Source organism: Thalassophryne amazonica, chromosome 4, assembly GCF_902500255.1.
Source record: "Thalassophryne amazonica chromosome 4, fThaAma1.1, whole genome shotgun sequence".
NCBI lineage: Eukaryota > Metazoa > Chordata > Actinopteri > Batrachoidiformes > Batrachoididae > Thalassophryne > Thalassophryne amazonica.
The window spans coordinates 32815614-32959792 of NC_047106.1; the positions used below are offsets into that span (position 1 = coordinate 32815614).

Consider the following 144179-nt stretch of genomic DNA (forward strand, 5'->3'; position numbering starts at 1 on the left):
CCGATTTTTCACTTGTGCGAATTTTTGGATCGCGCCGAGTTTCAGCTTAATCGCGCGTCCTGCATCGTGTAGTATACATGGAGTAACGAGCTGCATTTAACCTCTCACGGCCACCTCCCGATCAGCAATGGTATGGTCGGATGAAATCAAACCTGTTTGATATTCTGGTCGGCCGTATCCCATTGCTGAAGCGCTACAAGCGTCCAACCTATCACACTGTTAAATGTGCAAACACCGGAGAGCATATACAGTGATTATCTCTTGGGAGCAGCTTCTGTTCTTTTTCCCCCCTTTCTTCAACTCATGTAAAGTCTTGTATTGTTTTTGTTTTGTTTTTTGTTAAAATTTTGATGTCTCCCATCAAGAGTTTTTGTAAAATAAGAAATGTAAATAAAGTTTGAAAAAAAGCTTCTGTTTATGTTTTGCTTCTGAAACAAGAGTCCGACATGTGGTTTTTGAACGAACAATGTAAGCAGTCAGATCGCATTGTGCACTCTGAACTTTTACACCGTGCAGTTTTGTCATACAGTTTGAGCTGGAGCCGATTGAAAATATTGTACAGTGTCTGCCCAGCTTTAGGGTGAATACTGCCATGAACACTACTGGCCAGTAGATGGCAGTAGAGACCATGAAAACATGCCAAAACAAATTCCAGATAATCCGTGTCTGCTACGTTTAAGGTGCATGGAATTTAATAAATGCAAACTGAATTTCAGTCATTTTATATATATTACTCTGGAACAAAGACAACAGACAGTGTTTGGCATACGCAGGACTCTAAATAGCAAACAGGAATCGACTGCAATGATTCTAATTGAAAATAATTGAGAAGCAGCCCGAGCTTCTTCTGCCATTTTTACATAAACCAAACACAATACAATGTCTATAAACGCAGAGAATATTCATGAGTTTTTGGCACAATATAAAAAGACTTTAATGCTGTTGTCCATGTGGAGCCTGATCAGAGTGTCTCAAATGCATTTCTTCTGTTGTGAATGTACTGACATTACCCATAAGCCCCTGGAGAGCAGTTCCATACTAAAACCTTGAAAATTAGTGCATTACTTTCAAACTAAACATATCTGATATTTTCACTTTATAAAACTTCAGACGTGACGTTAATTTAAATAACTTGTCCGAAATGATTTTGGTTAAAATTTTAACCATAAGTTAAAACTGTATGCCTCTGGATGACTTGGGTGATATTGCCAGTGTATTAGTATGGGGTCAAAAGAAATGAACATTTTTCTTTTCTGTGACCATTCTCCTTTGCCTGCAGAGAATAGAGTGGTTTCTTCTACAACCAGCTCTCCTCTGTTTTGGAGGATAGAGCGGTTTCTTCTAGAACCTGTTTACACAGGACAGAACTGCGAATCTACTACAACACATTTAACTACGTACTCAACTGATTTTAGATTTTATAAATGTTTTTAACTATTCAGCTTTGTTTAACACATCTGCAAAAATACATTAGCGGTCTAAAATTATCGAACCAAAACTTATCAGAAGATAATTAGTCCAATAATGGTTTTCAAAGTTTCTGAAAAGCTAATCCGATAATGAAAACTTATCTTTGATAATTAGCGGCTAGCGGATTAGTGAAACTGTGCCCACCACTGTTGCCTACACTCTTTCGGGCGCACAAACTGGAAATTGCCTAAGAGTTTTTTTTGTTTTGTTTTTGTTTTATGAGAGTGAGAGACTTTTTCTTAAGTATGTGTAGTGTGTGTGTACGCCAAATAAATAATGAATTAATTCATTCATAAATGTGATTAATGCTTTAGATTAATTAATAGCAAACCTTGAATTATTAAATGTACTATTTAATTGCCTGACAGCACTGAAATGATACATGTGATTAATTTAGATTAAGTAATTCACAAAGCTTGTAATTAATTTGATTAATTTCTTAAATCACCTGCCAGCACTATCATTATTATTATTATTATTATTACTACATCTTATGACAGGAATAAACACACATATTATCTAATTAAATAGAACAATGAGCCCCAAAGTGTAGGCTGCAAGCCTCTGGTGGTGGCCCTACATGTGAACCTCAACAGGTCATAAAAAAATACATAAATCAGACTACATGTCTGATTTTCAATTTTGCAATAAATTTATAACAATCCCAACAACATTTAAGATTCTTTTAAAAACATGATCAGAAGTAATAAAATCAATTAGTGAGATTTAAAATACATGTTGTTATCCATTTATATGACCTTGTTTAATATAATATATAAGAAACAATTACAATCTGTCTCATGTCTTGGTCAAAATTGTGATTTAAAGGTTTGGATGCGCTGCAGAAAATTTCATACACAAAAGTGGACGGTAGCATTCGTAAAACTGGAATTTATGACACAATCTGGAATTTCTTAGTTGACTAAGATATTTTTATTCCCAATAAGGCATGAAGAAGAAAGGACTGCACACTCACAGGTTTCTAATGCGTGATCCGCAGGTTTGTCAGGTCCGTCCACTTCTGTGCTCTCATTCAACAACTCTTCTCCTCCTCATCACTTGAGAGAAAAACAAACCAAAACCCATGAAACATCCAGCCTGTTTATGATTCAAATATCAACCACTGTGAAATGTTTTAGCACCCCAACAATAACTTTGGGTTTACAGACGCATATTAAGAATCCACATGCGTGAAACAGGATGTGCACGAGGGACCTGCTGCATTCGTTCACGGGGATTCCGAGCATTTTGGCTTTAATGATGGTTTTCCTTTTTTTGATGGCTGATTTGACGGCTTGTAACAGGAAGCCAGAACACATCTCCTCGTTCACGATCTGCCTGCAGAAAAAAAGAAACACACAAATACCGAAGGTTTTTTCACAAATAAAATCATGATATTTTAGTTAGTTTTGTAATACAGGACCGTATTATTTGTGTTTCTTAAACAGTGGTGGGCACAGCTAACCAAAACGTTAGCTTTGATAACTGGTAATCAACTAACTGAAAAGTTATCTTTTATAACACTTAACCGATAAACCACCAAAAAAATTAGCGGAAGCTACAGCTAACCGCTAACTTTCAGTATTGTCTCCGTACCTCTCAGCTACTGACAAGCCGATTTTGAGTTTAAACACGCCAACGCTTCTGAGAGAATCAAAGGCGACCACAAACCCAAACACAGCCACTGAGTCAGTGTTTCTGTCTTTGTGTGCCCTGCCACTGCAGTAGGGAAGTGTCATTTACCTTGACAGCATACAGTGGTCCAGCCATGAGGCAGATGACTTGAAAAGGAAAGCAGGTTTGACTTATGGTTTTGATTTATAAACCAAATTCATCCGGATAGTTTAACTACATTAATGTCAAGTCTGTCATTTATACAAAGTGGAAAACATAACACATATCTTTTAATTTTAAAATAATGCACTAATTCTGAAGATTTGAACTTTTTTTTCTGTAGCAGCCTGGCAGCCAGGCCCTGTCTGCTGGGATAGAGTTGAGCTCAGCTCCTCTTAGCTGCCTCACTGCTGTGAAATGCATAGCAGACAGGAGCCAGCAGGGTTTAATAAATGTTTTTCACCATTACTAAGCATGTAAAAACACGTTAGCAGTCTAAAAGGTATCAGAACTAAATTTATTTGAAGCTAATTGGTCTAGCTGATGGTTTTTGAAGTTTGCTGAAAAGCTAATCCACTAACAAAAAAGGTAGCTTTGATAATTAGCAGTTAGGGGATTAGTGGAGCTGTGCCCACCACTGTTCTTAACCTCGAGGCATACTGACTTACTTGTTCACATGTCCATTGCCTGACTTCTCTAAAGAAAGCGGGTTGTAAAAGTGATGATTTACTTGTGTTATACTACTAAACTGTACCCCTAATTTTGCAATGCATTGCTTTGGCTTTGATATTTTTATTAATTTATATTATAGTGAAGAGATCTGATTTCTGTGTGAGTTCAAAGATTAGATTAGATAGAAATTTACTGATCCCTTGAGAAGCCTCCCTCAGCGAAACTGAGGTTCCAGCAGCACTGTATAGCAGCACACAGGGTAAGAAGCACAGAGTATCAAAAGTGAAAAAGAAAAACAGTTTGCAAATATAATACACAATATAAATACCAGATATACAGTAGTGTTCAGAATAATAGTAGTGCTATGTGACTAAAAAGATTAATCCAGGTTTTGAGTATATTTCTTATTGTTACATGAGAAACAATGTACCAGTAAATTCTCACAAATCCAACAAGACCAAACATTCATGATATGCATACTCTTAAGGCTATGAAATTGGGCTATTAGTAAAAAAAAAAATATAAAAGGGGGTGTTCACAATAATAGTAGTGTGGCATTCAGTCAGTGAGTTTGTCAATTTTGTGGAACAAACAGGTATGAATCAGGTGTCCCCTACTTAAGGATGAAGCCCACCTGTTGAACATGCTTTTCTCTTTGAAAGCCTGAGGAAAATGGGACATTCAAGACATTGTTCAGAAGAACAGCGTAGTTTGATTAAAAAGTTGATTAGAGGGGGGGAAAACTTATACACAGGTGCAAAAAATTATAGGCTGTTCATCTACAATGATCTCCAATGCTTTAAAATGGACAAAAAAAAAAAAAAAAAAAAACAGAGACGCATGGAAGAAAACGGAAAACAAACATCAAAATGGATAGAAGAATAACCAGAATGGCAAAGGCTCACCCATCGATCAGCTCCAGGATGATCAAAGAAAGTCTGGAGTTACCTGTAAGTGCTGTGACAGTTAGAAGACGCCTGTGTGAAGCTAATTTCTTTGCAATAATCCCCCGCAAAGTCCCTCTGTTAAATAAAAGACATTTGCAGAAGAGGTTACAATTTGCCAAAGAACATCAATTGGCCTAAAGAAAATGGAGGAATATTTTGTGGACTGATGAAAGTAAAATTGTTCTTTTTGGGTCCAAGGGCCACAGACAGTTTGTGAGACAACCCCCAAACTCTGAATTAAAGCCACAGTTCACAGCGAAGACAGTGAAGCATGGTGGTGCAAGCATCATGATATGGGCATGTTTCTCCTACTATGGTGTTGGGCCTATATATCGCATACCAGGTATCATGGATCAGTTTGGATATGTCAAAATACTTGAAGAGGTCATGTTGCCTTATGCTGAAGAGGACATGCCCTTGAAATGGGTGTTTCAACAAGACAATGACCCCAAGCACACTAGTAAACGAGCAAAATCTTGGTTCCAAACCAACAAAATTAATGCCTCGCAGATGTGAAGAAATCATGAAAAACTGTGGTTATACAACTAAATACTAGTTTAGTGATTCACAGGATTGCTAAAAAAGCAGTTTGAACATAACAGTTTTGAGTTTGTAGCATCAACAGAAGATGCTACTATTATTGTGAACACCCCCTTTTCTACTTTTTTTTTTTTTTTTTACTAATAGCCCAATTTCATAGCCTTAGGAGTGTGCATCTCATGAATGCTTGGTCTTGTTGGATTTGTGAGAATCTACTCAATCTACTGGTACCTTGTTTCCCATGTAACAATAAGAAATATACTCAAAACCTGGATTAATCTTTTTAGTCACATAGCACTACTATTATTCTGAACACTACTGTACTGCTCAGTACTGGTTTACTGGCTACTACTGTTAATCCTCCTGTTAAAGGGGTTGATTTTAAAATTTTAAACAGGGAAGAAATTACATTTTGTCAAAGTCCAGTGATGTGTAGACTTTCTACATCTATTGTATATCAAAAGTTTTACAGGGAATTAGGCAAAGTGTGTTGACTTTAATTTGTTAGTTTTTGTGTGTTAGTTTTTGTGTTTGTGCCAAGTTCTCTGGGTCCTTGACCTCTGAGATCAAGAGATGCCTGGAAGAGTTTGTGGAGTCCTACGGTCTCTGGATAGAGGTGTGTGAGGATGCGTAATCTTTGCAGGAGAATGAAGGTCCAAGTCTCTGAGGTCTTGGTCTTGTCTTACTGTGTGGTTATGAGACTTGGACACTAACGTAAATCAGATGCAAATCGTGAATTACCTGCAAACCATGAACTGCAAAATGTGAATATGAAAAAATATCCCCCGAAACGTGAACACAGGTCTCGCAAAACGTAAGCTGCACAACGTTACATATCAATCAATCAATCAATTTTTTTTATATATAGCGCCAAATCACAACAAACAGTTGCCGCAAGGCGCCTTATACTGCAAGGCAAGGCCATACATAATTATGTAAAACCCCAACGGTCAAAACGACCCCCTGTGAGCAAGCACTTGGCTACAGTGGGAAGGAAAAACTCCCTTTTAACAGGAAGAAACCTCCAGAACCAGGCTCAGGGGGGGCAGTCCTCTGCTGGGACTGGTTGGGGCTGAGGGAGAACCAGGAAAAGACATGCTGTGGAGGGAGCAGAGATCAATCACTAATGATTAAATGCAGAGTGGTGCATACAGAGCAAAGAGAAAGAAACAGTGCATCGTGGGAACCCCCCAGCAGTCTACGTCTATAGCCGCATAACTAAGGGATGGTTCAGGTCACCTGATCCAGCCCTAACTATAAGCTTTAGCAAAAAGGAAAGTTTTAAGCCTAATCTTAAAAGTAGAGAGGGTGTCTGTCTCCCTGATCTGAATTGGGAGCTGGTTCCACAGAGAGGAGCCTGAAAGCTGAAGGCTCTGCCTCCCATTCTACTCTTACAAACCCTAGGAACTACAAGTAAGCCTGCAGTCTGAGAGCGAAGCGCTCTATTGGGGTGATATGGTACTACGAGGTCCCTAAGATAAGATGGGACCTGATTATTCAAAACCTTATAAGTAAGAAGAAGAATTTTAAATTCTATTCTAGAGTTAACAGGAAGCCAATGAAGAGAGCCAAAATGGGTGAGATATGCTCTCTCCTTCTAGTCCCCGTTAGTACTCTAGCTGCAGCATTTTGAATTAACTGAAGGCTTTTAGGGAACTTTTAGGACAACCTGATAATAATGAATTACAATAGTCCAGCCTAGAGGAAATAAATGCATGAATTAGTTTTTCAGCATCACTCTGAGACAAGACCTTTCTAATTTTAGAGATATTGCGTAAATGCAAAAAAGCAGTCCTACATATTTGTTTAATATGCGCTTTGAATGACATATCCTGATCAAAAATGACTCCAAGATTTCTCACAGTATTACTAGAGGTCAGGGTAATGCCATCCAGAGTAAGGATCTGATTAGACACCATGTTTCTAAGATTTGTGGGGCCAAGTACAATAACTTCAGTTTTATCTGAGTTTAAAAGCAGGAAATTAGAGGTCATCCATGTCTTTATGTCTGTAAGACAATCCTGCAGTTTAGCTAATTGGTGTGTGTCCTCTGGCTTCATGGATAGATAAAGCTGGGTATCATATGCGTAACAATGAAAATTTAAACAATACCGTCTAATAATACTGCCTAAGGGAAGCATGTATAAAGTGAATAAAATTGGTCCTAGCACAGAACCTTGTGGAACTCCATAATTAACTTTAGTCTGTGAAGAAGATTCCCCATTTACATGAACAAATTGTAATCTATTAGACAAATATGATTCAAACCACTGCAGCGCAGTGCCTTTAATACCTATGGCATGCTCTAATCTCTGTAATAAAATTTTATGGTCAACAGTATCAAAAGCAGCACTGAGTCTAACAGAACAAGCACAGAGATGAGTCCACTGTCCGAGGCCATAAGAAGATCATTTGTAACCTTCACTAATGCTGTTTCTGTACTATGATGAATTCTAAAATCTGACTGAAACTCTTCAAATAGACCATTCCTCTGCAGATGATCAGTTAGCTGTTTACAACTACCCTTTCAAGAATTTTTGAGAGAAAAAAGGTTGGAGATTGGCCTATAATTAGCTAAGATAGCTGGGTCAAGTGATGGCTTTTTAAGTAATGGTTTAATTACTGCCACCTTAAAAGCCTGTGGTACATAGCCAACTAACAAAGATAGATTGATCATATTTAGATCGAAGCATTAAATATGGTAGGGCTTCCTTGAGCAGCCTGGTAGGAATGGGGTCTAATAAACATGTTGATGGTTTGGATGAAGTAACTAATGAAAATAACTCAGACAGGACAATCGGAGAGAAAGAGTCTAACCAAATACCGGCATCACTGAAAGCAGCCAAAGATAACGATACATCTTTGGGATGGTTATGAGTAATTTTTTCTCTAATAGTTAAAATTTTGTTAGCAAAGAAAGTCATGAAGTCATTACTAGTTAAAGTTAATGGAATACTCAGCTCAATAGAGCTCTGACTCTTTGTCAGCCTGGCTACAGTGCTGAAAAGAAACCTGTTGCTCTTATTTTCTTCAATTAGTGATGAGTAGAAAGATGTCCTAGCTTTACGGAGGGCTTTTTTTATAGAGCAACAGACTCTTTTTCCAGGCTAAGTGAAGATCTTCTAAATTAGTGAGACGCCATTTCCTCTCCAACTCACGGGTTATCTGCTTTAAGCTGCGAGTTTTTGAGTTATACCACGGAGTCAGGCACTTCTGATTTAAAGCTCTCTTTTTCAGAGGAGCTACAGCATCCAAAGTTGTCTTCAATGAGGATGTAAAACTATTGACGAGATACTCTATCTCACTTACAGAGTTTAGGTAGCTACTCTGCACTGTGTTGGTATATGGCATTAGAGAACATAAAGAAGGAATCATATCCTTAAACCTAGTTACAGTGCTTTCTGAAAGACTTCTAGTGTAATGAAACTTATTCCCCACTGCAGGGTAGTCCATCAGAGTAAATGTAAATGTTATTAAGAAATGATCAGAAGGGAGTTTTCAGGGAATACTGTTAAGTCTTCTATTTCCATACCATAAGTCAGAACAAGATCTAAGATATGATTAAAGTGGTGGGTGGACTCATTTACATTTTGAGCAAAGCCATAGAGTCTAATAATAGATTAAATGCAGTGTTGAGGCTGTCATTCTCAGCATCTGTGTGGATGTTAAAATCGCCCACTATAATTATCTTATCTGAGCTAAGCACGTCAGACAAAAGGTCTGAAATTCACAGAGAAACTCACAGTAACGACCAGGTGGACGATAGATAATAACAAATACAACTGTTTTTTGGGACTTCCAATTTGGATGGACAAGACTAAGAGTCAAGCTTTCAAATGAATTAAAGCTCTGTCTGGGTTTTGATTAATTAATAAGCTGGAATGGAAGATTGCTGCTAATCCTCCGCCCCGGCCCGTGCTACGAGCGTTCTGACAGTTAGTGTGACTCGGGGGTGTTGACTCATTTAAACTAACATATTCATCCTGCTGTAACCAGGTTTCTGTTAGGCAGAATAAATCATATGTTGATCAATTATTATATCATTTACCAACAGGGACTTAGAAGAGAGAGACCTAATGTTTAATAGACCACATTTAACTGTTTTAGTCTGTGGTGCAGTTGAAGGTGCTATATTATTTTTTCTTTAGAATTTTTATGCTTAAATAGATTTTTGCTGGTTGTTGGTGGTCTGGGAGCAGGCACCGTCTCTACGGGGATGGGGTAATGAGGGGATGGCAGGGGAGAGAAGCTGCAGAGAGGTGTGTAACTACAACTCTGCTTCCTGGTCCCAACCCTGGATAGTCACGGTTTGGAGGATTTAAGAAATTGGCCAGATTTCTAGAAATGAGAGCTGCTCCATCCAAAGTGGGATGGATGCCGTCTCTCCTAACAAGACCAGGTTTTCCCCAGAAGCTTTGCCAATTATCTATGAAGCCCACCTCATTTTTTACATATCATGAACATATCTCATTTTTACATCATGAACATATCTCTATGTTCATGATATATTTTTTTCAGATGGTAGTTTGCAGATTTGAGTTTACGGATCAATTACTTCAGGAAATCTTGATCACAAACCCTATCTCCATAATTTTTTTTTTTTTTTGGGAGGTGAGCGTCGAGGGGGTTCTCGCTTCTGGTGTCAAGCGCCCAAAACAAAATCCACAGCATACATCTGTGGTTATACAGCACTCAGTTTGGAAAAATGTATAAATGGAATTTTAGTGATTCTGTATTATTAAAATAAGTAATAAAAGAGTAACTACAGTATAACATGTTGAAGGGTCATCAAACTCACAGCATTCATAAGCCATTTCCTCTTGATCATACGACAACTCTTAGTTTGTGTGCAGTCAATTTTATGTCACTACACCTTATAACAATGACACTATTGAAAATTTAAACAATGAAAAAGTCCCTTAAATTTAAAAAGAAGGCATTTTTTCTGAACTGAGTGCTGTAGTTATACAAGTGCGTTTGACACTACAGGACAAAATTCTACTTTTGCCCCAAACGAGTGACTTAGTTTACTGTATTCACACCGACCCCATAAACCCGTTGTACTGTGTTAAATTCTTTAAAAATGAAACACTGCAGCAGCTCTATGCAGATTTGGGTACAACAACCTCTAACCCTCACACACCTCTGGTAGTAGCTGAGCTCCTCCTGCACCAGAAACAAGTTGGTTTTGAGCTCGTTCCTCTCAAAGATGATGTCGCGCACCTCCTTCTTGGTGAAGCACGGCTGGTCAGCATCTTCTGTTCAGCATTGGGTTTATTCCAGGGTGCTGGAGAGGAGAATTCGACCGATAGTCGAACCTCGGATTCAGGAGGAGCATGTGGTTTTTCGTCGTGTTGCGGCACACTGGACCAGCTCTACACCCTCCATTGGTGCTCGAGGGTATAGGAGTTTGCCCAACCAGTCCACATGTGCTTTGTGGATCTGGAGAAGGCGTTTGACCGTGTCCCTCGAGGCACCCCGTGGGGGGTGCTCCGGAGTACGGGGTCCGGGGTCCTTTGCTAAGGGCTATCCGGTGCCTGTACAACCGCAGCAGGAGCTTGGTTCGCATTGCCAGTAGTAAGTCAAACCTGTTTCCAGTGCACGTTGGCCTCCGCCAGGGCTGCCCTTTGTCACGGTTCTGTTCATTATTTTTATGGACAGAATTTCTAGGCGCGCCAGGGTGAGAGGGTCTGGTTTGGGAACCACAGGATCTCATCTCTGCTGTTTGCGGATGATGTGGTCCTGTTGGCTTCGTCAAACCAGGACCTTCAGCGTGCACCGGGGCGGTTTGCAGCTGAGTGTGAAGCGTCCGGGATAAAGATCAGCACCTCCAAATCCGAGGCCATGGTTCTCGACCGGAAAAAGGTACCTTGCCCTCTTCAGGTTGGTGGGGTGTCTTGCCTCAGGTGGAGGAGTTTAAGTATCTCAGGGTCTTGTTCACGAGTGAGGGACGGATGGAGCGTGAGATTGATAGACGGATTGGTGCAGCGTCTGCATGATGCGGTCACTGTATCGGACCATCATGGTGAAGAAGAGCTGAGTAGGGGGGCAAAGCTCTCGATTTACCGATTGATCTACGTTCCGACCTTCACCTATGTCATGAGATTTGGCTCATGACCGAAAGAACAAGTGAGTACAAGCGGCCAAGATGAGTTTCCTGCGCAGGGTGGCTTGGCGCTCCCTTAGAGTAGAGGAGCAGCTCTGTCACTCGGGAGGAGCTCGGAGTCGGGCCGCTGCTCCTCCACGTCGAAAGGAGTCAGCTGAGGTGGCTCGGGCATCTTTTTCAGATGCCCCCTGGACGCCTCACTGGAGAGGTGTTCCAGGCATGTCCCATCGGGAGGAGGCCCCGGGGAAGACCCAGATCACGCTGGAGGGACTACGTCTCTCAGCTGGCTTGGGAATGCTCGGGGTTCCCCGGAGGAGCTGGGGGGTGGGTGTGTGGATCGGGAGGTCTGGGCAGCTTTGCTTGAGCTGCTGCCCCCGCGACCCGACCTAGGATAAGCAGAAGAAATGGATGGATGGAGCTTTCCCTTACCACTGTCACCTGTGCTTGCTCTAGGAGTTGGTAAGGTGAGACCTTACTTGTGTGAAGCACCTTGAGGCAGCTTTGTTGTGATTTGGAGCTAGATAAACTATGCTGAACTAAATTAAATTGAATTGAATGCTGAAACTGTGCACAACTGCAACACAACATGCACAACTGTGTTGTGCATGTTGCACAACGCACTGTAACCCTAACCCTGATATGCTCTACTGTAGGTCTTCCCTGCTGCTACACCTAGCATATGTAGCATAGCAATTTCTCGAACAGCAGTCTGTCATGGCGTCTTGTCATCATGTTGTAACCCATGTGGGTCAAAATCCTGAGTCATTTCCAGAAGAGTTTTGATCATATTTCCAATTTAAGATTGTGAATTGTTTATTTGAATACTAAGGAACAACATTATAGTGGCACAAAAAGACGTCCACTTCAAGATTTAAATGGAAAGAAATCAGAAGGAATTACACCTTTAAAAGTCAGGGTTCTAGTTGACTATGATTCTTCACGACAAGCTATAATGTGCTTTAAATTGCATGTCAATTACTTTCATATTTTTTGAAAATATATTGTACACTTCAACAAGTACACAATTCCACCAAGACACACAGCATAGTGAATTGTTTACAACATATTCAAACTTACAGGTTTACAGTGAGCACCGTAGTAGCCCGGTGGGCAGCGACACACTCCGGGATACACACAGTTCGTCCTTCAGGCAGGCATCCTCACCCTCACACACAGCTACACACAATAATACACACGACAAATAGCACAGCAGTAAATAAGAAGGCAGAAAAAAACACCATGTCAGCATGGAGGCTGTAAAAACACAAAGGAAGGGGAGACTCACGTATGGTGCACTCTCTTCCCGCCTGACGCCATCCAGTGCAACACACCAGTTTGGATGGTTCACTAAGGGGCAATATTGAGGAACAATCAGATGAAGCATTAATAGTAGGGAAAGGCGGTTTCTTTTTGGACAGTATTATGTTACGTTATTACTGCTTTTGCACAATATGACCCCTTTAATAAATATATGGATTATTTTAATTTTCAAATTGCTCTTCCAAGTTAACTGGTTGAAAAACAAACATCACGAATCAAAGTTTGTTTTTTGTTTTTTTTACAGTTTCACATTTAACAAATCCATATCTATAATTAATGCTCATTAACACTTAACGGGCCTTCAGCACAACAGTCCGCTAGTTCACACACAACAGAATCACAGTTTCCATTATGTTAACTCATATCTTCATATGAAAATGACTTCATAGCCAGTAACAACTATCTGAAAGTATTTAACAAGTGTTTTGACTCGTGTTGGTGGAGTGAAACAGGACAGGAAACAACCCAAACCTGTAATCATGACAGCCTCAGCAGTGCAGGGCTGATCCAAGCTGCAAATGCTCCAAAATTATTCGTTTTCACATTAAGGGATATATGGCGTTTCTTTTTGGAATCATTTTTCCTTGGTGTTTCTGGCCTGGCATTGGTTCTTGTTGGCCTGATTACTCACAGTGATGACAATGAAACCAGTGTTCCGCCCACCGCTAAGGTGTAGCTACACTTATAGAAAACCAAAACTTCATACACAATTTAGGAGCTGTCCATCACCATGATGGACAAGGAGGCACTTGTTCAAAAAATGTTGCCTTTAAAGAGCTTCTTCAAAGATACAAGGGGTTGACTGCAGAAAAAAACTCTGATTTGCTTATTTTCGCTGTCCTGCAAACTATCAACCTTCAGGAACCATTACATGAGAGTAAGAAGGAAACGAGTGCCGGCCTGTACCTGATATTCTGGCAGACGTTCTTCCCATCAGGATCCAGAGTATTTGACAAGGACATCGAGCAGCAGAGCAGAGCGCCGAGGGCTCTGAGGAGACGTTTCATCTCCACGCAAATCCCAAAAGTCAAACCCCAGGCCACGTTTTGTCAGTACCAGATTCCTCTCTGCTTATTTCAGATTTGTCTCCTTCCACAGGGAGACATGTGTCCACCCTTCCCTGCTTCCACCCCTCTCTGCTGTCAGTCGTCTTACGACTCTGGTGCCGTCAGAGAGGTCAAAGCCCCATTTCCTTTTCCCTTTTCCTGAGGAAGTCAGAGCTGCTTCCTTCTATTCAGCCAGACAGAGATTTTTAAAGACAGTCACAACCTGTGCACATGAGTGAACTTTGTGCACATTCTCATACAAACACAGAGGCCTCCTTAACAGTCACCTTTTCCCAGAACACAGTGTCACCGGGGTTCTGGAAGATGACGAACAAAGACTTGGATCCCTAAGGGGTGAGGTCAAAGACCATTTTGAGCTCCTCTAAGAAAGTGTTTTTGTGTAACAGTAGAAATAAATATTAGAAAATTCCACAGTTTCATGAAAAATTCACACTTGGTTAGTCAAAAATAATGCACACTGTTACAAAAGGAGTAATAAAACAACCACCGTACCTTCGTCAGCATTCACCGCTGTGTAAGATACAGGCTGACAAGTAGCAAATTTTGAGTTTCGTATTTTTATATGATGACAGGAATACTCTCTGTGTCACAGTGATGTATACAAGAGGAAGGCTGACTTACTAAGACTTCTGACTGTCATGTAGAGACAAGCATTGCTGTAGTGTCCAAGGACATACAGTGCATCCGGAAAACTGACCAAAGATAGGTGCACCAAGCTTGTGGCATCATATTCAAGAAGACTTGAGGCTGTAATTGCTGCCAAGGGTGCATCAAGAAAGTATTGAGCAAAGGTGTGTGAATACATAGTAGGTGTAATTTCTTAGTTTTTTATTTTTAATACATTTGCAAAAAAAAAAACCTTTTCATGTTGTCATTATGGGGTGTTGTGAAGAGAATTTTGAGGGAAAAAAAATTAATTTACTCCATTTTGGAATAAGGCTCTAACAAAATGTGGAAAAAGTGAAGCGCTGTGAATACTTTCTGAATGCACCGTAGAATATCACACTTATTTTAGTGTCTCCAAAAAAGATTCTAGTCTTTGATTACCCCTTTAATATCCTCACATTTTCCAAAAATGTAGTAGATAACAATATGCTCTAAGGGGTTGAGTTGACCATTAAAGGGTTAAAAAACAAACCCAAAAACAATGACATTTAATATAGAAACCATAAGACCATACTGGTAAACCCTCTGAGACATCAACCATGGTTGTTTTGAAGAGCTGAACTGAAGCTCAAGTTTGTTTGTTGCCATGTTGATGGTGCTTACATCTAAATTTCAGCCAACCCATAAATGAATAAAGAGGTGACTTAAATTATTTTAAATGAGTTATTTAAAAAAAATTTTTTTTTATTTCGCCAAAATATCAAATCTAGGCTTTCAACTCAGACACACCTTCTGGCAAACTGTGGCCGAACATTCAGGTCTTTGTAAGAAAGCCCTCCTCTAAACCACTTCATCATGAAGCTGTATAACTGGTGATACAAAATGCATTTTGACTGAAACATCCCAAGGCTAAATAAACCTCATTTAAAATGCAGAACAGAACCAGATGTGGACACAGTACACGATGTGCCCCACATAAGAAACAGCATTTATGCTGAGGACAGAACACACACAGCCGCCGGTGCTCCTGTGCCAATATGAATCAGGACCTACTGTGCTTCACCTCTGAGGTCTGACAGGATCAGGTGCACAGTGTAACCACTGAACAGAAAGTGAGCCAGAAAACCTCCCAAACCAGTGCTTTATTTTGAGCTTTTATTTCAATAAAATTCAGCTGCATTACAATTGAGATTGTCGACTGTGTTAGAAATAAACTTTCTATTAAAAACCAGCTTACAAAAATGAATTTTACACACAGTAATGTAGGAAAATACAGTGTGGGCGTTCGCTGTTACAGTTCATTGTCTTGGATCAGTACAATACCAGCGATCTATCAGCTTTCGGAGAAAATAGAGGGGTGGCATGCAACATTGGTAATTACCTGCCCAGTTAAAGGAGGACACCACAAAAAAAGACCTGCAGTTGTCTTTATAGTTCAAACATAAAAGGGAAATTTTGCAGAACATGCTGAAATTTTCAGGATAGGTCCATAAAAATGTATACAATCCCACACTTAACGCTATATAGCCTTTCAAATTTCACTGAACTGACAAAATTTAGTTTCTACTGAAATCCAAGCATTACAATGTCAGTTTATTTTGAAACCTGTTTCAAAATTACAGCTCATTTAATGAAGAGAACATATTTACCTGGGAGGAATTCCATCTGCAGGAGTTGGCGTGTGTGTGTGTGTACGTTGGTGAGCTTTTGAAATGACCAGAAGCAGTGGTGGGCACACTTACGATAATAGATAATTATCAAAGATAATGTTTTCGTTATCGGATTATCTTTTTAGATAAATTTAAAAACCATCGGACTAATTATCTTCCGATGAATTACCGTCCGATAACTTTTAGACCGATAACGTACTAAACTAAGCTAAACAGTGAAAAACATTTTTAAAACTGTTAAAGCTGTTGAGACCTACGTGTTAAAAATTTCCTAATAAGCATGTTGTTCTACCCTCTGCAAACAGAAACCACTCTATCGTCTGTAAGCAAAGGAGAACTGGTAACCAAAAAAAAATCATTTCCTTTAACACCATACTAATATAATCGCAATGTCACCAACTCATCCAGAGGCATACATGTTTAACTTATGGTTCAAATTTTAACCACTCATTTTAGACAAGTTATTTAAAATTATTGTCATGTCTGAAGTTTATAAAGTGAAAATATCAGATATATGTTTTCGTTTTAAAGTAATGTGCTAATTTTTAAGGTTTTGGGAGCACATGCTGTGCCAGGCAGCAATGCATTATGGGTAGCATAAGGTAATCTCAGACGTTCACGACAGGACAAATGCATTTCAGACACTCTGTTCAGGGTCCACAGATAACAGCATTAAACTCTAGTGCCTAAAACTCTTGTGAATATATTCTCTGGGTTTATAGACGTTAGTGTATTTGCGTTTGTTAAATTCCACGCATCTTAAATGTAGCAGACACGGATTATCTGGAATTTTGTTTGACATTTTTTCAAGGCCGCTACTGCCATCTACTGGCCAGGAGTGTTCATGGCAGTATTAAACGTCTGGGTACATGGCTGCTCTCAAAGTGTTGGTATTGTCCATTGTCCAGGCGCTTTTTGTGTGCATATATTTGTTAACTTTGTATTCTAAAACTACGGTTAGAAGTAATTCGACTCCTTATCGGTCCACACGAACGAGGTTGGCGCCATGTTTTTAGTTTTTGTGGAAGTGACGACAAGAGAATAAGGCGCCTGATTGGATAGAATTTTAATCAGTACCGCCACCCAAAGGTTTAGCAGACTAATTACAACACATTTATATGGTTCGATGTGGATGGATTTTTTTTTTAAACGACAGTGTGGATGAAGTTTTTTCCCCAAACTGAAAGGGTAAGATATTTTTACAAATACCCAACGTGTGTACATGGCCTTATGTCTGTGAAAGGCACTATATAAATAAATTTACTTACTTACTACTAATATTGAGTGCACATTTTACAACATCATAAAAGTTTTAAAACATGCAATTGCGATGACACTTCCAGGACTCCGTAAAAATGCCTGTTTTTACAAATAAAAATGGAATATTTTACAAAAGCATTTATCTTTAAACCAACATACGACACACGTCACATTAACGTGTTGGTTTACATAATGGATTACTGAACCAATCACTGTTTAGCACTTTTACCCAGAATGCTTTGCGATCTGTGTTTGTTACAAAACCTCAGAATTAGTGCCTTATTCAACATTAAAAGATATATGTTATATTTTAACTTTGTACAAATGACACAATTGACATTAATGGAGTTATTCTATCAGTATTTTCAAAAAACCATAAGTTAGTATGACTTTATTTTTCAAGACCTCTGCCTGACCGGAGTGTTGAAATTGATAGGGAACTGGCCTTATGACTGCTCTCGATGTGCCTCTGTGGTGGGAGCGCTGTTGTAAACAAGAGCTTCCAGCAGGGGCAGAATGTTAAAAGAAAAATGATTATGATTAATAAAGAGCTGATTTTGTGGATGCTCTCAGGATTTGTCTGTGCTGCTTCCTGCAGGGCAGCATGGTCAAACATTCTTGCTTATTCTTTAGGTCTTTTACTGCTTTTGATGCTTTCAAACGCGATCGTGTTAAAAATCAATTACAGCTCTTTAGTAACTGCGAATGTCCCATAGACAACACCAGAATTTATCGGTTATCGATTATCTGTAACTTCCGATACATTTTTGAGTGGTTTATCTTTATCAAAGATAACTTTTCAGTTATCTTATCTGTTATTGAAGTTAATTTTTGGCTATCTGTGCCCACCACTGACCAGAAGTTACCTTTAACCTTGCGTGATGCGCGTACATGTAGTGAGCACGCTGACATCCATCAGATGTTTTGTAAATCACTTGTGTTATCTGGCTACAAAAACAATGTTTTTAGATTTAGAAGTGTTTATTTCTCCGTAGCTTTTCCATATTATCAAAAACATGTTAGATTTTCACAGAAATGCGGCCGTTTTCCATCGTTTTGGATTTTTTTGTTCAAGCGAATAACCAGATGATGTCACTGTGCCTTTCTGTACTCTGATTGGCTGTCACCATGTGTTTCTCTACATCCCTCGTGCAAGTCGGGGGAAGCCTCCACATGATCTATATGTCGCTCTAATAATAAACTGTTTGCGTCACTACTGTAAATAGTTCAATGCTGTTTGTTCTTTTTGAAATTTTACCCTCCTGGAGAACTATTTATTAATTTTTCTTGACAATGTGAATTTTGATCACATTGTCAATGTCTTGCTATGAATCCCTTATTTAAAGGCTAATAAATAAAATTATAGTGGTGCCAAAGAAAATGTTTTTCATGACTTAAATCTTAAATATTCGAAGGTTTGTATATCTCTAAAGTCCCCAAAAATCCTCCTTGTGGCTTTTTCAAAATCAAAGATGGTTTCCAAAATGGCCACACTTTCTTCGATAATACTCAGATTTTAACGTTTCGGGTCTAGATGACATGGACAGTGCTGTGAGTTCTCATATGGCTGTCACCTTTGCATAATCAGTACCAGTACAAAGTATTGCTAAACAGATAGAATAAAGAACGTCCCAGAAGGCCTTTCACAAACCTTCCCAGCTGTGCTACCACAACTCTACAAACACTGGTGGTCAGGGTTTGTTTAAAAATGTGGAATCTGACTGAAAGAGAAATAAGCTAAAGGTTAATTACCTGCAAGTGAGAATCAGCAAAACTGAAGATTTAATGGCTCCTTAGATAATATATGGGGGTGTATGTTCAGGAGATGTTCTCCTGAACATACACCCCCATATATTAGGAGTTCACATCTAAAGTTCTAGATCATGCTTGCCTTTGCTTGCCTCTACTGGTGGTTGGCTCTCACTGCGGTACTGTATCACTTCCTGTTCCGGAGCACAGCGGTGTTTGCTGTATCTGTTAGCTGTTTAGATCTGCGCAGTATAGTTGATCTAGTTACCTAGATAACATTTGTTTCCCAGTGTAATCTTCACGTGCCTTAACTAAAAGCACCGCCCTCGGCTGAATCACCTCTAAATTATTTAGCACATTATTCACTTATTGTGTTTTTAGTGAATCCGCTAGCTATAGCGCAGCTACCTAGCTCTTACCCGGTATTAAGCATGGGCTTCTCCTGTCTCGCCTGCACTTTTCTGCTCTGGTGTGAAATGTTTAGTTATTCCTCGGGCCTCCTTTAGCAGTAATGGTACGTGTAATAAGTGTAGCTTATTCGTAGCTTTGGAGGCCAGGCTGGGCGAATTGGAGACTCAGCTCCGCACCGTGGAAAATTCTACAGCTAGCCAGGCCCCTGTAGTCGTGCGGACCAAGGTAGCTTAGCGCCATGAGTTTCCCTCTGGCCAGATCCCGAGCAGCCCGGGAAAAGCAGGCCAACTGGGTGACTGTGAGGAGGAAGCGTAGTTCTAAACAGAAGCCCCGTGTACACCGCCAACCCGTTCACATTTCTAACCGTTTTTCCCCACTCGACGACACACCCGCCGAGGATCAAACTCTGGTTATTGGCGACTCTGTTTTGAGAAATGTGAAGTTAGCGACACCAGCAACCATAGTCAATTGTCTTCCGGGGGCCAGAGCAGGTAACACTGAAGGAAATTTGAAACTGCTGGCTAAAGGCTAAGCGTAAATTTGGTAAGACTGTAATTCACGTCGGCAAGTAATGACACCCGGTTACGCCAATCGGAGGTCACTAAAATTAACATTGAATCGGTGTGTAACTTTGCAAAAAACAATGTCGGACTCTGTAGTTTCTCTGGGCCCCTCCCCAATCGGACCGGGAGTGAACATGTTTAGCCGCATGTTCTCCTGAATTGCTGGCTGTCTGAGTGGTGTCCAAAAATGAGGTGGGCTTCATAGATAATTGGCAAAGCTTCTGGGGAAAACCTGGTCTTGTTAGGAGAGACGGCATCCATCCCACTTTGGATGGAGCAGCTCTCATTTCTAGAAATCTGGCCAATTTTCTTAAATCCTCCAAACCGTGACTATCCAGGGTTGGGACCAGGAAGCAGAGTTGTAGTCTTACACACCTCTCTGCAGCTTCTCTCCCCCTGCCATCCCCTCATTACCCCATCCCCGTAGAGACGGTGCCTGCTCCCAGACCACCAATAACCAGCAAAAATCTATTTAAGGCATAAAAGTTCAAAAAGAAAAAATAATATAGCACCTTCAACTGCACCACAGACTAAAACAGTTAAATGTGGTCTATTAAACATTAGATCTCTCTCTTCTAAGTCCCTGTTAGTAAATGATATAATAATTGATCAACATATGATTTATTCTGCCTTACAGAAACCTGGTTACAGCAGGATGAATATGTTAGTTTAAATGAGTCAACACCCCCGAGTCACACTAACTGCCAGAATGCTCGTAGCACGGGCCGAGGCGGAGGATTAGCAGCAATCTTCCATTCCAGCTTATTAATTATCAAAAACCCAGACAGAGCTTTAATTCATTTGAAAGCTTGACTCTTAGTCTTGTCCATCCAAATTGGAAGTCCCAAAAACCAGTTTTATTTGTCATTATCTATCGTCCACCTGGTCGTTACTGTGAGTTTCTCTGTGAATTTTCAGACCTTTAGTCTGACTTAGTGCTTAACTCGATAAGATAATTATTTAATCTATTTTTAGACTCAATTGGCTTTGCTCAAATGTAAATGAGTCCACCCACCACTTTAATCATATCTTAGATCTTGTTCGGACTTATGGTATGGAAATTGAAGACTTAACAGTATTCCTGAAAACTCCCTTCGTCTGATCATTTCTTAATAACATTTACATTTACTCTGATGGACTATCCAGCAGTGGGGAATAAGTTTCATTACACTAGAAGTCTTTCAGAAAGCGCTGTAACTAGGTTTAAGGATATGATTCCTTCTTTATGTTCTCTAATGCCATATACCAACACAGTGCAGAGTAGTTACCTAAACTCTGTAAGTGAGATAGAGTATCTCGTCAATAGTTTTACATCCTCATTGAAGACAACTTTGGATGCTGTAGCTCCTCTGAAAAAGAGAGCTTTAAATCAGAAGTGCCTGACTCCGTGGTATAACTCAAAAACTCGCAGCTTAAAGCAGATAACCCGTAAGTTGGAGAGGAAATGGCGTCTCACTAATTTAGTTGATCTTCACTTAGCCTGGAAAAGAGTCTGTTGCTCTATAAAAAAGCCCTCTGTAAAGCTAGGACATCTTACTACTCATCACTAATTGAAGAAAATTAAGAACAACCCCAGGGTTTCGTTTCAGCACTGTAGCCAGGCTGACAAAGAGGTCAGAGCTCTATTGAGCCGAGTATTCCTTTAACTTTAAGTAGTAATGACTTCATGACTTTCTTTGCTAATAAAATTTTAAACTATTAGAGAAAAAATTATCATAACCATCCCAAAGACGTATCGTTATCTTTGGCTGCTTTCAGTGATGCCAGTATGTGGTAGACTCTTTCTCTCAGATTGTTCTGTCAGAGATATTTTCATTAGGTTACTTCATCCAAAACCATCAACATGTCTATTAGACTCAATTCCTACCAGGCTGCTCAGGAAGCCCTACCATTTATTTAATGCTTCGATCTTAAATATGATCATCTATCTTTATTAGTTGGCTAGGTACCACAGGCTTTAAGGTGGCAGTAATTAAACCATTACTTAAAAAGCCATCACTTGACACAGCTATCTTAGCTAATTATAGGCCAATCTCCAACCTTCCTTTTCTCTCAAAAATTCTTGAAAGGGTAGTTGTAAAACAGCTAACTGATCATCTGCAGAGGAATGGTCTATTTGAAGAGTTTCAGTCAGGTTTTAGGAATTCATCAATAGTACAGAAACAGCATTAGTGAAAGGTTACAAATGATCTTCTTATGGCCTCAGACAGTGGACTCATCTCTGTGCTTGTTCTGTTAGAGCCTCAGTGCTGCTTTGATACGGTTGACCATAAAATTTTATTACAGAGATTAGAGCATGCCATGGGTATTAAAGGCACTGCGCTGCAGTGGTTTGAATCATATTTATCTAATAGATTACAATTTGTTTATGTAAATGAGAATCTTCTTCACAGACTAAAGTTAATTATGGAGTTCCACAAGGTTCTGTGCTAGGACCAATTTTATCACTTTATACATGCTTCCCTTAGGCAGTATTATTAGACAGCATGCTTAAATTTTCATTGTTACGCAGATGATACCCAGCTTTATCTATCCATGAAGCCAGAGGACACACACCAATTAGCTAAACTGCAGGATTGTCTTACAGACATAAAGACATGGATGACCTCTAATTTCCTGCTTTTAAACTCAGATAAAATTGAAGTTATTGTACTTGGCCCCACAAATCTTAGAAACATGGTGTCTAACCAGATCCTTACTCTGGATGGCATTACCCTGACCTCTAGTAATACTGTGAGAATTCTTGGAGTCATTTTGATCAGGATATGTCATTCGATGCGCATATTAAACAAATATGTAGGACTGCTTTTTTGCATTTACCGCAATATCTCTAAAATTAGAAAGGTCTTGTCTCAGAGTGATGCTGAAAAACTAATTCATGCATTTATTTCCTCTAGGCTGGACTATTGTAATTCATTATTATCAGGTTGTCCTAAAAGTTCCCTGAGAAGCCTTCAGTTAATTCAAAATGCTGCAGCTAGAGTACTAACGGGCACTAGAAGGAGAGAGCATATCTCACCCATATTGGCCTCTCTTCATTGGGTTCCTATTAATTCTAGAATAGAATTTAAAATTCTTCTTCTTACTTATAAGGTTTTGAATAATCAGGTCCCATCTTATCTTAGGGACCTCATAGTACCATATCACCCCAATAGAGTGCTTCGCTCTCAGACTGCAGGCTTACTTGTAGTTCCTAGGGTTTGTAAGAGTAGAATGGAGGCAGAGCCTTCAGCTTTCAGGCTCCTCTCCTGTGGAACCAGCTCCCAATTCAGATCAGGGAGACAGACACCCTCTCTACTTTTAAGATTAGGCTTAAAACTTTCCTTTTTGCTAAAGCTTATAGTTAGGGCTGGATCAGGTGACCCTGAACCATCCCTTAGTTATGCTGCTATAGACTTAGACTGCTGGGGGGTTCCCATGATGCACTGAGTGTTTCTTTCTCTTTTTGCTCTGTATGCACCACTCTGCATTTAATCATTAGTGATTGATCTCTGCTCCCCTCCACAGCATGTCTTTTTCCTGGTTCTCTCCCTCAGCCCCAACCAATCCCAGCAGAAGACTGCCCCTCCCTGAGCCTGGTTCTGCTGGAGGTTTCTTCCTGTTAAAAGGGAGTTTTTCCTTCCCACTGTCGCCAAGTGCTTGCTCACAGGGGGCCGTTTTGACCGTTGGGGTTTTTCTGTAATTATTGTATGGCCTTGCCTTACAACATAAGGCGCCTTGGGGCAACTGTTTGTTGTGATTTGACGCTATATAAATAAAATTGATTGATTGATCATCATGGTAAAAAGTTTCTCATGCTGTGAAACATATTTAGTTCTTCTTAACCTTTATGTAAAAAGATATGTAAAGATATGTAAAAAAATAAATAAATAAATAAATAAACTGAATTGGCGGCCATTTTGTACACCATCTTGGATTTTAAAAAGCCAGGAGGGATTTTCGAGGACTTTCAGTATTTGCTTCCACGTTTTCACGACTTATTCTGAAAATTTTAGCTTGCTCCATAAAACTTCCAATATTTGGTCATTTTTGAGCTAATGCACTTGAGCTATTACAGAAACAAAGTGGTTACTTTCTTTAACAAAAAGTAGATCAGCAGAGGCCGGACTGTCAGCCAAAATGTGCATGTGTGTGTGTGTGCAAATAATGTACACGCACAAGCATAAACACACACGACGCCCTAATTAAACACACACATGGCCAAAGCTCAGGCTCTGTGCACCAACTCATCAGGGAAAAGTAGGAAAATAGACTTTTATCAAAAGAAACCATTAATTTAAGGCTTATGAGGTTACAGACTGGTGAGATAAAAATCCTGATTTTTAATAACAAAAGTTCCCCATTACTGAAGTAATCGTAGTTTTATTTCCAAATACGTTATGAATGTCTTTGGTGTATTTTAAAGCTATATACAAAAGAACAACATCCTTATGATGCAGAATAATGTTGCTGTTGTATTAGTACCTGAATGGAGTGACAGGAAGAACCATATTTGTGCAAAATTAAAAAGTGTTCCTATTAATACGGTCGCACACATAGTAGTAGGAAGTAGGAACTGTGTTTTTGCATAGTAGGAACTGTAGTCGAGCAGAGTTCCTCTGCAAGCGAGAATAAGAGGAACTAAAAGGGAAATGAAAGCGATCATGTCAAAAACAGAGCAACACAATCAGGGCTGGACATTGACCACTTTTTGTCACTGGTCCACTTGGCTAGTAGCTTTGACAAGTTACTGGCCCCACCAAAATTCTACTGGCCCAGTATACGTGCACGACGCAAACTATAGCTGCAGAAATTTTTACATTTTGATGCAATTTCATGCATTCTGGTGCATTCTAAGGCTGAAATTAATGAACAATAAGACTGGACAAAATTGCCATTAGTTAACAACTTCTTTGCATTTCAGTTTTTGTTTGAACATGTTTATATTTGAACTTAATTTGTATATAACTTTGTCTGTTACTTATTTACATGTTATTCATTGTTAAGCATGTCAATAAGACTTGTGCAGATTAACATTAAAAGTGTTAAATTGTTACTATTTAACCTTTTATTTTTGCTTAGTTGTAACTGACCCTGCATGCACTAATTTAATTTATTTTACATTTCACTTACCATTTAAGTGCCGTGAATGAATTTGTTTTTAGTTGGAACTGACCTTTTTCCTGGGTTTGAGTGGTTGTAATTTAAACATATTAGAGTTTCATTCTTTCAGAGCGTTCTTATTTACAAACACGTCGGACTCACTGAATTTTGATGACAAGGAGATGTGAAGAAATTTGACTTTGCCGCCGGAAAAAAATGGTAAAACAATTTGAATTTTGTGAATATTTGTAGTGACCCGAGTGGGCCATCATTTTTACTCAAGGCCATCAAATATGGCCATCGGGTATTACGAAGGCTTTTCGTCCGTCCGTCTGCCTGTGTTCAGCATAAGTCTAGTTCTATTGCTGTCAGAGTCTTCAAATTTACAGGAACATTCTTGGGACACGGCCCTTGGGCAAGTTAAAAGATGGCTAACTTTGACGTATTGTAAGAGGATAAAAATTCACATTCTCTTCCTATTTTTATGGTATGATCTCACGAATATTAGAGTGGTGTTGTCACTTCCTGGTGTCGCTAGCTGCTAACTTTGCTTCATTTTTTGATAAATACAACACTTTTATCATATATTATGTAAAAGCTAGCAAGAAATAAACACTTCTAAAACTGAAAATGCTGTTTTTGGAACCTAAAAACACCTCTGAAGTGATTTAGAAGACATTTAGCTGCCGTTAGCATGCGCACTAACTTCTGCTAATTCAAAGCTAATTTCCTCTCTTGTCAAAAGCTCATTTACATGCACGCGCATGCCCCCCTGCAGACGCTGTTAAAATGTAAATATTGTTTATGACTGATTGAGTGATTGATCGATTGATAGAGGGGCTTTACTGAACATGTACAAACTGTACGTAAGACAATAGAATCTTAAAAATTAATGAACTGCAAATTATAAAGAAGACAATTCTCGTACGGCCAAGGGTATTTTAGCATTGAGTTATATTATAAATTTACTGGCCCATAGTGGCCCGAAAGTGGGCCAAGTCACCGCCGGGCCAGTGAGCAAATGGCAATGTGGAGCCCTGATAGTGTGAGAAAGTTGTTGAAAATGGTCAGTACCGACACATTTTTGCTCCTCACAGTCGCATAATGACGATCCACTCTGACCTCGTTTCTTGCTCTTTGGCCAACAGTAAATCTTGTTTTGATGGAGACTGAGGGACTCGCAGGATCTCACAGGTCTCGGGTCAGTACCAAGATCAGGAAGACGGCCGCCGCTGCTCCTCCACCTCCTTGTCAACCTCTCGGTCTTCGATGAGCTCCCAGGTAGACGGGGAGTCATTTGTGTGAGTGGGACTCTGGCTGCTGCCCGACCACGTCAGGAAACCAAAACTGCAGCAGACGGAGAGAGAGAGAGAAAAATTTTTTTATATATATATATATATATATATATATATAAAACAGGTCAGATCTACTGCGAGGGATTATAGCTAAAGATAGACTGGAAAGATCTCAGGTCAGCGGCAGCACCGATAAAGCCAGTGCTTTGTTTCACAGGTAATGCTGGAAAATATAAAGGGACTGATATAATCTTTTATAAATTAATATTTAAATGCATAAAAATGTTGCATTGTAATGACAGTCACATTCAGCTGAATGTTTTAAGTCAAGAGTGAAGACAAGTGTGTTCACAGACATATGATGTATAACTTATGGATAATAATATACCATTAATGATCAAGTACTCCTTCCTTCCGAAAGGAGTACTTCGAGGATCTCCTCAATCCCATCGTCATGTCTTCCGAAGAGGAAGCAGAGACTGGGGACTCAGAGGCGGACTCATTCATTACCCAGGCCGAAGTCACCGAGGTGGCTAGAAAGCTCCTCGGTGGCAAGGCTCCTGGGGTGGATGAAATCCATCCTGACTACCTTAAGTCTCTGGATGTTGTGGGACTGTCTTGGCTGACACGCCTCTGCAACATCGCATGGCGATTGGGGACAGTGCCTCTGGATTGGCAGACCGGGGTGGTGGTCCCTCTGTTTAAGAAGGGGGACCGGAGGGTGTGTTCCAACTATAGGGGGATCACACTCCTCAGCCTCCCCGGTAAGGTCTATTCTAGAGTACTGGAGAGGAGAATTCGACCAATGGTCGAACCTCGGATTCAGGAGGAGCAGTGTGGTTTTCATCCTGGTCGCGCACACTGGACCAGATCTACACGCTCCATTGGGTGCTTGAGGGTTCATGGGAGTTCACCCAACCAGTCCACATGTGTTTTGTGGATCTGGAGAAGGCGTTCGACCGTGTCCCTCAAGGCGCCCTGTGGGGGGTGCTCCGGGAGTACGGGGTCCGGGGTCCTTTGCTAAGGGCTATCCGGTCCCTGTACGAACGCAGCAGGAGCTTGGTTCGCATTGCCGGTAGTAAGTCAAACCTGTTTCCAGTGCACGTTGGCCTCCGCCAGGGCTGCCCTTTGTCACCGGTTCTGTTCATTATTTTTATGGACAGAATTTCTACGCGCAGCCAGGGTGTAGAGGGGGTCTGGTTTGGGAACCACAGAATCTCATCTCTGCTGTTTGCGGACGATGTGGTTCTGTTGGCTTCGTCAAATCAGGACCTTCAGCATGCACTGGGGCGGTTTGCAGCCGAGTGTGAAGCGTCCGGGATGAAAATCAGCACCTCCAAATCCGAGGCCATGGTTCTCGACCGGAAAAAGGTGCTTTGCCCTCTTCAGGCCGGTGGAGTGTCCTTGCCTCAAGTGGAGGAGTTTAAGTATCTCGGGGTCTTGTTCACGAGTGAGGGACGGATGGAGCGTGAGATCGATAGACGGATCGGTGCAGCATCTGCAGTGATGCAGTCGCTGTATCGGACCATCATGGTGAAGAGAGAGCTGAGTAGGGGGGCAAAGCTCTCGATTTACCGATCGATCTGCGTTCCGATCCTCACCTATGGTCATGAGATTTGGGTCATGACCGAAAGAACAAGATCGCGAGTACAAGCGGCCGTGATAAGTTTCCTCCGCAGGGTGGCTGGGCGCTCCCTTAGAGATAAGGTGAGGAGCTCGGTCACTCGGGAGGAGCTCGGAGTCAAGCCGCTGCTCCTCCATGTCAAAAGGAGTCAGTTGAGGTGGCTCGGGCATCTTTTCCGGATGCCCCCTGGACGCCTCGCTGGAGAGGTGTTCCGGGCACGTCCCATTGGGAGGAGGCCCCGGGGAAGACCCAGGACACGCTGCAGGGACTACATCTCTCGGCTGGCTTGGGAGCACCTTGGGGTTCCCCCGGAGGAGCTGGAGGAGGTGTGTGTGGATCGGAAGGTCTGGGCGGCTTTGCCTGAGCTGCTGCCCCCGCGACCCGACTCCGGATAAAGCGGAAGAAAATGGATGGATGGATGGATGCATTAATGATCAGCAAGTTGGGTTAGGGGATCAAATGAGGATGATTCTGTTCAACTGAATTTTCTGGTGTTGGCTGTTTTAAACAGAGTGATTTTATTAATTATTGTATGTACTTTTAGTTTTCTCTTTCTCTGAATTTGGCATACTGTTATTAATGGATGTGTTATTTTAAATCTAAAAACAGATTAAAATCTGCATGAAAAATTGCTATATAATTAATAATGACTATTATTACTAACGGCTGTCAAAACAACATGTTAATTGAGATTAATTAATTACAGCACCCATAGTCTCAATTCATCGCACTTTGATCCATTTGTTTTGACATCACTGACTTGGTCTGTAAATAGAGTGTTTTGGGAACAATAACTGGTTTGGATGTCCTTGCCTTTGGACACTTTTTTTCACAGTTTAAACAGCAACAAAACAGAAGTTTTTTTTTTTTTTAATAGCGTCAAGTAACAATAAAGTTCTCAGCACAATCACAGCGCTCAGATCAGGTTAGTGTTGTTCTCTGATGTGAATAAAGTCTCAATAATGTTTCCTGCTGCTCAGCTCCACATGTAAGTGAAATACCCGTTCAATACTTTTCTCACAAAATTAACTTTCTTTAATATCCAGCATCGGGAGGAGGCCCTGGGGAAGACCCAGGACACGCTGGAGGGACAACGTCTCTTGGCTGGCTTGGGAACGCCTTGGGGTTCCCCCGGAGGAGCTGGGGGAGGTGTGTGTGGATTGGGAGGTCTGGGCGGCTTTGCTTGAGCTGCTGCCCCTGCGACCCGACTCCGGATAAAGCAGAAGAAAATGGATGGATGGATGGATAATATCCATCATCGATGTAAATATAGGGTTTTTTTCTGTAAACTAGTGGATTTTTGCATTGAAACACTGGTTTGGCTTTAACGATCGTTAATTAACAGCCACAGGAAACTTAAAACAGTGTTGGAATGTTTGATTCATGATGTTTTTTTTAACCCAGATTTTAATGTTCAATAGGTAGATTTGAAAATGAAATGCTCTTGGGTCCAGTAACATCATTATTAATGGGGTCATAATGTTCCAAATCATTGTTTATCTGTCTTTTACATTTCCATGTGTGTGATATTTAAAGTTCAACATCTCCAAAGTCCCACAATTCTATGAGAGTTTGACAGATATTCCCATGATTTAAGCAGAATTTATGTCTGACACAACTATGTCTAACATGCCCCCCCAAGATGCTCAAATTTTACCTCAAAACACCGCCCCAACACACACACACACACGCACACACTTCCTCAATCGTCCAGGATTACTGTTGTATTCCAACATCAGGAACCCCCTGATATTCTTTCATTTATGTTTTTTTTTAATGGGTTCTGGGTTCATTACACATGTAACTATCCTTGGTCAAGTCCTTGAAAAATGCTGTTATCACAAAGAACACCACCTTAAATGAATTGCTAAATTTGAAAATACACTTTGCAGTGGAGCAATAAATTAATCATCATCAAATACATCTTCTTTTCTTTTGCTATGTTATGTTATTTGATTTTCTGTTTTCTGTTTCTTCACCTTTGTAAAAATCTGCAAAAACTTTGTAACTGTTAGAGAGGGTCACCCCTCTGAGTCTGGTCTGCTTGAAGTTTCTTCCTCAATATCATCAGAGGGAGTGTTTCCTTACCACTGTCACCTGTGTGCTTGCTCTGGGGTTTGTTAAGGTTAGACCTTACTTGTGTGAAGTGCCTTGAAACAACTTTGTTGTGATTTGGTGCAATATAAACTAAATAAATTGAACTGAATTGAAATTGTGCCCTGTATGTTCATACTGAACCATTTTGCAGAGTTCATTGTCTGCAGCTTACTTTTATACATTAAAATATTTCAGTCATTGTTTTTAATAAGAGTGAAATTTTTTTCTTCATTGTTTTTGGATTTCTGAGAGCCTCATATTTTTTACACATTCTTTTTCTGTAATACAAAATGATGTCACAAATTTGCAAAGTTCATAAACTACACAGATTATTTTTATACATTAAAATATTTCTGTAATTGTTTTTAAAAAAAATTCTTCATTGTTTTTGTGTTTCTGAGAGCCTGTGTATGTGTTTTGTGATTTGATGGGTGAAATTTACAATATATACGAGTATATATATATACACACACACATACACATACATACATACATACATACGGGTCCAACAAAGAAGAATAATTGTTTCCTGTTGGGTCATACAGCAGGGCCGCAGTAAGCAGCACAAGTGTTATATAAGGATGAAACGCCGGGAGAAACCCACTTCCTGGAGCAGCAGATCATCAACTTCTTTTCTTCAAATGACATCCACATTAACAACAGTGACACTGCAGACTGTCATTCACTCCCAAAGAAAGACAACAAGTCCAAACCAGCCATTATTATCTGGTTCGTGAACAGGAAAATTAAGAACGATTTGTTGCAGCAGTCTAAAAAGCTGAGGGGAATAGACGTGTACGTCAACGAACACCTGACAATAAAACTGCAGCCATAGCAAGACAAGCCAGAATCCTTCAGAAACAACAGAAAATTCAAGCGACTTGGACAAGGAATTGTAAAGTCATTATGGTAAGAGAGCTTTCGGACTTGGAAAATTTTAAGCGATTCATACTTGTTTATTATTGGTTATGCCTGTGTTGTTGTAGGAACTTGGGTATAATCAGTTATGCAAATGATGATTTAATGGAAAAGAAATTGAAACCAATCTGAGAAAAACATAGACCTGAAGTAAAATTTGGATAACTTTAAGCAACTGCATATTAAGGAGGAAAATGTTCTTTATTGATTCTTTATTGTTTATTCTGAGCAACCTTCATGAACATCATAAAAATTAGACTTAATTTAATTGCTTTTTTGGTTTGTGGATTTTTTTATTATTTTAATATGACATCAGCTGATTCACTTGAATTTACTTCTGCACAAGAGCTCAATTTAAAACTTTTTGATTACACTGCACATAGTTTTCATAATATTGAATATAACATTGCTCCGGATTGTTTTTTTCTTAAAAATATTATTCATCATTGTAAATACTTTACTGAAGAACAATTTAAGGATTATTCTTTGACAAATGGGATATTCTCCATCATACATTTTAATAGTAGAAGTCTTCTTATGAACTTTTCAAAAATTCAAGACTGTCTAAAAAAGTCCAATAAACATTTTTCAGTTATTGCTATTACTGAGACTTGGTTAAAAGAGGAGCAAGTTGACACTGTCCAGCTCGAAGGATATGATTTTTTTTGCCACAAATAGGATGAAAAAATGGGGCGGTGGCATGGCGCTTTACGCAAGTTCAAATTATCAAAGTGAAATTATACAAAACATGTCATTTTCTTTGGAAAATGTTATGGGATGTGTCACAATGGAAATTAAATGTGAAAAAACATAATTATAAGCTGTGTTTACAGAGCCCGTGGATCAAATATAAATACTTTTGTGGATAAATTGATTTAAATGTATAACACAATTCAAAATAATAAGCTTTTATTTGTTTGTGGAGACTTTAATATAGATTTCCTGAATCCTCATGGTCAATTACAAATAACGTAATTTATCAACTCTGTGTTTTGTATGGGTTTGTAGCCAGTGATCAGACATCCAACCAGGATAACTACGAATACATCGACACTTATTGACAATATAGGAACAAATGCTACTGTAGGGAACATAACAGGTGGACTACTCATCAGTGATGTCAGTGATCATTTGCCGGTTTTTGTTTCTTTTCCAATCATTAGTCAATAAAACTGATCAAAATGAAACTGCAAATTTCAAAAGGAAAATAATTGATGTTACTATTGACAACCTCAGAATGGACTTAATGCATCAAAATTGGTGTGATATGTAAATTGAAGATGTTGACAAATCATATGAACTATTTATTTGTATTATTTCCAATTTGTATTATAAACATTGCCCATTTGTGTCAAAAATTAGAAATAAGCAAAAAACTGATAAACCCTGGGCCCAAAGGGACTCCAGAAGGCATGTAAAAAGAAAACCTTTTGCATAAGCAGTTTATAAAACTCAGAACAAATGAAGCTGAAAGAAAATATAAGATATACAAAAACAAATTAACATTATGAGAGCTTGTAAAAAGCAGTACTATAAAAGAAAAAGAAAAAAAAGTTGATAAATATTATCCATCTTATTTTTACACAAATTCTGACACAATCGTAAAAGAAAATAAAGTTATTGCAGATCATTTCAGCGACTATTTTGTTAATGTGGGTAAGAATTTATCAAATTCAATTGTATCCTCGAAAAAGTGTTTTTAGACAACAGTAAAACAATTAACACAATTCTGGATTCAATGTATATTAAAGAAACAGATGAAAACGAAATTATTGACACAGTTCATAAACTAAAACGAAAAAAAAAAATCAGCTGACAACTTTACATAAGCTTTACAACTTTGATATGTTTTTGATAAAGAAAACTACTGATTGTATTGTTAAACCTTTAACTTATATTTGTAATTTGTCATTAATGACTGAGAAATTTCCTTCCAAAATGAAAATAGCTAAAGTGATACCGCTGTTCAAATCTGAGAATCTAAGAGGTTGAACAATTTCATAACATCATAACTGTTGATCATGAACAGCAGTATGGATTTAGAAAAAAGTGTACTACTTCACTGGCTTTAATTGATTTTGTTGAATAAATTACAAATGCAATTGAGAAGAAGCAATACGCTGTAGGAGTTTTCTTTGATTTGCAGAAAGCATTTGATACTATAAATCACACTTTACTATTGGATAAATTACAGAACTATGGTATTGGAGGATTAGCTCTTGACTGGATAGCTAGCTATTTACACAACAGGTATCAGTATATCCATATTGGTGGGCTAAATTCTGAATTTTTGAGGATTACATGTGGGGTGCCCAGGTTGTATTATGTTTGCCGATGATATCAAATCAAATCAAATCAATTTTATTTATATAGCACCAAATCACAACAAACAGTTGCCCCAAGGTGCTTTATATTGTAAGGCAAAAGCCATACAATAATTACAGAAAAACCCCAACGGTCAAAACAACCCCCTGTGAGCAAGCACTTGGCGACAGTGGGAAGGAAAAACTCCCTTTTAACAGGAAGAAACCTCCAGCAGAACCAGGCTCAGGGAGGGGCAGTCTTCTGCTGGGACTGGTTGGGGCTGAGGGGAGAGAATCAGGGAAAAGACATGCTGTGGAAGAGAGCAGAGATCAATCACTAATTAAATGCAGAGTGGTGCATACAGAGCAAAAAGAGAAAGAAACAGTGCATCATGGGAATCCCCCAGCAGTCTAAGTCTATAGCAGCATAACTAAGGGATGGTTCAGGGTCACCTGATCCAGCCCTAACTATAAGCTTTAGCAAAAGGAAAGTTTTAAGCCTAATCTTAAAAGTAGAGAGGGTGTCTGTCTCCCTGATCCGAATTGGGAGCTGGTTCCACAGGAGAGGAGCCTGAAAGCTGAAGGCTCTGCCTCCCATTCTACTCTTACAAACCCTAGGAACTACAAGTAAGCCTGCAGTCTGAGAGCGAAGCGTTCTATTGGGGTGATATGGTACTATGAGGTCCCTAAGATAAAATGGTATCTGATTATTCAAAACCTTATAAGTAAGAAGAAGAAGAATTTTAAATTCTATTCTAGAATTAACAGAAACCCAATGAAGAGAGGCCAATATGGGTGAAATATGCTCTCTCCTTCTAGTCCCTGTCAGTACTCTAGCTGCAGCATTTTGAATTAACTGAAGGCTTTTCAGGGAACTTTTAGGACAACCTGATAATAATGAATTACAATAGTCCAGCCTAGAGGAAATAAATGCATGAATTAGTTTTTCAGCATCACTCTGAGACAAGTCCTATGTCTGTAAAACATTCCTGCAGTTTAACTAATTGGTGTGTGTCCTCTGGCTTCATGGATAGATAAAGCTGGGTATCATCTGCGTAACAATAAAAATTTAAGCAATGCTTTCTAATAATACTGCCTAAGGGAAGCATGTATAAAGTGAATAAAATTGGTCCTAGCACAGAACCTTGTGGAACTCCATAATTAACCTTAGTCTGTGAAGAAGACTCCCCATTTACATGAACAAATTGTAATCTATTAGATAAATATGATTCATACCACCGCAGCGCAGTGCCTTTAATACCTATGGCATGCTCTAATCTCTGTAATTAAATTTTATATACAACTGAGATACAACTGAGATACAGCTGTGTTTTGTAGTGGGGATCATTTGGAACAGCTTTTGGACATGATGGAGAAGGAACTGCTAACAATGGTTTGATTTAAACAAATTATTGCTTCATCTTGGTAAAACAAAGTGTATTATTATATTCGAAAATAAGCTCAGGAATGTATGTAGAAATTTATTATTGAATGGTACTGAAATTGAAACTGCAACAGAAAACAAATTTAATGGAGTTTTTACTGATCATAAATTAAGCTGGAAAACCATATAAATTATGTTAAATCTAAAATCTCAAAAGCCACTGCAATTTTGTATAAAGCGCAAGACTTCCTCTCCAAGCATTCGTTAGTTACGCTATATCATCCATTACTTTTCCCATATAGACCTATTACATTGAGGTTTGGTGAAATACATACAAAACAAATACAAATCCAATATTTTTATTACAAAAGAAAGCTATAAGAGTTATCAGTAATAAACCATATCATGAGCCAACAAACCCAGTATTTGCCTGTTTACACATTTTGAAATTCTGGGACTTGGTTGATTATATCACGAGACAAATCATGTATAAAGTTAAAAATAAACTTTTGCCTCAACTTGTCCAGGATCTGTTTAAAAGGAGGGAGTCCAGCTACATCTTGAGACGAACATTAGTATTTGATAAATTAAAGACTCGAAATACTGTAAAAAGGTCATTGTGTTTCCATAAAAGGTATAAAAATTTGGAATAACTGTTCTGATAGCATTAAATTATCTTGTACTTTAGTTGGCTTAAAAAGACTTTATAAAAACAATATAATTACTTATTATAGTATGATGAATTAGGTTAACTATGTTTGTTACTGTTTTTTTTTATTGTACGTTGCGCTACTGTTTGTTCCGTTGTGTTGAGATATTTTAGTTCACTGATTAATCTATATTGTCTGCTTGTTTTTTTCTTTTTTGGTATTTGTTGTTATGAGTGCATATATATATATATATATATATACACTCAACAAAATATAAACGCAACACTTTTGGTTTTTCTCCCATTTGTATGAGATGAACTCAAAGATCTAAAACTTTTTCCACATACACAATATCACCATTTCCCTCAAATATTGTTCACAAACCAGTCTAAATCTGTGATAGTGAGCACTTCTCCTTTGCTGAGATAATCCATCCCACCTCACAGGTGTGCCATATCAAGATGCTGATTAGACATCATGATTAGTGCACAGGTGTGCCTTAGACTGCCCACAATAAAAGGCCACTCTGAAAGGTGCAGTTTTATCACACAGTACAATGCCACAGATGTCGCAAGATTTGAGGGAGCGTGCAATTGGCATGCTGACTGCAGGAATGTCAACCAGAGCTGTTGCTCGTGTATTGAATGTTCATTTCTCTACCATAAGCCGTCTCCAAAGGCGTTTCAGAGAATTTGGCAGTACATCCAACCAGCCTCACAACCGCCAACCACGTGTAACCACACCAGCCCAGGACCTCCACAACCAGCATGTTCACCTCCAAGATCGTCTGAGACCAGCCACTCGGACAGCTGCTGAAACAATCGGTTTGCATAACCAAATAATTTCTGCACAAACTGTCAGAAACCGTCTCAGGGAAGCTCATCTGCATGCTCGTCGTCCTCATCGGGGTCTCGATCCGACTCCAGTTCATCGTCGTAACCGACTTGAGTGGGCAAATGCTCACATTCGCTGGCTTTTGGCATGTTGGAGATGTGTTCTCTTCACGGATGAATCCCGGTTCACACTGTCCAGGGCAGATGGCAGACAGCGTGTGTGGCGTCGTGTGGGTGAGCGGTTTTCTGATGTCAATGTTGTGGATCGAGTGGCCCATGGTGGCGGTGGGGTTATGGTATGGGCAGGCGTCTGTTATGGACGAAGAACACAGGTGCATTTTATTGATGGCATTTTGAATGCACAGAGATACCGTGACGAGATCCTGAAGCCCATTGTTGTGCCATACATCCAAGAACATCACCTCATGTTGCAGCAGGCTAATGCACGGCCCCATGTTGCAAGGATCTGTACACAATTCTTGGAAGCTGAAAATGTCCCAGTTCTTGCATGGCCGGCATGCTCACCGGACATGTCACCCATTGAGCATGTTTGGGATGCTCTGGACCGGCGTATACGACAGCGTGTACCAGTTCCTGCCAATATCCAGCAACTTCGCACAGCCATTGAAGAGGAGTGGACCAACATTCCACAGGCCACAATTGACAACCTGATCAACTCTATGCGAAGGAGATATGTTGCACTGCATGAGGCAAATGGTGGTCACACCAGATACTGACTGGTATCCCCCCCCAATAAAACAAAACTGCACCTTCAGAGTGGCCTTTATTGTGGACAGTCTAAGGCACACCTGTGCACTAATCATGGTGTCTAATCAGCATCTTGATATGGCACACCTGTGAGGTGGGATGGATTATCTCAGCAAAGGAGAAGTGCTCACTATCACAGATTTAGACACTGGTTTGTGAGCAATATTTGAGGGAAATGGTGATATTGTGTATGTGGAAAAAGTTTTAGATCTTTGAGCTCATCTCATACAAAATGGGAGCAAAACCAAAAGTGTTGCGTTTATATTTTTGTTGAGTGTATATATGCGTGTGTATCGCAAATGTTTCTGTGAAGGCTCTCAGTTGTCCAGGTGGTTTCCATAGTAGAGAAACTTGAATCTTCGACTGGACTGGGTTGCTTGACACGAGGACATTTCACTTCTAATCACAGAAGCTTCCTCAGCTAAATTTCTTGCTCTAGTAGTCTGTCTTCTGTCTTGACTCTTGTAGAGAATCGCAAATGGTAAAAGGGGTGGATGTTTATAAGCTTTTGCTTCTGCCTACCAGTGGTGGGCACAGCTAACCAAAAAGTTAGCTTTGATAACAGATAATCAGCTAACTGAAAAGTTATCTTTTATAAAGCTAAACCGATAAACTACCCAAAAATTTATCGGAAGCTACAGATAACCGATAACTTCTAATATTGTCTCCGGGAGACTTCCAACTACTAACAAGCTGATTTTGAGTTTTAACACCACGATCGCTTCCGGTTGCATTAAAGGCGACTACAGACCCAAACAATGAGTCAGCACTTCTGTCTTTGTGCGCACTGCCCCCTGCTGGAAGCTCCTGTTTACTACATAACTTGCAGCAGTGAAGCTCAACTCTCTTCTCAATAACAGTGTCGCCGTGAGGTGGAGGTCTTGGAAAATAAAGCAGTGCTGACTTATGGTTTGGTTTATAAATAAAATTAATATAGATAGAATAACTCCATTAATGTCAATTCTGTCATTTATACAAAGTTAAAATATATCTTTTAATGTTGAATAATGCACTAATTCTGAAGTTTTGTAACAAACACAGACAGACGCCAAAGGGATTATGGGTAAAATGTGCCTCCGCTAAACTTTGATTGATTGACTCATTCATTCTATGTAAAAACCAACACGTTAATATGAGGTGTGTTGGTGTTACATATAAATGTGCTTTTGTAAAATATGCCATTTTTTTATTGTAAAAAAAAAACAAAGGCATTTTCCAAAAAAAAAAAAAAAAAAAAAGCCAAGTTCTCATTAGATAACCGTCTGATATAGCCAGTGAATAAATAGAACACATCTACTGGTGCACAGATGCTCAGTACTTAAGCTGGGTTTACACTTTGCGTGTTTTGGCCCTTTTTCAGCCGATTTTTCACTTGTGCGAGAATTTTTGGATCGCGCCGAGTTTCAGCTTAATCGCGCGTCCTGCATCGTGTAGTATACATGGAGTAACGAGCTGCATTTAACCTCTCACGGCCACCTCCCGATCAGCAATGGTATGGTCGGATGAAAATCAAACCTGTTTGATATTCTGGTCGGCCGTATCCCATTGCTGAAGCGCTACAAGCGTCCAACCTATCACACTGTTAAATGTGCAAACACCGGAGAGAGCATATACAGTGATTATCTCTTTGGGAGAGCAGCTTCTGTTTCTTTTTCCCCCCTTTCTTCAACTCATGTAAAGTCTTGTATTGTTTTTGTTTTGTTTTTTTGTTAAAATTTTGATGTCTCCCATCAAGAGTTTTTGTAAAAATAAGAAATGTAAATAAAGTTTGAAAAAAAAGCTTCTGTTTATGTTTTGCTTCTGGAAACAAGAGTCCGACATGTGGTTTTTGAACGAACAATGTAAGCAGTCAGATCGCATTGTGCACTCTGAACTTTTACACCGTGCAGTTTTGTCATACAGTTTGAGCTGGAGCCGATTGAAAATATTGTACAGTGTCTGCCCAGCTTTAGGGTGAATACTGCCATGAACACTACTGGCCAGTAGATGGCAGTAGAGACCATGAAAACATGCCAAAACAAAATTCCAGATAATCCGTGTCTGCTACGTTTAAGGTGCATGGAATTTAATAAATGCAAACTGAATTTCAGTCATTTTATATATATTACTCTGGAACAAAGACAACAGACAGTGTTTGGCATACGCAGGACTCTAAATAGCAAACAGGAATCGACTGCAATGATTCTAATTGAAAATAATTGAGAAGCAGCCCGAGCTTCTTCTGCCATTTTTACATAAACCAAACACAATAACAATGTCTATAAACGCAGAGAATATATTCATGAGAGTTTTTGGCACAATATAAAAAGACTTTAATGCTGTTGTCCATGTGGAGCCTGATCAGAGTGTCTCAAATGCATTTCTTCTGTTGTGAATGTACTGACATTACCCATAATGCCCCTGGAGACAGCATGTCCATACTAAAACCTTGAAAATTAGTGCATTACTTTCAAACTAAAACATATATCTGATATTTTCACTTTATAAAACTTCAGACGTGACGTTAATTTAAATAACTTGTCCGAAATGATTTTGGTTAAAATTTTAACCATAAGTTAAAACTGTATGCCTCTGGATGACTTGGGTGATATTGCCAGTGTATTAGTATGGGGTCAAAAGAAATGAACATTTTTCTTTTCTGTGACCAGTTCTCCTTTGCCTGCAGAGAATAGAGTGGTTTCTTCTACAACCAGCTCTCCTCTGTTTATGGAGGATAGAGCGGTTTCTTCTAGAACCTGTTTACACAGGACAGAACTGCGAATCTACTACAACACATTTAACAGGTACGTACTCAACTGATTTTAGATTTTATAAATGTTTTTAACTATTCAGCTTTGTTTAACACATCTGCAAAAATACATTAGCGGTCTAAAAATTATCGAACCAAAACTTATCAGAAGATAATTAGTCCAATAATGGTTTTCAAAGTTATCTGAAAAGCTAATCCGATAATGAAAACATTATCTTTGATAATTAGCGGCTAGCGGATTAGTGAAACTGTGCCCACCACTGTTGCCTACACTCTTTCGGGCGCACAAAACTGGGAAATTGCCTAAGAGTTTTTTTTGTTTTGTTTTTGTTTTATGAGAGTGAGAGACTTTTTCTTAAGTATGTGTATGTGTGTGTGTACGCCAAATAAAATTAATGAATTAATTCATTCATAAATGTGATTAAATGCTTTAGATTAATTAATAGCAAACCTTGTAATTAATTAAATGTACTATTTAATTGCCTGACAGCACTGAAAATGATACATGTGATTAATTTAGATTAAGTAATTCACAAAGCTTGTAATTAATTTGATTAATTTCTTAAATCACCTGCCAGCACTATCATTATTATTATTATTATTATTATTATTATTATTACTACATCTTATGACAGGAAATAAACACACATATTATCTAATTAAATAGAACAATGAGCCCCAAAGTGTAGGCTGCAAGCCTCTGGTGGTGGCCCTACATGTGAACCTCAACAGGTCATAAAAAAATACATAAATCAGACATACATGTCTGATTTTCAATTTTGCAATAAATTTATAACAATCCCAACAACATTTAAGATTCTTTTAAAAACATGATCAGAAGTAATAAAATCAATTAGTGAGATTTAAAATACATGTTGTTATCCATTTATATGACCTTGTTTAATATAATATATAAGAAACAATTACAATCTGTCTCATGTCTTGGTCAAAATTGTGATTTAAAGGTTTGGATGCGCTGCAGAAAATTTCATACACAAAAGTGGACGGTAGCATTCGTAAAACTGGGAATTTATGACACAATCTGGAATTTCTTAGTTGACTAAAGATATTTTATATTCCCAATAAGGCATGAAGAAAGAAAGGACTGCACACTCACAGGTTTCTAATGCGTGATCCGGCAGGTTTGTCAGGTCCGTCCACTTCTGTGCTCTCATTCAGACAACTCTTCTCCTCCTCATCACTTGAGAGAAAAATCAAACCAAAAACCCATGAAACATCCAGCCTGTTTATGATTCAAATATCAACCACTGTGAAATGTTTTAGCACCCCAACAATAACTTTGGGTTTACAGACGCATAATTAAGAATCCACATGCGTGAAACAGGATGTGCACGAGGGACCTGCTGCATTCGTTCACGGGGATTCCGAGCATTTTGGCTTTAATGATGGTTTTCCTTTTTTTGATGGCTGATTTGACGGCTTGTAACAGGAAGCCAGAACACATCTCCTCGTTCACGATCTGCCTGCAGAAAAAAAGAAACACACAAATACCGAAGGTTTTTTCACAAATAAAAAGTAGACATGATATTTTAGTTAGTTTGTAATACAGGACCGTATTATTTGTGTTTCTTAAACAGTGGTGGGCACAGCTAACCAAAACGTTAGCTTTGATAACTGGTAATCAACTAACTGAAAAGTTATCTTTTATAACACTTAACCGATAAACCACCAAAAAAATTAGCGGAAGCTACAGCTAACCGCTAACTTTCAGCATTGTCTCCGGTACACTCTCAGCTACTGACAAGCCGATTTTGAGTTTAAACACCGCCAACGCTTCTGAGAGAATCAAAGGCGACCACAAACCCAAACACAGCCACTGAGTCAGTGTTTCTGTCTTTGTGTGCCCTGCCCACTGCAGTAGGGAAGTGTCATTTACCTTGACAGCATACAGTGGTCCAGCCATGAGGCAGATGACTTGAAAAGGAAAGCAGGTTTGACTTATGGTTTTGATTTATAAACCAAATTCATCCGGATAGTTTAACTACATTAATGTCAAGTCTGTCATTTATACAAAGTGGAAAACATAACACATATCTTTTAATTTTAAAATAATGCACTAATTCTGAAGATTTGAACTTTTCTTTTCTGTAGCAGCCTGGCAGCCAGGCCCTGTCTGCTGGGATAGAGTTGAGCTCAGCTCCTCTTAGCTGCCTCACTGCTGTGAAATGCATAGCAGACAGGAGCCAGCAGGGTTTATATAAATGTTTTTCACCATTACTAAGCATGTAAAAACACGTTAGCAGTCTAAAAGGTATCAGAACTAAATTTATTTGAAGCTAATTGGTCTAGCTGATGGTTTTTGAAGTTTGCTGAAAAGCTAATCCACTAACAAAAAAGGTAGCTTTGATAATTAGCAGTTAGGGGATTAGTGGAGCTGTGCCCACCACTGTTCTTAACCTCGAGGCATACTGACTTACTTGTTCACATGTCCATTGCCTGACTTCTCTAAAGAAAGCGGGTTGTAAAAGTGATGATTTACTTGTGTTATACTACTAAACTGTACCCCTAATTTTGCAATGCATTGCTTTGGCTTTGATATTTTTATTAATTTATATTATAGTGAAGAGATCTGATTTCTGTGTGAGTTCAAAGATTAGATTAGATAGAAATTTACTGATCCCTTGAGAAGCCTCCCTCAGCGAAACTGAGGTTCCAGCAGCACTGTATAGCAGCACACAGGGTAAGAAGCACAGAGTATCAAAAGTGAAAAAAGAAAAACAGTTTGCAAATATAAATACACAATATAAATACCAGATATACAGTAGTGTTCAGAATAATAGTAGTGCTATGTGACTAAAAAGATTAATCCAGGTTTTGAGTATATTTCTTATTGTTACATGAGAAACAATGTACCAGTAAATTCTCACAAATCCAACAAGACCAAACATTCATGATATGCATACTCTTAAGGCTATGAAATTGGGCTATTAGTAAAAAAAAAAAAGTATAAAAGGGGGTGTTCACAATAATAGTAGTGTGGCATTCAGTCAGTGAGTTTGTCAATTTTGTGGAACAAACAGGTATGAATCAGGTGTCCCCTACTTAAGGATGAAGCCAGCACCTGTTGAACATGCTTTTCTCTTTGAAAGCCTGAGGAAAATGGGACATTCAAGACATTGTTCAGAAGAACAGCGTAGTTTGATTAAAAAGTTGATTAGAGGGGGGGAAAACTTATACACAGGTGCAAAAAATTATAGGCTGTTCATCTACAATGATCTCCAATGCTTTAAAATGGACAAAAAAAAAAAAAAAAAAAAAAAACAGAGACGCATGGAAGAAAACGGAAAACAAACATCAAAATGGATAGAAGAATAACCAGAATGGCAAAGGCTCACCCATCGATCAGCTCCAGGATGATCAAAGAAAGTCTGGAGTTACCTGTAAGTGCTGTGACAGTTAGAAGACGCCTGTGTGAAGCTAATTTCTTTGCAATAATCCCCCGCAAAGTCCCTCTGTTAAATAAAAGACATTTGCAGAAGAGGTTACAATTTGCCAAAGAACACATCAATTGGCCTAAAGAGAAATGGAGGAATATTTTGTGGACTGATGAAAGTAAAATTGTTCTTTTTGGGTCCAAGGGCCACAGACAGTTTGTGAGACAACCCCCAAACTCTGAATTAAAGCCACAGTTCACAGCGAAGACAGTGAAGCATGGTGGTGCAAGCATCATGATATGGGCATGTTTCTCCTACTATGGTGTTGGGCCTATATATCGCATACCAGGTATCATGGATCAGTTTGGATATGTCAAAATACTTGAAGAGGTCATGTTGCCTTATGCTGAAGAGGACATGCCCTTGAATGGGTGTTTCAACAAGACAATGACCCCAAGCACACTAGTAAACGAGCAAAATCTTGGTTCCAAACCAACAAAATTAATGCCTCGCAGATGTGAAGAAATCATGAAAAACTGTGGTTATACAACTAAATACTAGTTTAGTGATTCACAGGATTGCTAAAAAAGCAGTTTGAACATAACAGTTTTGAGTTTGTAGCATCAACAGAAGATGCTACTATTATTGTGAACACCCCCTTTTCTACTTTTTTTTTTTTTTTTACTAATAGCCCAATTTCATAGCCTTAGGAGTGTGCATCTCATGAATGCTTGGTCTTGTTGGATTTGTGAGAATCTACTGAATCTACTGGTACCTTGTTTCCCATGTAACAATAAGAAATATACTCAAAACCTGGATTAATCTTTTTAGTCACATAGCACTACTATTATTCTGAACACTACTGTACTGCTCAGTACTGGTTTACTGGCTACTACTGTTAATCCTCCTGTTAAAGGGGTTGATTTTAAAATTTTAAACAGGGAAGAAATTACATTTTGTCAAAGTCCAGTGATGTGTAGACTTTCTACATCTATTGTATATCAAAAGTTTTACAGGGAATTAGGCAAAGTGTGTTGACTTTAATTTGTTAGTTTTTGTGTGTTAGTTTTGTGTTTGTGCCAAGTTCTCTGGGTCCTTGACCTCTGAGATCAAGAGATGCCTGGAAGAGTTTGTGGAGTCCTACGGTCTCTGGATAGAGGTGTGTGAGGATGCGTAATCTTTGCAGGAGAATGAAGGTCCAAGTCTCTGAGGTCTTGGTCTTGTCTTACTGTGTGGTTATGAGACTTGGACACTAACGTAAATCAGATGCAAATCGTGAATTACCTGCAAACCATGAACTGCAAAATGTGAATAATGAAAAAATATCCCCCGAAACGTGAACACAGGTCTCGCAAAACGTAAGCTGCACAACGTTACATATCAATCAATCAATCAATTTTTTTTATATATAGCGCCAAATCACAACAAACAGTTGCCGCAAGGCGCCTTATACTGCAAGGCAAGGCCATACAATAATTATGTAAAACCCCAACGGTCAAAACGACCCCCTGTGAGCAAGCACTTGGCTACAGTGGGAAGGAAAAACTCCCTTTTAACAGGAAGAAACCTCCAGCAGAACCAGGCTCAGGGAGGGGCAGTCCTCTGCTGGGACTGGTTGGGGCTGAGGGAGAGAACCAGGAAAAAGACATGCTGTGGAGGGGAGCAGAGATCAATCACTAATGATTAAATGCAGAGTGGTGCATACAGAGCAAAAGAGAAAGAAACAGTGCATCGTGGGAACCCCCCAGCAGTCTACGTCTATAGCAGCATAACTAAGGGATGGTTCAGGGTCACCTGATCCAGCCCTAACTATAAGCTTTAGCAAAAAGGAAAGTTTTAAGCCTAATCTTAAAAGTAGAGAGGGTGTCTGTCTCCCTGATCTGAATTGGGAGCTGGTTCCACAGGAGAGGAGCCTGAAAGCTGAAGGCTCTGCCTCCCATTCTACTCTTACAAACCCTAGGAACTACAAGTAAGCCTGCAGTCTGAGAGCGAAGCGCTCTATTGGGGTGATATGGTACTACGAGGTCCCTAAGATAAGATGGGACCTGATTATTCAAAACCTTATAAGTAAGAAGAAGAATTTTAAATTCTATTCTAGAGTTAACAGGAAGCCAATGAAGAGAGGCCAAAATGGGTGAGATATGCTCTCTCCTTCTAGTCCCCGTTAGTACTCTAGCTGCAGCATTTTGAATTAACTGAAGGCTTTTTAGGGAACTTTTAGGACAACCTGATAATAATGAATTACAATAGTCCAGCCTAGAGGAAATAAATGCATGAATTAGTTTTTCAGCATCACTCTGAGACAAGACCTTTCTAATTTTAGAGATATTGCGTAAATGCAAAAAAGCAGTCCTACATATTTGTTTAATATGCGCTTTGAATGACATATCCTGATCAAAAATGACTCCAAGATTTCTCACAGTATTACTAGAGGTCAGGGTAATGCCATCCAGAGTAAGGATCTGATTAGACACCATGTTTCTAAGATTTGTGGGGCCAAGTACAATAAATTCAGTTTTATCTGAGTTTAAAAGCAGGAAATTAGAGGTCATCCATGTCTTTATGTCTGTAAGACAATCCTGCAGTTTAGCTAATTGGTGTGTGTCCTCTGGCTTCATGGATAGATAAAGCTGGGTATCATATGCGTAACAATGAAAATTTAAACAATACCGTCTAATAATACTGCCTAAGGGAAGCATGTATAAAGTGAATAAAATTGGTCCTAGCACAGAACCTTGTGGAACTCCATAATTAACTTTAGTCTGTGAAGAAGATTCCCCATTTACATGAACAAATTGTAATCTATTAGACAAATATGATTCAAACCACTGCAGCGCAGTGCCTTTAATGACTATGGCATGCTCTAATCTCTGTAATAAAATTTTATGGTCAACAGTATCAAAAGCAGCACTGAGGTCTAACAGAACAAGCACAGAGATGAGTCCACTGTCCGAGGCCATAAGAAGATCATTTGTAACCTTCACTAATGCTGTTTCTGTACTATGATGAATTCTAAAATCTGACTGAAACTCTTCAAATAGACCATTCCTCTGCAGATGATCAGTTAGCTGTTTACAACTACCCTTTCAAGAATTTTTGAGAGAAAAGGAAGGTTGGAGATTGGCCTATAATTAGCTAAGATAGCTGGGTCAAGTGATGGCTTTTTAAGTAATGGTTTAATTACTGCCACCTTAAAAGCCTGTGGTACATAGCCAACTAACAAAGATAGATTGATCATATTTAAGATCGAAGCATTAAATAATGGTAGGGCTTCCTTGAGCAGCCTGGTAGGAATGGGGTCTAATAAACATGTTGATGGTTTGGATGAAGTAACTAATGAAAATAACTCAGACAGGACAATCGGAGAGAAAGAGTCTAACCAAATACCGGCATCACTGAAAGCAGCCAAAGATAACGATACATCTTTGGGATGGTTATGAGTAATTTTTTCTCTAATAGTTAAAATTTTGTTAGCAAAGAAAGTCATGAAGTCATTACTAGTTAAAGTTAATGGAATACTCAGCTCAATAGAGCTCTGACTCTTTGTCAGCCTGGCTACAGTGCTGAAAAGAAACCTGGGGTTGTTCTTATTTTCTTCAATTAGTGATGAGTAGAAAGATGTCCTAGCTTTACGGAGGGCTTTTTTATAGAGCAACAGACTCTTTTTCCAGGCTAAGTGAAGATCTTCTAAATTAGTGAGACGCCATTTCCTCTCCAACTCACGGGTTATCTGCTTTAAGCTGCGAGTTTTGAGTTATACCACGGAGTCAGGCACTTCTGATTTAAAGCTCTCTTTTTCAGAGGAGCTACAGCATCCAAAGTTGTCTTCAATGAGGATGTAAAACTATTGACGAGATACTCTATCTCACTTACAGAGTTTAGGTAGCTACTCTGCACTGTGTTGGTATATGGCATTAGAGAACATAAAGAAGGAATCATATCCTTAAACCTAGTTACAGTGCTTTCTGAAAGACTTCTAGTGTAATGAAACTTATTCCCCACTGCAGGGTAGTCCATCAGAGTAAATGTAAATGTTATTAAGAAATGATCAGACAGAAGGGAGTTTTCAGGGAATACTGTTAAGTCTTCTATTTCCATACCATAAGTCAGAACAAGATCTAAGATATGATTAAAGTGGTGGGTGGACTCATTTACATTTTGAGCAAAGCCAATAGAGTCTAATAATAGATTAAATGCAGTGTTGAGGCTGTCATTCTCAGCATCTGTGTGGATGTTAAAATCGCCCACTATAATTATCTTATCTGAGCTAAGCACTAAGTCAGACAAAAGGTCTGAAAATTCACAGAGAAACTCACAGTAACGACCAGGTGGACGATAGATAATAACAAATACAACTGTTTTTTGGGACTTCCAATTTGGATGGACAAGACTAAGAGTCAAGCTTTCAAATGAATTAAAGCTCTGTCTGGGTTTTTGATTAATTAATAAGCTGGAATGGAAGATTGCTGCTAATCCTCCGCCCCGGCCCGTGCTACGAGCGTTCTGACAGTTAGTGTGACTCGGGGGTGTTGACTCATTTAAACTAACATATTCATCCTGCTGTAACCAGGTTTCTGTTAGGCAGAATAAATCAATATGTTGATCAATTATTATATCATTTACCAACAGGGACTTAGAAGAGAGAGACCTAATGTTTAATAGACCACATTTAACTGTTTTAGTCTGTGGTGCAGTTGAAGGTGCTATATTATTTTTTCTTTTAGAATTTTTATGCTTAAATAGATTTTTGCTGGTTGTTGGTGGTCTGGGAGCAGGCACCGTCTCTACGGGGATGGGGTAATGAGGGGATGGCAGGGGGAGAGAAGCTGCAGAGAGGTGTGTAAGACTACAACTCTGCTTCCTGGTCCCAACCCTGGATAGTCACGGTTTGGAGGATTTAAGAAAATTGGCCAGATTTCTAGAAATGAGAGCTGCTCCATCCAAAGTGGGATGGATGCCGTCTCTCCTAACAAGACCAGGTTTTCCCCAGAAGCTTTGCCAATTATCTATGAAGCCCACCTCATTTTTTACATATCATGAACATATCTCATTTTTTACATATCATGAACATATCTCTATGTTCATGATATATTTTTTTTCAGATGAAGTAGTTTGCAGATTTGAGTTTACGGATCAATTACTTCAGGAAATCTTGATCACAAACCCTATCTCCATAATTTTTTTTTTTTTTTTGGGAGGTGAGCGTCGAGGGGGTTCTCGCTTCTGGTGTCAAGCGCCCAAAACAAAATCCACAGCATACATCTGTGGTTATACTACAGCACTCAGTTTGGAAAAATGTATATAAATGGAATTTTAGTGATTCTGTATTATTAAAATAAGTAATAAAATGAGTAATAACTACAGTATAACATGTTGAAGGGTCATCAAACTCACAGCATTCATAAGCCATTTCCTCTTGATCATACGACAACTCTTAGTTTGTGTGCAGTCAATTTTATGTCACTACACCTTATAACAATGACACTATTGAAAATTTAAACAATGAAAAAGTCCCTTAAATTTAAAAAGAAGGCATTTTTTCTGAACTGAGTGCTGTAGTTATACAAGTGCGTTTGACACTACAGGACAAAATTCTACTTTTGCCCCAAACGAGTGACTTAGTTTACTGTATTCACACCGACCCCATAAACCCGTTGTACTGTGTTAAATTCTTTAAAAATGAAACACTGCAGCAGCTCTATGCAGATTTGGGTACAACAACCTCTAACCCTCACACACCTCTGGTAGTAGCTGAGCTCCTCCTGCACCAGAAACAAGTTGGTTTTGAGCTCGTTCCTCTCAAAGATGATGTCGCGCACCTCCTTCTTGGTGAAGCACGGCTGGTCAGCATCTTTCTGTTCAGCATTTGGCTGCTTCGTCGCCTCCTGAGGCGTCTGTTGTAAGCTGGGCTAATGACAAAACAGAGATGTATCTGGTTCTTTACCATTTTATATCCACCAACAGCAGGATCCAATTTGTGTGTTTGGACCTGTGATAAATGAAAAACGCTGCATGCGTACAGGGCTGCTGCTGCTCCTGCTGCTGCTCTTGCTTTTGTCCAGACGTGCATGGAAGTTCTCGATCTCTTTGATTTTCTCTTTCAGGTCGGCCTCCATGTCGGCTTTCCTCTCCACGGTGCTCTTGAGCTGGGCCTGCAGCGCATTGTGCTTGTGGTGCAGCTCCGCATTCATCTTCATGAAACGCTCCAGCTGCTCCTGAAGCTGCACAGACAGATGTACAGTTTTATACAAAAGTTTGGGCTTCCAGTTTCTAGTATTTACAGAAAGTGTTCAACAATTATTTAAACAAATTAGGCAGGTGCATAAATTTGGGCACCCTTGTCATTTTATTGATTTCAAAATATTTAGCACTAATTATTGGAACACAAAATTGGTTTGGTAAGGTCATTGACCCTTGACCCCCTTACACAGGTGAATCCAATCATGAGAAAGGGTATTTAAGGTGGCCATTTGCAAATGTTTCCCCTCTTTGCAACTCTTCTGATGAGTGGCAAGGGAGCCTCTAAACAACTCTCAAATGACCTGAAAACAAAGATTGTTCAACATCCTGGTTTAGGGGAAGGATACAAAAAGCTATCTCACAGATTTCAACTGTCAGCTTCCACTGTGAGGAACATAGTGAGGAAATGGAAGACCACAGGCACAGTACTAGTTAAGGCCCAAACTGGCAGGCCAAGAAAAATCTCAGATAAGCTGAAGTGAAGGATGGTGAGAACAGTCATAGTCAACCCACAGACCTGCTCCAAAGTGTTGGGAAAGTGTAGGAACACGGACCCACAACAGGGGGCGCAAATGAACGGACAATGGAGAAAGTCAAATCACAAAGTTTTACTGTTGTGAATTCACACAACAAACACAACAGATTACAAATACAGCAGTAACCGAATTCCAAAGGTGTCGTGTGGGCAGGCTCGACGATAGGAGACGTCTGTCCGAGTCGAACCGGAACCACCCGATTTCCTCTGCCACCGAACCCCAGGGATACTGGAGCCGCCAAGTCCCGAACCCCAGGTGGCCACTGCCTCCGCTCGTCGGATCCGGTACTGCTGGCAAGGAACAGAAACAGTCAGGTGTGGGTGCGGCTGCACCCAGCAACACACAGGGTGGAAACACCACCTCCACCTCTTGTCAGGAGAATACAGGTGAGTGCAGGAATGTGAGTACTTATCCAAAATACAGTCTCCTGCTGTCTTTTCTCTTTCTGTGTAAAGGCAAAAAGTATTTAATGGTCAAAAGATGATCTGTTTGGCTGGATACGTTACCTCCTTGGTAGAGCGATATCTCGGCAATGAGGTGGAGATGCCGTCCTGCTGATATACCTCCCTGTTGATTGATATCAGCTGTCTCGTCTCAGGTGATGGGTGACAGCTGTCACCCTGGCTGCTCCTGTGAGGCGGCAGCGCCCTCTGGTGCCTGGAGCCCGCACTCCAGACAGGGCACCCTCTGGTGGTGGTGGGCCAGCAGTACCTCCTCTTCAGCGGCCCACACAACACCAAAGACCTACAACATGATCTTGCTGCAGATAGTGTTTGTGTGCAACGTTCAACTATACAGTGCACTTTGCATAAGGAGATGCTGTATGGGAGAGTAATGCAGAGGAAGCCTTTTCTGCGTACACGCCACAAACAGAGTCGCTTGAGGTATGCTAAAGCACATTTGGACAAGCCAGCCTCATTTTGGAATAAGGTGCTGTTGACTGATGAAACTAAAATTGAGTTATTTGGACATAACAAGGGGTAGTATGCATGGCTGAAAAAGAACACAGTATTCCAAGAAAAACACTTGCTACCTACAGTAAAATTTGGAGGTGGTTCCATCATGCTGTGTGGCTGTGTGGCCAGTGCAGGTACTGGGAATCTTGTTAAAGCTGAGGGTCATATGGATTCCAGTCAATATCAGCAGATTCTTGAGAACAATGTTCATGAATGAGTGACAAAGTTGAAGTTTCACCAGGGCTGGATCTTTCAACAAGACAAGGACCCTAAACACTGCTCAAAATCTACTAAGGCATTCATGCAGAACGAGTACAACATTCTGGAATGGCCATCTCAGTCCCCAGACCTGAATATTATTGACATTCTGTGGTGTGATTTTAAGCGGGCTGTCCATGCTCAGAAACCAACAAACCTCAGATGTTACGTAAAGAAGAATCGTCCAACATACCTTCAACCAGAATCCAGACTCTCAATGGAAGTTATAGGAAGCGTTATTTCTGCAAAAGGAGGATCTACTAAATATTGACATATTTGTTCTGTTGGGGTGCCCAAATTTATGCACCTGCCTAATTTTGTTTAAATAATTATTGCACACTTTCTGTAAATCCTATAAACTTCATTTCACTTCTCAAATATCAGTGTGTTTGTCTGCTATATAATATATTTAACTGAAATTGCTGATCCAAACAACCAATGATTTATAAAGGAAAATCATGGAAATCATCAGGGGTGCCCAAACTTTTGCATACAACTGTATATATGGAAATGCATGGAAGCAGCTCTGCAGACCAAGTTTAAAAACAGGGGCACACAGATGACGTTTGATACAAATTCCACCGTGTGAATACAGTAAAATGCAGAAACAGCTGGTCAGAGATCAGTTAAGTAGGTACATTTACATTTACTCATTTAGCAGGGCGCTTTTGTCCAAAGCAACTTATAAGTGCGTCACACTCAAAGTCACATAAAGGCATTACAGTAAATGCTAAGTACTAATCAAAGAGAAGAATAATTGCAGATGTAAAGCGATAAGTGAAGTAAAAGAGTTACCGGTACTTTATACTCCAAAATGAAATAACTGATAACAAAAAAAAAAAAAAAAAAAATCAAATGGGCTCATGTATTTATTGTAGTGTTTCCAGCAGCCCACATCCATCTGATGAGTTATTTTTCAGGACGTTTATATCAGTGTGCAAAAGCTGCAAAATATTTCCTCTTCTTATCATGAGTGCAGTATGACTGATTGATAAATCCCTTATTGCTTAAATTCTTCTGGCAAGACAGGTGTTCCATGGTTTTATATGGGGAGGTGGGATGAGATCATTTGGAATGTGCCATATACGGAATGCGAACATCAATGTAGTTTTCACCTTTTACATTCTGAGAAATTACCAGGAATGACCTCAGATTATGTTAATATTAAGTGAACCCTTGTGTCTGTGTAAAAGGAGTTTTCCGCTGTTTATACCCTGGCATGGAAGCACGTGAAAGATGCATTTGATGCATGCACTTTGCATCTTTGGCTCACCCACAGTGTTGCATGCAAAACTGTCCACGACTCTGGGTGCATATTACGAAATAAACAAACAATCCAAATAAGTCTGTTATGGTCTGCATGATGCTCTTCACAAGGACCGCTTTCCAAATTTCAGTTTGAGTTTGCCTCTTTTCTTTTCTCGTCACAATCAGTGTTTTTCCTCTCCAGCATCATTGCCGTGCAAACTGTGTTCTGCTGAACAGTGTTGCCACAGTTATTTTGAAAAACTAATCCAATTACTGATTACTCCTTGAAAAAGTAACAATTACTTTATTGATTTCTCAATTTTAAAAGTAACTATGTTAGATTACTAATTACTTTATTAGTTGCATTCAGCAGCTGCCGACAACAGCCCCCCCGCCACCTCAACATGAAAACAACACCCTCTGCCATGTCAACATGAAAATGATAACCAATTTTGCCAATACTCACTTTATTATTTGCCAATACTCACTTTATACATACATTGTACGTACAAAATGTATGTCCAGACGTTTTAAGTTGAACTTAAATACTATTTCCTGAAAAAAAAAAAGGTTTTTGTAAAACATAAAATAAAGTCAGTTTTTCTTGACTTCAATAAACATAAAAAATAAAGTATTTCTTAACCTTATATTTAACTGTTGACAGCACTGTAATGGTAAAACTTACAATTTCTAATCTACATTGTTTATAAATGTAACTACTAAATTCTTTCTAAATATTTTAGCTGTTGAAATCATTATTATTCTTCTTCTTCTTATTATTATTATTATTAGTATTAGTAGGAGTAGTAGTAGTAGTAGTAGTAGTAGTAGTCTGAAAAAACATCTTCAAAAGTGGACCTTTAATCTAGGGGTGCTGAGGGGGGCCGCGTTACCCCATGCTACCTTTCCGTCTGGATTCGCCCCTGGTTTCCCGTCTAACCAGAAAGAATGAATAACATGCGGAAAACGCGACCAGATTGACAAGTTTTATCAGTGTTTTTTATGTCATGTCCTCCTCAGAAAGAGACTTTAGGTGCATTTGAGGGAAAAAAGCATTAGTATTTGTTGCTAACACATCGTGCGTCTTCAGTTGTTTTCAGCAAGGACACTCACAGAGCGGCACAGAGTTTTAAAGAAAAAAAAGTGAAAAAATGTCTTTGTAAAGCTCAGTGCAGGTGAGCTGCCGTCACCATGCTTTGAGAGATGGCAATTGTTTCTTCAACTCGGAGCTGCTGCACAAAACAGCAGCTGAACAGTTCACAGCATCAAGTGCAAAGTGTGCAAAATGGGCAAAGTGCGCAGCTCAGCTGAACCCCCAACCTCCACCTACCTACTGGCCAGTTTTAATGCTGTGATCTACCCACACTATCTTTGCGATCGACCGGTCAGGCACCCCTGATTTATACCGTATAATGATACAAAAATAATAGTAACGCACATTGACTTGGAGAGGTAGATTTATTCTGATTATTGATTTGGAAAGATTAACGCTTTAGATTACTCATTACTGAAAAAAGTGGTGAGATTAGAGTAACGCGTTATTGGCATCACTGCTGCTGACAGAATTAGTGATTAAAAAAAAAAAAAAAACAAACACTACAAATAGTCAACTGACTAGAAAAAGGAGGCAGAAATTTGATACATTTGATACCACATGCTGAATATATTTTGTTACACTGAAGCAAGCAAAGACTTTGCCCAATCCAAAGCCCCATTTTCAATCTCAAAAATGCACTGAAATGTATCCGATACTGTCAAAACTGAAACAGTTCAAATGGACAGGGACAAGAGAAACTGAAGGGTGGAGGTGAAATGTCTCCAAACACAGACTGAGACAAAAAGTCTGTGGGAAGAGGAGAAGAACTGGAATGAACCTATGCAATGCTGAGACAAGTGCAGCATTCATCCTCAGGACAAAAACAATTTGAGGCATCCATTAGAGCAAATAGAGAAACTGCAGCACCATGACTTGTTGTGAAACACGCTTTTCACTTAAACCAACTAACTGGAAACAAAAAGTAAAGCATTTACGAATGCACGCCCAGTTACGACTGTAATTTAAATCATGTGCTGCCGACAAGCACAAGAAACGTGCGACAGTGCCCCCACCGTTCAGACAGTGATAAGTACTTACACTGATAATCGTTCACACTTCCCTCAAAGTTCAATACCACATGTGACAGGAAGTGCATGAGCATGTTACGAGGGGGAACGTGCATGACTCAACTTGCAATCTGAGTGTGGCAGTAATACAAAAAGGAAAGTATAAGAAACGTCTGCCGCCTGACAGGAAAACAGGACATGACCTTTGTAAGCAGAGTCATAAAGGTTATATGAACGTTTGAGTGCACAAGTCAGCAAGAAAAGCTCAGAGACTCTCTGTTATCCAGAAATCATCAGCTGGCAGATAATCAGCTCATCAGTGAAACAAAACTATTCACTCATTTCAAATATGCTCACCAGTGGCCAAAAAATGTGACATGGAAGAAAAACATCAGGTAAAGGTCAGGTCGGGGAGCATGCACTAGTGGCAAAACTACAGAACCACCTTGGGTCCTGGATAGCAACCAGACAACAACCAGGCAGACAACAGGTCCAGCCCCACTTCCTGAAAACAACCATCTATCTGTTACAGCCAGGTGATACTCGGCTGTCCTCTTGGCCTTTTGCAGTTACCGTGGTCCTCAACACTGAGGCACCTGTGTGCTGGATCACTGAGACGCATCACATGACCACAGTGTTATAGTGAACATTCCTTCACAGTGGAAGAGGCACGCCTCATCTGAGAGTCACTAAGTAACCACTCATTTGACAAAAAGTCATTCAGAAGTACTCAAGGACTCTCTGGAGAGAAAGAGCACCAAATACATCCAGTTGTTGCCGTAGATTCTCAAAGACTTGAAGTTTCATTCTCCTGCAAACATTTCTGCATTGCCAAAACCTCATCACTCCTTAAATTCATCCAAACACCTACCTCCTATAGGCCGTCCTTCCAGAGACATGATAAGTGAGTGTCTCTTCAAGTATGACATTTTCATTTCATAGAACTCTACCTCTATGAAATACAAGAAGTCATGAAAAGCCTGAAACCCAAACACTCCAACTGCTCGCTCAGCTTCTCAAGCACTGCAGTCGGTGCAGCCATTGAGAACACAAAGATAACAGTATTGTCCACAAAGTCAAGGGCCGCGAAGCTTTCATCACCAACAAAGCCACCTAAGTTGCTGGACTTTACAACCCTACCCAACACCCAGTCCCCTGCAGTTCAGCAGGAGTCACCAGATCAGTCTCCAGATCCATCTTCTTCAGTCCATTGATGACCTCCAATGGTTTCTAGGAATAAGGATCCAAATGGTTTTTCTTTGATCATCTCTCACGGAGTGCAGAACCAAGAGATCTTCTTTTCCAGTATCAAACTCTGCAAGGAGATTCACGGTGGGTGGAGTAACAATACAAACACCAACCTCTAAAAATGACATTTACCCACACTCCCAATCCAAAATCATATTAACATAAAATCTGTTTCCAGTGACTAGATGTTTCATTGTTCCCCCGATCACATATTTTAAGTGATTTTAAAGTTTCCACATTTATTTTCTGTGTCCTGCATTTTAATTACCATAACTCAGGCTACCCTACATATGTTACACATCTACACTGTCTTTATACCGGACAAACCCTCTATGACATCACCCATAGGTTTTCTGAAGAGCTGGTTTGAAGCTCAAATGGGGAACTTCCAACAGCAATAGAGACCAAACCCTGTTATACCAGGCTAGAAACATGGCTATTTCTGCTGTAAAGCTGGAAATTTTAACAAGAGCATCTATGAGGGGTGTGACTCGCAATTGGAGCCAGCCTCAAGTGGCCATTCGAGGAACTGCAAGATCTGGCACTTCTGCATTGGCTTCATATTTCAGGACCAGAGTTTGGGCATCATACTCTCAGGGAGAAATGATTCCACTGAAAACAGACATCAAAATATTCAAATTCCTTTTGAAGACTTCCCAAACAATGAAGAGACCTGACTGTGGACAAGGTGTGGGTGACAACAAAATGTTTCTGGATCATTATAGGTTCTGTGTGTTTATGCCTCTTTACCGCCTCTGCTTCTTTGGAGATGGTGCTTATCTGCTGGACTTTAGCCCTCAGCTCATCTCTCTGTTTGTCCACCACCTCCTTCAGCTTCAGCATCACCTCCCGCTCCTGCCGCTGAACACGATCTGACACATGCAAAGCAAAGCCAAAGAAAAAGATGATGAGAACGACCCTGATACTAAAGATTTTAAACATTCAGATCCATATCAGCTCTACAGTGGCGACGCTGAGCAACAAGGCACAAGCAAAAAGAAATTACTTTTTTGAATATCATCACATTACTCGTGATGTTAGATCGAGGACTAAAGAATGATCAGTTAATTTAAAAATGCAACACTGTTTTTTCCAGAGTATAAGTTGCAACTAAATCCTACCTGTCAAAAAAAAATGTCTCTTGAAGAGGAAAAAAACACACCAGTATGTAAGTTGCACCAGAGTACAAGTCGCAGTATTTTCTGCATGAGGAATTCACTTTTTAACACGACATTTAACAGCAGACAGGAGCCCAGTATAGCACATGTGCACATGACAGCGTGTGCTGTTACTTAACATAAGGACTTTTAAATTCCAAAACTAAACATGATGCAGATGCAACACAGATTGCTGAACCCATGATGTAGGAAACACATGTGACTTTTTTCATCAGCACTTTCATTTGGGATTTGTGTACTTTTATTGTTGGAGCTTTTTTGTTTAGTGCATCGATTCCTGGAAAATCAATCAATCAATCAATCAATCAATTTTTTATATAGCGCCAAATCACAACAAACAGTTGCCCCAAGGCGCTTTATATTGTAAGGCAAGGCCATACAATAATTATGTAAAACCCCAACGGTCAAAACGACCCCCTGTGAGCAAGCACTTGGCTACAGTGGGAAGGAAAAACTCCCTTTTAACAGGAAGAAACCTCCAGCAGAACCAGGCTCAGGGAGGGGCAGTCTTCTGCTGGGACTGGTTGGGGCTGAGGGAGAGAACCAGGAAAAAGACATGCTGTGGAGGGGAGCAGAGATCGATCACTAATGATTAAATGCAGAGTGGTGCATACAGAGCAAAAAGAGAAAGAAACAGTACATCATGGGAACCCCCCAGCAGTCTACGTCTATAGCAGCATAACTAAGGGATGGTTCAGGGTCACCTGATCCAGCCCTAACTATAAGCTTTAGCAAAAAGGAAAGTTTTAAGCCTAATCTTAAAAGTACAGAGGGTGTCTGTCTCCCTGATCTGAATTGGGAGCTGGTTCCACAGGAGAGGAGCCTGAAAGCTGGGACCTCCAAAACGAGCTAAAAAAAAAGTCATATTCTGGTAAATATGAAACAAACTAATGATCATTTAATTCTGATTGAAATCATGGGTGAAAAAAAAATCCTTTGGCACATGTATAGATTTTTGAAGAACCAACACTATTTTTGTTTTGCAACCTCTATTTTCTGCAAGGACATTTGCACGTTTGCAAGAGACACATGGGAGTCCAATGAGGCCATCACATTTGTGTGAGCACTTCTCAAATAAATCCCAAAATGTTAAGGCAGAATATTCTTCCCCTGTGGCTGCTCAAAAAAAAAAAAAAAAAAAAAAAAACAGTTAGGAAGCAACCCCACCCTGTGACTCACTTTACTGAGATGTTTTCCCAAAGCTGGGAATTAACAGAGGATTTAAGAAAAAGGACACGCAGCCTTGCTTTCTACATTACGTCTTCCATGCAACTTAAAAAAACAAACATTTGTGACGCAGCTGAAGAAGAAAGTTGTGTTTCTGCTTCTTCTTATATGCAAACGCCTGCTGCCCCCTGAAGAATAATTACAGTGCAAATATTATGATGAGCTGCTTTCAACCTCACAGCCAGTGTGCACAGATACAACTCGTTCAGCAGCTTTCCAGCCTCAACTAGAGCACCGCGCTCACAGAGCGCAAACCTCCGCCAACATTATAGTTTCCAATTCCACAAATTTTTACCTTGGAAAAAAGGTCAAAGTCCTAGAAGTGGCGTTTCATAAGCCAACTTAGATATGATTAAATGCCAGGAGTATGTATTTAGTTCATGCACTTGAATTTAAGGGTTTTTTGTGGCATTGTCAGGTTTGTTTTTCCAACTTTTTCATTTTCTGAATTCTTTTTCAGATCATTTTCACAGAACATTGGTTAGCTCTGCTATGGACAATTTCTCATTGCTTTTTTGAAACTAGAAGCACTCAGAGAGTGCAAACCTCCGCCAAGGCCATGGGGTCACTGACGCCATAACATCTACACGCCATGGAATCATTGAACCTAAAAAAGTCTAACAATGATGATTGCTAGTAAAAAAGTTTCATCTGCTGTGACTGGATAGCATGTATCCTTAGCGCTTGGCATCACAGTTTACTGCAACTTGCACCTTTCCCAGAAGCTACTGTGATCTGAGCACTGATATTGATATTGCATGTGCTTATAGACAAAAACAAATAAGAGACAAAAATCAATTTATTATTCAACTAAACTGCAAATATATGAATTTATTAACATTTATGAATCACATTTTACACGAGTCCCAAACTGTTCATGTTCCTGGCTAACATGAAGTTTGGGGCATGTGGCACATACAGGGTGAACAGATGAGGATGCCCCAGAGGAAGGGCAAATGCTCTCACAAAAAAATCTGATCTATAAGATGGATAAGAGAGGGGCCTCTGGTGTTTGTAAAGTGGATGGACACATGGGAGGTGTCTGTGTGTTCCACCATCCATCATGCGTTTTCAGGTGAGACAGTGCGGAGAAGGGTGAAGGATGGGAAGGATGGACGCTGGACATTCCCTGTCCTAAACCAGTGTTGGCTTATAATAAAAACATGGGTCGACCTATCTGTCCAGCTCATCCAGTACTACTTCACCCATTGGAAAACTGCACGATGGTAAAGGACGGCGTTGCTGCACTTCCTTGACAATGCAACCACAAATGCATTCATCTTGCTTTGTGAGATCAGCAGTGTCAAGCAAGTGCAGCCCATGACACACAAGGACTTTATGGGGGAAATGGTGTGCCAACTGTGTGGCACAGACAAAACAGGTGGCCCACAGAACAGGAGCCAGAACCATGTTCCTGTGCTAATTTTAACAGGCACAGATCCTCGTCAAAAGGCTACAAAAGGCAGACTGAGGTGCCAAAGGTGCCTTAACTTGGGCAACAAGAGGAGTGACATACCATAGAAGTGTCAGGCCTGCAGTGTGCCCCTCTGTGTTGTGTTGGACAGGAATTGGGTTTGTTTTTTTGTTTTTTTGAGTGGCACAAATAATTTGTGCCGCATCTTATTTTGACATCTGATTGTTTTGTAAATAGTTTCGCATTAGCATTTCCTGCACTATATGTTTTTGAAATGTACAATTTATATTTACATTCTAAATCTTATTGTGATATCTGACTGTTTTATAAATAATTGTACAAAAAACGCCTTAAGCATTTCCTGCATTTATGCAAATAGTTGTATTTATCTTTGTTTTTTTGCTACATTTGCACATATGTTTTTGAAATTTACAATTTATATTTACATTTTAAGTTATGAAAATGGTTCGTTAAACAAGTTTGTGGTTTTCACAGTCAAAAAAACTAACTTTTTTCTACTTGGATTTTATGTTTTTGTGTGATTTTAGGTTCACTGTGTTAATACAGTAGGTCAGAATGAATGAGAAACCGTAAAGTCACACAGGTGAGGTTGTGCTGAAAAAAATGTCACCAAACAAGGCCAGGTCAACACTTTTTAAAGGTATATTATAAAGGTAAAACCAAAAGTAGTCAAAAATGGTAAATTATACCCTGGACTCCAGAGGGTTAAAAAGGGTTTTATACAGCAAGGAGAACTTGAACAACAGTTGCTATTTGTCTATTTACTGTATGGGTCTGTGCAAATGTGAAAACCAGGATGTACCAAAATGCAAAATAAAAAAGTCAGTGTAGAAACAAAATTTTAATTTGAATTAATCCCTGGTGTTTACTGTGTTTCTGTCATTAAAACCATACTGCCTGTTTTGTTGAGTGGTTTATTATTTTTGTTTTTAAGATTTAAGTCATAAAAATTATTTTCTTTGGCACCACTATAATTTTATTCCTTAGCATTTAAATAAGGAATTCATAATATGATATTGCCAATATGATCAAAAATCCCACTATAAATGATTTAGAATTTCTCCCCCTGAAGGGGAGAAATTCAAGCGATGAAATACAATGCCCTACATTTGGTCGCGACATCAGGTTACATGGGATTTCCAGTGATCTGCGCAAGCGATGCTAGGAAGGGCAAGGCGACTGCCAAACGGAGTAAAGAAAGGCAGCGTGACATCAGCTGGTTGCTCGCTCAAACAAAATTAGCCGAGACGATAGTAAATGCTCCGAAACAGCTTATTTCTGTGTAAATCCAATATGATTGTCATATATTTTGTAAAACATAAACATCTCTAAATATAAAAAAAGATGTTTTTGAAACCAGATAACACCTCTGAAGTGATTTACAAGACATCTTATGGATGGTAGCGTGCACGCCCCGTGAACATGCATCAAGTGAGTGGGTTGTGTCAAAGGCAACCTCAAAACCTCACACATGCGCTTCCTCCTCCAGTTCATCTGCACACAATAGCAAAGAAGGAAAAGAAAAGAATTGCTGTGGAATTTTCCCTCATGTAACCTCTTCATTAAAAATGAGCTGTAATTTTGCACCATTATAATGCTTGGATTTCAACAGAAACTAAATTTTCCCAGCTTTGTGAAATTCAAGAAGCCATACAGCTTTAAGTAAAAACTGTTCAGAATTAACAGGCATCCTAAAAACACTGTTCGTGCTTCCAGCACCAATCTGTGACTCATCTCTCAGACTGACAAACATACAGAGGAATCCTCTCAGCGTCTTCTGTGGGAACATTTCCATTGAAAACAAAGTTTTAATTGTGTTAAGAAAGCCAAACGACTTTCCTGGACAACCTTGGGTGGAGAGGTGAAGGGAAAAAGTGCCTCCTCAAAACTGTACAGAATCTTCGAGAAGGATCCAGTCAAGCACCTAGAGCTCCTTTGTCCACCACGGGGCATTCCAAACACCCAGGTGAATGCCCTAAATAATCTGAAGTGTTTCCTGTCATTCAGTGTGTGGAGCTCCTGATTAACCTAAATTTTAGAGGTAAAAGAGTTGTTATTTACTCAGATAGCCGGGAGTGTATAAGAGCCGTCTGCTGATCAGCTTTGGTGTGGGAGTGTGTCCAGGCACTTCACACACTGGGAGACACTAGTGATGTAGTTGTAGTGTGGATACCTGGTCAAACAGGCATTCCAGGTGATGAGAGAGCGGACCGGTTTGCAAAGTCGAGGAGCTCAACTAAATTTGTGGGTCCAGAGTCTGTTGTAGGGGTGTCAACTGCTGTGCAGAAGACCGCCCTCCAGAACTGGATCTGGAAGCAGCACCACAAACGACGGCAGCGCTCGAGTGACTGAGGCAGGTAAGACAGCTCGTGGAAGGACCAAACCTCAGGTTTTCCTGGGAGCTCGTTGGTGTACGAGGTCTGTTAAAAAAGTATCGGACCTTTTTATTTTTTTCAAAAACCTGATGGATTTGAATCACGTGTGCTTGCATGAGCCAACCTTGAACCTTTGTGCGCATGCCTGAATTTTTTCACGCCTGTCGATTGCGTCATTTGCTGGTATGCAGCCTTTGTGTGAGGACATGTGTAGTGCGCTCGGCGGATTTTCATTGCAAGGAAAATGACGGATTGAGTGGAGCAGCGCTGCATCAAATTTTGCCAGAAACTGAGCAACAGCCAGGTGGAAACCATTCGGAAGATTCAGACGGCTTTCGGTGACGATGCTATGGGCATCACACAGATTAAGGAGCGGTACAACCAGTTTAAAGACATCCGCACAACGAGCCACGCTCCGGTCGGCCATCAACATGCTGAAATGACCAGATCATTCCAAAGTGAACGCTGTGGTGATGCGGGACCGTCGTGTGACTATCCGAGAAATTGCGGAAGAGGTGAACATCAGCACTTTTTTGGCACATTCCATTGTGACAGAAGATTTGGCCATGAAAAGAGTGGCTGTGAAATTCATGCCGAAGCTGCTGACGGCAGAGCAAAAGCACCTTCGTGCTGAAGTCTCACAGGACATGCTGTGACATGCCCACCTCTTCCACAATTTCTCGGATAGTCACACGACTGAAAAGTCACCGAAAGCCGTCTGAATCTTCCGAATGGTTTCCACCTGGCTGTCGCCCAGTTTCTGGCAAAATTTGATGCGGCGCCTGCTCCAGTCGTTCCGTCTTTTTCCTTGCAATGAAAATCCGCAGAGCGCACTACACACGTCCCACACAAAGGCTTCTTACCAGCAAATGACACAATCGACAGGCGTGAAAAAATTCACACATGCGCACGAAGGTTCAAGGTTGGCTGATGTAAGCACACGTGATTCAAATCTATCAGGTTTTTGCAGAAAATAAAAAGGTCAGATACTTTTATAACAGACCTCATATATTAAGAACAGTGGTTGTGACTCTGACAAGTCACAACCTGCTGAACAGACACACAATGGTAATGAGACTCCAACAGGTCAGTACATGTGCAGCCTGTCGGGAGGAAACTGAGACATCACCCCACTTTTTGGGCCATTGTCCAGCATGGAGTCAACTGAGGCAGAAGTTTCTGGGTTGCTTTATTTTGGAACCTGATCAGATTAGGAAACTAAAGTTAAGAAACCTGGTTTCCTTTATCAAGGGCACCAAAAGGTTTAACTAAGTAGGTTAATTTTGGGGGGAGCAATAGGCCCTTTGTGGCCTACACTCCGCTGGGCTGATAGTCCGCCCCCTTTTCCCTAACCCTAATCTAATACTACAGTTTTAATTTGGGAGGTAGCTCTGAGAGTAAAGTGCTATTTTTCAGGTGTCCTGACTCACATTCACAAATTCAAATTCACACATAGAAGCTTTCTGCTCCATGATGCGGACAACTCCTCTCACTGTCGTCCTGCTGAGCAGTGAAATGGGCAGAGCTGGAAATTCAGTACTTTGCTCAAAGGCACCTCAGGGATGGTGATAAGACTCAGACAAATGCTTGTCTTTCACTTTTCTCAATCCAAATATATCCAGCTGTGCTGGGACGCGAGCCAGTGGTCACAAGTTTGCTTCTCTCCCACCCGCCCCACACAATAAATTCAGTAAATATTTGTTTTTCCTGACATTATCATTTGGAAAAGGCATAAAAAAAATCCCTCAGCAGAAAAGCAGAGTAACTATCAACAGAACGAGGGAAAGACAATACTTTATTTATAATATATATCAGGTTTATAATTATATGTGGGCAGCACAGTGGCTCAGTGGTTAGCACTGTTGTCTCACAGTATGTAAGAAAGCTCACCAAAGCATTTTTACTGTAAACTCAGGCATTTTAATGTGGACAGCACTTTTATGAAGATGTTTTATTCCATCTGTTCTTACCTTTTCTTTTATCTGCTGGTATGGGTTTTTTACTTTCCAAAAACAAAAACACTCTGCATCGTATTGTAAATGAGTGCAACAAGATTGCTGGTGTTTCCTTAAACGACCTGCCATCTATATATAAAAACAGATCCATTAGGAAGGCGAGGTCGATCGTGGACGATCCCAGTCACCCCCCTGTACCCTGAGTTCAAAATGCCTCCATCTGGTCGTAGATTTATGTCCAAGAGATGTAAAGACCAATAGGTACAAGAACTCTTTTATTCCCACTGTTACTAGATTTTTAAACACTATCACATGAGTGGTTTTTAACTAGGTTTTCTTATTATTGTGTTATTATGTTTACTGTTTGGTGAGTTTTCATGCCATATTTAAGATCATGTTATGTTTATGTATGTATGTATGAATGTGTTCAACTGCTGGCTGCACAACAAATAGCCCCTGAGGGGATAATAAAGACAACTTCACTTGACAGCAAGAAGGTCATGAGATCGATTCCCACCTGTGGCCTTTCTGTGTGGCGTTTGCATGTTCTCGCCCTATACCTGCTGGGATAGGCTCCAGCCCCCCCCCCCCTTCCCGTGACCCTTAATTGGCGTAAGCGGTCGAAGATGAGTGAGATATTTACATATTTCTATGAGTGTACTTCATCCCTTCACTTTACACCTGAGTACCATAAGCTAAGAAGTTCATTTAAAGTAAAAAAAACAAAACAAAAACATTTATTTTCGTTATTATTATCATCATCATCCTTACACTGTAAATTCTGTAGAGTAAATTTGACTTTCCAATAGAATCATATGGTCCCTATACAAACAGTGTTAAATCAACTCTATGTGTTAAATGAACTACAAGGGACTATGTGGACTGTGACCGTATGTACTCACCAAAGACTCAGTTTTACTCTGCAAAATTTATAGTGCATTTATTATTGCCTCCGCCAAGGAGGTTATGTTTTCACTGGCGTTTGTCTGTTTGTTTGCCTTTTAACAGGATAACTCAAAAAGTTTTGAATGCATTTGAACCAAATTTGGTGGAATGATGGGAAATATGTCCAAGATCAATTGATTAAAATTTGGTGATGATCCGGATTAAACTCTGGTAAATATAGCATAATGTATTATTTTGCCCTTTTGTGAATTCACATCCTTTGATATTGATATGTGGCATGGCGGAGGGATGCGCTCTACGAGTGCCCTTCTAGTTGTCTGTGTTATTACATGGTAAAATTTGCATAGTTAAAATACTCTGCAGTGCGTACATATGATCCTACTCCAAATAGTGATAAATTAACCCCATTAGGGTTGAGCAAGATGGTTTAACACTATGATACAACAGATGTAACATGTCTTGGAGTGTGAACATACACCGATCAGCCATAACACTGTGACCACTGACAGCTGAAGTGAATGACACAGATTACTTCCTTACAGTGGCACCTGTCAGTGTGTGGGCTATACGAGGCAGCAAGCTCACATTCTGTCCTTGAAGCTGATGTGTTAGAAACATGAAAATGAAGACGCATAAAGATGCAAGTGACTTTGACAAAGGCCAAATTGTGATGGCTCGAGACCTGGCCCAGAGCATCAATTCAATTTCTTTAATTTATATAGCGCCAAATCACAACAAAGCTGCCTCAAGACGCTTCACAGAAGTAAGGTCTAACCTTACCAACCCCCACAGCAAGCACACAGGTGACAGTGGTAAGGAAAAACTCCCTCTGATGATTTGAGGAAGAAACCTCAAGCAGACCAGACTCAAAGGGGTGACCCTCTGCTTGGGCCATGCTACTGACACAATAGACAATACAAATATAGAGGAAATATTGGGAGTCCATGCTGGTGTCCAGGACGGAGGCCTGCAGAAGAAGACACCTGCTCCCACTGCTGGATGGAGCTGCACCTCAAACAGAGGAAAAAAAAGCAGAGTCAGGCGGCAGAAAGACAACAAATAAGGTATAATTTGTCAGCATTAAGCACCAAGAAAAACAGAAGAAATACTAAGGTGATCACCAGCCACTAGCCCTAAGCTTCACTAAAAGATGCAGAATTTAGATAAAGTTGAAAGAGCATCTCCAAAACTGCTACTCCGGTGGGATGTTCCCAGTCTGCTGTGGTCAGTACCTACAAAAAGTGGTCCAAGGAGGAAAACCTGGTGAACTGGAGACAGGGTTGTGGGTGACCAAGCCTCACTGAGGTATGCGGGGAGTGAAGACTGGCCCATGTACCCAACAGAAGACCTACTGTAACTCAGACTGCTGAAAAAGTCAGCATTGTTCACTGCTAGAAAAATCTGGTGGAGTCCACACCTCGACAGGTCAGGGATGTTTTGGTGGGAAAATGTGGACCTACGCAATAATCCGCAGGTATGACTGATCGGTGTACGTACTCACCAGAGTCAGCTTTACGCTGCAAAAGTGACTGTGCATTATTATGTTCTTCTGTTGTTTGAGGACTAGATTTGGTTCTGCAAATGTGTTCCGTACTAAGCGGTGTGTAGAAGTTGCCGTGCTAATCCTCTGCTCATAACTAAAAAAATGCACAGCATACGCATGAACAAAACAGATAAAAAGAATAAAGAACACCATATGCCACACCTTCATGAGCATGGCTGCCTTTCAGCCTGTTCTGCAGGTCCTCCCTGTCCACCTGTAGCTGCTGCACCTGCACCTGCAGCTCCTCACACCTCCTCCTCCACTGCTGCTCCTTCTGTTGCAACTCCTGCTCCAGAAAAACAGAATGTGAAATTACAGAGGCACGTATCGAGCACTTGGACACATGGCTTCACAAAATTAGACTTTGTCAAAGCCAGGACAAAACACTTTTCAGTATCGGTGCAGTGCAGCGATGACAGCGGTGGTTTAGTTTGCGCTGAAAATACGGTGAATTGTGATTTCAGGAAATCAGAATTTACTAAATTATTTTTGTACCATTTCATTTAAGAAAAGAGAAAGAAAACCCACTTAATTTGTGTCTGTATGACATCGTGGGTCAGATATGTGAAACCATTGTGTGTTTTATTGTAAAAGCCTCAAATGTTAAAGCTATTTTTTGATATACGAGGGCTGTCCATAAAGTATAGGTCCTTTTTATTTTTTTCAAAAACTATATGGATTTCATTCATATGTTTTTATGTCAGACATGCTTGAACCCTTGTGCGCATGCGTGAGTTTTTCCACGCCTGTCGGTGACGTCATTCGCCTGTGAGCACTCCTTGTGGGAGGAGTCGTCCAGCCCCTCGTCGGAATTCCTTTGTCTGAGAAGTTGCTGAGAGACTGGCGCTTTGTTTGATCAAAATTTTTTCTAAACCTGTGAGACACATCGAAGTGGACATGGTTCGAAAAATTAAGCTGGTTTTCGGTGAAAATTTTAACGGCTGATGAGAGATTTTGAGGTGATACTGTCCCTTTAAGGACTTCCCACGGAGCGAGACGTCGCGCTGCGCTCTCAGGCGCCATCCTCAGCCTGTTTCAAGCTAAAAACCTCCACATTTCAGGCTCTATTGATCCAGGACGTCGTGAGAGAACAGAGAAGTTTCAGAAGAAGTCGGTTTCAGCATTTTATCCGGATATTCCACTGTTAAAGGAGATTTTTTTAATGAAAGACGTGCGGACGGGTCCGGCGCGGTGGCACAGGAAAAACACCTCCGTGTTGATAACCATTTGTAAAATCCAGGTGGCTTTTGATGGCTTTCAGTGGAGTGAGTATATGAGAAATTGTTTAACAGCTGGACATGTTCCAACTTGTCCTTAAGGCTTCCAACGGAAGTGTTTTTCCTGTGACGGAGCGTCGCGGCGGCTGCGAGCCGACGCTGCAATCCGTCCGCACGTCTTTCATTAAAAAAAATCTCCTTTAACAGTGGAATATCCGGATAAAATGCTGAAACCGACTTCTTCTGAAACTTCTCTGTTCTCTCACGACGTCCTGGATCAATAGAGCCTGAAATGTGGAGGTTTTCAGCTTGAAACAGGCTGACGATGGCGCCTGAGAGCGCTACACGACGTCTCGCTCCGTGGGAAGTCCTTAAAGCGACAGTGTCACCTCAAAATCTCTCATCAGCCGTTAAAATTTTCACCGAAAACCAGCTTAATTTTTCGAACCGTGTCCACTTCGATGTGTCTCACAGGTTTAGAAAAAATTTTGATCAAATAAAGCGCCAGTCTCTCAGCAACTTCTCAGACAAAGGAACGACAAGGGGCTGGACGACTCCTCCCACAAGGAGTGCTCACAGGCGAATGACGTCACCGACAGGCGTGGAAAAACTCACGCATGCGCACGAGGGTTCAAGCATGTCTGACGTAAAAACATATGAATGAAATCCATATAGTTTTTGAAAAAAATAAAAAGGACCTATACTTTATGGACAGACCTCGTATATTTAAAAATTAAAATATAAATCATGTCATGCTTTTTTGTTTGTTTGTTTGTTCTGAGGACAACAAATTACAAAATCCAAGATGGTCACAGTGTCGTTACAGAATATCTTCAAAATGCTATTTCTTTATTACTATGTTATACAGACACAAGTGCTATTTACTACCTTCCTTACACATGGATTCCATTCCAACCACATGGAAGTGCTTGGCATGATAACAAATTTTTATTCTTCTTATTATTATTACTACACACTGTTCAAAACAATTAAGAAGCCACACTAGGTTATCACATTTTTCCCTGGACTATCACAAATGTGTGAAAATTATACAACCCCTGGCAATAATTATGGAATCACCTGGCCTTGGAGGATGTTCATTCAGTTGTTTAATTTATACTAATCTTAATCTATACCACTCCATTGTGAAGCTGTATAACTGGGATACAAAATGCAAAAACATGCACTGTGAACAATTTCTCCAATTACAGCCACAGAAGCCTGTAACCCAGGGGTGGCCAAGTTCGGTCCTCGAGAGCTACATTCCTGACACTCTTAGTTGTCTCCTTGCTCCAACACACCTGAATCCAATGAAAGGCTCATTCAAAGTCTGCTAACGAGTCTTTCATTGATGATGGGATGGACGCCTCTCCTGATGGCTCCCTTGATGACGTGAATGACTCATTACCATAAACAAAAGACTGAAACTGCTTTGACCTGAGTACCCCATTGTAAACCGGGGACAAAGCGTGTCTCAGACCCCCTCCCTGGTTAAGGCTGGGTTTTAACTGTTTCACATACAATGCCTCCTTCACTCCTCTCTCAAACCATTTCTTCTCTCTGGCTAAGATTTTAACTTCCTAGTCCTCAAACTTGTGGTTAGTGTCTTTAAGGTGGAGGTGAACTGCAGACTGAGGTCCACTGGTGCCCTCTCTGCGGTGCTGGTATAGCCTTTTGTGTAAAGGTTGCTTAGTCTCACCTATGCAGTGTTCGTTACAGTTTTCCTGACATCTGAATTGTAAATAGGGATCCTGTCCTTAGGGTGAACTAATTTCTGTCTCAAGGTGTTAACCGGTTTAAAGTAAACTGGGATTTTGTGCTGTCTGAAGATCCTCTGTAGTTTTTCCCCTACTCCTGCTAAATAAGGGAGAGACACTCCTCTTCTTCTTGTCTCCGTCTCCTGTCTATCTGGCCTCTTTGTTCTCTGGAACTTCTGCTGAGGAAGTTTTAGCTGAGGAAGCTTCTGCGATTTGAAGCGAAACATCCTGGTGTCAAGCAACCCAGTCCAATCAAAGATTCAAGCTTCTCTACTATTAGTATTATTGCAATGTTATTTTTGAGCATACTGGGGAACCACCCTGCCCCCTTGGAAATAATATGGAACCGCCCCTGGAAAGCCCCTTCCGCAGCTTAAACGCGAACTCTAATTTAATGCATCGTCAGAGCTAAATGACGGCCACGGAAGCTCGCGCACGGTTCGGTACCGGTTTGAATCGAACCGTTAAACACGGCGGCCTGGTGACGTCACCGCGTGTCTCACCTGTATCTCCCGTTTGTCGCCGCTCTCCTCGCTTTCTTTCGCTGCTCTTTTCTTCTGCTGCTGCAGCTGTAAGGTCTCGAAGGTCTTCAGCAGCTCCTCTTCCTTCAGGTTCCTGGAAGCGAAGTTCTCCAGCAGCTCCAGAACTTTGACTATTTTCGGCACCAGACCCACCACGCTGTCTTTGCCGAAGCCGTCGATCAGTTTTTCCACTTCGGCGCCGATCACTTTGGCCATTTCGTACACATCGTCGACCGTCAGAGTGGAGGACGACCGCTCGAAGCAGCCCTCGGGGTTCGGGGTTTGTGTAGGTCCGTCCATGTTCGACATCAGTTCCGTCAGCAGCTGATCGCCAAACGCGAAGTGAAAACGAGAGCTGCTGCCGACACGCCTGAACACGAGCGCCTCATTTCAGCCTGTTCACATTTAAACACACAAAACAAAGTCAAGGATCCTCCTACATCACTGACCAATAACGGCACACAAACGCAGACACGAAACATGTGGCAGATCGAGCACAGTAAATCCTCTGAGCTCGACCTCCAACAGACCGTAAAACGTCAGTCATCAGGGGCGGAGGGAGGATTTTTGTCTTGGGGCGGTGGGGGGGGGGGGTTGATGTTAACAGTGTTGCCACAGTTACTTTGAAAAAGTAATCCAATTACTAATTACGCCTTGAAAAGGTAACTTAGTTACTTTATTGATTACTCAATTGTAAAAGTAACTAAGTTAGATTACTAGTTACTTTCCCCAGCTGTCGACAACAACCCTCTGCCACCTCAACATGACTGATACTTTTTTTGTTGTTGCCAAAACTTACTTTATAGTCACCCTTTCTTGACTTCAATGAAAATAAATACTTGTTTTATAAAAAGTAAAATAAAGACCTCTTTCTTGACCTCATATTTAACTGTTGACAGCACTGTAACAGTAAAACTTGCAATTTCTAACCTACATTGTTTATAAATGTAACTATTAAATTCTAACATTTTTCTAACATTTAAATTCTCTCTAAACATTTTACTTGTCGAAATTATTATTATTATAAGTAGTATTAGTAGTTGCAGTAAAAACAGGCTTCAAAACTGGACCTTTAATCTAGGGGTGTTGTGGGGGGGCACATCCTTGCCCCATGCCCCCATTCCATCTGGATTCGCCCCTGCTTTGGCGTTTGAGCACAAAGAATGGATAACATTTATTTAGGCAGAAAACATGACCAGATTTACAGGTAAGAATGTTTTATTGCATTTTCACATCATGTGGTCCTCAGAAAGAGAGTTTAGGTGCATTTGAGTGGAAAATAGTGTTAGTTGTTGACGCTTCGCGGAGGATCAGCTGTTTTTAGCAGCAGATACGGAGTGGCTCAGCTCAGAATTCTAAATAAAGGAGGGAAAAAAAGCACAAAAATGTCTTTGTAAAGCTCAGTGCAGGTGTGCTGTTGTCACCGCGCTTTAATAGGTGAGGACGAGTCGTAGCTGCTGCAGAAAACCGCGGATGAAAAGCTCACAGCTCGCTTAAAGTGGGCAGTTCAGTCGAACCCCGACCCCCTGCCCACGGACCAAGTTTAATGCTGCTATCGACCCATCCAACCATCTTCTACCGCTTAGTCCAATTAAGGGTCGCGGGGGGCTGGAGCCTATCCCAGCAGTCATAGAGTGAGGGTACACCCAGGACAGGATGCTAGTCTGTCGCAGGGCCACAAATAGACAAACACACAGACACACCCACACACACACCTATGGACAATTATAAAGATCCCAATCCACCTAACCTGATGTGGGAGGAAACCGGAGCACCCAGAGGAAACCCACGCAAACACGGGGAGAACATGCAAACTCCACACAGAAAGGCCACGGCAATTGAACCCACAACCTTCTCGCTGTGAGGCAACAGTGCTAACCACTAAGCCACCGTGCTGCCCTGCTATCGACCCACAATACAAAAATAATAGTAATGCACAGTGACTTGGAGAAGTAACTTTAATCTGATTACTGATTTGGAAAGATTAACGTGTTAGATTACTCGTTACTAAAAAAAAGTGGTCAGATTAGAGTAACACGGTACCAGCATCACAGTTAACAACCCCTTTTTACCCACATAAGTACCATAACACTCAAAGTCATACTATATTGACACCTTTATGGTGTCAAATCTCCCGTGTAATCACATTCTTGCTGGGTTGAGGTCGAAATTTTGTCAGTGTAAACAAGCGGCAACTTCTTTGCAACATTGCATCGTTATGGAGGTGAGTTCAACCAAAATATGTATTTAGGTGTTTAAGATAATCGTGAGTCTTTAGTGTGTTTTATTTTATATATATATATATATATATATATATATATATACATACATACACATATACACGAGGGCTGTCCGTATAGGTCCTTTTTATTTTTTTCAAAAACTATATATATGGATTTCATTCATATGTTTTATGTCAGACATGCTTGAACCCTCGTGCGCATGCGTGAGTTTTTCCACGCCTGTCGGTGACGTCATTCGCCTGTGAGCACTCCTTGTGGGAGGAGTCGTCCAGCCCCTCGTCGGAATTCCTTTGTCTGAGAAGTTGCTGAGAGACTGGCGCTTTGTTTGATCAAAATTTTTTCTAAACCTGTGAGACACATCGAAGTGGACATGGTTCGAAAAATTAAGCTGGTTTTCAGTGAAAATCTTAACAGCTGATGAGAGATTTTGAGGTGATTCTGTCGCTTTAAGGACTTTTCACGGTGCGAGACGTCGCGCTGCGCTCTCAGGCGGCGTCGTCAGCCTGTTCAAGCTGAAAACCTCCACATTTCAGGCTTTATTGATCCAGGACGTCGTGAGAGAACAGAGACGTTTCAGAAGAAGTCGGTTTCAGCATTTTATCCGGATATTCCACTGTTAAAGGAGATTTTTTTAATGAAAGACGTGCGGACGGGTCCGCGCGTCGGGACGCAGCCGACACGGCGCGGCGGCACAGGAAAAACACCTCCGTGTTTAACCATTTGTTAAAATCCAGTTGGCTTTTGATGGCTTTCAGTGGAGTGAGTATATGAGAAATTGTTTATCAGCTGGAGATGTTCCAACTTGTCCTTAAGGCTTCCAGCAGAGGTGTTTTTCCTGTGACGGAGCGTCGCGGCGGCTGCGAGCCGACGCTGCAATCCGCCCGCACGTCTTTCATTAAAAAAAAATGTCCTTTAACAGTGGAATATCCGGATAAAACGCTGAAACCGACTTCTTCTGAAACTCCTCTGTTCTGTCACGACGTCCTGGATCAATAGAGCCTGAAATGTGGAGGTTTTCAGCTTGAAACAGGCTGACGACGCCGCCTGAGAGCGCTGCACGACGTCATATGAATGAAATCCATATAGTTTTTGAAAAAAATAAAAAGGACCGTTACTTTACGGACAGCCCTCGTGTATATATATATATATATATATATAATACAAATAAAGGAGTCCAACATAGAGAAATATTGAAGTTATATTGTTTTCTGTTTTTGGCATCCTTGGAGTTCAATATTTCCACCAGTTCCTCCTCTGTGAACTCAGCAAACCTCGCTGGCAGACGATTTTCTGCTGTTGTTGACGTTGCCATTTTTTTCAACCAGCGTCTGTCAGCTAGTTCCTGACCTTCGTATGCCGCGCTCCGATTGGCTAGCTGTTGGCAGTAAGCTCTAACGCCATTGGTCAGTGGGAACTGATTTGGTCCTAGCCTTTTTGGATCCAACATAACTTTCTGGCTCCAAGCCAAAATACAGGTAAATGATAGACAGAAAGGCTAATCTGTGATTGGCTATTGCAATCTGAGTGGAGAACACACCTACACACACACGGTCGGTGAGGCTCAACGTTGAGCCGAGGCAGCATCTCTCCAACAGCAGTCAGGGTGCGGAGTAATCCATCAAATGTCCAACGATAATTCTGCATCAGAATCGACATCAATACTTTCGTACGATAGCTTAAATTCACCCATTTCGGCATTGGTACACGACTTTCTCTTGCTCTCGGCTAACAGCTAGCAGTGCACACAGCCGGTGTTCTGTCAAATTGTGCGTCTCGTAGCATAGACAGTTCCGTGTTATAATATTGCGCATGCAGTTGCGCAGAAGACAGGAATGACATCTTATCAGAACACCGGTCAGGGCGCGGAGTAATACAGCCAAATGGGCAACGGTTGAATCTTTTGTCACCGTTACCCTAATATTATATGGTCTGAAATCTCACACACTTAACCAGTAAGTTTTGCGGAAAAAATGTATTTTGATTTTAATAATTAACATTACTGTACATCATATTCTCAATGTTAAATTTCTACAGATTTTTTTTTTTTGTAATTTATTCTTTGAAATGACCAAATTACACAACCCTTAGAATAAAATTTGTGGAGTAGATCAGATGAATATCGAGTCATTGACATTTTAATCACAGAATAAATCCCATTTGTAGTTACACAAGAGAAGTTGAGTTAAAGTTCACACAATGTACAAGTTCTCACCCTACGATTAAAGAAATTATTTTTCATGTGCAACAGCCTCACAATTGCTTCAAACACTGCTCAATACAAAATTGTACACACACAAAAACAAAACTCTGACCAAGCCATATTTCTGTATGCCACTGTCAAAGAGAGGACAGGAGACACGAGCTGTAGCGACCCCAACAGAAACAGCCAAAATTTAATTATACCACTAATACCATCACCAATGGTTGTGAAGTAAAATATTTTAAATGTCCAGTGATTCTTTTTTGCTAATCCAAAAGTATCTGATTCACATGAGTAGTAATGCACTTTCTGTACATTTTGTTTAAGGGATCAGCACTGAAGATAGAAGAAATTACAAATATATATATATTAAAAAAAAAAAGACTTTATTTAAGCCACACTACAATGTCACAGCATGTACAGTACAACATAGTATCAGGGTATTAATGACAAAATACAACTTTCAATTTAATTCTCAAGAGTGACAAGTAATGGCTTTAAAATAATAATTATAAAACAAACTGCACACACATCTGGATGAACTGTACGCACAGACAGCTGAAAAACAAAGCTGTGTTTACTGAAAGAAAACTAATAATTAATATTCGGGGGAGAAGAATTTCACTTTCTAAACGGTTCTACGATGTCTCACCTGCATGTATTCAACAGTGATTTTGCAAGAACTGTTCTGAACCGGTTCCACGTGATTATTCCAGAAATATCTACAAAATGTGTCCACTCTCAAGCATACATGTCTTCGCGGTCGGCGTTATAGATTTCACCTTCCTGCAGTGAGGCGAAGTTGAGGAAGTGTGAGGGTCGGTGGACTTCATGGTAGAACTCTTTGGGATTAGAAAGCTGCAGGTCATACTTCATGTTGGGGTCGTGACGAACACCTGCAGGCAACACACATTTTCAAAGTTTGAAGCAAAAAGTATGAAACAAAGTGCAAGATGATGCTTCATATGAAAGACTGCCATGTGAGAAACTTTCCTTAAGCTGTCTAATTTATTTGTTTCCGGATGGAAGCACAATTATTACAAATTACACGACACAGCAGCACTGCACAGTTTAAAAAAAAAAAAAAAAAAGCAACAAAAAAATCAAACAAACAACAACAAAAAAGTGAGACTAGGGAGGAAACATGAAAGAGTGGTACAGATGTTACAAACAAGAACAAATAGTTTTCAGGATATAAATTATGTAAGAAATAAAACAGTAACTTATCACAGAAGACCATAATTTAACTGAAAAACAGTTTAACTACTACCACTGTTTATTGTAACGTGTTCATGGTTTATGGAACACAAGTGGATTACATTTATTTACAGTATTCTGATCTGAGAACAGTGACCAGTCAGCCAGAAATTAGGTCAACTACGCCTTTCCCCCAGCACTAAAAACCCACACACACTGACCAGACTGAAGTCTAATGTACTGCTTCCAGTTCCAGCTAACCAGCCGTGATATGTAACTAATTACTAGCATCAGCTACACTCAGAATATTGAGCTATAGTTTGGTGAAAATCTGTGTAATAAAATCATGCAAATGAAGGATAGACTGGTAAAATATGTAGCATGAACAGTTTAAAAAGGTTTGGATAAATGTTGTGAGCCCCCGCCCCCAAAAAGCCCCACCTCATACTCTGATGGAACCAGTGCTACTTTGAATGTCCACAAAATGATTCCTCAAACCAGAGCATTAGACTACTAGTTCATCTTCTAAGACAAAAAGCTGAAGTTACTAACCCATGAAGTTGTAGTTCCAGGAGACTTGTCCAGGAACCATGAAGAAGCCCAGGAAGCGGTCCGACAGCAACATCTGCACCCTCTCATAGTGGGATGGAAGGTAGCCTTTGGGGTTGTTGCCCTTGTCTGTGTTCTGTCGCCCCCACTCATAGCCACTGGGTGTCAGCTTGTACGCTGTGAGCGTGCACGAACCCGGCGTGAAGCTGAAACCAGATGAGAAACGCACTAGGTACCATTCAGCCAAATCAGTGTAGTTACTCTGCAAGAAGAACTTATGTGCACCACAATGTAAAAACAGCAGCGTTCCATTTTTTCACATTATTGAAAACTAACTTCAAGAGGCAGATTTTCATTTATGCTGATACTTGCAATTTCAATAATGAAAATGAAATATACAAGGGTAGTACTTTTTCCAAAGCTTTGGTAGACATTTTTAAAGCCTTCTCCCACAAACCTCATTGGGAACTACTACAAGATGTAATACACACTGAGGTAAACAGCGTCTTCCGTCACCTAACCTAATAATCCTTATTTGTGCAACAGACTCACAGACCTACCTGCATGTGATGATGATGGTCTTTTCTCCATCCCAGGAAGGATTGTCCGCCATAACCCTGGCATGAGTCGTGACGTCCTGTGGAGAGAGCTGGGGTGATTCGTTAGGCTGCGTGTGGATCCACCCAAGAGGCTCCATCTCCTGTTGGGGAAAAAAGGCCACAAACAGTTAAGCATCTCACCACTGAAACTTTGTGGATGCGCTGGAACCTAAAAATCTTGTGTCTTACTTTAAGGTACTCATGTGCAGGCAGCTGGTTGGGCAGGTGGACAGTCTGGTGGGTCCCCCACTGTGGAACCATGACGATACAGCGGATCTCTTTCACCTGAGGGTTGTCTGGTGGACTGGTGCCATACAGATAACCTGCAATCTGAAACCCAACAGAACATGTTCAGTGTTGCATTACTCTAAAACACTGAAGGCCCCTGAAATAAAACACCTGAGGCAGAGTAGATTCGAGCTCCAGAAACTGATCGCCTGCAGACCACGCCCACCCACCTGTGCGCGCAGATCTGAGATGCAGATGAACTTTTTGAGGACATTCTTGGGAAGGATGTAGGTGTAGCCTGTCTCCTTGATATCATCAGATGACACATAGATGTGGTTGGTTCGGAGGTGGAGGTTGGCAGCAGAAATGGCCCTAAAGGAAGGACAAAGAGCAAATCGATAAACCTAAGGGGAAAATGAAAATGCTGGATTTCCACATAGTACATTCGCGTTGCACCACGTATCAGTCACACCATGGTCACATTTTTGATGAGTCCTCCACGAGGCATTTTGCTTATTGGTTGAGGAGTGTGTGTTTTAAGTTATGGAGTGTGGCTGGAATTATAAGTAAAGTGTTTTATCATGCACGGTTGTCAAATAAAGAAACAGCTATTCTACCACCAGTTTGAGCCAGCACTGTGTAGTGTGCCAGCCATTTAATCCAGTAATTTTTTTTATATCTACAATGGTAAGTACAGCATGGCGTTTATATTCATGACAGCAGGGCATGACGATGCGATTACAGACGATCTGACTGGCCATTCAGCTGTGTTTCAGCTACGACTTGTCAAAAATATACATGGTACATTGACTTGCGTGGGGTTAATCAGCTCTGTATATGTATTATAGAAGCAATGGACTGCAGACAGAATGCAAACATAGTATGTGGAAGGCTGGCCTAAACTATGATCACCTGGTTAAACATTAAACCAAGTTATGAAGGGTTTTCCAGCAACGACAATTAGTCCATGAGCCAGTAATCAATTTTGACCTAAATTGGTACCACTTAAGGTGAGAAAATGGCACTTACCAAAATTGGAGCAACTTTAACTTTTGACCCCTGTACAAACTGAAACTGACCTTTGTCACCATTTTTGCTGGTTTTACCCCATAACTCCAGAACATTCAGTCACAGATAGTCCAAACTATACCTTTTAGGAATGATTATGATCAGATAAATAATGTGGTATAGTTTTCAACATGATTGGAGCATTTTTAAATTCTGACCCCTGTGTAATTCTTCACTGTCCCCCTACCTGGCCACAGCTGCCACCCTGGGGTGGCTGTTATACATTTTTATGTAGGTCATGGTACACTGAGGCTGGAGTCTAAGTGTTGTTTCGTCACCTTAAGTGGTACCAAAAGGCTGCTTGGCCCATGGACTAAAAAACCATAAACACAGCTGCATCAACTAATCAAACCTGCACCGCCAAGTTCAGTACTGCAGTTTTCCTTCATAATATTTTTTCAGATGTTTTTGTTTCCCTCTCTCAGACACATAGGATGGGGTAAAGACATGCCTCCAAGACTGAAATTAGATTCTGCTTCTATACCTGACCCTCCATTCAGTCTTTGAGGAGAAGGTCTGGGTCTCATAGTTGGAGGTGGTGGAGGTGATGATCTCATCTCCGTGCTTGTTGACTGTCCGTGTCTGTGTGGCTGTGAGCTGCGACTGCTCCTTTGTCTGCTTCTCAATCTCAGCAATTTGCTGGCGCTGCTGTGATGGTGCAGAGATCTCCATTCCCAGGATGATGTCACGGATCTCAGACTGCGTCAGTGAAGCCACATTCACACTGGAAGGAGAGTAGTGCAGATCGAGGGGATTTACTCAATAGAATTACAATATATATTTTAATTTCAAAAAACTTTTACAAGTCACACTCACTTGTTTTTTTTGCCATAGTCAGCCAGAATCAGATCTTTGAGTTGAACCTCCACCTTAATCCACTCCTCGTCAGTCAGTGTTGGCCAAATGTGATGGGGCTCAGTGATCGTGGTCTTGTCAGGTTTCAGGATCACCTTAGCACGGTCATTGTTGACGTGAAGCGCTCTGAGGATCAGGATGAGCCGAGAGAAGGCCTACATGCACAGCATACACTAGTTACACAAAAAAACTTTGATAAACTGACACTTTATCCATCAGCGAAATTCAGCTGTAACACTGGACCAGAAACATGTCGACTTATGTTTGGGTTGTTCCTGAGAATATTTTTGTAGCCAAGTTATAAGTCTTGTTTAATTATGATCACAGAACTACTTCCATCATTATACAATTCAGTGATTTATATACAGTTGTGCTCAAAAGTTTACATACCCTGGCAGTAGTCTTTTTTTTTTGGCCGTTTTTCAGAGAATATGAACAATAACACAAAAACTTTGTTTCACTCATGGTTAGTGGTTGGGTGAAGCCATTTATTGGTAAATAACTGTGTTTACTCTTTTGAAATCATAATGACAACACAAACTACCCAAATGACCCTGATCAAAAGTTTACATACCCCTTTTCTTAATACTGTGTGTTGCCCCCTTTAATATCAATGACAGCTTGGAGTCTTTTGCGGTAGCTGTAGATGAGCTCTCTGATGGTAAAGCTGCCACTGAATGTGTTTCGGACTTTATTTACATTAATTACAAAAATACAAACAGTATGACACTTTATGGTAAATTTGCATGGAGTAGACATTTCTCAAAAACTTCTGCCAGGGTATGTAAACATTTGACCACAACTCTGTATGTATGTGTGATATATATATATATATATATATATATATATATATATACACATATACACACACACACACACACACACACACACACACACACACACACACACACACACACACACAACCCCTGGCAATAATTATGGAATCACTGGCCTTGGAGGATGTTCATTCAGTTGTTTAATTTTGTAGGAAAAAAAAGCAGATCACAGACATGGCACAAAACTAAAGTCATTTCAAATGGCAACTTTCTGGCTTTAAAAAACACTAAGAAATCAGGGAAAATAATTGTGGCAGTCAGTAACGGTTACTTTTTAGACCAAGCAGAGGGAAAAAAAAAATGGACTCCCTCAATTCTGAGGAATAAATTATGGAATCACCCTGTAAATTTTCATCCCCAAAACTAACACCTGCATCAAATCAGATCTGCTCGTTAGTCTACATCTAAAAAGGAGTGATCACACCTTGGAGAGCTGTTGCACCAAGTGGACTGACATGAATCATGGCTCCAACACGAGAGATGTCAATTGAAACAAAGGAGAGGATTATCAAACTCTTAAAAGAGGGTAAATCATCACGCAATGTTGCAAAAGATGTTGGTTGTTCACAGTCAGCTGTGTCTAAACTCTGGACCAAATACAAACAACATGGGAAGGTTGTTAAAGGCAAACATACTGGTAGACCAAGGAAGACATCAAAGCGTCAAGACAGAAAATTTAAAGCAATATGTCTCAAAAATCGAAAATGCACAACAAAACAAATGAGGAACGAATGGGAGGAAACTGGAGTCAACGTCTGTGACCGAACTGTAAGAAACCGCCTAAAGGAAATGGGATTTACATAAGCCATCAGTAACACCTAAACAGAAAAAAAGGAGGTTACAATGGGCTAAGGAAAAGCAATCATAAACTGTGAATGATTGGATGAAAGTCATATTCAGTGATGAATCTCGAATCTGCATTGGGCAAGGTGATGATGCTGGAACTTTTGTTTGGTGCCGTTCCAATGAGATTTATAAAGATGACTGCCTGAAGAGAACATGTACATTTCCAGAGTCATTGATGATATGGGGCTGCATGTCAGGTAAAGGTACTGGGGAGATGGCTGTCATTACAGCATCAATAAATGCACAAGTTTACATTGATATTTTGGACACTTTTCTTATCCCATCAATTGAAAGGATGTTTGGGGATGATGAAATCATTTTTCAAGATGATAATGCATCTTGCCATAGAGCAAAAACTGTGAAAACATTCCTTGCAAAAAGACAGAGTCAATGTCATGGCCTGCAAATAGTCCGGATCTTAATCCAATTGAAAATCTTTGGTGGAAGTTGAAGAAAATGGTCCATGACAAGGCTCCAACCTGCAAAGCTGATCTGACAACAGCAATCAGAGAAAATTGGAGCCAGATTGATGAAGAGTACTGTTTGTCACTCATTAAGTCCATGCCTCAGAGACTGCAAGCTGTTATAAAAGTCAGAGGTGGTGCAACAAAATACTAGTGATGTGTTGGAGCGTTCTTTTGTTTTTCATGATTCCATAATTTTTTCCTCAGAACTGAGTGATTCCATATTTTTTTCCCTCTGCTTGGTCTAAAAAAGTAACCGTTACTGACTGCCACAATTTTTTTTTCTTGATTTCTTAAAGCCAGAAAGTTGCCATTTGAAATGACTTTAGTTTTGTGTCATGTCTGTGATCTGCTTTTTTTCTACAAAATTAAACAACTGAATGCATATCCTCCAAGGCCGGTGATTCCCTAATTTTTTCCAGGGGTTGTGTGTGTGTGTATGTATATATATATATATATATATATATATATATATTAATTAATGTTATTCTCGTTTGAGGCTTTGCAGAATTAAGAGTGTGACTCACTGTGTAAGATGAAATGGTCTTGAGCCAGTCATCATACAGGTTGAAGAGCACCATCTGAGGTTCTGTAGCTTTCAGAATCAAGTCTCCAAACTTCTCCACCTTCAAACAGGCCTGGAAGGGTAGCTGTAACTCTGAGCCTTTGATCACAATGTTTGGGAAATCCAGCAAGTGGACCTATGTAGAGAGAATGACAGAGCGCAAAATAAATAAATAAAATCGTGTTGGCACGGGTATTCAACCAGCAGAAATATCACATATGACAGACAAAAGCTTGTCTTCACTATAACATTTATACGATTCCAAATCTCACCTCCAGAGGGTCCAGCATGCCTTTTCTGGTGACAATGATCTGCTTTGGCTGCTCTTCCACAGGGAGAGAGCGAATCAGGGCAGCCACTTCTTCAGCCGTTTTCCATTTGGCCAGCTACAGATATCAACAGGAGTCATCAGGAGATATCCCCCCCCCCCAGTCAACACAAATCAACAATACAAAATGTCCGGGGATCATCCATGTACAGCCTTATGTTAAATATGAATGAGATTGGTCAACTGGTTCTTGAGAGTATCACGCTAACAAGCGAAGACAAACAGATGGACATGGTGATCGCTATATATCCCTCCATATTTCAGACCAGGGGGATAAAAACTGTGCTCATTTTCCAAAATGATAAATACACAGCAGATAGCAGGAAGGCGAGCCAGGTGAACAGCAAATACTACGCTCATTAACACTACAATACGTTAAATGTGTGATTGTGGAGAAAACAGAACAAGTGTACGCTGGAAAAAGTTTCAAATGTGTGGCTGAAACCTTCCATTTTCCAGTATTAAAATTGAGCATTTTTATAGTCTTTTAGAGAAAAATGTTTGAGTTTTGCATCACTGCAGAAAATTTGAATTTGACACAATCTTATGTTGAACCTCCTTTAAATACTGGCATATTCATTCTAGGACAACTAATAATCCATATTCTATTTCACTCTCACCGCCAACAAAACACAAAAAGAATGTGACTATAACACAGCATGATTTACCTGTCCAAGACGTTTCTGTCCAGCCCACACAGACGTGTGAATAATCTTGAGGAAGAGCTGACCAGTCCTGGGGTTGAAGATGAAAATTGCTCCATTGATGGGCTTTGTGGTCAAGTTACCTTCAAAAGTCTAATTGGACAGAAAGTGATTATTTTTTAAAACCAACAGATTTATGCTGTTTATGCATAATGGACATGCATACGCTTGTTTAGACTCATATCAAAACAAACACTGCAACAACATTCATTGATGTACCACTAGAAGAGGGAAAACTATTTCTTACCTTATGGATGGTCACCCGGTAGACATTGGTGTCATCAACAAACCAGATGATCTGGTTGGAGAAAAGCTCACCATAATTCTGCGAAGACAGGTAGGGCTCAGTGGGCTCTGAAGAGTACAGCTGCAGACCTTTGCGGATGCGCTCTCTGAGCACATACAAGGCAGGGTTAGCCTTCATGATCTTGGCCATGGCCTGCTGTATTAATGGCTTGCTTCCTGGGAACCAGTTACCATAGGCGCTGCAGGGGGAGATGAAATAAATAGATAAAACACCACAGTACTGTGTTTTTTTTGCTGAACATCAGTACTGATTACTGCGAGCGACAGACGCATGAACTATAGAGGCAGTGCTTGTTGTTTACATTTGGGCGGGTTTGGGTGTGCATGCACACGGAGTGCAGGAAGCCCCACTTCTGCCTGATTCACACAAAGAGAAAGTAGCGAAAATGCAGTCGAATATTTCATCAAATTACTCACATCTTGAACATCTCAGCAGAAGATCAGAATAGATACTGTGAAAAACTCAGTTATCGGCATATCGGCTTAGTGATCTGTTTTTAGTACAGCACAATCTATAGAAAGACACTCTCTCTAAATGGCCTTGTGTGGGAATATGGAAATATCTGAAATTCCTTTATGAACACCCTACAACTTTACACTGCTGGATCTATGAAAGCATACAAATCTCTACATGGTAACAACTTCTTTATCTCTGCTGCATGAAGTGCTGCATTTTGATACTTGTGAAATCACGTGTCTTTAGAATTGATGCTCGTGCCCTCCCAGAAGTTCACAGACAAGAAACAGGCACAAAACTGCACATGCAAAGCTGGGTAAGTTTAAACTTTCAGTAATTAATAAGCTGTTTTTTTATTATTATGATTATTTGTTCTTAAAACAAAAATAGGAATGCCAATTAAATATATTTTTAATGTCATATACTTTTCCATTGATTTCTGTCATGTCAATGTGCTAGAATTATCTGGGAGCAGAGCAATAAACTATCATGCATCAGCCATTTTTTTTCCTGGTTCACATATTCAGTAGCCCACGACATGTTCATACACATGTTCATAGACTAAAGTTAATTTTATATTTTCTTGAAAAAGTCAGTGCAATTAAGTTAATTGAAGGTATATTCAAGTGCATAAAAATGCTAACCTGTGGAGGTTGTAGGCCAGGTCAATAGCAATAAGCACCCCTGTGGGGGAGGGGTAGATACTCATGTTGTCGGTGGTGTAGTCGAGGAACTTGGCCCTGGCATAACGCTCGATGTCATGAGAGTCATAATCACCCCAGCGCAGCTGAATGTCAATCCAGTATTTCTGTGTGGTGGTGCTGTCCATCACATCCCTGTAAAATGAGGCACATTTTAGTTTATACAAGACCTGACAAAGAGCCTGAAGAGAATTCAAGAGGACAGCGTACAAGATCTCTCTGTAACACAAAGAGAAGAGTCATACTTTGAATCAGCAAGCAGAGACGGCCGAGAGACGTTCCACTTGTATGACGCAAAAAGGAGGATGTCTGCACAAGATGAGTTCATCTTGTACGACTTTCTGGGGTGGATGGTCTCCTTCTGCACAGTCTCAATCTCCAGGGCATCCAGTTCCTGGTCAAACACCTATAGTGGTGAGGGGGAAAAAAAAAAAAAAAAAAAAAAAAAAAAATTAAATCTCACTCACAGTCTATGTCAATTTCAAAATTTGTGAATGACTCCTAAGAGACCAGTTGTCTTTGATGAACTATTTAATTTAGTTTATTACAGATCTTGGCATGGTATGTGGAAAAACTAGTTCATAATCTAAATGTTAATAAAATGCCAACCTGACACAGATCCATGACGATGCTCTCATGGATCTTCTGCCACAAGTGAGCTCTGAAAATCTGAATGAGAGAGATCTTCAGCGTGGGAATCTTTCCATGCATGAAGATACCTGTCAGGTCAAGCTGGACTTGAAAACCAACGTACACCTACACACACACACACACACAAAAAGAGAAAACTGTAAGCCAATGGAGAATTTTCTGAACCATTGTCACTCTTTCAAAAATAAATAAATGAATGAGAAAGGGTTTTTTGTTGTTGTTTTTAAGAGCTGACTGCACTAACATTGGCTCTGTTGATAGTTGGCGACCACCAAAGTGTGAAGCGACGGTTGGGAATCTGGTTAAGACCAGACCTCTGTGCATTGGTCAACTTCTTCCATTTCATGGACTCCTCAAAACCACTAGCCTTCTCCCTGAAGAAAGAAAGTTGCAATTTTTAATGCAATTAATTACAAATACAAAGAAAATCTTCACAGAAAGTGTTCCACATTGTACACAGAACCAAAAATTAACAGTGTACTTTAATAAACATTAAGATACAAAAAAAGACAGCACATCAATCAACTTCAATCAACTTTTTTCTTATATAGCGCCAAATCACAACAAACAGTTGCCCCAAGGCGCTCCATATTGTAAGGCAAGGCCATACAATAATTATGAAAACCCCAACGGTCAAAACGACCCCCTATGAGCAAGCACTTGGCCACAGTGGGAAGGAAAAACTCCCTTTTAACAGGAAGAAACCTCCAGCAGAACCAGGCTCAGGGAGGGGCAGTCTTCTGCTGAGACTGGTTGGGGCTGAGGGAAAGAACCAGAAAAAAGACATGCCGAGAAGGGGGGACAGAGATCGATCACTAATGATTAAATGCAGAGTGATGCATACGGAGCAAAAAGAAACAGTGCATCATGGGAACCCCCCCACAGTCTACGTCTAAAGCAACATAACCAAGGGATGGTCCAGGGTCACCCGATCCAGCCCTAACTATAAGCCTTAGCAAAAAGGAAAGTTTTAAGCCTAATCTTAAAAGTAGAGAGGGTATCTGTCTCCCTGATCTGAATTGGGAGCTGGTTCCACAGGAGAGGAGCCTGAAAGCTGAAGGCTCTGCCTCCCATTCTACTCTTACAAACCCTAGGAACTACAAGTAAGCCCGCAGTCTGAGAGCGAAGCGCTCTAATGGGGTAATATGGTACTACGAGGTCCCTAAGATAAGATGGGACCTGATTATTCAAAACCTTATAAGTAAGAAGAAGAATTTTAAATTCTATTCTAGAATTAACAGGAAGCCAATGAAGAGAGGCCAACACGGGTGAGATATGCTCTCTCCTGCTAGTCCCCGTCAGTACTCTAGCTGCAGCATTCTGAACCAACTGAAGGCTTTTTAGGGAACTTTTAGGACAACCTGATAATAATGAATTACAATAGTCCAGCCTAGAGGAAATAAATGCATGAATTAGTTTTTCAGCATCACTCTGAGACAAGACCTTTCTGATTTAGAGATATTGCGTAAATGCAAAAAGGCAGTCCTACATATTTGTTTAATATGCGCTTTGAATGACATATCCTGATCAAAAATGACTCCAAGATTTCTCACAGTATTACTAGAGATCAGGGAAATGCCATCCAGAGTAACGATCTGGTTAGACACCATGCTTCTAAGATTTGTGGGGCCAAGTACAATAACTTCAGTTTTATCTGAGTTTAAAAGCAGGAAATTAGAGGTCATCCATGTCTTTATGTCTGTAAGACAATCCTGCAGTTTAGCTAATTGGTGTGTATCCTCTGGCTTCATGGATAAATAAGCCAGAGGATCAGCAATGACAAAATAACCCATCTCAACAAATCATACGATGCATCCGTGAAGTATTCACAGTGCTCCACTTTTTCCATATTTTTATAGCCTTATTCCAAAATGGAGTGAATTAATTTTTCCCCCCCCCTCAAAATTCTACTCTCAACACCTCATCCAGGATGTCTCTGTACATTGCTGTATCCATCTTTCCCTCAGTCCTGACTAGGGATGGGTATTGATAAGACTTATCAGGATCGATGCCATTATCGATTCCGCTTATCAATCCGATTCCTTATCGATACCTCTTGTAAATTTTCTGTGTACTAAAAGTAGGCTTTACAGGTTTTCTATGTCAACAGTTTAAATTGGTCACTGCATCCTTGATCTCTGACATAAATAAAATCTGTAGTTTTTGTCAAAAGCATTTCCTTTCAGACATTTTGGCATGAATGTCTCTCCATATCTCCGAGATGAGCTCAGCCTGCTGGTGCACGTCAGCGCAGGACATCTCATTTTGGGAGGAAAGAGAAAAACAAACAAAAAAAAACGTTTTGATCAACTGCAGTTTACTGTTTGTATTACAACATTTGGAAAGAGGTGCCATTTGATTTAAATGGCATTTCGCTTTAAATTTATTCATTCTGACTGGACCCTATCGTTCTACCTTGGCTCGGCAGAGAGCCGCGCAGCGTTTGGAGCTGTGTGAACAGAACAGAGGACTATTCTCATTTCTTTCTCGCAACAAGACAGGAGTCCGAGTTAGTGACTTTAATCCACACAAAGTGACTCAAGATTGACACATTCAGGAATGAAAGTGGTGAAGAAAAAAAACAAACAAACAAAAAAAAAACCCAAAAAAACGCTCTAACCCAAAATTACCCCCAACACCACTCGCACAAAAATCTTTGAATTCTAGAAGCTCTGAAATGCAATCTGGGGCTATTCCAGACAATAAACTGCAGTGAGTGCAGTATCCAAACAACCAACCAACCAACCAACAAAAAAAAAAAAAAAAAACTTTCCTTATTCAAATTCATTCCAGTAGTATTCTGCCCTTACTAGGATGCAGCAGTTTTCTAGCTTGGCAAATCGTTCTGGAGGAAATCACTGATGAAATTAAATTGAAAATATGGTTTGACCAAAACAAATGATTAAACTTAAATAAAACAGGGATGAAGTGGAGGTGTAAGAGTCATTAGGTGTTTACAAGAAACAGTTATTTCTATATTTAGTTATTTATATTCATTATTAGTTGGTTTTATCTTTTCTAGTGTGTTTTGTTTTATCAGGTTCCTTTTGTCTTTTTCTCTAAAATTGTATTGTAGCATTATTAGTTATTATTACTGTTATTGTTGTTGCTGCTATATTATTAATATATAAATTAAAAAAAATTACAATTTTTTAATACATTTGACTCAAAAACAAACACTGAGCCATTAGTTATTATACTGAAAACAAATGCACACAAACGTGCCGAGATGCAAACAGCTTAATGCTAATTTTAACATTGAAAACGCCATAGACATGCTAATGCGCTAGCATCGGTCCCGTTATTAAGTTAGAAAATACATCTATCAACTGTTTCAGAAGACCATAACAGGTCAGTTTAACATTAAAAAAAGTAAATATTACTCACAGACATATGCTCTTTAGGGTGTTAGCGGCAGTGGTGGGCACAGATAACCAAAAAATTAACATCGATAACAGAAAATCAGATAACTGAAAAGTTATCTTTGATAAATTTAAAACAATAAACCACCCAAAAATGTATCGGAAGTTACAGATAACCGATAATCGATCAATTCCAGTACCGTCTCCGGTACACTTGCAACTACTAACAAGCTGATTTTGAGTTTTAACACCACCATCGCTTCTGGAAGCATTAAAGGCGACGACAGACCCAAACGAGTCAGCATGTCTGTCTTTGAGCATCCTGCCCCCTGCTGGAAGCTCCAGTTTACTACATGGCTTCCAGCACAGAAGCAAGCTGAAAGGAGCCACAAAGCTCAACTCTCTACTCAATCATAACGCTGCCGTCAGGCGGAGGTCTTGGAAAATAAAGCAATGCTGAGTTAAGGTTTGGTGCATAAATAAAATGAATACTGATAGAATAACTCCATTAATGTCAATTCTGTCATTTGTGCAAAGTTAAGATATAACATATACGAGGATAGGCTGAAAAGTTCTAAGGCTCCCCGTGACGGAGTAATGCATTAACTGCATTATAGTGAGCCTTAGAACTTTTCAGCCTACCTCGTATATGTTGAATAATGCACAAATTCTGAAGTTTTGTAACAAATAGCCTCCGCTAACACTGATTGGTTGACTCATTCATTCTACGTAAACCAACACGTTAACGTGAGGTGTCATGTGTTGGTGTTTACAGATAAATGTGCTTTTGTAAAATATGCCATTTTTATTTGTAAAAAAAAAAAAAAAAAAAGCCAAGTTGTAATTCGATAACCGTCTGATATAACTAGTGTCAAAATAAATAGAACACTGCCATGATCTACTGGTGCCAGTGCGAGTTTTGGCCCTTTTTCAGCCGATTTTTCATCGTGCGAGAATTTTTTTGGATCGCACCGAGTTTCAGGTTAATCACACCTCCTGCATCGTTTAGTATACATGGAGTAACAAGCTGGGTTTAACATCTCACAACCACTTCCTGATCGGCGATCGTGTGGTCAGATGAAAATCAAACCTGTTTGATATTCTGGTCGGCCGTCATGAGGGTATCCGCTGCTGAAGCACTACAAGCGTCCAACCTCTCACATCGCAGACTTGCCTTGTAACTTTTTTTTTTTTTTTTTTTTTTTAAACTTTGATGTCTCCCATCGAGAGTTTTGTAAATTAAGTTTGGGAAAAAAAGCTTCTGTTTACGTTTTGCTTCTGGAAAACGCTCTGAACTTTACACCGTGCGGCTCTGTAGTACAGTTTGAGCTGGAACCGAGTGTAGTGATTGAAAATATCAGCCCAGCTTCAGGGCAAATACTGCCATGAACACTACTGGCCAGTAGATGGCAGTAAAGACCTTGAAAACTTGCCAAAACAAAATTCCAGATAATCTGTGTTGCTACGTTTAAGATGCATGGAATTTAACAAACGCAAACACAATAACAACATCTTTAAACCCAGAGAATATATTCACGAGAGTTTTAGGGACTAGAGTTTAATGCTGTTGTCCGTAGAGCCTGATCAGAGTGTCTCAAATGCACTTCTCATGTCGTGAACGTACTGAGATTACCCTATCATACCCATAATGCACCTGGACACAGCATGTCCACACTAAAACCATAAAAATTAGCGCATTACTTACTCTGGATGACTTGGGTGATATTGCCTGCGTATCAGTATGGGTTTAAAAGAAATGAGGTTTTTTTTGTGTGACCAGTTCTCCTTTGCTTGCAGAGGATAGAGCGGTTTCTTCTAGAAACAGCTCTCTTCGGTTTGCAGAGGGTAGAACTACACATCTGCTACAAAAACATTTAACAGGTAGGTGCTCAACTGATTTTGAATTTTATAAGTGTTTGTAGCTGTTCAGCTTTATTTACCACATTAATGGTTTAAAAATTATTGGACAAAAATTTATCGGAAGATAATTAGTCTGATAATGGTTTTCTAAGTTACCTGAAAAGATAATTCGATAATGAAAACATTATCTTCGATAATTATCGGTTATCAGAACTGTGCCTACCACTGGTTAGCGGTGAAAAGTTATGATAAAGCGAAATAAAACAATGAATCAACGAAGCAGCAGATCGAAGCACTGCTTCAATTGGTTCAAGGTTCAAAGTAAAGCCGCGCTGCAGAAACATTTGATTACGCTGCAGGGTCTGTAACCAATGTAGAGAAATGATCATTTTCCTGACAAACACCTCCAAAAAGAACGGCCACTCTGAAGGACCTATAAGGGAATCATTACGCAAAAAGGCTATTGATGTCGGTGGATCGAATCATTTCTTAACGATACCTGAAAAGACCCGGTTCCCGATACCCAACCCTAATCCTGACTAGTCTCCCATTTCCTGCCACTGAAAAACATCCCCACAGCATGATGCTGCCACCACCGTGCTTCACTGTAGGGATGGTGCCTGGTTTTCTCCAAACATGACGCCTGGCATTCATGGCAAAGAGTTCAGCCTTTGTCTCATCAGATCAGAGAATTTTGTTTCTCATGGTCAGAGTCCTTCAGGTGCCTTTTGGCAAACTCCAGGTGGGTTGTCATGTGCCTTTTACTACTCCGTCTGGCCACTCTAATATACAGACCTGTTTGGTGGTTGTCCTTCTGGAAGATTCTCCTCTCTCCACAGAGGAATGCTGAAGCTCTAACAGAGTGACCATCGGATTCTTGGTCACCTCCATGACTAAGGCCCTTCTCCACCAATTTTTCAGTTTAAACGGGCGGCCAGCTCTAGGAAGAGTCCTGGTGGAGCCAAATTTCTTCCATTTATGGATGATGGATTTCTTAGTTCTTTATTTTTAATTTGCAAAAATCTAAAACACTTTTTCCACTTTGTTATTACAGCCTGAAGAATTTTGAGAAGAAAAAAATGAATTTCATTCATTTTGGAATAAAGCTGTAACATAAAATATGGAAAAAGTGAAGGACTGTGAATGCTTTCCAGATGCACTAAATATATTTATCAAAGCACATAATGTGCATACATGAGTATCGTTATCTTCTTATAATAAGCTCAGAATTTCTCCTTAGAGTATTAGCCCTAAAACAATGCATAAAGGCTCCAATAAATTTTGAAATGTTGAGGTGCTCTCACCAGAAGAGACCCTCCCAGGTGGGAAAGTAAGTGCCTTTGAATAGAGTGTGTTCCAGGATTCCCTCCACACCACCCAGGGCCTGAATCATGTCTGTACGGTAGTTGTTTAGATTCCACAACTTGCCATCATGCCTCTGATGTGTCCACCAGAAGGGGTTCTGCTTCAGCACCTGCAGTCATCAGATAAGACGTGAGTAAATGGCTGCATTCTGGGTTTTACTACAAAATGCTTGAGTCAACAAATTAAAACATTATTATTCTCAAAGTCACAAGCTCAAGTATGCATGAATCTTAAAAGAGCTGGCCCATGTGCAGCTGAAGATATCCAAACAAAGCAATTTGACAGGTTAATTCCTCTAACTATTGGTGCAATGGTAGATTAACTGATCATAAATTAACCACGGCCATTAAAGAACAAGTTGCGTGCCATCCACAAATTAATCCAACAGCTTTGTTTTGTAATCAGGTTGGCTATAGATGATCTCACATCTCATTAAACTACTGCTACCCATCTTCAAATCATGACATCTCCATCCTACCTGGTACTGTTTGAAATCTGTCCTGACTCTCCAGCCCTTGTCATAAGCCAGTGTGTGTCTGTCCTTCTGGAAAAGAGTGTTGATACGTGGTATTCCCCTGTCCCAAGAGTCTTCCAAATCTTCCAGGGTCAATCGCCTGGAACAAAGAAAATATAAAAATTTTCAAACGTTTCAGCGTATTGCTGTGGCTGCTCCAACAGTTAATACCGATAAATGAAAATGACAAAATTCTGCCACGTTTTCAGCTATACCTGTTTTGTGCTATTGCCTCCTGCCTCTTGAGGGCATACTCTGCCCAAACCCTCTGAGAGTCGATAAATTCACTCTCCCATGGTTGAATGTAACGATACAGGTTAGGAATCAGCTGGTCCTCTTCGTGGCTCATTCCAGACCTGAAGTGGGTGATTCCCACATCAGTCTGCTTGGACCACCTGAAGACAGAAAGAAGAATTGCCTTATTTGAAAGCCATTTGCTGAGGTATCAATGCTTAACCAGTTTAACCAGATGCACTGAAGAGACCAAGTTAATGCACACTGCTGACCTACCTTAGGTCTGACTGTGGAATTAGGACATGCCCCATGGAGAGCATGCCAAGGCCACCCAACTCTTTAGGTGTGTAGAAGACTACAGGCGGGAATCGACTGGGCATTTTTGAGTTCAGACCAATCTTGATACGTGTCTGGATCTTGTTCTCACACTTAACCAGCAGGTCCAGAAGCTCTTGAGTGTTGACCACTGCCTCACGGAAGTAAGTCATCAGGCCAATCAGAGCAGTGTTCCATTTATTCACAATCTGAAGATGAAGAGGGGACACACTGAAGAAAGTTCTGTTTTATGCAATCATATGTCATCACTATAATTTTCTAGGAGAACTACTGACCTTGGTGAATGTTGTGGATCCAGAGGCCATGAGGATCTGCCGAACTCTGTTGTGGAATCGCTGCATTGATTCATCATCAACACGTAGGAAACACTGTGCTGTCCTCTCTTTGGTTACCTGTAACGAGATTGTGAACATTTCAAGAAATAAGGTAGGTATACTTCAGACAAAACTTCAATGCATGATCATTTGAATGAGAGAGACCCTTGGTATGTGGGGCAGCACTGGAACAAATACTGAGAAATAATAAGATGAAGAACAAAGATGGTGTAGCAAGAGGATATGTAGGTAAGAGTGACAGAAGAAGAGGCCCAAGGTAGAGGAAGAAGGAAAAAAAAAAAAATCCGCCACCATAACAACAAAGGGATAAGCCAAAATAAAAAGTAGTTGCAAATTGGTTTTATGGGATCTATGTCTCACCTCGTTTTGCAGGTTCCAAACACCATCTTTGTGGGTGAATTCCTCATAGCTGGTGCGACACTTCGGTAGGATGCGGCACTCAAAGCCACACATGTTAAAGAGCAGGTTGGGATTGTCTTTGCTGTAAACTGACACAAAGCTGTTTTCCCATTGGACAGTGGTCACTGATCTGGGCAGGCGGTTCTTGATGTCCCAGAATACTGCACGACCACTACAAAAAAAGATGTCAGTTATGTGTATTTGTCACACCACCTGTCAAACTGGTTAACTGAAGTAATGAGAATAAAACTTGTGACAATAGCAGTATTAAATTCAAAACACTTGTTGAAGGACAATACCAACAGTAAATCAGTCTTGAGGTGGAACTCACAGGTTGACATCATGCTTCATTAATCTCATGCGAGCATCGCGAGGCCAACACTTCTTGTTGTTGTAACCCACAATGTTTTCATTGTTGGGGTCTGGATGCTCTGTCAGGTACCTTTGAATCAAGTCCCTTGCATCATCTGCAGAAAACCTGTAGACATATGAAAATGTGCATTAGTAGCACCATTCAGGATTATTTTGTGGTAGGTGGGGCCATGTACATTTTTAATTAATAATTCAAAATAAACCTGAAGAAGATGTGAATACGATCAATGTAGCGGCAGTACAGACGGATGGGGTGAGCGCTCTCTGTGGCTGTGTCTTGGAAACTGAGGAAGTCATTGGGCATTTGTGGTGGGCCGGCCATCTCACTGGCACGGTGCAAGCCGAGGACCAACAAGTCCATCACTAAACCGTAGTACTGCACAATGAACGAGGCAAACTGGAGTCCCCGGATGATGCCGTAGGAGTTGGTATGGTTCATATCCTAAACAGACCAAAAGGAAAATGTTGTAGACCATACATAAAAAGTAGGAGGTTTTGAGAAGCCTGATTTACTTTTTGTATTTGAAATGCCATAAACAAAATGCGTGAAATACCAAGAGAATTGTCAGAAAAACATGCTGGCACTGGTAACGTCTGACATACGATTCCAATTAATTGAAAAATTTGGATCCAATTCTCAAGTGGAACTAGTTCTCAATTCCTACTCCTAGATAAAACTATAACACTAATGCAAAATTATATAATGCACTGAATAAAAAAAAAAGTTACAATTTATGTTTGCTTGAATTTGTAAATAAACAAATATTACCAAAATGTCAAAGCAGCACCAAATAAAACCAGTTCCATCAACGGAATTTCTGTGCAGGTATTATGTAAATATTTATAAAGACCAAGCAAGAATAAACAGGAATCTAAAGATGTACACTCTTGCTTACCTTGTAGTTAATGACCACGTTGTTCTTCGCCGTCATGTAATCAGCGATGTTGTGGTCAACAATGAGACGCAGCAGCCTGTTCAGCAACGTCAGATCAATTTTCTCATACATCTTCTCGTAGCGTGACTCCAGCATCACATTGCATTCACCGTCTGCAGTCTCCCACACATCCTGCAAGTTGTTGATGCCTGCCAATAACAAATAAAATGCCTTCAGATAAAGTGTGTCAGTTGGTCCTGGTGAAGTAAATGGGATTATCAGATTCAGAGTGCACTTAAACATATGTATTTTTCTTCAACTTGAAAACAAAATCAATTATTGTGACTAGACAAATAATACTGATTTTTTTTTTCCACTATTATTAAAAAATGACTACTGCCATTTCCACTTTTGAGAGGTGTTTTTCAGAACAAATCTTACCTTGGCACCACTTGTAAACAAGCAGTGGTGGCGGTTCAGTGTCAGATGGTTTGATCCAAGGTGGAAAGAGTCGCCTTTTATCTGCTTCATACCAGAGGTACTGGTCAAGATAAGCATCGGTGATCTTCTCCAGGGGTTCGACATCATACACAGGCACCAAGTGGCTGTAAAGGTCCATAAACTCAATACCCACCTAAAAAATAAGATGACATGCTGAGATGTAATGGAATACAAGTAACAAGAAACATGTTTATCAATGCAAATGCAAAAAGCAAAAAAAAAAAGGTATGAATGTTTTTACAGTGGTATCGCCATTTGGTATTGGCTACAAAATGTATTTTGAGTTTGCTAGTTACTTTATACCCGGCAACATCCTATTAAATCAAGCTGAAATGAATCCTTGATTGCTTTGAGTTTTTTTTTCTTCCTAGAGGAACCAATATATATCATTTTACAATGCAGCAGTGAGTACAAAGGTTAAATTTACTGACACAGCAGGAAAGCTGTTGAAAGACAAAGTAATGACAATCTGAGTGTCAAGATCTTCATTTTATTTATATATTGATGTACTATAGTCTTGGACCTGCTTTAATATGACCGCTCTTCTTTTTAAACATGCTTATATATAAAAACAAACAAACAAAAACAAACACATGGCTTAATATCCTACTACTGTCAATTAGGATAAGGTTAGCAGACAGCTGCAACCAAATATGTCCTCTGCATTTAACCCATCCCAATTACAGTTACACAATCCAACCACTAGGAGCAGCGGCCAGCCACAGTCAGACATCAGGCGACCAACTACAGATGACAACATGGTGTTTTTGGTCAAGGGGTTGAGAAAGTAAATGATCTTAAATAAGCATGTTTTGATGGTGGAGGAAACCCACACATGGGGGAAAGCATGCAAACTCCAAGAAGAAAGTAACTGGGCACTGGTGGAATCGAACCCCAGACCCTTTCACTGAGAGTCAAGAAGGTTAATCATTGATCTACCGCGCTGCCCTCAACATCTCCAATTATAAACAGGACTATTGTGTAGTGACATTTTACATTGTGGTCCTATCATGGAAAAGGAGGACCATGTCTACTGTATAGAGCAGACATGCAGGTTTTGCTGCAGCTTTAGTCTGAGAAGTTTTATTCATGATTTACTATTTCTGTGCAGATGACCTGATTCCTCATTAACACAGCCTACTTTTTATCAAATTTAAAGCATATTTTCAATAACCATTATTATTATTATTATAAAAAAAGATTCTGGTCCGGACCTCTTTGAAGGCTCTCTGCGTGAGGAGGTGACGTTTGATCCTGGACAGGGCCTCGTGGGGGTTGTCGTAAGCCTGTTCAATCAGACCCAGCTCCTCTCTCTGAGACTGGTTCAGACGTGACTTCACACTATAGCAGACAGAGAGACAAACTATAAGGCAAATAAGACTATGCTATTATTCTGCTGAAGAGAAACTGGGTTGCTGATAAACACGGCCACGCTGACATTCCAGACCTGAAGTGGGTCCCTCTACCTGTATGCCTCCTTGAGCCGCTCCAAAGCCAGAATGAGCAGCTTGGTGTCGTGTTTGTAGGACAGTGGAGGGAAGGGGATGGGAGAAAAGCGTCGACTCTCCAGCCAGTGTACAGTGGTGGTGTAAATGGCTACAGCCTCTTCAGCAGTGATGTAGGGACCATCCTGTTTTCAGAACAAGCTTCACTTAAATGAGAGAAATGTAAACTGACTGGTCTTTAAACCAACATACTGAAAGAAATGCAGCTTTCTACTGACAGCTTTCGCAGCTTTACCTTCAGGTAGTTGTGCTGCCTCTCTTGCTCAGCTTTCAGGTACAGACGGGTCAGTCTGCCCAGGTTCTTCTTGCACACAGTCTTGTCCACAGTGGCTCCACGACGGATTCGCTCACGGTTGTAGTGGGCAGTGTTCGTCCACCAGTCAGCTTTAGCCTTCACGTAGCGCAGAATCATGTTCTCAATGGGAGTCGGCAGGCCAGGAACCTGAACAGGAAGGAGGGGGGATTCATTGTTAGCCTGAGATGCACTGAAGCACTTGTCAAGTATATAATTCATAATTACACAATTAATTTGGCAATAAATAGCTAAGACTCTTGTAGCTTTGCAATCTTGAAAACTCAATGTAGCTGTTTGTTGTTTTTTTTTGGTGGGGTGTCCTTTTTGTTTGTCTTTCACCCCATCAACATGACATTAAATCCCAAATTCAAACTGTGGGACTGTGTGTCAGTCTGTAATGACTTTTGTTTTTGCAGAACAGTCCATGTTCTTTCTCAGACATGCAGAGATGTGCTGCAGGAGGCACTAACCTTCCATGGGATGTTTGCCTTCCAGCACCTCCAGGACTCGCTGAGATGCTGTAGGATTGTCCTCGCTTTGTTCTGCTTGATGCCCTCAGGCATCATATCCAGGATGTCATGCATCACAGCAGCACGCAACTCCAGGTCAAAGTGAGATTCCACACGCTGTTTGGTCACAGTCTTGGCCACACCCTTGGAGTGACGTCCTTTTTAAAATAAATCAATCATTCATTCATTTTGTTGTTCCAATATAAAGCTGGTGACACCATTTTACTTTTTGCCTGAAATTACAGCACAAACTAGAAAGACATGAAAAGTATTGTACACACCTTCAAACTGTCTGGCCAGAAGATTTCCCAGCCACCTTTCCAACAACGGAGTGATGCCCCGCATGAAGAACAGCCACACTCTCCAGCCAGGAGCCCAGAAGCCACAGCCAGGACCCTTACCCACAGGACCCTGATTAAGTAGAGACAAAAGGGCTAAAAATTAAATTTACCCTATGTACCAAACCAGGAAACATCTGATACAACTTCAACATTTCAACAGATCTTATTGTTGGTAGAGCAACTAGACAAAGATTTTACTTACGGTATTGAACCGGTAGTAGATGAGATGCTTCAGGTCTTTGCACATCCGGATTTGTCTCATCAACTTGTACTTGTAGCGATACATGCCAGTCAGCTGGCCAACGTGAGCAAAGATATACTGCAGTCCATCAGCCAACTGCAACGGAGATCAGTTTGAGATTATATAGATGAAGCAAGTGCATTGAACGAGCCAGATTTCAAGTAATGTTCAAAGCGCATGATGGCTAAAACCAGAACAAATGACAGCCGTTATATTACACGTTCAACCTGTCAAAAAACAGAATGCTATTACAATGCAATTCAAGCTGAGTTCAACAAAAAGTAACACACACACAAAAAGTGATAGTTACATACAGTGGCTTGCAAAAGTAATCAGCCTCTTGGTATTTCACGCATTTTGTTTATGGCATTTCAAATACAAAAAGTAAATCAGGCTTCTCAATATAACAATTTTGAAAATTGTCTTCCTTAGACTCAAACTGAAAGTAAATCTCTACAACCTGATTTAAATTAATTAAAAATATAAAAGCTAAGACGATGAGTTGCGTAAGTAATGGGCCCCTTTGGTATAATACCTGTAAATAATCAGTTTAATTGCCAGTTTTCTTCAGACAAGTCAGGGGATGGATACATGAACATTTCCAAGTCACTGAATATGTCTGGAACTTTATTTACATCAGTTATGAAGAAATACAAACAGTATGGCACTCTATGGTAAATCTGTGTGGAGTAGACAGTTCTCAAAAACGGAATTAGTGTGCAAGAAGGAGAACAGTGAGGAAAGCCACCAAGACACCAGACAACCCAGAAGAAGCTACAGGCTTTTGTGGCTGTGACTGGAGAAATTGTGCACAGTGCATGTTTTGCATTTTCTATCCCCAGTTATACAGCTTCATGATGAAGTGGTATAGAGGAGGGGTTTCTTTCACCAAAAGATTAAATCTAGGCTTGCCTCTCAGATGTACCTTCTGGCAAACTGTAGCTGAACTTTCAGGTCTTCTTTTTAATAAAATCCTCCTCTATACCACTTGATCATGAAGCTGTATAACTGGGATACAAAAATGTAAAAACATGCACTGTGAACAATTTCTCCAATTACAGCCACAGAAGCCTGTAACCTCTTCTGGGTTGTCTGGGTGTCTTGGTGGCTTTCCTCACTCCTCTTCTTCTTCTTGCACAGTCACTCAGTTTTTGAGAACTGTCTACTCATGCAAATTTACCATAGAGTGTCATACTGTTTGTTTACATCCGTTATGCAGAAATACAAAGTTCCAGACATATTCAGTGACTTGGAAATGTTCATGTATCCATCCCCTGACTTGTCTGAAGAAAACTGGCAATTAAACTGATTATTTACAGGTATTATACCAAAGGGGCCCAATTACTTATGCAACCCATCATCTTGCATTTATATTTAATTAATTTATATAAAGATGTAGAGATTTACTTTCAGTTTGAGTCTAAGGAAGCTAATTTTAGAATTTTTTATATTGAGAAGCCTGATTTACTTTTTGTATTTGAAATGGCATAAACAAATTAAAATGCATGAAATACCAAGAGGCTGAATACTTTTGCAAGCCACTGTAAGAATGTTTGTCAGTTAAAAAATAAAAAACCTGCCTACTTCACATGCAAAGTGATGTACAGAATTAACTCATTTCATTTAGTTAGATGTAACAGTTAGAAGGTGCTGGTGGAACAGTTTTCCTGACTTGTCGAGGCTGCTGAAATTGGGTCATCAACAGGAATATTCAGTATAATTAGCTGGGTTATGGATGAGACAGACATATAAAATGTTCTGAATTACTAACCTGAAATGCATCAACATTTCCCAGTCGGTACTGCACATGGCTGTCCACCACCAGCTTGCTGAGGCGCAACACTTCTCTGCACAAGTGGAACGCATTGCCAAATCTGGACTTTTTGCGCTCCTAAAATACGGAAACACCTAAATTAACACTGTTTAAAGACAGTACAATTAGTTTCAGTACCAGAATACAGCCTGTATTCTGGTACTGAAAAAGAAAATTTTACAAGTATCTTCCCTCTTCATCACAAAAATCATGGTCTTACTAAATGAGAACAAATTTATAGATATTTTAAATCCAGATTTTTTTTTTTCTTGCGTGTATATCGAGACAAAAGAATAATCTATTCCATAAAACTAATTAACAAATGTTTTGGGTCACTTTATGGCATTTTACACAATGACACAAAACTGTCTGACCTTACAAAACCACACTCAAACCCTAAACAAAGTTGGACAGTAACAGTTTTAGCAAGGTATTTGTTTATTATGGATTCTGTAATTACCTTAGTGGTGAGAGTCTTGACAGGCTTGAGGTTGAAGTTGTAGTCAAGATGCAAGTAGTTGAGGTTTTTTCGATGGATAAGCAGATTGAGCATGTTGTAGCCCTGACGGCAAACTTGCAGGCCTACCTCCACCCAGTCCAGCTTGGTGGACTGGAAGAACTTGGTGGCCTTGAAGGAACGAAACAGATACCTAGAAGACAGAGGGAAATCTTTTTCAAAACGGGTAGTTGATCGGTGTAAACTGTTCTGACTAGGGAAGATGAACCAACAGGACAAGTAAAATCAAGTATCTGTGCATGCTCACCTCTTCTTCTGGGCCTTGGGTGGTCTGTGTTTCAGAGCATTGAGTACATAATACTTCAGCAGTTTCTGGTATGACACACGCACTTTCACAGGCTGTCCAGCAGGGCAGTGCTCACGATACCTAAGAAAAATAAAAAGCTCAACTTTATTTTTTTTTAATACCCATTAATCCCATTAAGTCAAAGAGGATGTCTAGTTTTTATACACATCAGGTCCTACTAAACCCAAATGGATAGGAGAAATAATAATGGTACACAAAAGTCAATGCATAGAGCTTAGAAGGTTGCGATAAAAGAATCAAACTGCACAACCATAAACTCTACCACATTACTAGATGTTGGTTTACTCACCAGTTCTTGATCAAAGGAATGTCAATAGCACGTCTTGTCCTGCCAGATCGTAGGTTGAATGGTCTTGGTGCCCACAGCAAAGCAATGCCATTGGCTGTGTTGTCTGTGTAGAGTGGCGTGTCTTTAAGGAATGGATCCACGTACTCGGGAAGTTCAAACTCTTCATCGTCATCAGGCAGAGGCTCTTGACTCTGAAGAGATGGCAAAATCAGAGCCCATAGGTGAGCATTGACATGTACAGTGCATCCGGAAGGTATTCACAGGGCTTCACTTTTTCCACATTTTATGTTACAGCCTTATTCTAAAATGGATGAAATTAATTTATTTCCTCAAATTTCTACACACAATACCCAATAATGGCAATATGAAAATGTTTTTTTTTTGTTTTTAAGATTTTTGCAAATTTATTAAAAATAACAAAAATAAGTAATCACATGTATTCACAGTCTTTGCCATGAAGCTCAAATTTGAGCTCAGGTGCATCCTGTTCCCAATGATCATCCTTGAGATGTTTCTACAGCTTAATTGGAGTCCATCTGGGATAAATTCAACTGACTGGACATGATTTGCAAAGACACACACCCATCTACATTTAAAGTCCCACAAGTGACAGTACATGTCAGAACACAAACCAAGCATGAAGTCAAAGGAACTGTGAAGTGCTGTGAATACTTTCTGGATGCATCGTAAACACTAATACTTTGTTTAAAGGCCTCACACCAATTCTGCTCAAGTCTGACTTGATTCAATTTTATGTTCAATGACAGGTGATATCTGAATGATGCAGCACAAACTGCAACAGCAGCCAGTGATAAAAGCACCCCATTCATTTTAATATTCCTCCAGTTCTTACGCACAGGCAAGCTGACCAATGCAAGTGCGCCTTTGTAAGAGGAACTGACTCAAAATGTCTGACATCCTTACAGGACAAACATCAAACATGGACCATAAATCACACTCACCTTAACAGAATGCCGGTGAGAAATAGGGTTGATCAGTGGGTCAAAGTAGAACGCCGGAAGATCTGGATCCTCTGTCTTGATAAAAACCACATTGGGTGTATGGTACCTGCAGAGAGAATGTCAACCATCTATTCATTTTTTACAACTAACATGGCTGACCTTATATTTTATTATGCTAAATTTGTCAAAGTAACATGATTCATTTTCCTATGCATTTCACTGCATTAGTTTCTGAACTGTGCAATTACAATACGTGTGAAATAAAGTTGTACATAATTCAGATAAACTCTTCAAACAATAACTGGTCAATCAATCAATCAATCAATTTTATTTATATAGCGCCAAATCACAAACAGTTGCCCCAAGGTGTATATATATTGTAAGGCAAGGCCATACAATAATTACGTAAAAACCCCAACGGTCAAAACGACCCCCTGTGAGCAAGCACTTGGCGACAGTGGGAAGGAAAAACTCCCTTTTAACAGGAAGAAACCTCCAGCAGAACCAGGCTCAGGGAGGGGCAGTCTTCTGCTGGGACTGGTTGGGGCTGAGGGAGAGAACCAGGAAAAAGACATGCTGTGGAGGGGAGCAGAGATCAATCACTAATGATTAAATGCAGAGTGGTGCATACAGAGCAAAAAGAGAAAGAAACACTCAGTGCATCATGGGAACCCCCCAGCAGTCTAAGTCTATAGCAGCATAACTAAGGGATGGTTCAGGGTCACCTGATCCAGCCCTAACTATAAGCTTTAGCAAAAAGGAAAGTTTTAAGCCTAATCTTAAAAGTAGAGAGGGTGTCTGTCTCCCTGATCTGAATTGGGAGCTGGTTCCAGAGGAGAGGAGCCTGAAAGCTGAAGGCTCTGCCTCCCATTCTACTCTTACAAACCCTAGGAACTACAAGTAAGCCTGCAGTCTGAGAGCAAAGTGCTCTATTGGGGTGATATGGTACTACGAGGTCCCTAAGATAAGATGGGACCTGATTATTCAAAACCTTATAAGTAAGAAGAAGAATTTTAAATTCTATTCTAGAATTAACAGGAAGCCAATGAAGAGAGGCCAATATGGGTGAGATATGCTCTCTCCTTCTAGTCCCCGTCAGTACTCTAGCTGCAGCATTTTGAATTAACTGAAGGCTTTTCAGGGAACTTTTAGGACAACCTGATAATGAATTACAATAGTCCAGCCTAGAGGAAATAAATGCATGAATTAGTTTTTCAGCATCACTCTGAGACAAGACCTAATTTTAGAGATATTGCGTAAATGCAAAAAAGCAGTCCTACATATTTGTTTAATATGCGCATTGAATGACATATCCTGATCAAAAATGACTCCAAGATTTCTCACAGTATTACTAGAGGTCAAGGTAATGCCATCCAGAGTAAGGATCTGGTTAGACACCATGTTTCTAAGATTTGTGGGGCCAAGTACAATAAATTCAGTTTTATCTGAGTTTAAAAGCAGGAAATTAGAGGTCATCCATGTCTTTATGTCTGTAAGACAATCCTGCAGTTTAGCTAATTGGTGTGTGTCCTCTGGCTTCATGGATAGATAAAGCTGGGTATCATCTGCGTAACAATGAAAATTTAAGCAATGCTGTCTAATAATACTGCCTAAGGGAAGCATGTATAAAGTGAATAAAATTGGTCCTAGCACAGAACCTTGTGGAACTCCATAATTAACTTTAGTCTGTGAAGAAGATTCCTCATTTACATAAACAAATTGTAATCTATTAGATAAATATGATTCAAACCACTGCAGCGCAGTGCCTTTAATACCTATGGCATGCTCTAATCTCTGTAATAAAATTTTATGGTCAACAGTATCAAAAGCAGCACTGAGGTCTAACAGAACAAGCACAGAGATGAGTCCACTGTCTGAGGCCATAAGAAGATCATTTGTAACCTTCACTAATGCTGTTTCTGTACTATGATGAATTCTAAAACCTGACTGAAACTCTTCAAATAGACCATTCCTCTGCAGATGATCAGTTAGCTGTTTTACAACTACCCTTTCAAGAATTTTTGAGAGAAAAGGAAGGTTGGAGATTGGCCTATAATTAGCTAAGATAGCTGGGTCAAGTGATGGCTTTAAGTAATGGTTTAATTACTGCCACCTTAAAAGCCTGTGGTACAATTTTTTCTCTAATAGTTAAAATTTTATTAGCAAAGAAAGTCATGAAGTCATTACTAGTTAAAGGAATACTCGGCTCAATAGAGCTCTGACTCTGTCAGCCTGGCTACAGTGCTGAAAAGAAACCTGGGGTTGTTCTTATTTTCTTCAATTAGTGATGAGTAGTAAGATGTCCTAGCTTTACGGAGGGCTTTTTTATAGAGCAACAGACTCTTTTTCCAGGCTAAGTGAAGATCTTCTGGTGAGTCAGATTAGTTCACTTTACAGTGGATAGTCTTGGTCTCTGTGAATAAGTAACAAATTTGAAGTTTCATCACAATGACTATGGTGACTGACACATTACTGACCAGGTGAGGTGGACGTGATGTGGCAAGTTGTTGTAAAGGTAGGGGAAGGCAATTTTGTACTCTGTCCTGATAGGCTGTCGAATGATGATCTTGTTGATGTCATTGAACTCATTCCAGTCTTCATCCCTATAGTGCGTACAAAAAATAATAATAAATCACTTGTTCCACAAAACACATACAACTGTAAAAAGGAAAATACGTATAAAATGTGTCAAACCAGCTATTGGCAGAGGTTTATTGATGGCTACTTAAATTGCTAAATGTACTGGCAAGGACCCTGACAAGGGCAAGACAACTATCTTCCAGCTTTCTTCTCTGATGGTTGGAGAAATCCACATTAGAAAAGGAGGGCCAAAAACAAGCCTGCAAGCAGTGGTGGGCAGTCAGGTTCTGTAAACCTTTGTGTTCTGGCCAAGCTATGGTCAGTATCAGGAAATGTATTTTCATAATTTTATATTTTTATTCATGTTATGTGAATTTTAAATCTTTTCAATAATTTATTTATTGCAATTATTTCATTACAACTTTTCTGAGCTGTGCTGCTTCCAGATCAGCTTATATAAAAAGAGAATCTCTCTGGTGGTTGAAACAAATGGGGATGTTGTAGTGGACTATCACATTCTTTAACCAATAGGGCTTTGAGTTTGTTTTGTTGCGTGTACTGACAGTGTTGCCTTATTATTGTCTTGCAGCAATTAGAGGGTGACCACAGAGACGACAAAAGATAGTCTTCAAAGTCTACGGACTTTCCCATTTGACTGAATGGGAAAGTGTGTCCAAAGATTTGACTGGTACAGTGCCTTTATTTGTTATATTGAATATTATTTGTTTTGATCATTGATGCTGGTGTGAATGATGCCTGTGATAGTGACCTGTGTGTCAGTGTGCATGGAGCACTAATGACAGTGATTTGGGTCATTTCCTTGTCTATTTGTGACTCTCCGTCATGTGTAATCTAACCACGGATTTTATTCTTGCCATTCATGTGGCCAGGATAACAAACCTCGTTTGCTCTCCCGAAAGTGTGGAATCTTCTGTGTTTGTAGTTTGTGCCGTGGCGTCGCGCTAACCCAGGGGAGGGCGGCGAGGGCCGAGACAGTGCAGGTTTTCCTTGCAACCAATCCCCTCAGCAGGTGGGTTGCTGATGAGCTTCTCCCCTGAATGATTGTCAATGAAATCACCTGCTGAGACACCTAATCATGAATGAAATCACCTGCTGAGGTGGTTGGACGCAAGGAAAACCTGCACTGTCTTGGCCCTTCATGGCACATGATTGCCCACCCCTGCGCTAAGCTATGTGACTCCCCAAAGGTTTTTTGGGTGAGTCATGAAGTTGTCTATAACTGGACACAGATATGGTACTTAAAATAATATAAGTGCTTATTCATCACCTAGCTAAGTAATCATACTGGTTCAAAAATCAAGAGAAGGATACAGGAATGGCAAGAAAAGCTTACTGCAGATTGATGTCCCTGACTAGGGGCTCAAACTTTGGCCCTCCAGGGATGGCCATATTTAACGCCTTGGAAGTGAAGAAAGCCTTTAGGTCAAATAAGTAGAAGTAATTGAAGTCCACCAGGTCAGTCAACAGCTGGTTGGCAAGGCGATACAGCGTGGACATCATTGGAAGAGTGAACTGCCAACGACGGTAGGTGGTGCCATTCACAAACCTTAAGATAACACAAGTGAAATTAGAAAAAATAGACATTCATAATAAATGTCTGGGTATAATAAATTATGTAAAGTCTTCTACTTGGCAGTGTCTCTGAGGGGCTGGTGCTCATAGAACCACTCTGCAACTGAAGCATCCTCCTCAGGGTCCAGCTCCATCTGGATGGCTTCCAGAGGTTCCACGTCAAGGATGTTATCCGCGTAGTCCAGCGGCGGCTCCTCATCATCAAATGGAGGAAAACGCATGCGTTTGAAGTGCCGGCGGTCACGTTTCTCACGACGCATCATGATCCACATGGTACTGGATTGAGGAAAAGAAGCACGTTAAAGTTTAAGACATTCTTACTTGATTTTACAATGAACTCTCTCTTACCCCCACTGAGCAATGTAAACCGGTTCTATAACCCAAGGAATTTCATTGACAAAGGAAATAGCTCCAGTGATGTGGTAGAGGACGGGCACATCTCGAATCTGCTCCCATGGCATCGGCATGTTCTCCAGAAGTTTCAGCACTGCATGAGGCATGTACTTTAGAGCACTGTTGAACAAAGATTACGACAGAAGAGAAGACAGGGTTAAATGGTAAATGGACTGCATTTATATAGCGCTTTTCCATCTGCATCAGATGCTCAAAGCGCTTTACAATTATGCCTCACATTCACCCCGATGTCAGGGTGCTGCCATACAAGGCGCTCACTACACACAGGGAGCAATAGGGGATTAAAGGCCTTGCCCAAGGGCCCTTAGTGATTGTCCAGTCAGGCGGGGATTTGAACCCATGATCTTCTGGACTCAAGCCCAACACCTTAACCACTAGACCATCACCAGGGTTGTAGTTATGTTTTTAATAGTGACTGCACACACATCAAAAGCCAGCTTTAAAATAAAACTCTGCAGACTAAAGAAAAACATTTCCAGCTTAAACTAACATGAACTGAACAGTACATTTTTCAACAATAAATTGGAAAGTTCAATTACCCAAGGTAGACCCGCTTGTCATGGCGAAACTTTCTGTTGGTCATATCTCCATGGTCTCTGATGATCTTGCGGACATGTTCAGGTGGCATGTCTTCCTTCTGAGCATCCACAAAGCCAAACTTTCTCTTTTCTGAGTAGCGCTTCGCCTGCAGCTGCTGCCATTTCCTCGCTACATACATTGATATAAAATGACACAGAATCAAACAAAGGCGGTTCGGAATGCAACAACATGTGTATTGCTGCACTGAATGACTGCGGCAAACCTTTTTCTTGCAGTTTTTCCTCCGACATGTAGTCTGGAACTGGTGCAGGAGGGGGGACACCAGGTGGCAACCCTGCAGGGATACCTCTAAAGGGAAAGGTAGCTGCCATGGCACCTCACAACTGAAATGAAATACAAAAGTGTTTAATTAAAAAACTCAGTTTAAATTTAGTGTCCAATGGTGCTGCAGGGCCTGACGCAAATCTCTTCCTTGCTCTGTGCCTCACTAGATTAAAGCTACTGTACGAGGTCTGTTAGAAAAGTATCTGACCTTTTTATTTTTTTCAAAAACTTGATGGATTTGAATCACGTGTGCTTGCATGAACCAACCTTGAACCTTCGTGCGCATGCGTGAATTTTTTTCACGCCTGTCGATTGCGTCATTTGCTTGTAAGCAGCCTTTGCGTGAGGATGGGTGTAGTCTCTCGTTTTTTTCTTTGCAAGGAAATGGCGGAATGACTGGAGCAGCGCAACTGCATCAAATTTTGCCAGAAACTGGGTGACAGCCAGGTGTAAACCATTTGGATTATTCAGACGGCTTTCGGTGACAATCCTATGGGTATCACAAAGATTAAGGAGCGGTACAACCGGTTTAAAGACGTCCGCACAATGGTGGACAGCAAGCCACGCTCCGGGCGGCCATCAACATGCTGAAATGACCAGCTCATTCCAAAGTGAACGCTGTGGTGATGTGGGACCGTCGTGTGACTATCTGAGAAATTGCGTAAGAGGTGGACATCAGCACTTTCTCGGCACATTCCACTGTGACAGAAGATTTTGCCACGAAAAGAATTGCAGCGAAATTCATGCCGATGGCTTGGGCACGAAGCTGACGGTGGAACAAAAGCTCCACCATGTTGAAGCCTCACAGGAATCTTCCACCATTCGGAAGATTCAGACGGCTTTCGGTGGCTTTTCAGTCGTGTGACTATCCGAGAAATTGTGGACATTTGGGACCTCAGCAGCTCGTCTGAGACAGACTCTTCACCCAAAGCGATCAAAGGGAATAATGGGAACATTAACCATCAGATAAGGTAAAACCTCTTAAATCATTCTAAAGTCAGTTTTAAGCAGAAATGAGGCGACAATCTGCGATGCTTTGAAATGATGCGCAGTGAATGCAGCAGGCAGCAGCTAGCAGCTCACGTGGCTGTGGCTAACAAATCACTTCCCCTGTTGCTCATTATGAAATAATGCTGAATTTATGTGGAAATGATTGTTGTACAAAAGCTTAAATATGCATTGCTGAGATAGATGACTGGAATGCAGCTTTAAGCAGAAACGAGGTGATAATCTGTGAACCGCGGTTGATGACGCATGCGCAGTGAAGGTAGGGCGTACTGATTTTTAGGAGGGGGGGCATTCGGTCTGTGACACCAGCAATCAATTCACCCTCGAGGTTTCAAATCCAGCAAAAACTCGTGAGATCTCAGAGAGCTGGCTTTCACTGCAATATGTATTGTATTTTATATATACAGTCACTTGCCCAGTTCCGGATCACTGCTGTAGTTTTTGCGCCGCCATTTCTCGTAATCAGCACGATTAAGCTAATACTTGGTACCAATAGAAAGATTGATGTTTTGTCTACAAACGACCATAAGCTCGACCGGATCCAGTCATCCTTGTAACCAGCAGAGGAATCAAAACATCCCGGTGTCTGTGGTGTGCGCGCTTTTTCTGACTCACTCATTTCTGCAAGTTTTAAAGTAACGATCTCTGAAATGTAGCAAAGGTGAGTTAGCCGTTCAGTGTTTTTGGTTCTAGAGTGGGAAAATACTTACTTGGGTAGAAAATGTCAGTGTGTTATGTCTTGCTGTTTAATTGCTGCGCGCATTTATCTCCGACGCGAAAATTTGCCGATTGCTGATCACTGAAGCAGCAGCCTCGTGTCTGTAGTTGAGTCATGTGGACTTTGGGGGTCATCTCAACGTCACGAATGGACATGATTGTGGGGGCTTGTACTTTTTAATTCGGGAGAAATCTCACCTCCACACTTCATTTTTTGCTCGTAAAAACGTATAACGACGCTTTTCGAACCAAAGTAAATTTTCATTTAATAAGTATAATTTATATCATTTTGTGTTCAAAACACATTCTCGGGCACAGTGTGTGTCATTCTGCATTAGAAGGGCTCCAGCCAGATGCCAGGAATGCTCCCAATGTGACGCAGAGTGTTGTGATCCGGAACTGGCAAAAGTGATCCATTTCTGGCAAATGTTTGCACCACACATAATGTGGCTTCACACTTTAAGTAGAAGTGCTACTCCACCCAGACCTTTTCAGCTAAATAACATCCAAATACCCAATACAAAGGACATTCAGTTGCATTATGGCTCTGTATAGCGGGACTTTAAAAAAGGTGATCCGGAACTGGGCAACCATCTGTATATAGATTCCAATGTTGAAAATTCTTCAGAACTAAAAGTTTACTGCCTTTTAAAAGGCTGCATTTGCATTTTTATGCTATATTATCACAATATCAATAGCACAAAATGGTTTTAAAATGATATCAGTGAAAATATCATTTACTGTGATATTTTCAAAGACAATATATCATCTGCAAAATTTGTATTCATGACAGACCTAGCTACATTTCTTCAAACATCATCATCATCCTTCAACCACAGGGGTGAACGACAAAGGAAAGGATTTCTCTAATATTACAAAATTAATCTTTTGTCTTCTCAACTTAAAGCATTTGTGTTATTAAATGAATGAAAGTTTTAAATTGAACTAGCCAGCTGGCTCTAAAAATTATATGAAAACACTTAAAACGACATCAATGTTGATAATCAATGTTTCTGACTTGTGTCTGAACAAATCTGATTTTCGTACTCACTATTGGCTAGAGCAAACAACTATTATACTATTATATTCTATTAATCAGGATATGCAATATGACATCTTCAAAAGCAATGGAGAAAAATAAAACCGTAGTCCCATTTTAAACAAGCTGGCGATAATAAAAAAACAACAAAAAAAGAAACTTGATTGACAAATCCGACTCAATGTTGTTAACGCGGCATTAGTTAACTAGCTAGCTAATGCTAATATAACGACGTCGCTTCCACAAACGCTTCCACACATCAATATGAATTGAAATAACTTATTATAATCCCTAGTGGTGGCTTTGATGCAACAAGAACAAGTAATGAATTTAACGGATTTCACTGCATTAAAACCACAAGTTTTTAAGCAAGACCAACGCAGAAGCCAATTAGGCCAAACGTAGAAAAAACGTTTTCGCTAGCTTGCAGCTAAAGCAGCATAGCAGCGAAGTGCTGACAAAAAAAAAAAAAATGCAAATTCATCCAGCACTCACCTTGCTACCTTCACTCCCGAGGCAACTTGAGAAGGTCGCAAACAATCTTCTTTCACACAAAAGTATATAATTATTGAATTAAAAGTACATCACACAGAACAACAAACAGCGGCCTCCTCACAAACACAACACGATGTTTTTCTTCTTCTTCCGTAAGTTTTCACAACAGCTACCATCCAAGGAGATGCACTACTGCCATCTATTGGATCCAGTCCGATTCCCCATGTATCGAGTAACGTTGTTATATATTATATAATAAATATTGTGATAAATGCATGCATTTATTTATTTATAATCAGGTCCCATCTTATCTTAGGGACCTCATAGTACCATATCACCCCAATAGAGCGCTTCCTTCTCAGACTGCAGGCTTACTTGTAGTTCCTAGGGTTTGTAAGAGTAGACTGGGAGGCAGAGCCTTCAGCTTTCAGGCTCCTCTCCTGTGGAACCAGCTCCCAATTCGGATCAGGGAGACAGACACCCTCTCTACTTTTAAGATTAGGCTTAAAACTTTCCTTTTTGCTAAAGCTTATAGTTAGGGCTGGATCAGGTGACCCTGAACCATCCTTTAGTTATGCTGCTATAGACTTAGACTGCTGGGGGGTTCCCATGATGCACTGAGTGTTTCTTTCTCTTTTTGCTCTGTATGCACCACTCTGCATTTAATCATTAGTGATTGATCTCTGCTCCCCTCCACAGCATGTCTTTTTCCTGGTTCTCTCCCTCAGCCCCAACCAGTCCCAGCAGAAGACTGCCCCTCCCTGAGCCTGGTTCTGCTGGACGTTTCTTCCTGTTAAAAGGGAGTTTTTCCTTCCCACTGTCTCCAAGTGCTTGCTCACAGGGGGTCGTTTTGACTGTTGGGGTTTTTCTGTAATTATTGTATGGCTTTGCCTTACAATATAAAGCGCCTTGGGACAACTGTGTTGTGATTTGGCGCTATATAAATAAAATGGATAAAAATTGATAAATCGAGAAAGTTTTACCTTAGGACATTTCTGGGACCAGGCGCTTTCCCACCTCTTTTCCTAGACCTTCCTATGTAGACAAAACATGCATCGATGGGTGGTGTCCTCTGCCCGACTCCCCATCGAATTTCATTAGATGTTTAATCCAGTATTTGTCCAGTATTTTTTAAACATGTTTATGCTCCCACTTGATACCACATCCTCAAATAGACTATTCCACGTTAATGAGTCTATATTCGTGAAAGAATGTAAGTGTGTGTTCAGATGACAGTGTTCTTTGAGAAGCTTATGTTGATGTCTTAGTCCTGGTGGATTTTTCAGATTGATTAAATTGGTGGATAGAGCATTATAATAGATGATGATCTAAAAAAAATCTCAATCATATCCCCTCTGGAGGCATCTAAAAGGAAGTGTTGGCAGTCCAAGAGATCAAGTCAACGGGTATTAAATAAATAAATCATTCTTCGTAAGCGTCTTAAGTCCAGGTATTAATTTTATGGCACAAGACTGTATATTCTTATAGTAATGTCTTTTTTCAAGCGTACCCTTCAAACAGAGGCATCAAACTCCAGGTGAGTTCTGTGGTATTGAATAGAGTGATAAAATGTTCTTGATTTAAGTCGATAAAAGTAGAGCTCTCATGATTGGAGTTGCTTTCCTGAAAATTCAGATTATGATCAATTATGATTCCCAGGTCCTTTTCCTATGGCGGCACGGTGGATTAGTGGTTCGCACCGTTGCCCTATAGCAAGAAGGTTGTGGGATTGCTTCCCACCTGGGGCCTTTCTGTGTAGGGTTTGCATGTTCGCCATGGGTTCAGTCTGGGTTCTCTGGCTTTCTCCCACATCCAAAAGACATGCACGTTAGGTGAATTGGGCAATTTAAATTGACTGTGCAAGTGTGAATGTGTTTGTTTGTCTATACAGCGGGTAATATAAGTAGTGAACACGTCACCGTTTTTTCTTAGTAAATATATTTCTAAAGGTGCTATCAACATTAAATTTTCACCAGATGTCACTAACAACCCAAGCAATCCACACATACAAAGAAACCAAAACGACTAAGTACAGAAATGATGTTATGTGCAATAAAATGGAATGACACAGGGAAAAAGTATTGAACGCGCTTACTGAAATTTAATATTTCGTACAAAAACCTTTGTTTGTCATGACAGCTTCAAGACACCTTCTGCATGAAGAAACTAGTTGCATGCATTGCTCAGGTGTGATTTTGGCCCATTTGCCTTGGCTGTGTCCTTAGGATCATCATGTCATTTTATCTTCATCATCCTGGTAGGTGGCAGCAGATTTTATTAAGAATTTCTTAGTACATTTTTGCATTCATACTTCCTTCAATTATATGAAGTTTGGCAGTGGCTTTTCCTGGAAAACAGCACCACAACATGATGCGCCCACCTCCAAACTTCACTGTTGGTCTGATGTTTTTGGGGTGAAGCGCACTGCCGTTTGACCTCCAAACATGGTGTGTAGGGCAGCTGCACGGCGGATTAGTGGTTAGCACTGTTGCCTGACAGCAAGAAAGTCATGGGATCGATTCCCACCTGTGAACTTTCTGTGTGGAGTTTGCTTGTTCTCCTCATGTTTGCGTTCTCTCCAAGTGCTCCAGCTTCCTCCTACATCCAAAGACATGCAGGTTGGGTGGACTAGAAATGTAAAACATTGTCCATAGGTGTGTGTGTGCGAATGTGAATGTGTTCATCTGTCTATATGTGGCCCTGCGACAGACTGGTGTCCTGTCCAGGGTGTACCCTGCCACATGTCCTGTGACTGTTGGGATAGGCTCCAGCCTCTCTATGACCCTTAATTGGAGTAAGCGGGTATAGAAAATGGATGGATGAATCGTCCCATTTTGCTTTGGGTCATCATGGCAGATCTGGTATGGATTTGCATGTTGATTTGGCAGCTGAAGTTTTATGCCGTACGCCTTTCCTGATGCAGTTTCAGGCGCACAAAGAGGCCACTTGTGCTGCTGTGCACAAATTTATCCATTCTAAATTAGCTTTATCTTACAAGATCACCCAAAGTTGAAGGTCATGTGATCAAGAGAAAGTTGATGTATGCCTTCATATGATCGCATATTTTTACCATTTCCTTAGAATATTCATTCTAAATATCTCCTGTATGTAAGCACGCGGGCCAAATTTGATCTCAGACTGTGACCTTGACTACATTAAAGGAATCAATGGCAGTAATTTCAAAATCAAATCACTGTCCTCAGTTGGACCTCAGCTATTACACCAAGTTTAAAATGCTGAGTTACGTTGTTCACACACATGGACACACCAGACTGACAATACTCTGGCTGGCTCACACTGTGCACAGGTGTAATAATGTTGGAGGACTGTAGCTTGTGTTACATTGTGTCTGACAATAACAAATAATTTGGGCTATCTTTGCTGTTGGATCTGTGTCACACTGGAGGATGTTGAATGGAAAACAAGTCACTTGTAACATCATTAAACATTCAGATGTGTTCTCATTAGGAGTGCCGTTTCTAAAAGTGCTTGCATTAATAATTTGCTTCCCACTAAATAGACAAATCTATCTTTACACTTCCAAATGAAGACAGAATACATCTGTGCTGTAAATGTGGAATTAAGACAAGAGAGTACACACAGAAATAAGGTGTAAAAAAATAGGAATCCACACCAAAACACTTTTCTTTTATTGCTGTTTATGCACCAATGACACCAGATCAAATGCCTTGTATGTGAGAACTTACTTGGCAATAAATTTGATTCCGATTAAAAAAAAAAAAAGTACTGTAATTAAAGCTATATTCATTTTCTGGAATATTGACTGTAACTGATAATCACAATCTTTAGGGTTATGCATATTGTGCCAAGGAGCCAACAGCACAGTGTTGAAAGCAGTTTGTACAGTTGTCCACACACACACACGGTCCCTGGTTGGTGGTCCCTCATGCCCTGCTCTCATGCACATGTGGAGCTGTGTCAGGGAAACTTGTGCCAAATGAATATGCTGGAGCTGCTGTGAAAACTGTGTAGAAATGGAAGAAGCCGAAATAGACGCACACACGCACGCAGAGTTATTAAATTTGGTGGTGATGTATCTGATGAATAGCTAATATTAAATTGCCACTGTGCCTACTGTGTGTTTAATACAGTGACAATCAGACGGAAAACCGTTTATTTTTATCAGCTGAGTGTACAAAGTGCAAATTTAACAATGCCTTGTTGCTATGGTTCCAGTGCTCTGACAAACAGCAGAGGTCTGTCTGGTTTCCTGGTGGCGAAGAGGCAGTAAATGAAGCGATTTAATTTGGCACACGTGTGAAGGTTAGAGAGGAAAGAGGTGCTCACATCTGCAGCCAGCTCAGGTCATCAGATCTGAAGAACAACAACACAAACATGTTACCTGCTGAATTTGTCCATGTAGTTCACAGAGCAGAGCAGGGGCCTCATTCATAACGGCTGTGCATGCAAAAAAAGGTGATCTAAAAGATGCACACAATTTTTTTTATGCATTTATAAAAACAAACTAGATGGCAAAATGTTTGCGTATATACACAAACTGTGACCCATGCATACAAACAGTTTGGAGGGGGTTAAAACGATGCTGTATGCCAGTGAGTTATAACTTGTGCGGTTAATAACACACATCACATCAGCATCTTTAGATGTGATAGCGAACCATAATTATTCCAGAGTGACTGTTCAATTGTTAAATATACAAGCCAACTGAAATCTATCAAACCACACATTTAACAGTTTATCAGCGCACTGCAGCTTCAGAAAGCCTGCTGCTACTGGCATGAAACAAGTAGTTGCACTTCAGCGACAGTGAGGTGACATCAGCCGGCACTGAGGTGAGGACAGGAAGGAAATGTAGGGTGGAGATGGCAGAGGAGGTGGCAGAGTCGCACCTGTGACAGAAGGCACTGGTGGGTACCTTGGCAACTGGCAAAGCGGGTTTGGGCTACTTTCCAAAGACCCAGGTTGGCAAGGCCAAGGAGAGACAGTATTTACTCCAGGAAGAGTTCTGAGCAGGGTGGTAGGACTCCATCAGCAGGGAGCATGGACAAAGTGGGAGAGTACACTACAGAATTTACTGGTCGAACATCATGCAGACAGGCATCTTTCAAGTCCGCTTCCTGGTGCAAGCATTCTACAATGCCCTGGCAAGCTCAGGAAACCCCGGGGAAAAGGGCCAGAGGGGAAATGACCTGATACCATAATGGCCATGTCTGTTGGTCTGTTAGCTGCGATATCTCTAAATCAGAGGTTATTATGTAAACTAGATTAATGATAATATCTGTAATAATCTCATCTCGTCTCAGATATCTGACATCAATCATGTCACATGACGACATCAAGCAAGGCTAGATGATTAGCTGGTGGTGATGAGACACTGTAATTGTTTTGGTGACTTGTTTTTTTTATTGATCATTTAAGTCAAACTTGGGCTATTTTACTTTTCTCTGTTGCCATTTTCCATATTTAAGTTACATAAACAAAAAATACTTATGTTTGGTGATATCACTTCAGGAAATTTGTATTGTTTTCACCCTAAATTTTGGATGTTTGTTTTTTAACAAAACAATCAAGCAATCATAAGGTTGATTAATTAATTGATTGAGAATTAACAAACCTAACAGTGAAGTAGTCCATTATTTCATGTCTTCACGTTATAAACACAATGTGCTGTTTATTACAAAAACTAAATGACACTTACTGAACCTGTGCCTTGGTTATCCGCCGACCCTCGGACATCATTTCCGCCACATGAGCCAAAGAACGGTCAAACATCACGCCGGCTGCTGCTACCACCACGTCATCTCTGTCAAAGACGAAATGAAAGACAAGGAACCTAACTGGAATTTTACTTCTGCTTCAGGAGTTTTCACACTGAACCGCTCACTTTATGTAAAATGCCAGAAACGTCCTCTCTTTCACGCTGCCTTTGAATATGATTTCTGTATGTCCTTCCCCGTAGCCTAGAATGAGGGTGAAGAAAGGAGGAAATCAGATTAAAACAACTCAGGCTTAAATATTTAAATGTTAAAGGAAGAGTTTCAAACAATAAGATCAACCTGTGTATCGGATGCTCTTTCCACCCAACATGGTCCAGAAGAACGGCACAGATTCAATTGTGGTTGGTTTGTTTATCATATTTAGGCCAGCTACTCTTCCTGAAGTACACAGCACAAGAACATGTTTGAACTTACTGGGTGAAGAAGACACTGACTGTAAATGATAAAGCTCTGTTACTTTTCAATGCTCAGTCTCTTACCTTGGGGATTTGACATTTGCCAGTGACCAATGCTGACCCTTTGACCTCCACGTATGGCCAGAGGAAAGGCAGTAACATCTCCAGCACTAAAGACGTCAGGAACATTGGTCCTCATGAACTGTCCGAAGTGAACAGAATGCCTCTATATAAGGTCAACAGTAAAACGCATCCATATATTTATATACAGTGAGGAAAATAAGTATTTGATCCACTGTCGATTTTGCAAGTTTTCCCACCTGCAAAGAATGGAGAGGTCTGTCATTTTGATCGTAGGTACGCTTCAACTGTGAGAGACAGAATCTAAAAAAAAACAAACAAAAAAACAGTCCTGTGCTGTCTTGATCAGGGGGACCTTTCTGCCCTGCAGGATTTTAAACCATGGCATGTGTTACTAATGTAATCTTTGCAACTGTGGTCCCAGCTCTCTTCAGGTCATTGATCAGGTCCTCCTGTGTAGTTCTGAGCTTTCTCAGAATCATCCTTACCCCACAAAGTGAGATCTTGCATGGAATCCCAGACTGAGGAAGATTGACAGTCATTTTATGTTTCTTCCATTTTCTAATAATCACACCAACAGTTGTTGCCTTCTCACCAAGCTGCTTGCCTGTTGTCCTGTAGTCCATTCCAGCCTTGTGCAGGTCTACAGTTTTGTCCCTGGTGTCCTTAGACAGCTCTTTGGTCTTGGCCATGGTGGACAGGTTGGAGTGTGATTGATTGAGTGTGTGAACAGGTGTCTTTTATACAGGTAACGAGTTCAAAAAGGTGCAGTTAATACAGGTAAAGAGTGCAGAATAAGAGGGCTTCTTAAAGAAAAATTAACAGGTCTGTGAGAGCCAGAAATCTTGTTGGTTGGAAGGCGATCAACTACTTATTTCATGCAATAAAGTGCACATTAATTATTAAAAAAACCCATACAATAACAATACTTTTTTTTTTTTTTAGATTCTGTCTCTCACAGTTGAAGTGTAGCTACAATAAAACTTACAGACCTCTACATTCTTTGTAGGTGGGAAAACATGCAAAATAGACAGTGGCTCAAATACTTATTTGCCTCACAGCATTTCTCATGTTCACAGTTTGGCTAAATTTTAGTGGCTGTGTTGACACCCCCCTGCCCCCTCTCCCCCCACACCCAAACACTGAAAAATGAATTAAAGTACTGTAGTACAATAAATAAAATGTAAAAGGAATACTTTAATAATGGATTTATTCATTCTTTTTTTTAACAGTTTAGTCCAGTTGGGGTGGTGGTGGTGGTGGGGGGTTGCTATCCCAGCAGTCATTAGGTAAGAGGCAGGATACATCCTGGACAGGCCACCAATCTATTATAGAGTCAACACACAACTACACTCAATTTAGAGTCATCAATTCACAGAGCCTGTGTGTCTTTGGAAGAGGGAGGAAGCCGGAGCACCGGGAGGGAACACACGCAAAGACGGGGTTATTAAGTCAAAGTCCACACAGAAGGGTCCAGGTCAGAAACAAACTCTGGACCTTCTTTGCTGTGAGGTAGCAGTGCTACCCACTCATAATTCAAACCAAGTCTAACACATAAACCAGCAAATTCACATTCAAAACTTACCATGTTGAACACAAACAAGGTTGTGCTCTTATTTGTACGTTACCTCGTCAACAATAACAGCTTTTCTGAAATCCACTTCCACCTCACTTCCCACCAAGAAGTCTGAATTTGGGATTACACCTGAAACGAAAGGAGAATAAATAATGAATATAATTATGATTTTAACATCTGCCAATGAGTTCATGTAGTCATTACCCTTACCAAAAAGTAGTATATGCAAGTATGTTTCAAGTATACTTCTAGTTTACTTTTTATATACTTATCAGTACTATTTTTTGGTAAGGGTAGTGTTTGTTTGTTTGTCAACAGGATTACAAAAAACTACAAGGCTAATTTTTGTGAAACTTGGCGGAGTCTCAGTCAAGGAATAAGTCTTTAAATTTTGGAACTGATTCAGGATTTCTTTTCCCCACTTCTTTTTAAACACTATGAGATACAGTAAAGTTCAGAATTACTGACACATGTGGATTTTAACTACAGAATAAAAATGTGATTTTTTTTCATGTATCTGTCCTGTCATTTGTTTAAAGCAAACTGGCCACAAAAGTCATGATTTACTGTAAATTCAGAGTGATAACATCAAAGTAGTCTGTTTTGTTGTTGCTGAATAATACTGTATAAATTCCTTCATTTGCACTGATTTCTGAACACATTTTACATTCTGGACTTGAAACATTTACACAGCCCTGCAGACCTTGATCAAGATCCAGAACAAATTGCATTTGCTGTATGACAAACACACCTAAAATTTTACTGAAAATGTACAGATTAAATCAAAAGAACCCAATACTAAAGAATCTAATAATGATCTGCACCCACACCATTGAATTTTAATGGGTTATTTACAGTGGGGAAAATAAGTATTTGACCCCCTGTCAGTTTTGCATGTTTTCCCACTTACAAAGAATGTAGAGGTCTGTAATTTTTATCGTAGGTACACTTCAACTGTGAGAGACAGAATCTAAAAAAAATCCAGAAAATCACATTGTATGATTTTTAAATAATTAATTTGCATTTTATTGCATAAAATAAGTATTTGACCCCCTAGAAAAACAGAGCTTAATAATTGTTACAGAAACATTTGTCTGCCATTACAGAGGTCAGATGTTTCCTGTAGTTCTTGACCAAGTTTTCACACACTGCAACAGGGATTTTGGTCCACTCCTCCATACAGATCTTCTCCAAATCTTTCGGTTTGGAGTTTCAGCTCCCTCCAAAGATTTTCTATTGAGTTCAGGTCTGGAGACTGGCCAGGCCACTCCAGGACCTTGAAATCCTTCTTACGGAGCCCCTCCTTAGTTGCTCTGGCTGTGTGTTTGGGGTCATTGTCATGCTGGAAGACCCAGCCATGACCCATCTTCAATGCTCTTACCGAGGGAAGGAGGTTGTTTGCCAAAATCTCGCAATACATGACCCCATCCATCCTCCCTTCAATACGGTGCAGTCGTCCTGTCCCCTTTGCAGAAAAGCAGCCCCAGAGTATGATGTTTCCACCCCGATGCTTCACGGTTGGGATGGTTTTCTTGGGGTTATTCTCATCCTCTAAACATTTTAAGTGGAGTTGATTCCAAAAAACTCTATTTTGGTCTCATCTGACCGCATGACCTTCTCCCATGCCTCCTCTGGATCATCCAGATGGTCACTGGAGAACTTCAAATGGGCCTGGACATGTGCTGGCTTGAGCAGGGGGACCTTGCTGCCCTGCAGGATTTTAAACCATAACAGCATCATGTGTTACTAATGTAATCTTTCTGACTGTGGTCCCAGCTCTCTTCAGGTCATTGACCAGGTCCTCCTGTGTAGTTCTGAGCTTTCTCAGAATCATCCTTATCCCACAAAGTGAGATCTTGCATGGAATCCCAGACAAAGGGAGATTGACAGTCATCTTGTGCTTCTTCCACTTTCTAATAAATAATCATAACAGTTGTTGTCTTCTACCAAGCTGCTTGCCTGTTGTTCTGTAGTCCATCCCAGCCTTGTGCAGGTCTACAGTTTTGTCCCTGGTGTCCTTAGACAGCTCTTTGGTCTTGGCTATGGAGGACAGGTTGGAGAGTGATTGATTGAGTGTGTGAACAGGTGTCTTTTATACAGGTAACAAGTTCAGACAGGCGCAATTAATACAGGTAAAGAGTGCAGAATAAGAGGGCTTCTTAAAGAAAAATTAACAGGTCTGTGTGAGCCAGAATTCTTGCTGGTTGGTAGGGGGTCAAAAACTTATTTTATGCAATAAAATGCAAATTAATTATTTAAAAATCATACAATGTGATTTTCTGGATTTTTCTTTTTTTTTTTTTTATTCTGTCTCTCACAGTTGAAGTGTACCTACAATAAAAATTACAGACCTCTACATTCTTTGTAGGTGGGAAAACCTGCAAAACTGACAGGGGGTCAAATACTTATTTTCCCCACTGTATGTGATGACTATGATGTGTATGATGACTGTGATGACATTTCCACCAAAGATGCCAGAAATCATGAAGTTGGGTTTTAAGTAATCTTGTTGACAGACAAACAAGGAATTAGAGATTAAAAAGAAAAAAAAATTTCAATGGAGGTTACCAATTCCCAGTATCACCACATCAGCATTCAGCACAGCACCGCTCTTCAGCACCACCGCCTTCACCTGAGTAAAACACAGACTTTATGGGCCTACAACACAAACTCCATCGGGATTTAAAAGGCACAGTTACAGTTTGATTGACAGTGTTGTAAGCGAGGTCACCTTGTTATTTTCCCCTCTGATCTCAGCCACGCTGTCATTCATATAGAACTTAACATTATTTTGTCTTCCAGCATCTTAAAAGAGAAAAAAAAAAATATGATAATATAATCCACAAAATAAAGCACACCCAGCATCACCTAACAGCCACTGTTGTTTCTTACTTGCATGGACATCTTGCCGATCTCCGGCCCCAGCGAGTGTTCAAATGGATAAGTACTGGTACCAACCACGACCACGCTGCCAGCTTTGTCTGATAAATAAGATGCCACCTCCATACCTGTGTTTTTAATAAAACATGTAAATGCTGAAGGGGAAATGTGTTGTCTGGTACATACAGCAGGTAAAATAAGTATCGAACATTTTTCTCAGTAAATATGTTTCTAAAGGTGTTGACATGAAATTTTCACCAGATGTCAGTAATTACAAAAGTGATCCACACATACAAAGAAATTTCAATTCAATTTCAATTTGAAATTGACATACAAAGCAACCAAAATAAATGAGTACAGAAATTAAGTTATGTGTAATAATGTGAAATGATACAGGACAAAAGTATTGAACACATGATGAAAGGGAAGTGCAAAAACACATGGAAAGCCAAGACACCAGCTGAAATCCATCAGCAATTAGAAAGCAATCCTGTGCCGTATCAGTGCAAATTAATATCAGCTGGTTCAGTCCCAATTGATGGCCTATAAAAAGGTGTCTCATTACCAAGGTGTCACACAAGAAACATCTCATGATGGGTAAAAGCAAACAGCTCTCTCAAGATCTTTGCAACGTTGTTGTTCCAAAACATACTAATGTTATTGGTTATAGAAGGATTTCTAAACTTCTGAATGCTCCAGTGAACACTGAGGCCATAATCTGGAAGTGGAAAGAGCATCATTTCACCATAAACCAACTACGACCAAGTGCTCCTTGCAAGATCTCTGACAGAGGAGTGAAAAAATGATCAGAAGAGCTGTCCAAGAGTTAAGGACCACTTGTGGAGAGCAACTGAACAATTGTTTCAAACAAAACAATAAGTAATACACTCACACACTGCAGGCTGTATGCACATTCAGCAAGATTCCATTGCTGAAGAAAAAAACATGTTGAAGCTTGTTTAAAATTTGATGCACAACATTTAGACAAGCCTGTGAAATACTGGGAGAATATAATCTGCTCAGATGAGGCCAGAATTGAACTCTTTGTATGCCATAAAACACAACATAAATGGCACTGTACATCAGCCCAAAACACCATACCAACAGTGAAGTTTGGAGGTGGGAACATCATAGTGTGAGGCTGCTTTTCAGCATCCGGCACTGACAAACTTCATATAATTGACTGAAAGATGAATCAAAAAATGTACTGAGACATTCTTGATAAAAATCTACCAGGATAATGAAAATGAAACGAGAGTGGACATTTCAGCAAGACAATGATCCCAAACACACAGCCAAGGAAACTCTCAGTTGGTTTCAGAGAATGAAAATAAAGCTGCTAGAATGGTCCAGCCAATCACCTGACTTAAATCCAATAGAAAATCTATGGAACAAATTAAAGATCTGAATTCACAGAAGAGGTCCATGGACTCTTCAAGATTTGAAGACTGTTTCACACCTGAGCAATGCATGTAACTAGTTTCTCCATACAGGAGGTGTCTTGAAGCTGTCTTTACCAAGAAAGGCTTTTGTTCGAAGGATTACCGTAAATAAATTTCAGTAAGCATGTTCAATACTTTTTTCCTGTGTCATTTCATTTTATTACACACAATTTAATTTCTGCATTTATTCATTTTGATTTATTTGGATGTGTGGATTACTTGGGTTGTTACTGACATCTGTTGAAAATTTCATGTTGGTAGGACCTTTAGAAATATATTTATTGAGAAAAATTGTGACATGTTCAACACTTGTTTTACCCACTGTATATGCTGAAGTACTGATTTTCCTGCTTCACATGGATACAAAGTGAGAAAAAAACAATTTCAACATGCAAAAGAACACAAAGCAGCTTATTAGCAAAACATGTACAAACTTGTTTTTGTACAGATGAACAAGGGGGGTTTCATTTTGCAGCGACAACAGAATTCAGATATAACAACCTATGAAGGATGTTCCGATGACAACAGCGTTCCGGTAAAGGCAGGAAGTGTGAATCTCCTTTGCATCTTCATAATTCTGCAGTAACTTCACTCCACTCAGGTTCCAACCAGGACAGTCGACCACCCGAGCCCTGTCAAAAGAACATGTTCCATATTGTCAGTCATATTGTTCATGCATGGCTTGTTCCAGGAGCCCATTTCTCATCATTTCTCATGTTTGGGTTCCCCAGGAACTGATTCATACCTTGTTAACCCAGGCAATGTCCAAGCCAATATGGCTTTAATTATATGTCTCTCACTCATGTTCTGGGGTAGTCATGTGTGTGTGTGTGTGTGTGTGAGGGTGTGTGGGGGGTGGGGGGGGGGGGGGGTGGAATGGTAAAGGGTAAATGGACTGCATTTATATTTTGTTTTTTGCTTCGGCTTGTAAATATATAGTATTTTGTATGTAAGTAGGTATGTGTAGGTGTATATTTATGTTTGTGTATATATATGTGTATATATGTATATGTGTATGTATGTTGATGTGTATATGTATGTGTATGTGTATATATATGTATATATATATATATTGATATCGGTTTAGGTGTGTAGGAATTTATGTGTATATGTGGCAAAGGGTATTACTGGTTGTGGGGAAGAAGGGGTAGGGATAAATAAGCTGATGCTTCACCCTACCCCTTTTCGGACATGTTGGGTACACAGTAGGAACTTTTTTGTTGTTGTCTTTACTGATCTATCTTGTAATTGTTGTTGTATCAAATGTTCGAAATAAACAGTTTTCATTCATTCATTCATTCATTCATTCATTCATTCAACCCAAAGTCCAACACCCTAAGGCTCTATGAGCAACGGAAAGAGAGAGGTCAAGGATTACTGAATGTCAGAGCCACAATCCAGAGTGAGATGAGAAGCATCCATGAATACATCAGAAAGATGGCCCCTGATATCAATGGCTACAAGAGTGCCTCGGGCAGCCGAAGACAGATTAGCAGAAGGAACAGCAGGAGGTAGTATCATGGAGGACCAAGCCCCTCCATGGGATGTACCATCGACAGATAGAGGAAGTGACTGACACCAAGAAGTTCTACCAGTGGCTAGAAAAGGCCGGCCTAAAGGACAGCACAGAGGCTCTGATCACGGCAGCACAAGAATAAACCCTAAGCACCAGATCCATAGAGAGAGAAGTCTACCACAGCTGACAGGATCCAAGATGCAGGCTGTGCAAATGTGTAAGCTGGGATAAATGTGGCAACTCCAGCCAACAGCAACATAAAAAAAAGGAGCAAGAGGAAACTCGAGAAGTACCACTGGCTGAAGGAACAACTGTAGCAGATGGTAAAGTCCAAAGTGGTCCCATTGGTAACAGCAGCATAAGGAGCTGTAACCCCCAAACTCTAAAAGTGCGTACAGCAGATTCCAGACACAACATCAAATATCTCTTTTCAATATGAGTGCAGTCTTAGGAACAGCTAAGACACTGCGCAGAACCCTCAGCTTCCTACGCCTCTGGTAGAAAACCCAAGCTTGAGGAACACACATACTTCATCTGCTCCCCCTCGCCCTTAATATATATATATATATATATATATATATATATATATATATATATATATATATATATATATATATATATATATATATATATATATATAAAATTTTTGTCCTGTATGAATCAATCACATAAAAATAAAAAGACATCCATACTGTACATTTTCTTGTAAAATGATTCTCACCTGCATCTGGTTGCAATGAGGAGCTGGTCATAAGTCTGTGACGTTCCATCACTTATCTTCAGCATCCTATCGGCTGTATTAACAGAAACAACCTGTCACAAAACACACACTTATATATACACTGCCACATGACCAAACAGGCAATCTGTTCCAAAAAGGTGAAAACACATGATACGTTTAATTTCCTCATGACTCACCTCTTTGTTTGTCCACACCTCTATCCCAAACGGCTGCAAAAAGTCACATGATCGGAGAAGGATGCTGCTGCTCTCCACATTCATCGACTAAACAGAGGTAAAGTTATTTATTTCTTTAAAATCATCAACAAGCCCTGCAAACAGGCCTGCAGAGTGTCTGTTTCCCAGATTCGGAGTCCATTCGCTCTTCAGTTCTTACCTTACTCAGCTTAGGTTTGTCAAAAGGAGGCAGGGAGTCTTTGGTCACCATAATTATTCGACCCTGGTAGGAGTTCTGCTGAAACGTCTCAGTGCACACCAGGGAGGCGGGGCCTGAAGACAAAATTCACACATTCAGTACATATTAAGTCCAACAAAGGGGTCAATTCAATTTCAATTATTTCATTTATATTGCACCAAATTACCACAAAGTTGCTTCAAGGTGCTTCACACAAGTAAGGTCTAACCTTACCAACCCCCAGAGCAAGCACACAGGTGACAGTGCTAAGGAAAAACTCCCTGTGGTGATTTGAGGAAGAAACCTCAAGCAGACCAGACTCAAAGGGGTGACCCTCTGCTTGGGCCATGCTGCTAACACAATTTACAAAACAAATATACAGGAAATTTTGGGAATCCATGCTGGTGTACAGGATGGGAGGCCTGCAGAAGAAGACACCCACTCCCACTTCTGGATGGAACCGCACCTCAAACAGAGAGAGAGGAAAAAAAAAAAGAATCAGGCATCGGAAAGACAACAAATACAGTATAATTTATTGGCAATTAAGCAAGAAAAACAGAAGGTTAAGGTGATCGCCGGCCACTAGCCCTGAGCTTCACTAAAAGACCCAGATTTTAGATAAAGTTGAGGCCGCGGCCTGCACTGTTTCCTAATAAAATGAATTTAAAAGGGTAGAAAGCATAGTAACATAATATGCCAGTATGCTAGCCATACAAAAGAGAAAATAAGGAAAATAAGTGCATCTTGAGTCTGGACTTGAAAGAATCTCACTGGTCACGTGATACATTATTTCAACAAACTAACTGAGCCCACTGAATGCCTTAAAGCTACAGCGTGTAGGATTTAGTGTTATCTCGTGGAGAGGTTACAGATTTCATTATACTGTCACCAATAATGATTTTGTTTCCCTTCATGTTTTTACAGTGCATCCAGAAAGTATTCACAGCACTTCAGTTTTCCAAAATTTTATGTTACAGCCTTATTCCAAAATGAATGAAATTCATTTTCCCCTCAAAATTCTACACACAATACCCCAAAATGACAATGTGAAAAACATTTTTTTAAGATTTCTGGGGGGCAAATTTATAAAAAAAACAAACAAAAAACAAAACAAAAACTAAGAAATCACATGTACGTAAGTATTCACAGCCTTTGTCATCAATCTCAATATTGAGCTCAGGTGCTGTTTCCACTGAGCTCAGGTGTATCCTGTTTCCACTGATCATCCTTGAGATGGTTCTACAGCTTACATGGAGTCCACCTGGGGTAAATTTGGTTGATTGGACATGATTTGGAAAGACACACACCTGTCTAGATATAAGGTCCTAGAGTTGACAGTGCATGTCAGAGCACAAACCAAGCATGAAGTCAAAGGAATTATCTGTAGACCTCCTAGACAGGATTGTCTCGAGGCACAAATCTGGGAAGGGTACAGAAACATTTCTGCTGCTTTGAAGGTCCCAATGAGCACAGTGGCCTCCATCATCTGTAAAAGTAAGAAGTTCAGATCCACCAGGACTCTTCCTAGAGCTGGTTGCCCGGCTAAACTGAGTGATTGGGGGAGAAGGACCTTAGTCAGGGAGGTAACCAAGAACCCGATGGTCTCCAGCATTCCTCTGTGGTGAGAAAACGGTGCACATGCACCTGAGATAACCTTTCTGACGGCACAAAATATTACAGAGCAAACAAACAGTACAACCTTCATCAAACAACACCACACACTCATGTCAGTCACACCTGGATACACACCGCACTGAAACAACCTGCACATGAACCTGTACGGCCAAACCTTCACCCACATCTGAATAAATGCACCTGCTGAGAATGGGCAGTTTGTTGAACACAGACTCAAACACACACAGATTTTGCAGCTTGGTTTGGAACTGAAGAAGAACAAAAAAGAGAAATCAGTGGTTGCTCCTCTGGACACCGTCGACTCATAGCTAGTGTAGGCAAACAAACAGAGAACCCTCGTTTTAGTGAAGTGGTTGATTATACATATTGCTTTTCACCACAGAAGACAAAGCATCATGAATCTCTATCATCAAAGAACATGAAGTGAGACAATATCACGACCAGCAAGGACGTAATGCAATCTGCAACATCACTTGATGAAACTAGAACCGACACACTGAAGCAACTCACAGTGTGAAGACTGACATGTAATCATCATCACCCTGCACATTTGTTGTATGTGTGCATGCATGAAGAAACTGTTTAATAAAGGGATTAGACAAAACCACGATTCAAGGTATGCTGAGATTTAACCCCATATGGTCAATTCCCATGTAAAATGTTATGTAGTTGTTTCCAGCATACTTTGATCCTCAGTTTATTCAATCTGCTGGATGTGTACTGACGTCTCCCTAATATCTTCTATTGTCTGATTTACTGTAACGAGATGCACTGTTCCTCCATGTGGTTTAAATAAGAGGGCCTTAAACCGATGGCTTGAGGTGTCAGTTGTCACATAAACTTTATTCCCTCTGTTTCTTACCGCCTCCTATCAGTACGACGGTATGGTGGACGTCTGGTTCCACGCTGCACATCGGCTTCATCCGTTTGGTCACATTCAGATTCTGAGGGAATGAGCAAAATACAACCAAGGAACTGTTTAAAGTAGAATATTGCAAGACCAATGAAGGAAAAAATGTAGCTGTACAGTATGTGTGCTCATGGCCTAGCTCAAAAATAATGAAGCCAAAGTGTGACATAACCATTAAAATTTAAAAGTGGTCTTTTTTCTGAAATGTTATCATTTTAGGTATGGTTATATATCAGAGTTTCAATATTTCTATTGGTCTCGGTTCAGTCATTGCTAGAAATTATCAGTGCATATATACTATAATGTGCTAGAGCGTAACGTTTGCGACAACAGTTGGAGGTATCTTCTTTTGTCTGCAGAAGCCTGAAACAAAGAAATTCTGTCCATTAGTTCCTCGTATTACTGAACAAGTAATATAATTATTCTATTGAAGCAGAGTAGGAGATATAGCTAAGGTGTTGACACAAATAAATCAAGGACTCTTCTCAGCGTTACGCTTGCGACAGTTTTACCTTGCTTTAGAAACATGTTTTTTTCTAGGAAATGACATTTCTACCTTTACAAAAATGTACTACTGTGTGTTAGTATGAAGCACAAACAAACAAACTGACAAAATACAAGGTTATTTCTTTAACATTCAACTTTAAATGATAATGCTAACTATCAATCTCACACAATATTGATGAAAAAGTGCTATTTTTGGGGTAAATTTCATGCTTATCTCTGGAACCCTGCGGAATTTTTCCATGAAATTTTCAGTACCTGTCAAAGAGACCATAGGCAACTCACAGATAAATCTGGATGGTGCTAAATAAAATAATGGCTTGTTCATGACAAATGCAATGCAAATCAGCAGTTAGGCTTCATTACACTATGTAACAAATTTTTATTTTTGTTTTGTTCCTGGGTACACAGTGAGTTTTCCTAACCTGTTATGCCTTAAATAAATAGAAAATAGCTGTTACTCCACAGAAACTTTGCTTCTGTGATCAGGACAATGATATTTTGAAATTTGTCTGTTTTCAAGAATATTCTCGATTTGCCTTCACTACTACTGAGTAGTCTTCTAGAATATTCTTTAACCGCTAGAACTGTCCAGAATTTTCTAGAAGTTTCCAGAATTATCTAGAAATTTCAAGAAACTTTTAGAACTTTCTAGAACGTAAAAAAAAAAATAAAATCAAAGTTTGTGGTGAATGTAGTCATTTTTCCATAGACTTTAGACATAAGCAGTTGAAATATAACACTTAGAAGCCAGGAACAAAAATTGTGTTACATAGTGTTATTTTTGAACTAGGTCCTATCCTGTCACATTCTGTGGGCACAACACCACACCTCAAAAACCTTTGGTCATTTGTCTCATTTCTCAACATCACTTCTGCCCCTTGTATCTGTGACCTTGTTCTGTTGGTTGTTAGCCAAAGGTCGTGACCACAGGTGAGGATAAGAGGTGATGTAATGCAGAAGACAAATGGATTTCATGTGTTAGGGAAAAAAATTTATAAAACTACAGAAAATTACCATCAATATAAAAGTTTTTTCTTTAATATATAGTATTGCTTTTACTTACTTTTTTGGTGATGGTAACATAGACTTTGCCATCCTGAACTTTGACCTGCCATACCAAGGAAACAAACGAATCTTCATCTCAGCACTATTACAGTTTGAGCTATGTGTCTAATTATTACCTTATAGGTGGGCAGACAGTCCAAACCAGGATACTCCTCAATATCTCCAGTTTTAACATTGAAACAAGCTCCATGAAAGGGACACCTCAGTCTGTCGCCAACCAGTGAACCTGGATTATTAACACCACTCAAATGACATGACAAAATGTTTCATTCATGCTTACTCATTAATCCCACAGATGACACTTCCGCACAGACGCTTTGTCATGATTTGCCCCTGCTCTCTCCATGATCATTATGGTTTTCTGTCAGTTTGTCTTTACTGAGTTCTTTTGTCTGCTTTTTTGATCATGTTTATTTTGCTTTGTCACAGCTGCTGGTTTTCTGTTCATCACACTTCAACCACATCTTGAGTTCCATACTCTTTTGGTTTAGTTTAGTCTTTGATCCACTGTTTTTGTTTGTTTCATGATTGTTTATGTCACTAGTTTGATCTATCAGGTTTATCACATTAGTCTTTGGTTGTATTATTCATGTCAGTTCTGTTCTAGTTTCTGCCTTTGATTTCCCTGATGTCTGCTTTTTTATTTTTGGTCAAGTATTAGTCTTTTCTTGTCAAGAGTCCACGCATCCTTTGTCCATTAGTTCTTGGTCTTGTTACTTTAGTATTGTTAGTTTATGGTTATTAGTCATGTCCATGTTGTCTCTGCACTCCCTTGTCTACACTCCTCATCTCTGTTCTCATGTACTCACGCCCAGTTTCATTTGTATCTGTCTCCCTCTGATCACTGCACTCTCTTGTCCTGCATCTGCACTTCCTCATCTTTGTTGGCCACACCCCATTTTGTCTTCTCCTCACCCACTTGTCACTGCACTTTACAGTGTGTCATCTTTGTTTGTCCACGCCCTCCTCCTGCCAGCTCACCACACCTGTGTTCCACATCACTGCTACTTATCTTCTATGTATTTAAACCCTTTGAGTTGTGTGTTCTGTGCTTGTTTGTTGATGTTCTGTCTCCGTTCCAGCTCACGCACCATAGTTCCTAGCCAGAGTTCTTTCTTGTCCTCGCCTTTGTCTCAGCCCTTGTATCTCTGCTTGCTGTGCTTTGGCCTCAGCCTGTATTTTTGACAACGCCCTTGCTTTACACCTGTTTGTACCGTACCGTCACTTAGCCAACTGCCTTTTTGTGTACCAGACCCCCTGCCTGAATTTCGATACAGCCTTTTATATCCTACCACCTACTTGAGTCTGCATTGCGCCTCCTACCTCCTGCTGTGCCCAGCTCTCCTGAGAATACTGACGCTTGTTGTGTTTTTAGACCATAAACCATGAGATTTCAATGTGGAAAATAAGGCAAAATGTTCAGTAGATCATATCTCAACATGATGCCGCAGACAACAGGTGCATGCTGAATTAATGCAGAGAAGAAGTAATAAAAACAATGAACTGGTGTGGAAAACAGACAAAAAAGTGACTTAAAAGATAATGTGCTCAGCTCATAGACACTAGTTTCCAAATCCACAAAATTTCACCTTGGAAAAAAAATTTCAAAGTCAAAGTCCTGTTACAAGTGGATTTTCATAAGATAAATTAGATGTGATCAAATGTAGTTCATGCACTTGAACTGATGTTTTTTTTGTGGTGTTAGATTTTTTTCAACTTTTTTGGCTTCTGAATTATTTTTCATATAATTTTCACAGAACATTGTTATCTTTGCTTTGCACAATTTCTCATTACTTTTTGACACTTGGTTTCTGACTGTGAAGATAAACAAACAGGCATAAAACTGGAACCTCCACCCAATTTTTGTGGTGTAGGTAAATCTGTAGCAGAAAAATAAGAATAACTGAGGCACTTTTGATTGAGATATAATGCAAAATGTACACCAAATGGGCTTTTCAACATTAAATTCAAATGTCCACAAAATCCACAATCTAGTTCAGATCCAGATCAAACTTTGTCAGGTGATAGTGAGTGCCAGGCTGTACCTCACTTTCAAATATGAGTGTGATTGGGGCACATTTGGTGAAGATATAATGTAAAATATACATTAAATGGGGTTTTCAATGTTAAATTTAAATGACCACAAAATCTGTAATATGAATCAGATCCGGATCAAACTTTGTCAGTTGATAAAGGATACGATCCTACATAACACTCCCAAATATGAAAGAAATTTGATCTTTTTTTGACAGAGTTATGATTTTTTTTTTAAAGATTAGTTCAATGCTAAAGATAGAGATTTCTCCAATTTTCCAAGATTTTCCTGACTTTGACCTATGACCTTGAAAACTGAACCAATTATTGTCTATTAGGATATGAATCTTCAGTAAAAATTTCAAAATGATATATGAAAAAGTGTGGGCTCCAGGCTGTTAACAAAAAGGGGTGAAAACATAACCTCCGCCCAACTTTGTTGGCGGAAGTAATAAATCACATGTTGGCTTCAGTGATTTAACTGCTAATCTGCAACATGTTTTGGATTTATAGGGGTGGTTTGCATATTAATAATCTGAAAGTTTACCTCCAATCAGAGGAGCGTTGTAATGAGAACACTTGTTACCAACAGCACAGAACTGACCATGGGTTCGAACTAAAAGCAGGTTCTGGCCCCCAACGCTTACTGCTTTCATCCTTAATACACACAAAAAGCAGCATTTCAAATTTTATTAAAAAAAATGCAAGTGATATTCCTCATCTTAGTCTCCCTAAGTAACCATTCGTTTGACACAAAGTCATTCTGGAGGTACCCAAGGATCCTCCAAAAACACCTGGTACTAAAGTTTCTGTGAAGGCTCTCAGTTGTCCAGGTGGTTTCCATAGTAACACGTGCAGAATGTGGCTTGGCGTTGTCTTGCTGAAATAAGTAGGGACGTCAATGAAAAAGACGTTGCTTGGATGGCAGCATGTGTTGCTCCAAAACCTGGATGTACCTTTCAGCATTGACGGTGCCATCACAGATGTGTAAGCTGTCCATGTCATGGGCACTAACACACCCCCATACCATCACAGATGCTGGCTTTTGAACTTTGCAATGGTAACAATCTGGATGGTCTTTTTCTTCTTTTGTCCAGAGGACATGACGTCCATGATTTCCAAGAACAATTTGAAATGTGGACTCAGACCACAGCACACTTTTCCACTTTGCATCTGTCCATTTCAAATGAGTTCGGGCCCAGAGAAGGCGGCATCGTTTATGGATGTTGTTGATGTATGGCTTTTGCTTTGCATGGTAGAGTTTTAACTTGCACTTGTAGATGTAGTGATGAACTGTGCTAAACAGGGGTGCCCAAGTTCGGTCCTCGAGATCTACCTTCCTGACACTCTGTTGTCTCCCTGCTCCAACACACCTGAATCCAATGAAAGTCTCATTTAAAGCCTGCTAGCGAGTCTTTCATTGGATTCAGGTGTGTTGGAGCAGGGAGACAAGAGTGTCAGGAAGGGAGATCTCGAGGACTGAACTTGGGCACCCCTGGTGTTAACTGGCAATGGTTTTCTGAAGTGTTCCTGAGCCCACGCGGTAAGATCCTTTACACAATGATGTTGGTTTTTAATGCAGTGGCGCCTGCGGGATCGAAGGTCACAGGCATTCAATGTTGGTTTTCGGCCTTGCCGCTTACGTGTATAAAGTTCTCCATAGTCTCTGAATCTTATGATTATATTATGGACTGTAGATGATGGAATCCCTAAATTCTTTGCAATTGAATGTTGAGAAACATTGTTCTTTAACTGTTAGACTGTTTTTTCACACAGTTGTTCACAAAGTCTTTGCTTGTGAAGGGCTGAGCCTTTTGTGGATGCTCCTTTTATACACAATCATGACACTCATCTATATCCAATTAGGTGTTCTTTGAGCATTCATCAACTTTGCCAGTCTTTTGTGAGCAAATATTTGTACAAAAACAAAAAAGTCTCTCAGTTTGAACATTAAATATCTTGTCTTTGTGGTGTATTCTATTGAATATAGGTTGAAGAGGATTTGTAAATCATTGTATTCTGTTTTTATTTACATTTTACACAACGTCACAACTTCATTGGAAGTGGGGTTGTAGACTGAATTTAGATATGGTGATATTTTTCCACTTACTGTCCATCCTGCAAGTCAACCTCCTGACACACCAGCCCAGTCACCAAATCCTGCTCCTCGGATTCATTCATAACTATAAGACAGACAGACTGTCTGTCACTGCCACTGGACTTGAGTGGATTTCATGTGGTTCTAAAATGGAACTTAAATTGTTTTATGTAACATTTATGAACAATATTTTCATCACTTGCGCTTCATCATATTTACATTTGGCAGATAGTTTTATCTAAAGAGATTATTTCTCATATGTTGATGTTATTTTAAAAAAGACAATTTGCTAGTCTCATTTCAGCGCGACTTACTACTTCCAAAAGTATTTTTCCTTTTCTTTTTATTGTTGTGTACGCATCAATGACACCAGATCACATTCCTTGGGGCAACTGTTTGTTGTGATTTGGCGCTATATAAAAAAATTGATTGATTGATTGATTCCTTGTATTTAAATTCTATTCTGATTCTTAATAAGTTCAGCTCCCCCCCCCCGACTCCGCCCATGTTTTCATTAAAAAAGTGAACTTTAATAGAAATCCTGCAAATACGCACACAGAAAAGCAGTCTTTGGCAGATGTCAACACTGTTTTGTGTTGAAACTGAATTTTATTTATAATTCTGATTCTTAATAAGTTCAGCCCCCCTTGGCTCCGCCCACGTTTTCATTAAAGTGAACTTTAATAGAAATCCTGAAAATAGGCGCGCACACACACACACACACACACACACACACACACACACACACACACACACACACACACACACACACACACACACACACACACACACAGTCTTTGGCAGATGTTAAAGTTTTGTGGCAAAACTGAACTTTATAATTCTGATTCTTAGTAAGTTCAGCACCCCCCTCCCCCGCCTGACTCCGCCCATGTTTTCAATAAAAGTGAACTTTAATAGAAATTCTGAAAATAGGCACACAGAAAAACAGTCTTTGGCAGATGTCAAAGTTTTGTGGCAAAACTGAATTTATTTATTTATAATTAATTCACTTGTAATTTAAAAATCACGGTGCAGTGTTGGTCAGCTTTTTTTTTTTTTTTTTTTGCATTTATATAGCATTTACACAGGTCTAAATCTTCCCACACACAGAACGACACAAATTAACAATATATCAAAGTACCGTATAGGTGTACTCACCTCTTCTTTTCCCCGCACAGTGGCCAAAACTACAGGCTGTATCGGTCTGATTTATCAGGCAACAAAAACACCGGCGACTCGGACCGCTGTTGCCAAATATTACTAGAGAAACAAGCGAATTTACACTTCTTCTTTCAGCTGCTCTTGTTACAGGTCGCCACAGCAGATCAACCGTTTTCATCTCAATTTGCAGACATAATGTTAATAATAATAATAATTATTATTATAAATTAAACAATGACATTTAAACGCAGCATTTTACAGGCGCGCGCACACACACACACGCAGTATCTTCTGGTAGATATTATAAAAGGGTTTAAACGTGCCCAGAACAAGATTTGGTGCATTTTGAATTGTCAGTCAAAAGCAAATGTCTTTTTTTTTGTATTTCCTCCTCCGACATATACATAAACAAGCAATAATATTGTAAAATTCTGGGACTGATTACGTCATAATACAAATCATGTTTAAAGTTAAAAATAAACTTTTATCGCAACATATCCAGGACCTGTTTAAAATGATGGACTCCAGTTCTAATTTGCGTGGAACATTATTTGAGAAATCAAAGATTCAAACTACTGTAAAAAGTCAATGTGTTTCTGTTAAGGGTGTTAACATTTGGAATAAGTGTCGTGATAACATTAATGTATTTGGTAACTTGGTTGGCTTTAAAAGGCTTTATAAAAATCATATTACTTATTATGAGATGAATTAGGGTTATCGATTTTGGTTTGGGTTTGTGTATTCTGCACTGTTTGCGTGTTTTGAAATTTTAGTTCAGTGATTAATTTATATTTTGTATTTTCATGGGTATATGTACCTCTAATTTCCTGCTTTTAAACTCAGATAAAACTGAAGTTATTGTACTTGGCCCCACAAATCTTAGAAACATGGTGTCTAACCAGATCCTTACTCTGGATGGCATTACCCTGACCTCTAGTAATACTGTGAGAAATCTTGGAGTCATTTTTGATCAGGATATGTCATTCAAAGTGTATATTAAACAAATATGTAGGACTGCTTTTTTGCATTTACGCAATATCTCTAAAATTAGAAAGGTCTTGTCTCAGAGTGATGCTGAAAAACTAATTCATGCATTTATTTCCTCTAGGCTGGACTATTGTAATTCATTATTATCAGGTTGTCCTAAAAGTTCCCTAAAAAGCCTTCAGTTAATTCAAAATGCTGCAGCTAGAGTACTGACGGGGACTAGAAGGAGAGAGCATATCTCACCCATATTGGCCTCTCTTCATTGGCTTCCTGTTAATTCTAGAATAGAATTTAAAATTCTTCTTCTTACTTATAAGGTTTTGAATAATCAGGTCCCATCTTATCTTAGGGACCTCGTAGTACCATATCACCCCAATAGAGCACTTTGCTCTCAGACTGCAGGCTTACTTGTAGTTCCTAGGGTTTGTAAGAGTAGAATGGGAGGCAGAGCCTTCAGCTTTCAGGCTCCTCTCCTCTGGAACCAGCTCCCAATTCAGATCAGGGAGACAGACACCCTCTCTACTTTTAAGATTAGGCTTAAAACTTTCCTTTTTGCTAAAGCTTATAGTTAGGGCTGGATCAGGTGACCCTGAACCATCCCTTAGTTATGCTGCTATACACTTAGACTGCTGGGGGGTTCCCATGATGCACTGAGTGTTTCTTTCTCTTTTTGCTCTGTATGCACCACCTCCCTGAGCCTGGTTCTGCTGGAGGTTTCTTCCTGTTAAAAGGGAGTTTTTCCTTCCCACTGTCGCCAAGTGCTTGCTCACAGGGGGTCGTTTTGACCGTTGGGGTTTTTACGTAATTATTGTATGGCCTTGCCTTACAATATAAAGCGCCTTGGGCCAACTGTTTGTTGTGATTTGGCGCTATATAAATAAAATTGATTGATTGATATGTATATTTATATATACATTTTTTATTTTTATGGTTAAAGCGGTGAGCGTTTATAAGCTTTTGCTTCTGCCTACACCCTTTCGGTCACATGGGTACATTGTTAAATTGTTTTCTTTATAATCGAGGTTTATATATATATATATATATATATATATATATATATATTTTTTTTTTTTTTTTGAGTCGGTGTGTGCCGAAGAAATAAATTCATTAAAAAATGTGTCAGGCGGAGAAGTGACTAGCGATAAGAGAACACGTTTTGTAACAAAATCCGAAACAAACACACTGTTATGTGTGGGACGCGGCTCGAGGAGCGGTCCAGCGTCTGACTGAACCCAGCGCTAAGTAACCAGAAGCAGCTCCAAAAGAAACAATTTTATTTTCTAATCACCCATCGGTACTGTACAAGAAATACAAATTAAATAATACTGGTGGGGTGAAGAGGCTGCGCGCTCTCTCAGCGCCTCAACGGACCGGAGCCCGAACGTTCTAGACTCAGGTTTTCCGCCGACAGCCCCCAGGTGGCTTTTCCCAGAACTGTACTCTGTGGAGGGGGATCAGAGGTGAGATTATTCGATACTATTACCAGAAAGCTATTAAAGGCACACTTATCAGCAACACGTTCAGTTCAGGTTTCAGAGTTAATTCAGATGAACAGCTTCTCACGGCTTGTGTAGGTTTATTATTCCACACACCACAGCCGCGAGGAGCAAACAAGACAATTTCTTCAATGTTCAAATTTGGCTGTGCAAAAAACACCACATTATATTCACAAATAAGCCTTTAAAGAGCATGTCTTTTTCCTGGTTCTCTCCCTCAGCCCCAACCAGTCCCAGCAGAAGACTGCCCCTCCCTGAGCCTGGTTCTGCTGGAGGTTTCTTCCTGTTAAAAGGGAGTTTTTCCTTCCCACTGTCGCCAAGTGCTTGCTCACAGGGGGTCGTTTTGACCGTTGGGGTTTTTACGTAATTATTGTATGGCCTTGCCTTACAATATAAGGCGCCTTGGGGCAACTGTTTGTTGTGATTTGGCGCTATATAAATAAAATTGATTGATTGATTGATAATCACCTCTGACGCGTGCTGACAGCTTTTGCCTCTCACCCTAGTCCTCCTTCACAGACGTAACGTCAAACTCTGGAGCGGCCCTCAGCGTCCCCAACGGTCGATACAAGGTCGTAAATAAGGTTGTATTCTCTGGCAAACAGCCCTCATCACTGCTGGCTTAAATGCAACTCCTCATTTCTTCATTGACGCCAGCTGAGAGTCCTTAGTCTGCACGTGAATGTCACAGGTGTTGTAGATCATCCTGATAAAGAGCCGCAGGAGGATGCAACAGGTGCAACCAATCATCACAGAGGTGAGAGACTCTTCTGCAGCACAATTTTCCCAGAGGTCAGTCCCAGACCACCTAGGAAGGAAAACAAACACAAACCCAACAAAACAGTGTCCAGCCAAGCCCCCCAACACACAACACACACAAAAGCAAAACAACAAAAAGTAAAAAAACTCTCAAAGTCGCTTATAATAAATGGACCTGGCAACGCCAATTGGGGCGTTTGAGGACGCTCGCAGCGAGTCGTGACTGTCATGAAGGTCACCGCCCACCACCAAGGGGCGTGTCACCACCCACGTGGACTGAGATGAACAGATTACCGCCTCCAGTGACCTCTAACTGGAATAAAAGGATTTGGATGGATGGATGGATAATAAAATAAAGTGACCAGAAAATAGATATGAGTGCAGAACATAAGTTAAATGATGTCCAAAGATGTCCATCACAGTTTGACAATGTCACGTGGCCATGTGACAGCAATCTAGTAAAGCACTCAGAGTGCATTCCTCTGACAAGGGATGACAAATCTGCAAATAAGTACAATTATGAGGCATTTTGTGCATGTAATGTGCTTTAATAATAGCTATTTACTGCTTCATCATTTTACATGAATTCTGTCCCACTGCTTCAATGGGAATGACTATTCCAAAGAAGTGGTTACAGATACACCTCCGGTTATCATTAAACGAACATATTTGATTATTACAGTGAAATAAACGAGGAGGTGCCAGGAGTTGCTACAAAGAGGCCACAGAGGAGGTGAGAATCTTTCCTCGAAATCACCAGTTCAGAGAAATCAGCTTCTTTATATTTTAAAAATTGAAAAAAATACCAGTATAATCGAATATGGTTCTTCTAATCACAGTTTATTTAAACTGAAAGATGATTTTAAAAAAATGTTTCATTATGATTATTATTATTATTTACTGTATGTACAGGAAAATGTCCATGACTCTTAAGACACCAGAAGGATGTCCCATCAAAACAAACTCTGCTTTGGGAAAACCAGTGACACACAGAAAACCAGATTTGGTTCCAAGAAAGAGACCGTCCTCCCTGAAGGCAGGAAGAAACTGAGGTACATTAAATTTCACACACACACACACACACACACACACACACACACACACACACACACACACACACACACACACACACACACACACACACACACACACACACACACACACACACACACACACACACACACACACACACACACACAATGACTAGAAAAAATACATAAACCAGTGTTTTGTATTCAGGTTTTTAATTTGTAAATAGAATAACAAGTCACTATTCTACTTTGTAACTATTATTATTTCAAAAGAGCAAAACTAATATTTATTGTTTGGATTTAATGGTTTATTTAAATTTTGTAATGGTATGTTTATAGTTTCATTAAAACTGGCAAAAAAAAAAAGAAAAAAAAGTCATTGTTTTTCACAGGAACCAGATTGTGACGTATAAAATGCTTGAATTTTCCAAAGTCAAACTCAAAGTCTGCTTTCCAAAAATCAGAGATATGAGCAGATTTGGTGATGAGACGAAGGATCTGAGGTATGTTTCACAATAAATTAACATCAGTGTCGGTCAAATTGTTTTTATTTTATCATTTGTTCCATCCTTTTCATTCCATTTATTGTGTTCACATTATTATCTGATGTAAGCTCAATGTGGTATGATGATAATAATAATCAGCATCATCATCATCATAATTGCATTTTAATTCAATTAATTTTATTTATCTAGCACCAAATCACAAAATAAATCACCCGAAGGACCTTGTCAGGTCCGTTGCCCTAACTGGACCTGGTGCCTGAGATTGTATCCTGCAAAACACAGTTTCTCAAAGCACAATCACATAAAAAGAGACAACATTAGACAGAGATCTCTTTTGTGAGCTTTGCGCAAAGGGGAGAAGCTTCGGAGAGAGCGTACAAACCTAAGACCAACCTTGCTTCTCCTGCTCCTCTCCGCCGCCCCTCCGGCACTCTGCTCTTTTATTAGAAAAGAAAAAAATCATAAACAATACAACATAGCATCAGGGTACATTGTGTTTGGGGAAGGGAGGGGCGAACGGTTGCTTGTGAGTTACGGTTTCCTGTGAAACATCCTCGTTTCTTTCACCGAAAGAAGGGAGTAAGCAGTTAAGTTTCGATGTCAACAGAATCCTGAAGCAATCTTTAGTTCATCACTGTGGCTGAGCAATCATTTAGCTTAAATGCAGCATATATGAATGGGTACATAATTATTATGATTAAATGAGTAAATGAAGTATAAAAGAATATAATTCAGACAGTAATAAATGTAGAATCCTTTGACAAGTCAGCTAAGACACATTCTTTCAGTCTTGTGGCTGGTTTCACTCCCACATCACACAGATAACAGATAGTTGATACAGTTCATTTCACAAGAAGCAGAAACTTAACTCAGACTACTTTTGATTACATTGAATATCATGTAAGCAGGCAGTGATTAATTAAATAAATGATAACTCATAAAACCTTTACAAAGGTTAGGTCAAATCTTTCCCACCCCCCTTGAGCAAGCATGTAGGCAACATTGGTCAGGAAAAACTCTTGGGTGTTTTTTGAGGAAGAAACCTACAGCAGACCAGATTCAGGAGAGGGGGGGGACCACCTGCTTCGACCATACCAACATAACAAAAATCAAATAAACAAAAATACAACAAAGACTTCTCAGACCTACAAAACAAAGATGATGTTGTGTGTTGGGGGGGGGGGGGGGGCGTGGCTGGATGTTTTGGTGTTCTTTTCTTTTCTTTGCTCTCCAGGTGGCATGAGGGCTGATTTGTCTGTGAAGAAGGTGCTGGCTGAAGAGTCTTCACCCTCATTAACATCATGGAAAGCACCTGTGAGTGGTGCTCACGTGCAACCTGGACGACTTGCAGCTGAAGCAGATAATTGGATGGCGTTCTGCATTTAAGTCATGTGTGATTCAAGCAGAACTGCCGGGAACTCGACCTTGTGACGTTCGTTTGTGAGACGCTGAGGACCGCGCCTGGGTTTTGACACATCGAGCCCGTGAAGCGGGGAGGGGTGAGGACACATGCTGTCAGCACACACGAAAGGTAATTGAGTGTTTGAGTAGTTGTTGATAGTGGCTTGGTGTTTTGTTGCACAGTATACTGGAATTGTAAAGAGAATTGTGCAGTTTGCTTCTCACTGCTGTGGCGTGAAGGATAAGTGATCCTCCACTTGTTGTGAGAAGCTGCTCATTTGCATAAAGTAAAAAAAAGGACACTGACCTGAGTGTGTTGCTGATAGCGTGTGTTTATTGGAAGATATAGTTGTATCTGTTGCCTTACCTCACCTTCTCTTTGCTTCACAGAGAATCAGTTTGTCGTGTCCACCTGGGGGGTGTTTGGCGGTGGTAGGAAGTCCAGGAGCGCCGGCTTTAATCCTTGCGGGCGCTGGAGAGCGAGCCACGAATCACTCCACCAGAGGGACGTTGTTTTTATGTTTTTACACTTTTAAGCACAGGTGAATAATAAATAGTTTCTGTTTGGAACCGCTCTCTGGTTATTTTTAGCGCTGGGTCCTGTCTGACGCAGGTCCGCTCCTCAACCCGCGTCGACACATAACAGATGATGGATGTTAGAATACATATCATAAAACATCCAGTGAGGATCACGACACACAGTTCATCACTAGAGGGAAAGTTCATCCTTGTAACTTTGGTCCAGACACAGGCTAAAATATGAATTTTATTCTATTTTCAGGAAGCAGTCTTTGCACTACAGGACACCTGATTATTCTCAGTTGAAACTAAAAGTCCATTTTTCCCCAAAAACTCCTACACATCACCAAACAGCACGTTTGGTGTGAAGGAGGTGACGACCTGCCAGGAGGACAACAGGCTGCTCTTCAGAATCAGAATCAGAAGAAGTTTATTGCCATTGCCAATGAACAGGATTCACAGACTAGGAATTTGCTTTGATATAATGGTGCAACATTAAGGAGGGAGCAATATAAAATGCTAAGATAAAATATAAAATATATGCCAAAATAAGATAAAATATAAGAGAAAATATGAAATATGAAAGGCTGTGTGCAACAGAAGAACAGAAAAACAGTGCAGCGGGAGGAGTGCAATTAAAAACCAAAGTACATTGTCTAAAGTGACCCGTCATAAAATGATAAAGTGACAGAGTTAAGGTTAAGGTGAGTGAGTTATGAGGTGTTCAAGAGTCTAACGGCAGAGGGAAAGAAACTGTTCTTATGGCGGGAGGTTCTGGTCCGGATGGACCGTAGCCTCCTGCCCAAGGGGAGTGGTTTGAATAGACTGTGTGCAGGGTGAGAAGGGTCGGCTGTGATCCGACCTGCTCGGAGACGTGCAGGTCGTGGAGAGATGGAAGGGTACAGCCGATCACCTTCTCAGCAGAGGCCACAATGCGCTGCAGTCTGTGTCTGTCCCTGGCTGTGGCCCCGGCGTACCACACCGTGATGGAGGAGCAGAGGATGGACTCGATGATGGCCGTGTAGAACTGCACCATCAGCTGGACAGGCAGCTTGGCCTTCTTCAGCTGCCGCAGGAAGTACATCCTCTGCTGGGCCTTCTTGATGAGGGAGCTGATGGTTGACTCCCACTTGAGGTCCTGGGTGATGGTGGTGCCGAGCAAGTGGTGACAGACCACAGTGGTGATGGGGCTGTTGGTGAGGGCAAGGGAGGGCAGGGGGCTGTGGCTTTCCTGAAGTCCACGATCATCTCCACTGTTTTCTGGGCGTTGAGCTCCAAGTTGTTGCTGCTACACCAGGTCACCAGCCGGTCCACCTCCCTCCTGTAGGCAGACTCATCCCCATCCGAAATGAGTCCGATGAGGGTGGTGTCGTCCGCAAACTTGATGAGCTTTATGGAGTCGTGGCTGGAGGTGCAGCAGTTAGTGTAGAGGGAGAAGAGCGGAGGGGAAAGGACACAGCCCTGTGGAGATCCTGTGCTGAGAGCCCGAGTGTTCGAGACATTCTTTCCCAGCCTCACATGCTGACTCTGGTCCGTCAGGAAGTCTGTGATCCACCTGCAGGTGGAGTTGGGCACGTGGAGCAGAGAAAGCTTGTCCTGGAGCAAAGCCGGAAGGATGGTGCTGAATGCAGAGCTGAAGTCCACAAACAGGATCCTAGCGTAGGTTCCTGGGGAGTCCAGGTGCTGCAGGATGGAGTGCAGGGCCAGGTTTATGGTGTCGTCTACAGACCTGTTGGCTCTGTAGGCAAACTGCAGGGGGTCCAGGAGGGGGTCGGTGATGGACTTCAGGTGGGATAAAACCAGGCGTTCGAAGGTCTTCATGACTACAGACGTGAGAGCCACAGGCCTGTAGTCATTAAGTCCAGTGACGCCTGGTTTCTTGGGGACTGGAACTATGATGGAGGACTTGAAACAGACTGAAACATGGCATGACTCCAGGGAGGTGTTGAAGATCCCCGTGAAGACTGGGGCCAGCTCATCAGCGCAGTGTCTCAGGGTGGCAGGAGAGACACAGTCTGGGCCCGGGGCCTTACGTGGATTCAGCCTTTTGCAATGTCTTCTCACGTCCTCCTCTTGGACCGAGAGGGCAACGGGGAGAGGGGGGAGGGCAGCGGTGAGAGGGGGGAGTTCCAGAGTGTTTGAATATCCAGTTGTGTGGGGGGTGGGGAGGTGTGAGTCCTTGTCTTCAAAGCGTGAATAGAAGATGTTCAGGTCGTTGGCCAGCTTCAGGTCATCAATAGAACGAGGTGCTTTGGGCTTGTAGTTGGTGATCTCTTTCAACCCCCTCCACACAGAGGCCGAGTCGTTGGCAGAGAACCTTTGCTGCAGACGTGAACTGTACATGGATTTAGCCTTTGCCACCTCCTTGCTAAATCTGTACTTTGCACCTCTATAGCTGTCTCTGTCTCCTTCTCTGAAAGCCACCTCTTTCTGCTGACGGAGCTGCTGGAGTTTAGGTGTGAACCAGGGCTTGTCATTGTTATATCTCACCCTGGTACGCTGTGGGATGATGCTGTCTTCACAGAAATGAATATATGACGTCACAGTGTCCGTGTAGTCATCTAGACTGTCTGTTGAAGCCTCAAACATATCCCAATCCGTAGTGCCCAAGCACGCGCGTAGCTCCTCCACAGCTTCATTGCTCCACACTTTAGACGTCCTCACAACAGGTTTAGAGTTTTAGTCTCTGTCTGTATGTGGGGATCAAGTGGACCATCACGTGGTCTGAGAGTCCCAAAGCTGCACGGGCCACCGCGCGGTAGGCACCACTCACTGTCATGTAACAATGATCTAACGTGCTCCCTTCTCTGGTCGGGCATTTAACAAACTGTTTGTATTTTGGTAATTCCTGACTGAGATTCCCTTTGTTAAAATCACCGAGAATTATAACAAGAGAATCCGGAAGGTCTCTCTCCACGCTCATAATCTGATCCGAGAGCGCACGCTCAGCCTTGTGCACGTCCGCGCTCGGTGGAATATACACAGAGCAAAGTATGAAGGAGTTAAACTCACGTGGAGAGTAGAACGGTCTGCAGTTTATGAGGAGATATT

General features: G+C 40.4%; 4 protein-coding genes and 2 long non-coding RNA genes across 8 annotated transcripts; 2 read left to right on the forward strand and 4 right to left on the reverse strand.

The window, feature by feature from the left end:
- Positions 1-2469: 2469 nt before the first annotated feature.
- LOC117508895 (rab-interacting lysosomal protein-like) lies at positions 2470-13676 on the reverse strand. Its single transcript, XM_034168738.1, has 5 exons — positions 13576-13676; positions 12635-12696; positions 10387-10501; positions 2686-2808; positions 2470-2528 (listed from the first exon to the last, which is right to left on the reverse strand). Exons 1-5 carry the CDS (start codon positions 13674-13676, stop codon positions 2504-2506), a joined length of 426 nt encoding a protein of 141 aa, XP_034024629.1. The 3' UTR covers positions 2470-2503.
- Positions 12678-70262, reverse strand: LOC117509616 (RILP-like protein 1). Of its 2 annotated transcripts, XR_004560449.1 has the most exons (9): positions 69779-70262; positions 66464-66587; positions 56433-56554; positions 49114-49314; positions 48833-49002; positions 41060-41182; positions 40816-40899; positions 26200-26424; positions 12678-12696 (listed from the first exon to the last, which is right to left on the reverse strand). XR_004560449.1 is itself a non-coding variant. In XM_034169360.1 (8 exons), the coding sequence occupies exons 1-8, from the start codon at positions 70103-70105 to the stop codon at positions 26292-26294; spliced, it is 1284 nt and encodes a 427-aa protein (XP_034025251.1). In that variant the 5' UTR covers positions 70106-70262; the 3' UTR covers positions 24892-26291. The 2 variants fall into 2 exon arrangements, 1 of the variants encoding a protein (XP_034025251.1); XM_034169360.1 differs by lacking the exon at positions 12678-12696 and having other exon boundaries at positions 24892-26424.
- LOC117509618 lies at positions 23670-24616 on the forward strand. Its single transcript, XR_004560450.1, has 2 exons — positions 23670-24533; positions 24570-24616. It is a non-coding gene; the product is annotated as an uncharacterized LOC117509618 (long non-coding RNA).
- A 4338-nt stretch (positions 70263-74600) lies between the features above and the next one.
- Positions 74601-110393, reverse strand: prpf8 (pre-mRNA processing factor 8). Of its 2 annotated transcripts, XM_034169361.1 has the most exons (43): positions 110236-110393; positions 106915-107035; positions 106652-106820; positions 106047-106211; positions 105756-105974; positions 105460-105672; positions 104003-104128; positions 101526-101631; positions 100564-100754; positions 100215-100334; positions 99911-100100; positions 99409-99528; positions 97599-97733; positions 97337-97466; positions 97017-97213; positions 96487-96693; positions 96213-96376; positions 95961-96087; positions 94687-94879; positions 94267-94454; positions 93574-93812; positions 93330-93476; positions 92960-93170; positions 92540-92656; positions 92205-92452; positions 91910-92089; positions 91659-91794; positions 91120-91289; positions 84838-84967; positions 84552-84698; positions 84188-84348; positions 83886-84077; positions 82726-82963; positions 82443-82571; positions 81719-81832; positions 81409-81582; positions 78697-78890; positions 78365-78604; positions 77043-77184; positions 76774-76914; positions 76546-76685; positions 75989-76191; positions 74981-75135 (listed from the first exon to the last, which is right to left on the reverse strand). In XM_034169361.1, exons 2-43 carry the CDS (start codon positions 107021-107023, stop codon positions 74981-74983), a joined length of 7017 nt encoding a protein of 2338 aa, XP_034025252.1. In that variant the 5' UTR covers positions 107024-107035; positions 110236-110393. The 2 variants fall into 2 exon arrangements, with proteins under 2 accessions (XP_034025253.1, XP_034025252.1); XM_034169362.1 differs by lacking the exon at positions 110236-110393 and having other exon boundaries at positions 74601-75135; positions 106915-107023.
- A 3961-nt stretch (positions 110394-114354) lies between these two features.
- Positions 114355-134468, reverse strand: LOC117509620 (apoptosis-inducing factor 3-like). The gene is given in 20 exon segments (XM_034169363.1): positions 114355-114570; positions 115916-116020; positions 116102-116177; positions 116274-116372; positions 116474-116591; positions 118099-118175; positions 120615-120678; positions 120778-120834; positions 120837-120851; positions 120939-121054; positions 122870-123000; positions 124606-124697; positions 124803-124889; positions 125002-125114; positions 127517-127598; positions 129135-129179; positions 129253-129362; positions 131718-131827; positions 133281-133353; positions 134427-134468. Coding segments are annotated over 19 exon segments (1599 nt in total). The 5' UTR covers positions 133352-133353; positions 134427-134468; the 3' UTR covers positions 114355-114539.
- A 4242-nt stretch (positions 134469-138710) lies between these two features.
- LOC117509135 lies at positions 138711-141478 on the forward strand. Its single transcript, XR_004560261.1, has 3 exons — positions 138711-138723; positions 139095-139205; positions 141391-141478. It is a non-coding gene; the product is annotated as an uncharacterized LOC117509135 (long non-coding RNA).
- Positions 141479-144179: the final 2701 nt, after the last annotated feature.

Bases quoted from the DNA above. Each gene is read 5' to 3' on its own strand.
- LOC117509616 (XM_034169360.1), bottom strand. From the start codon at position 70,105: ATGTCGAACATGGACGGACCTACACAAACCCCGAACCCCGAGGGCTGC. The intron at 49,315-56,432 runs GTAAAGAGGCAT...CTGTCTGTGCAG, and splicing joins TCTCCAAAGAAGCAGAGGCG to CTTCAGGAGCAGCTGGAGCG. The intron at 26,425-40,815 runs GTGAGTGTGCAG...CGTCTGCTGCAG, and splicing joins GGATCACGCATTAGAAACCT to TTTTGGTTTCCTGACGTGGT.
- prpf8 (XM_034169362.1), bottom strand. From the start codon at position 107,023: ATGGCAGCTACCTTTCCCTTTAGAGGTATCCCTGCAGGGTTGCCACCT. The intron at 105,673-105,755 runs GTAGAAGACTTT...TGTTATCTTAAG, and splicing joins CCCCTCAGAGACACTGCCAA to GTTTGTGAATGGCACCACCT. The intron at 93,171-93,329 runs GTGAGTTCCACC...CTTTTTTTGTAG, and splicing joins ATGAAGCATGATGTCAACCT to TGGTCGTGCAGTATTCTGGG.
- LOC117508895 (XM_034168738.1), bottom strand. From the start codon at position 13,676: ATGAAACGTCTCCTCAGAGCCCTCGGCGCTCTGCTCTGCTGCTCGATG. The intron at 2,809-10,386 runs GTGTGTGAGGGT...TTTTTTCTGCAG, and splicing joins GAGCTCAGCTACTACCAGAG to GCAGATCGTGAACGAGGAGA. The intron at 2,529-2,685 runs GTCCCTCGTGCA...TTTTCTCTCAAG, and splicing joins CCCGTGAACGAATGCAGCAG to TGATGAGGAGGAGAAGAGTT.